At 42.8% G+C, this 124,426-nt stretch overlaps 5 protein-coding genes across 7 annotated transcripts; 4 read left to right on the top strand and 1 right to left on the bottom strand.

Moving 5' to 3' along the window:
- The first annotated feature begins 31,953 nt into the window (after positions 1-31,953).
- Positions 31,954-42,579, top strand: LOC310762740 (lipase member M-like). The gene is made up of 9 exons (XM_083614212.1): positions 31,954-32,146; positions 32,536-32,653; positions 33,072-33,270; positions 36,207-36,316; positions 36,786-36,922; positions 37,445-37,591; positions 39,107-39,178; positions 40,129-40,194; positions 41,966-42,579. Exons 1-9 carry the CDS (start codon positions 32,045-32,047, stop codon positions 42,197-42,199), a joined length of 1,185 nt encoding a protein of 394 aa, XP_083470338.1. The 5' UTR covers positions 31,954-32,044; the 3' UTR covers positions 42,200-42,579.
- A 3,650-nt stretch (positions 42,580-46,229) lies between these two features.
- LOC310763254 (lipase member M-like) lies at positions 46,230-52,903 on the top strand (the record flags this gene model as incomplete). Its single annotated transcript, XM_083615139.1, has 6 exons — positions 46,230-46,295; positions 48,098-48,206; positions 48,605-48,722; positions 49,139-49,337; positions 52,284-52,393; positions 52,863-52,903. Exons 1-6 carry the CDS (start codon positions 46,267-46,269, stop codon positions 52,901-52,903), a joined length of 606 nt encoding a protein of 201 aa, XP_083471265.1. The 5' UTR covers positions 46,230-46,266.
- Positions 52,904-63,587: 10,684 nt separating this feature from the next.
- On the bottom strand, positions 63,588-71,226 carry LOC310762721 (lipase member M-like; the record flags this gene model as incomplete). Of its 2 annotated transcripts, none has more annotated exons than XM_083614165.1 (10): positions 63,588-64,143; positions 64,437-64,502; positions 66,002-66,071; positions 67,099-67,163; positions 67,575-67,715; positions 68,191-68,299; positions 68,925-69,123; positions 69,697-69,814; positions 70,208-70,316; positions 71,135-71,226. In XM_083614165.1, the coding sequence occupies 10 exons, from the start codon at positions 71,224-71,226 to the stop codon at positions 63,910-63,912; spliced, it is 1,203 nt and encodes a 400-aa protein (XP_083470291.1). In that variant the 3' UTR covers positions 63,588-63,909. The 2 variants fall into 2 exon arrangements, with proteins under 2 accessions (XP_083470291.1, XP_083470290.1); XM_083614164.1 differs by having other exon boundaries at positions 63,591-64,143; positions 66,002-66,073; positions 67,017-67,163; positions 67,575-67,711; positions 68,190-68,299.
- Positions 71,227-72,075: 849 nt separating this feature from the next.
- LOC310763253 (uncharacterized protein) lies at positions 72,076-118,423 on the top strand. The gene is made up of 20 exons (XM_083615138.1): positions 72,076-72,130; positions 72,949-73,057; positions 73,451-73,568; positions 74,142-74,340; positions 74,966-75,075; positions 75,554-75,690; positions 76,104-76,250; positions 92,724-92,795; positions 93,847-93,912; positions 95,245-95,476; positions 96,656-96,707; positions 97,486-97,594; positions 99,185-99,302; positions 100,120-100,318; positions 112,643-112,752; positions 112,933-113,069; positions 114,015-114,161; positions 114,838-114,909; positions 116,117-116,182; positions 117,412-118,423. The coding sequence occupies exons 1-20, from the start codon at positions 72,102-72,104 to the stop codon at positions 117,643-117,645; spliced, it is 2,463 nt and encodes an 820-aa protein (XP_083471264.1). The 5' UTR covers positions 72,076-72,101; the 3' UTR covers positions 117,646-118,423.
- On the top strand, positions 85,027-90,489 carry LOC310762766 (lipase member M-like). Of its 2 annotated transcripts, XM_083614271.1 has the most exons (8): positions 85,027-85,216; positions 85,485-85,582; positions 86,047-86,220; positions 86,379-87,112; positions 87,505-87,622; positions 88,264-88,462; positions 89,050-89,104; positions 89,569-89,705. In XM_083614271.1, exons 4-8 carry the CDS (start codon positions 86,966-86,968, stop codon positions 89,572-89,574), a joined length of 525 nt encoding a protein of 174 aa, XP_083470397.1. In that variant the 5' UTR covers positions 85,027-85,216; positions 85,485-85,582; positions 86,047-86,220; positions 86,379-86,965; the 3' UTR covers positions 89,575-89,705. The 2 variants fall into 2 exon arrangements, with proteins under 2 accessions (XP_083470397.1, XP_083470396.1); XM_083614270.1 differs by lacking the exons at positions 85,027-85,216; positions 85,485-85,582; positions 86,047-86,220; positions 89,050-89,104 and adding an exon at positions 90,349-90,489.
- Positions 118,424-124,426: the final 6,003 nt, after the last annotated feature.

Raw genomic sequence — 124,426 nt, 5'->3', positions numbered from 1 at the left:
CAGCAAACGTCTAGATGAGGTTTGAGTCCAGAAATTAGACATAAATCATACCAGTATTTTAAAAATGTTTTTATTGGTTTTTCACAGTAGAATAGTAAACACAAATACAAACAAAACAAAACTTGGAGTACAATTTGTTACAGTTGATAAAAACAATGAGCAACAATTTCATTTCTAGAAATCACTTTTGCTAATTGATTGAGCTAAGATGCTTCAAAGTATTTACCGTATTTTTCACTCTATAACACGCACCCGACCATAACACGCACATAGTTTTTAGAGGAGGAAAACAAGAAAAAAAAATATTCTAAACAAAATAGTGGATGTATGATTTTTGTGGTTCATACTGTGGCCACAGACATGTGATCTGATTGTGAGTTTGGGGTAGCCCAATGCAAAAATCCTGAGGATCCATGTGGATCCATGCTTTGTAACCACGTTTTAAGTGGGGAGGGAAGGAAAAGCACTCAAGGGACAAGGAACACGCGTGGGGTGTGTGGAGAAGGATGCTGTTAATAATGCAGAAGAGGGGTATAAGAGGAGAAGGCTCCTCTCCTCTCCCGCTTTGCTCCTTTAAAGGTTCTGCTTCTATTCCTCCTCCCCGGCTCGCTGAAAAAAACAGCTCCGGACTCGTGTAAGCGGCTCCTCTCCTCTCCCGCTTTGCTCCTTTAAAGCAAGCAGGCTCTCTGTCCCTCTCTCCTCCCCACTCAGCGGCTCTTCTCCCGCTTTGCTGTTTCAAAGCGAGCCACGGTGGAGGGAAGGAAGGGGAACCATGGATCCTCTGCTCACGGCCGCAGCAGATCCCCCCGCCATCCGTAGGCATTTGCTCCATAACACGCACAGACATTTCCCCTTACTTTCTAGGAGGAAAAAAGTGAGTGTTATGGTGCAAAAAATACGGTAAAAGGTTTGGGAAGCCTATGCCACCCTGAAACCTGTGTCTCCACAGCCAATTAATGTATAAACAATTTGTCCCAATCTTGGGCCTCAAATAGTTGTGTGGTTAACCCAGGGCTGTCTTTAGCAGATGCGGCGCTGGGGTGCAAATATCCGCCCAGCACCCCCAAATTACCATGGATAGTGTTGGCTGGTGCACTGCCAACCATGGGAAGGGGGGGCGCAACTCTCCCCCATGCTGCTGCAGGAGAGCGATCCCTGTAGAGGTATGGGAGGGAAGTTGCACCCCTTTCAAGCCTCTGCGGGAGGAGAGCAATCCCCACAGAGGCTTGGGAGGGAAGCTGCACGCCCACCATCCTTATGGTTGGGGGGGTGCAGCTGGTGGGTGTGCAGGGAAAGGGAAGGCCACTGGCAAAGCCGTGCAGCTCCCCCACTTGCTGGGGGTGCCCCTAAGAGGCCGGAGCCCTGGTGCAACATACCCTTAAGCCCTATGGGAAAGACGGCTCTGGGTTAACCCTTTCTTGGTGGTCAAACACCTTCATTTACCTCAAGGACCGCCTCTTCCCATATGAACTGACCTGAATCACATCACTTGACACCTTTCTTTGTGTGCTTCTGCTGTGAGAGATCCAGAGGGCGACAGCACGAAAACAGGCCTTTCCTGTGGTGGCTCCTCCTTGTGGAATGCTCTCTCCAGGGAGGCTTGCCTGGTGCCTTCATTAAATCTCTTTAGGTACCAGGCAAAAACAATGCTCTTCTCTCAGGCCTTTGGCTAATTAAATAATCTATGGACTTCTAAATTCTTTGTGTGTGGTGGGGTATTCCTTTTGTATGTTACCACAATATGTATGTTTGTGTTTTCGTATTATAAACCACCCTGTGATTCTTGGATTAAGGGTGGTATAAACATTGAATTAATCATCATCATCACCATCCTGTTAGCTTCAGTAACAAAATGGATAACATTCAAAACCCTTGCCTTTGAATCAGCTATTCTGTGACTAGGCATGTTGTTATATGTTTATTTATATCCCACCTTTTCCCTGACAGGGACTCTCCTGGTTTTCTTTTAATGTCATGAAAGGCTTTTCGGCTTTGCTCTGCAGTCAGACCAAAGCGCACTTTCACTCTTTCTTTAAATGTGAGATAATCAGAGGTTTCATCTTCTCTTAAATCTGAGCATATCTCACTCAAAATTCCACATATTTGTGGGCATAAGTACAGCATCCAGTTTTCCTCAAGGATATTTAAGTCTTTACAGGTCCATTCAAAACTAAACAGAAATGCCTGTACATCATCACCTTTGACATACTTTGAAAATCTCTTTATATTAGCTGAGGTAAAATTTCCAAACCCCCCCCCCCCCAACAATGGTTGCGACAGTTCTGCTCTCAGTTTAATTTCCTCCATTTTTAAAATAAACATGTCTTTTTCATGGGCCATCTTGGCCTCCCTTTCTCCCCCCCCCCCCCAATGAGCTACTTTGCTCTCTCTCTCTCTGCCATAGCTCTCTCAGCCTGTATCTGTGCTAACTGAATGTCAACTTGATTCTGACTTGTTCAGCTGCTAATTTTGCCTTTTCTCTTTCTGCTTCAACTTTATGTTTTTCTTTCCCTGCTTCAGCTTTGGCCAATTCAAATCTTAGCCTCATCATTTCTAATTCAGTATTAGGATTCTCCTCAGATTCAGCAGCTCCCTGCACTGGGTCCTCCCGAGTCTCTTTTGCTTGGCTCTTGCTGGCCATTTTCTGGAAGAAATTTTTCCCTCTTTTAATAAAATAACCTCAATACTGTATTAAACTGGATGTTCTGTATCTGTGGGCATGTTTCTGTGTGGGTTTTAACTTTGTATCATGGCGCTGCCACCAATTAATATGTGACGGTGCGACGGCCCTTTTCCCCCTGGCGCCATTGGCCTCACTTAAATATAGTGCACCCACCTCACAGAACCCCAATTCCATGAATTCCCACAAACTACCCCATATTATCTTGTGGGGGACTTGTGTGAGGGAAAACTTAATAATTTGGAGTCTCAGGCATGATTTGATCAAATAAACAATAGAGATTTTATTTAACAAATGAAGTTTATGACAGAAGTGGGTAAAACATAGGATACTTTAGATTATACAGTGGTACCTCGGGTTAAAAACTTAATTTGTTCTGGAGGTCCGTTCTTAACCTGAAACTGTTCTTAACCTGAGGTACCACTTTAGCTAATGGAGCCCCCTGCTGCTGCCACCGGACGATTTCTGCTCTCATCCTGAAGCAAAGTTCTTAACCTGAGGTACTATTTCTGGGTTAGCAGAGTCTGTAACCTGAAGCGTCTGTAACCCAAGGTACCACTGTAATGTTATTTCACTTCAGTGCTTTCTCAATTGTTGCACAGCTGTTGCCGCTTAATACTTTGGTTCTTAAACAAGGTGGTACTTCCTGTCAGTTCCACACCCCTTAGACAACCCTACTCCTGAGGTACTCCAGGTAACAGACCCAAGGAATACCTCGCCTCTCTTAACTGGTTTGGGACTCTTCTCTTTTCATAGAAGAATCTCTCCCCTCCTGACTGGAACGAGACCTAAGTAGACTGTACTCTCACAGCTTCTACTTCTCCTCGCTCACCCTCAGCCTCCCAGTTAATTCCTGGCCTAATTACTCTTACAGGACACCACACACTGTCCTTCACACTATAAGCTCAGAGACTTCTTTCTCTAGCTTGTGGTATATTCCTCAAAGTGATGTTTCTACCCAGAACCAACTCTCTCTCATCTCACTGCCTATCTCCCTACCTATCTCCAAACCTGTTCTCCCAACCTCAATCCCAACCTACCCCCAAAACCTAACTCACTGTCTTTCCAAATCCTATCCTTTTCAACGCCCTCTCCTGGAACCCGGGCAATCAGAAGCTGCCATTCATTAACTGTTTGCTGGCAGGGAAAAAGGAAAAATAAGACACTTGGGGACCCAATCTGCCCAACAAAAAGAAACTTTTCTGTCACAGATGGCACCTTCTCTTTTGTGTCTTCACAGCTACTGAAAACATGTTTATTTGCTCAGACATTGGTAGGTTGCTAGCTGTCAGCAAGTAGTAGGAAGTAATGGTTCTGCAGTTTTAGCAGTCTGCTTTACCTATGTGTTTATCTGCTTTCATTTTATGTTATTGTACGCCTACTTGTGTGATTTTTAAATTCAGTTACTACACGTAGCCCACAGATCACTAAAATAATTTGGAACAAATAAAAACAATAACTTCCCACAAATGGAATCAAACAGATCTACTGAAATGGTGACATTATTTGTTATGCATTACTCATTTGTTGTTGTTTAGTTGTTTAGTCGTTTAGTCGTGTCCGACTCTTCGTGACCCCATGGACCAGAGCACGCCAGGCACTCCTGTCTTCCACTGCCTCCTGCAGTTTGGTCAAACTCATGCTGGTAGCTTCGAGAACACTGTCCAAGCATCTCGTCCTCTGTCGTCCCCTTCTCCTTGTGCCCTCCATCTTTCCCAACATCAGGGTCTTTTCCAGGGAGTCTTCTCTTCTCATGAGGTGGCCAAAGTATTGGAGCCTCAGCTTCATGATCTGTCCTTGCAGTGAGCACTCAGTACTGATTTCCTGAAGAATGGATAGGTTTGATCTTCTTGCAGTCCATGGGACTCTCAAGAGTCTCCTCCAGCATCATAATTCAAAAGCATTAATTCTTCGGCGATCAGCCTTCTTTATGGTCCAGCTCTCACTTCCATACATCACTACTGGGAAAACCATAGCTTTAACTATACGGACCTTTGCGGGCAAGGTGATGTCTCTGCTTTTTAAGATGCTGTCTTTTTTTTATATATAAATTTTTTATTGGTTTTTCAACACATATTAAAAGACAATACAACACAATACATAAACAAACAAACAAACATATAAACACGTATAATTTCTTGACCTTTCTTTCCTAAAACCTTCTTTCAGCGACTTCCCCATACCTCCCCTTTCTGCATCCCTGTTTTAAATCATTCCAGCAACCCCTAATTTCAATTTCTTATAGCACTTTCTTTAACTCTTTTTTTCATGTCCAATTGTTTGTCACTGCAATTCTATTTTGCATTACCCAAGACATTTTTGTTAGGATATTTCCGTTCCACCTTAAAAGGGAGCAGGATGTTTGTGTCACAGCCTGCGTATTTCCGGTTCACAGGATGTTTATGTTTGTCTGTTCCTTTCGTTTTCTGCTGTTTTGCCTGAGCAGTCGGAGCAGACGGTCATGTTTTCTTTGTTCTGACCAACGCCAAATAAACTGTAAATATGCTCTCATGCTTGTGCAACTTTTGCTGTGTGAATTCTGCTGTTAGAGTGTGCACTAAGGCCTGAGGCTTAGTGTCGCTAAATTGCTGGTACTGCGTGACTACGGGAGGTCGATGGATCGTCCGGCACCGAGCTTGGGGGCTCAGACGGACCCTATCTCCCTGGCAGTATCCCAACAACAGGTTTCGGGCCCAGATTCACGGCACTTGCAGGAGAGTAAGACTGTGACAGACTGCTGGGGTATGTGTTGGAAAAGCGAAAGCAGAGGCTTTTCTGTTTGCCGCGGCAAGAGCTTTTGATGTCCGGCTGGCCTAATTGGCCTGGGAGCCGAGCCAAGCAGGCTTCGTGATTTATGGGTGCCAAGATAAGGAGTCTCTGAAGTGAAGAAGACTCACGGCTGAAGTTAAGAGCTGGAATGGAGTTTTTCCAAGCCTCTGAAGCTGCTGAGTGTCCAAAGCTAAATGGCCACAATTATGAGACCTGGGCAAAATGGTGTGAGAGTTTGCTGCGTCAGTTTGGAGTCTGGCATACTGTGTCTGAAGCCCCTCCAGTTCCTCTGACAGGGAGATGGGAGGCTCAGAATTCGAGAGCCATAGACGTAATAGTCTTGTCTGTCTCTCTGGAGGAAATTGCTACGCTAGCTGGCAACACGACTGCACGTCAGATGTGGAATGCTTTGAAGATAGCCCATCTGCCAGTCATCCCAGCCCAGAGTTTGACTGCATCGGAGGTCCTGGCTGTTTCCCAGAATGCGAGTGAATGCAGGGATGCCGAGGGCACCGGTTGCAAGCTGCAGGGGGAGCTGACTGTGATGTCATCCCAGGCAGCATTCCAGCCTCCAGGGGGAGCCAAGGAGTCGGCAGCTGAGAGCTCTGTTTCCCATGGGAGCCAAGGTCAACTTTGCAGAGGCCGGAAGGCCAGAAGTAAACAAAGGAAAAAGCCTACAGATGGCCCGAAGCAGAAGGGGGGTGAAAGGCCCACGCCAGTGGAAAACAAGGTTTTGTTTGCTGGCACTGCTTCACCAAAGGCAAAAGCCAAAGCGAGGTTTATAGTGGATTCAGGGTGCACGCGCCATATCACCAAAGACCGCCATCTGTTCATCTCCTTCACACCTCAAGATGGAGAGATCCACCTGGCTGATGGAAGGACTTTGCAAGCTGCAGGAGTTGGGACTGTGAAACTTGCAAGTCTGCATACTACCATCAGAGATGTACTTTTTGTTCCAGGAGCTGCGGACAATTTGCTTAGTGTCCCACAGCTGAATAGGCGTGGTTTTGAGATTACCTTCAAGAGGACTGTCTGTGTCATCAGAAAAGGCAAAGAGGACTTTTTGCATGCAAAGTTGATGGATGGTTTGTTCTGTCTAACTTATGATGACAATGCTGTTATTTCTAATGCTGATTCTTGTTGTGTTGCACAAACTAACAAGGTTCTTCATGCAGGATGCATTCACGATGCACATAGAAGATTTTGTCACCTCTCTTGGCAAGCGCTAGCCAAGATGCCTGAGTTGGTTGAAGGTTTGGACATCAAACCTTGTAAATTTCACATGAAATGTGTATCTTGTGCAGAGAACAAGGTGAAGGTTGCTCCAAAAGGCAAGGAGTCTAGCAGGCAGGCTTCCAAACCCTACCAGCTAGTTCACGCAGACCTGGTTGGGCCTCTAGCGCCCTCTTTGGGTGGAGCAAGGTACTTCATGGTTCTAATTGATTCTTTTTCCAGGTACATTCATGTGTTTATGCTCGAGCAGAAATCGCAAGCATTTCCTAGGTTCAAGGCATTCTGTGCTTGGTTGGAGAATGCTCATGGTAAACGTATTGGCTGTCTGTTTACTGATCGGGGCGGGGAGTTCACTTCTCAGCAGTTTGAAGCTTTCCTGACTGAGAAGGGAATCCAGCATGACTTGTCAACGCCTAGATCGCCATGGATGAATGGGCTTGCGGAGAGAGCAAATCAAACGTTGCTGCAAGGAATAAAAACCTTGTTGCATGATGCCAACCTCCCTGAGAAGTTTTGGGGGGAGGCTCTCTCGAATTTTGTTTACACTTTTAATCGCAGACTGTCATCACCTATTGGCTGCACTCCCTATGAGAAAATGTTTGGTAAGAAACCTAACACCAAGCACTTGAGAATCTTTGGTTCTGACATGTGGGTACACACCCCACAAAGCAACAAGCTTGGGAAGCGTGGGGCACATGGTTTGTTCATGGGGTACGATAAAGGTGCATACAGAGTATGGATGACTAACTCAAAATCCATAAAGTTCACAAGGAGTGTTGAGTACAATCCTAAGTGGGGGGAAAATGTGGGAATTTTCCAGAGTTACCCAGAGGAGGATGAAGGTGATGTGAAGAAAGCAGATCATGCTGAGAAAGCTGAGGAAACTGAGGATGATGATGATGATGATGATGATGATGATGATCAGAGTTCGGATTCCAGTTCAGTGGGCGGCGCTGCTGCTGCTGTCAGTGACAGTGATGACACAGCAGACTACAAGAGCGCAAAGGCCTCAGTCAGACCATCTGATGCGTCTGACAATGAACTGGAAGAACCACTGTTCACCATTGGTCACTTTTCTCCTAAGAAGGAGGAGATGAGTCCAGAAGACTTGCATCTGGTTCGCAGGTCTGAAAGGGCGACCAAAGGCAGACCTCCAAAGAGATTTGCTGATGAGTTTGCTAAGACGGCAACTGCTGTTCTTAGTAGCTCAGAGAAGGTGTGGGAACCTTCAAGCTTCAAAGAGGTCCAGGAGTTAACCTCTAAAGATGCTGAGCCTTGGCTTAATGCCATGAAGGCTGAAGTTGATTCCTTGAACAGGAACCAAACTTGGGAACTGGTACCGGTAGTCCCAGGGATGAGACTGGTTGGCAGCAAATGGGTCTTCAAGGCCAAGACAGACCAGAATGGCAAGGTTGTCAGACACAAAGCCAGATTGGTTGCCAGAGGTTTTTCACAGGTACCAGGGCAGGATTACCACGAGACCTACTCACCCACGGTCAAATATGAGAGCATTCGGCTAATGCTCAAGATCGCTGCGGAGGAGAAATTGCATGTTTCCCATCATGACATAAATACAGCTTTTTTGTACGGGATTTTGGGGGAGGAGCTGTACATGCTTCCACCTGACGGGATGCAGATACAGAAGGGAATGGTCTGTAAACTGCGGAAATCCTTATATGGTCTCAAGCAGAGTGCCAGGTGTTGGAACACAAAACTCACTGAAACGTTGCTTTCTCTAGGTTTTCACCAGGGCAAAGCTGATCCGTGTGTGTTTGTCAAGGAGGAGGGGCAAAACAAACTGTATTGTTTATGTTTTGTTGATGATCTTCTGATGTTTTGGAAGAATCAGGCTTTCTACCAAAGCACCCTAGCTCAGCTGAAGGAGCACTTTGACATGAAGGATCTTGGTGAGGTATCCAACTATCTTTCTCTGCAGGTGGAGAGGGACCAAGCAGGTAATTTTCTGGTACACCAAACACAGAAAATTGCTGATGTATTAACCAGGTTGAATTTGGTTGATGCAAACCCAGCAGACACACCGATGGTGACAGGTTACCAGGTAGACAGTACTGCTGAAGCGTTTTCTGACACAACGCTGTACAGATGCATTCTAGGCAAGTTGAATTTCATTGCTAGATGTTCAAGACCTGACATTGCTGTAAGCACTAACCTGCTTAGCAGACATGCTAACAATCCTACTGTTCAGGATTGGAAAGCTCTGAAGCGCATAGCCCGGTATTTGAAAGGGACTATGCACTACAGGCTGAGGTTCACCAGTCAGAAGACTGGAGGTCTTGAAATCTTTGCAGATGCAAGTTTTGGAAGTGACACCACGGATGGTACAAGCACTTCTGGAGTATGCTACATGTACAACCACTGCCTGTTTGACTGGTTGTGCAAAAAGCAGACGACAGTTAGCCTAAGTTCCTGTGAAGCAGAACTCAATGCTCTGTCATTTTCACTCATGGATTGTGAATGGTTGATGCAACTGTTTAAGGACATTGGGGTTTCTGTGAAATGTCCTATACAAGTGTATCAAGACAATAGATCTTGTCTGGCTTTGCTGAACTCGGAGAGTTGCAAGCAAAGGACCAAGTACTTGCAGATTAAGCTACATCGTGCAAGAGAGTGTATTCAGAAAGGACTCATTCAGGTGTCCTACATGCCAGGAAATGAAATTCCTGCTGATCTGTTGTCTAAGGTTGTTAACAGAGAACAACTTAAGGTTTACGTACAGAGGTTGCAATTGGGTTGAACCACAGGTACTACAGGTTACACGGAAAGGGGGAGGATGTTAGGATATTTCCGTTCCACCTTAAAAGGGAGCAGGATGTTTGTGTCACAGCCTGCGTATTTCCGGTTCACAGGATGTTTATGTTTGTCTGTTCCTTTCGTTTTCTGCTGTTTTGCCTGAGCAGTCGGAGCAGACGGTCATGTTTTCTTTGTTCTGACCAACGCCAAATAAACTGTAAATATGCTCTCATGCTTGTGCAACTTTTGCTGTGTGAATTCTGCTGTTAGAGTGTGCACTAAAGCCTGAGGCTTAGTGTCGCTAAATTGCTGGTACTGTGTGACTACGGGAGGTCAATGGATCGTCCGGCACCGAGCTTGGGGGCTCAGATGGACCCTATCTCCCTGGCAGTATCCCAACAATTTTAACATTCATTAATTTTACAACAATTCTTAAGATAAACTTTAAATTTCTTCCAGTCTTCTTCCACCGTCTCTTTCCCTTGGTCACGGATTCTGCCAGTCATCTCCGCCAGTCCCATGTAGTCGATCACCTTGGTCTGCCATTCTTCCAGTGTGGGTAGTTCTTGTGTCTTCCAATACTTTGCTAAAAGTACTCTTGCTGCTGTTGTAGCATACATAAAGAACGTCCTATCTTTCCTTAACACCAATTGACCTACCATGCCCAGGAGGAAAGCTTCTGGTTTCTTCACGAAAGTGCATTTAAGCACCTTTTTCATTTCATTAGAAATCATTTCCCAGAAGACCTTAATCCTAGGGCACGTCCACCAAAGGTGGTAAAAGGTACCTTCAGTTTCCTTACATTTCCAACATTTGTTATTGGGCGTATGGTAAATTTTTGCCAGCTTGACTGGGGTCATGTACCACCTATATATCATTTTCATAATGTTCTCTCTTAAGGCATTACATGCCGTGAACTTTATACCGGTGGTCCATAACTGTTCCCAGTCAGCAAACATAATGTTATGACCAATGTCTTGTGCCCATTTAATCATAGCTGATTTAACCGTCTCATCCTGTGTATTCCATTTCAACAGCAAGTTATACATTCTTGACAGATTCTTAGTATTGGGTTCCAATAGCTCTGTTTCTAATTTTGACCTCTCCACCTGGAAGCCAATTTTCCTGTCCAGTTTGAAAACTTCATTTATCTGATAGTAATGAAGCCAATCTCTTACTTTTGACTTCAATTTCTCATAGCTCTGCAATTTCACTTTTCCCTCCTCATGTTCTATAATTTCCCAATATTTTGGCCATTTGGGTTCCATATTAAGTTTTTTCACTTCCTTAGCTTCCATTGGTGACAACCACCTGGGGGTTTTGTTTTCCAACAAATCTTTATACCGAATCCAAACATTATATAATGCTTTCCTAACAATATGGTTTTTGAAACCTTGATGAATTTTAACCTTGTCATACCATATATATGCATGCCAGCCAAATCTGTTATTGAACCCTTCCAAATCCAAAATGTCTGTGTTTTCAAGAAGCAGCCAACTTTTCAGCCAGCAGAAAGCCGCTGATTCATAATACAACTTTAAGTCCGGCAGGGCAAACCCCCCTCTTTCTTTTGCATCAATTAGTATCTTAAATTTTATTCTGGGCTTTTTGCCCTGCCAGACAAATCTAGATATATCTTTTTGCCACCTCTTGAAACAATCCATTTTATCCAAAATCTGCAATGTTTGAAACAAAAACAACATTCTCGGCAAAACATTCATCTTAATAACAGCGATTCGGCCTAACAAGGAAAGTCTCAAATTTGACCATACTTCTAAATCTTTCTTAACTTCTAACCAACATTTCTCATAGTTGTCTTTAAATAAGTTCACATTCTTAGATGTCAAATTAATCCCCAGGTATTTCACCTTCTTTGCTACCATTAAACCAGTTTCACTCTGAAACCTCTCTCTTTCAACCACTGTTAGATTTTTATCCAATACTTTCGTTTTCTGTTTGTTCAACTTAAATCCTGCTACTTGACCAAATACTTGTATTAGCTCTAACACTCTTCTCGTACTAGTGTCTGGCTCTTGTAAAGTTAGTACTAGATCATCTGCAAACGCTCTCAGTTTATATTGTTTAGCTCCGACCTGAATCCCTTTAACTAGCTGGTCCCCTCTGATCATGTTTAATAAGACCTCCAAGACAGATATAAAGAGTAATGGGGATATTGGGCACCCCTGTCGTGTCCCTTTTTCAATAGCAAATTCTTCTGTTACTACGTTATTTACAATCAGTTTTGCTTTTTGTTCAGAGTAAATTGCACCTATACCATTCTCAAAACCTTGGCCTACCCCCATCCCTTGGAGATTTTTTTTCATAAAACTCCAAGAAATATTGTCAAAGGCTTTCTCCGCATCCACAAATATTAATACTGCCTTAGTATTAATATTAACTTCCAGCAACTCCATAATATCTATTATGTTTCTCACATTGTCTGACAAATGTCTTCCTGGAAGAAAGCCCGCTTGGTCTTTATGAATCTCCCCCACCAAAACTCTCTTCAATCTTTTTGCCAAAATGTCTGCAAAAATTTTGTAATCCACATTAAGTAATGATATAGGGCGGTAGTTCTTAACCTGGTTCTTCTCAGTCTCTGACTTTGGTATAAGTGTAATATATGCTTCTTTCCACGTTTCAGGTGCCTTCTTCCCCTCTAAGATTTCGTTACAGACCTCCTTCAACGGTTGTATAAGCCATTCTTTCAAAGCTTTATAATATCTGGAGGTCAGTCCATCAGGTCCTGGAGATTTTCCCAATTGCATATTTTGAATGGCTCCCTCAATTTCTTGATCAGTTATCTTCTGGTTCAAAGTCACTTTACTTTGTTCAGAAATTTTTTGTAATCCATATTTTTTAAGAAATTCTTCTATTTCTTTTTCATTCACCGGCCCTTGTGCATAAAGTCTCCTGAAATAACTCTGAAAACAGTTTCTAATCTCATTTGGTTTATAAATGTTCTTTCCTTCCACTTCTAAATTTGTAACCGTATTCTGTTTTTGTCTCTTCTTCAATTGCCATGCCAAAAGTTTCCCACATTTATCTGCCGATTCAAATGTCTTTTGTCTCATTTGTTTTATTTTCCATTCTATCTCTTGATTCATCAGTTCCATATATTGTCTCTGGTAGAACTTGATTTCTCTCAAGATTTCATGTGACTTTGGTTTAGATCTCAATCTTTTTTCTCCTTCTTTTATCTTTTCCAAGATCTTGTCCTTCTTCTCATTCTGTCTCTTTCTTTTTATGGCATTCTGTTGTATTAAAAATCCTCGCATGACGGCTTTACTTGCGTCCCAAATTATTCTTTTTTCCACTTCTGTTCTCAGATTTATCTCAAAGTAGTCTGTGATGGGATGGTGAGCTGCTTGTGCGTAAAATCCTGATCCCTCAGAGTTTGGCTAAGTCCCCAAACCTCTGTCTGTGATGGAGCTTGTGATGGGATGGTGAGCTGCTTGTGCGTAAAATCCTGATCCCTCAGAGTTTGGCTAAGTTCCCAAACCTCTGTCTGTGATGGAGCTCCTTAAGCATGGCTCCATCAATCGCTCGTTGAATCGGACAGTGGGCGTTTACGGAACTTCTTCCAGCATAAAAGCTCCTTGACGGAAACGCGTCTTCTGGACTCTCGGCGTGACAGTTTCCGCCGAGGAGTGGGTGTCCCTACGGGAGGTCCTGAAACCTCTCCACTGTTCTCGCTTGAAGTATCTCTGAGCTCTCCCTCCGACTCACTTTCCCTTGTAACTCCACTTCTCCCCCTGCTGGTCCCCTCCTCCGCTGAGTGGTCTCTCTCACCCTCCATGAGCCCTTTCACCTCCTTCGTCTCAGATGACAGTTCCCTGACATCCACCTCCCCTCTAGGGCCCCCTTCACCCCCTTCCCTCCCCTCCTCTGCGGGAGGCGAGGGAACAAAACCCCTGAAGGAACCTCCCTCATCTTCCGAAGTTTCGAACACTTCCCTCCACCTTTTGCTGTTCCCGGTTTCCAAGTACTCCTCCTCCTCGGAGTCTGTACCCTCTTCCAACTCCGATTCCCTGAATCCCTCCAGTTCCTCCTCATCGTCGGTGGTGCCAAAGTACTCCCTCCGGAACCTCGCTACTGGTTGAGGTTTCCTGGGGAACCTTTGGTGGAACGTTTCGATCAAGACCTCGTCATGGACCTCCTCCGCCTTCACCCAGGTGTTTTCCGACTCCGGCTCCCCTTCCCACGCGACCAAATACTCCACCTGATTACCCTTCCACCTGGAGTCGATGATTTCCGCCACATAGTTGCGGCTTTCCCTTTCTTCTATGGCTGGCCCCCGTGTGGATACCCCTTCACCTTCCCCCCTGTATGGTGACAGTAATGACCTGTGGAATACTGGGTGCAGTTTCATGTGGTTCGGTAACCGGAGTCTGAAAGCCACTGGGTTGACCTGTTGGATGACCTCAAATGGTCCCAATCTTTTGGGTCTCAATTTCTTGCAACTACCCTTGAACGGCAACCCTTGGGTTGATAGCCAGACCCGACTCCCCACCCTAATTGTTTCACCTTCCCTTCTGCTCTTGTCTGCCTGCCTCTTATATTCTTCTTTGGCCCTTTCTAAGTTGTGTCGGAGTTGACGATGGATCGCTTCCATTTCTTCTACAAAAAGTTCAGCGGCCGGAACACTCCATCTCTCTCCTCCTTCCCCTGGAAACGCCCTGGGGTGGCACCCATAATTAGCCAAAAAGGGGCTCATCTCGGTGGACACATTCTCTGCATTATTGTAAGCAAATTCCGCTAGTGCCAACTTTTCGACCCAATCGTTTTCTCTGTCATTGACATAACACCTCAGGTATTGTTGAAGGATACCGTTTGCCCTCTCCGCCTGCCCATTGGTCTCAGGGTGCCTGGCAGTCGAAAAGTTGACCTCTACGTGCAACAAGCTCATAAGCTTCCTCCAGAATCTGGACGTGAACTGTTTCCCTCTGTCAGAAACTAGCCTCAAGGGGGCGCCATGCAGCCTAAAAATATGTTCTACAAACAATTTTGCTGTCTCTTCCGCCGTGACTGCATGTGAGCAAGCTACAAAGTGACCCATCTTAGTTAACTGGTCTACTACGACTAGTATGGCGGTTTTCCCCTGGGATTTGGGCAGATCAGTCATAAAATCTATCGACACCGCCTCCCACGGTCGTTCTGGTGTGGGTAACGGTTCTAAATACCCCGCTGGTGCCCGCCTTTCTCCTTTGGCTCTCTGGCATTGGTCACACCTTCTCACATACTCCCGTACATCCTCCCTCACCTTGGGCCACCAAAACTCCCTGGTCACCAACCACATGGTCTTGTGTTGCCCAAAATGCCCCGCTGTGGGATTGTCGTGCAGCTGTTTGAGTACTCTCCCCCTCAATTCCCCTTCGGGTATATATAGCGCCCCTTTGTAATACAATGCCCCGTTTCTTTCTTCAAAACCTCCGGGGTCTTCTCCCTCTCCCCTTAAACCTCTGAGCTTCTCCTGGGCGTACTCATCATTTACCGTTCCCTCTACCAGTTCTCTTTGCCCCACCCAGGCCGCACCACACACCCAGTGGTCCTCTGGGATAATATGTCTCTCTTCTGGCGCTCCCTCCCCCTCCAAATATTCAGGTTTGCGAGAGAGAGCGTCCGCTCTGATGTTTTCTGGACCTGGCACATAGCAGATTTCAAAATGGAATTTGGAGAACTCCTGGGCCCATCTCACTTGTCGTTGGTTGAGCACTCGTGCCGTTCTCCAATACTCCAAATTCTTGTGGTCCGTACATACTTGTACCTTATGCTGTGCACCAATTAGTAAGTGTCTCCATCTCCGGAACGCTTCGTGAATGGCGAGTAGTTCTCGGTCATATACCGTGTAGTTCCTCTCGGATTTGTTCAGCTTACGCGAAAAGAAGGCACACGGTCTCCATTCCGACTTATTGCTCCCTGGCTGAAGCAGCACCGCCCCCACCGCGCGGTCTGAGGCATCAGTTTCCACTCTCATGGGTTTTTGTAAATCCACATGCAGGAGCTGTTCTTCCGAAGCGAATGCCTTTTTCAATTCCTCAAAAGCGTGCTCCGCCTCCGCCGTCCAAACGAATTTCTTCTTGCTGCTCAGACAGTCCGTGATGGGAGCCGTTAAGTGGGCAAAGTTCTTGATGAATTTACGGTAAAAGTTCCCAAACCCTAAGAACCTTTGCACATCTTTTTTCGTTTTCGGTGTCTTCCATTCCAGCACCGCCTGTACCTTGCCTGGATCCATGGCTAATCCCTTGTCTGATAGGCGGTACCCCAGGAATTCCACCTCCTTGGCGTGGAACTGACACTTCTCCAATTTCACCCACAACTGGTTTGCTTGCAGCTGGCTCAGCACTTCCCTGTCTGACATGGCGTACAGCTTGCCCACGGGGAGCTGGGCCCCAGGGACCAGGTTAATTTGGCAGTCAAAGTCTCTATGCGGTGGTAGTTTATCTGCTTCCCTTTCGCTGAAGACCTTGCTCAGGTCAGCGTATTGTTTGGGCACCTTCCCTTTGTCCGCCACTTCCATCCCTGCTAGGGAGGCTTTTGCCCCTTCTGGCACCTTTCCCTCTTTGCAGTGTTCCAGGCAATGTGCTGACCCAAAGGAGACCACTCTCTGATGCCAGCCCACTAGCGGGTCATGCAACGCTAGCCAGCTCATTCCCAAAATGACTGGCGCCCCTCCCAGGGTGGCTACATTGAACGCTATCCTTTCGGTGTGCCTTGCCACCCTCATAACCATTGGGACGGTCTGTAGGCTAACTTCTCCCCCCAACAGCTCCCTCCCATCGATCGTGGTGACCTGCAGGGGGTTGCTTAAAGGGAGTGTCTGTATCTGGTGTTCAGCTGCAAACTCCTTGCTCATAAAATTACAGGAGCTGCCTGAGTCCAACAGCGCCTTGGTCTTTAGTGGGTATCCGTTTGCCAGCTCTAGCAGCACCTCTATTACTAGAGCTGGTCTTGGAGGTTCCGGAGTGGGCACTTTTACTGCTCCTTGGCCTGTCTGCAGTGCCCTGACAGCGGCAGACAGGCGTTGGCTTTTACTGGCTCCTGGACTTCCTCCTCCTTCCCCCCAACAGCTCCCGCCATCCCTTGCCATTCCTTTCTTTGCAAGCAGACTCTGGCAAAGTGACCTGGCTGCTGGCAGAGGTAACATTTCTTGGCGCTCTTTCCCTCCTTCTTCCTCCCTTCACTGGGATTTGAAACTGCGCGCGCGCGCGCTGTTCCAACTTCCATCGGCTCTCCGGGCGGGAAACTGGGTTCTGGAATCTCTGGAATGCGGAAATCGCTCCAACGCTCTCCTTTCCCCTCCCGCTTCTCCAAGGCTCTTGCCTCCTGGCGCGCTCCAATGGTCAGCGCTGATTTGGTCAGCTGGTCCATAGACTCCGCCCTGGGAGCCCGGGAAAGTTCGTCTTTCACCGCCGAAGAAAGCCCCTCTTCAAAGAGCATTTGAATGGGTTCCGCCGATAGGTCCCACCCCAATTTATGTATCAACATTGTAAACTCAGTCCAGTACTCACGAACCGATCGGCTCCCCTGTTTGCAAGCCATCAATTGTCTGCGCACCAGTCCCTGTTCAATCTCGCTGGAAAACATCAAATCCATGGCGCGAAAAAACTTCCTCGCGTCCTTCAGCATGTCACTATTCCCTGCCATCAGGGGCCGGACCCAGTCTCTCGCCCCCCCTTCGAGATGGCCAATCACAAACGCCACTCGCGATGCCTCATCGGGAAAGTCGTTAAACTGCAGTTCGAGAGCATACTGCATCTCTGTCCTAAAGGCTTGGTAGTTCCTGGGGTCCCCCCCAAACTTCTGCACCATTCCTGGCATCTTTCTTGCTAGTGTAGCGCCTTTTGCCTTTTCTGCATCCTGCGCCCTCCTTTCTTCTAGCCTCGCCGTTTGCATTGCTAGCTGGAGTTCCAAAACTCTGTACCTTTCTTCCAGAGTTGGACCTTCTCCAGCTCCTGCTGCTCCTCCAGCTCCAGCTGGGTTGCTCATGATGCCTCTCTGCACAAGCTGCTTTCATGGACTGTCCGATTGCTGTGATGGGATGGTGAGCTGCTTGTGCGTAAAATCCTGATCCCTCAGAGTTTGGCTAAGTTCCCAAACCTCTGTCTGTGATGGAGCTCCTTAAGCATGGCTCCATCAATCGCTCGTTGAATCGGACAGTGGGCGTTTACGGAACTTCTTCCAGCATAAAAGCTCCTTGACGGAAACGCGTCTTCTGGACTCTCGGCGTGACAGTTTCCGCCGAGGAGTGGGTGTCCCTACGGGAGGTCCTGAAACCTCTCCACTGTTCTCGCTTGAAGTATCTCTGAGCTCTCCCTCCGACTCACTTTCCCTTGTAACTCCACTTCTCCCCCTGCTGGTCCCCTCCTCCGCTGAGTGGTCTCTCTCACCCTCCATGAGCCCTTTCACCTCCTTCGTCTCAGATGACAGTTCCCTGACATCCACCTCCCCTCCAGGGCCCCCTTCACCCCCTTCCCTCCCCTCCTCTGCGGGAGGCGAGGGAGCAAAACCCCTGAAGGAACCTCCCTCATCTTCCGAAGTTTCGAACACTTCCCTCCACCATTTGCTGTTTCCGGTTTCCAAGTACTCCTCCTCCTCGGAGTCTGTACCTCCTTCCAACTCCGATTCCCTGAATCCCTCCAGTTCCTCCTCATCGTCGGTGGTGCCAAAGTACTCCCTCCGGAACCTCGCTACTGGCTGAGGTTTCCTGGGGAACCTTTGGTGGAACGTTTCGATCAAGACCTCGTCATGGACCTCCTCTGCCTTCACCCAGGTGTTTTCCGACTCCGGTTCCCCTTCCCACTCGACCAAATACTCCACCTGATTACCCTTCCACCTGGAGTCGATGATTTCCGCCACATAGTTGCGGCTTTCACTTTCTTCTATGGCTGGCCCCCGTGTGGATACCCCTCCACCTTCCCCCCTGTATGGTGACAGTAATGACCTGTGGAATACCGGGTGCAGTTTCATGTGGTTCGGTAACCGGAGTCTGAAAGCCACTGGGTTGACCTGTTGGATGACCTCAAATGGTCCCAATCTTTTGGCTCTCAATTTCTTGCAACCCCCCTTGAACGGCAATCCTTGGGTAGATAGCCAGACCCAACTCCCCACCCTAATTGTTTCACCTTCCCTTCTGCTCTTGTCTGCCTGCCTCTTATATTCTTCTTTGGCCCTTTCTAAGTTGTGTTGGAGTTGACGATGGATCGCTTCCATTTCCTCTACAAAAAGTTCAGCGGCCGGAACACTCCATCTCTCTCCTCCTTCCCCTGGAAACGCCCTGGGGTGGCACCCATAATTAGCCAAAAAGGGGCTCATCTCGGTGGACACATTCTCTGCATTATTGTAAGCAAATTCCGCTAGTGCCAACTTTTCGACCCAATCGTTTTCTCTGTCATTGACATAACACCTCAGGTATTGTTGAAGGATACCGTTTGCCCTCTCCGCCTGCCCATTGGTCTCAGGGTGCCTGGCAGTCGAAAAGTTGACCTCTACGTGCAACAAGCTCATAAGCTTCCTCCAGAATCTGGACGTGAACTGTTTCCCTCTGTCAGAAACTAGCCTCAAGGGGGCGCCATGCAGCCTAAAAATATGTTCTACAAACAATTTCGCTGTCTCTTCCGCCGTGACTGCATGTGAGCAAGCTACAAAGTGACCCATCTTAGTTAACTGGTCTACTACGACTAGTATGGCGGTTTTCCCCTGGGATTTGGGCAGATCAGTCATAAAATCTATCGACACCGCCTCCCACGGTCGTTCTGGTGTGGGTAACGGTTCTAATAACCCCGCTGGTGCCTGCCTTTCTCCTTTGGCTCTCTGGCATTGGTCACACCTTCTCACATACTCCCGTACATCCTCCCTCACCTTGGGCCACCAAAACTCCCTGGTCACCAACCACATGGTCTTGTGTTGCCCAAAATGCCCCGCTGTGGGATTGTCGTGCAGCTGTTTGAGTACTCTCCCCCTCAATTCCCCTTCGGGTATATATAGCACCCCTTTGTAATACAATGCCCCGTTTCTTTCTTCAAAACCTCCGGGGTCTTCTCCCTCTCTCCTTAAACCTCTGAGCTTATCCTGGGCGTACTCATCATTTACCGTTCCCTCTACCAGTTCTCTTTGCCCCACCCAGGCTGCACCACACACCCAGTGGTCCTCTGGGATAATATGTCTCTCTTCTGGCGCTCCCTCCCCCTCCAAATATTCAGGTTTGCGAGAGAGAGCGTCCGCTCTGATGTTTTCTGGACCTGGCACATAGCAGATTTCAAAATGGAATTTGGAGAACTCCTGGGCCCATCTCACTTGGCGTTGGTTGAGCACTCGTGCCGTTCTCCAATACTCCAAATTCTTGTGGTCCGTACACACTTGCACCTTATGCTGTGCGCCAATTAGTAAGTGTCTCCATCTCCGGAACGCTTCGTGAATGGCGAGTAGTTCTCGGTCATATACCGTGTAGTTCCTCTCGGATTTGTTCAGCTTACGCGAAAAGAAGGCACACGGTCTCCATTCCGACTCATTGCTCCCTGGCTGAAGCAGCACCGCCCCCACCGCCCGGTCTGAGGCATCAGTTTCCACTCTCATGGGTTTTTGTAAATCCACATGCAGGAGCTGTTCTTCCGAAGCGAATGCCTTTTTCAATTCCTCAAAAGCGTGCTCCGCCTCCGCCGTCCAAACGAATTTCTTCTTGCTGCTTAGACAGTCCGTGATGGGAGCCGTTAAGTGGGCAAAGTTCTTGATGAATTTACGGTAAAAGTTCCCAAACCCTAAGAACCTTTGCACATCTTTTTTCGTTTTCGGTGTCTTCCATTCCAGCACCGCCTGGACCTTGCCTGGATCCATGGCTAATCCCTTGTCTGATAGGCGGTACCCCAGGAATTCCACCTCCTTGGTGTGGAACTGACCCTTCTCCAATTTCACCCACAACTGGTTTGCTTGCAGCTGGCTCAGCACTTCCCTGATATCCTTTACATGCTGCTCCTCATTCTCTGAATATATCAGCACGTCATCGAGGAATGCCACGCAATTCTTGTAGAGCAAAGGTCCCAGTACATGGTTCATGAGCGATTGAAAACAGGCGGAGCCTGCTTGTAATCGAAAGGGCATAACAAGATATTCGAAAGCCCCTAGGGGGGTGAACATCGTTGTCTTCCATTCATCCCCCTTCCTTATTCGTATCAGGTTGTACGCTCCTCTCAGGTCCAGTTTCGTGAATATCTTTCCCTTCCTCACCCTGGTCAAAATGTCATCAATCCTGGGCATGGGGAAAGTCACTGGTTCTGACACGGCATTCAGCCGCCGGTAGTCCACGACCAATCTCGGTTTATCCGTGTTTTTTTTGTCCACAAAAAACACTGGGCTGCCCCCCACCGCTCTGGACTCTCTGATGAAACCTCTCTTCAGGTTTTTGTCAATAAACTCCCTCAACTCCTGCATTTCCCTGTCTGACATGGCGTACAGCTTGCCCACGGGGAGCTGGGCCCCAGGGACCAGGTTAATTTGGCAGTCAAAGTCTCTATGCGGTGGTAGTTTATCTGCTTCCCTTTCGCTGAAGACCTTGCTCAGGTCAGCGTATTGTTTGGGCACCTTCCCTTTGTCCGCCACTTCCGTCCCTGCTAGGGAGGCTTTAGCCCCTTCTGGCACCTTTCCCTCTTTGCAGTGTTCCAGGCAATGTGCTGACCCAAAGGAGACCACTCTCTGATGCCAGCCCACTAGCGGGTCATGCAACGCTAGCCAGCTCATTCCCAAAATGACTGGCGCCCCTCCCAGGGTGGCTACATTGAACGCTATCCTTTCGGTGTGCCTTGCCACCCTCATAACCATTGGGACGGTCTGTAGGCTAACTTCTCCCCCCAACAGCTCCCTCCCATCTATCGTGGTGACCTGCAGGGGGTTGCTTAAAGGGAGTGTCTGTATCTGGTGTTCAGCTGCAAACTCCTTGCTCATAAAATTACAGGAGCTGCCTGAGTCCAACAGCGCTTTGGTCTTTAGTGGGTATCCGTTTGCCAGCTCTAGCAACACCTCTATTACTAGGTCTGGTCTTGGAGGTTCCGGAGTGGGCACTTTTACTGCTCCTTGGCCTGTCTGCAGTGCCCTGACAGTGGCAGACAGGCGTTGGCTTTTACTGGCTCCTGGACTTCCTCCTCCTTCCCCCCAACAGCTCCCGCCATCCCTTGCCATTCCTTTCTTTGCGGGCAGACTCTGGCAAAGTGACCTGGCTGCTGGCAGAGGTAACATTTCTTGGCGCTCTTTCCCTCCTTCTTCCTCCCTTCACTGGGATTTGAAACTGCGCGCGCGCGCGCTGTTCCAACTTCCATCGGCTCTCCGGGCGGGAAACTTGGTTCTGGAATCTCTGGAATGCGGAAATCCCTCCAACGCTCTCCTTTCCCCTCCCGCTTCTCCAAGGCTCTTGCCTCCTGGCGCGCTCCAATGGTCAGCGCTGATTTGGTCAGCTGGTCCATAGACTCCGCCCTGGGCGCCCGGGAAAGTTCGTCTTTCACCGCCGAAGAAAGCCCCTCTTCAAAGAGCATTTGAATGGGTTCCGCCGATAAGTCCCACCCCAATTTATGTATCAACATTGTAAACTCAGTCCAGTACTCACGAACCGGTCGGCTCCCCTGTTTGCAAGCCATCAATTGCCTGCGCACCAGTCCCTGTTCAATCTCGCTGGAAAACATCAAATCCATGGCGCGAAAAAACTTCCTCGCGTCCTTCAGCATGTCACTATTCCCTGCCATCAGGGGCCTCACCCAGTCTCTCGCCCCCCCTTCGAGATGGCCAATCACAAACGCCACTCGCGATGCCTCATCGGGAAAGTCGTTAAACTGCAGTTCGAGAGCATACTGCATCTCTGTCCTAAAGGCTTGGTAGTTCCTGGGGTCCCCCCCCCAAACTTCTGCACCATTCCTGGCATCTTTCTTGCTAGTGTAGCGCCTTTTGCCTTTTCTGCATCCTGCGCCCTCCTTTCTTCTAGCCTCGCCGTTTGCATTGCTAGCTGGAGTTCCAACACTCTGTACCTTTCTTCCAGACTTGGACCTTCTCCAGCTCCTGCTGCTCCTCCGGCTCCGGCTGGGTTGCTCATGATGCCTCTCTGCACAAGCTGCTTTCAGGGACTGTCCGATTGCTGTGATGGGATGGTGAGCTGCTTGTGCGTAAAATCCTGATCCCTCAGAGTTTGGCTAAGTTCCCAAACCTCTGTCTGTGATGGAGCTCCTTAAGCATGGCTCCATCAATCGCTCGTTGCATCGGACAGTGGGCGTTTACGGAACTTCTTCCAGCATAAAAGCTCCTTAACGGAAACGCGTCTTCTGGACTCTCGGCGTGACAGTTTCCGCCGAGGAGTGGGTGTCCCTACGGGAGGTCCTGAAACCTCCCCACTGTTCTCGCTTGAAGTGTCTCTGAGCCCTCCCTCCGACTCACTTTCCCTTGGAACTCCACTTCTCCCCCTGCTGGTCCCCTCCTCCACTGAGTGGTCTCTCTCACCCTCCATGAGCCCTTTCACCTCCTTCGTCTCAGATGACAGTTCCCTGACATAGTCCTTTACCACTTTCTGGGCCTTTTTATAGACCTCTTCGTCTCTAAATAGGGAGTCATTCATCCTCCATCTAAAGGAGCCAGCTGTTGTTGGGTTCATCTCCATCTTTACAGCATTATGGTCGGAGCAAGTCTTTGGGCAGATTTCCACTTTCTTAATCTTTGATGCCATCCCACTAGTTACCCATATTTGGTCGATTCTAGTCCATGTCATTTTTGCTTCAGAGAAGAAAGTTCCCTCTCTCTCAAGAGGGTTCCTTGTTCTCCAGATGTCAATCAGGTTCATATTGTCAGTCATTTCAAAAAAGGTCTTAGGTAATCTCCCATCCTTGGAGATCACCTGTTTTTGTGCTTTGTCCATATTTGTAGAAACCACTCCATTCATGTCTCCCATTAAAATTACGTTGTAATCCAAAAAGTCTTTTAATGTCTCATGCAATTTCTTGAAAAATTCTGACTTCCCTTCATTTGGTGCATAAACTCCTATTATCAATAATTTTTCTCCTTGAACTTGAATTTCAATTGCCAAATACCTTCCTTGTTCATCTTTAAATATTAATTTAGGGGCCAACTTTTCCTTTGCATAAATCACCACTCCTCTTTTCTTCACTTTGTCCGATGAAATGAATTCTTGTCCTAATCTTTTGTTAATAAGTAATTTTCGGTGTACTCTAGTCACATGGGTTTCTTGTAAACAAATCAAGTCCAATTGTTCTTTTTTTAAGATATGAAAAACCTCTCGTCTCTTTCTAGGAAGATTAAGACCATTACAATTCCAACTTAGAAATTGCAGAGACATCTTGTTATTTATTTGGTTACCCCTCCAACAGCTCCAAGAAGATCTTCTGTTGGTTTTTTAGCCCCAAAAGATAGATTTGAAATGTCTGGTAGATCTTCTAGGTCCGTAGGTTCCGCCGTTTCCTTCAAAAGATCCTCCTCGTTCCTTGTCAGAAACTGTTCTTTGTCTTGCACTGTTTTTATCTTAATTTTCTTTCCTTTGTAGTTAAAAGACAGGCCTTGTGGGAACTCCCATCTGAATAGTATGTTGTTCTTTCTCAATAGAGTGACCAAATCCTTGTAATAGGTCCTCGCTTCCAAAATATATTTAGGGATATCTTTAAAGATCTGCACGCGAGAATCTTCAATCTCAAGGGCTGTTTGAAAATGTAAATTCAATATCTTGTCTCTCTCCTCCTGAGATCTCAGAGTTATCAGGCAATCTCTTGGGCTCTTTCTGTTCTGTCTCCTTCCCAGTCTGAAAGCAGTTGTTATCTTAAATTCCTCCTCTTTCAAGCTGTCCTGCCAAAAGTCCAGAAATTCTTTTGTAAGATAGTCTATCAAATTGTCCTTTTCATTTTCTGGAATCAATCTCAATCTCAAATTTCTACTTTTCCTCTGTAGTTCCAATAAAGACAGGGCCGCATCATGTTCTTCCAGCTTTTTACAGACTGGTACTATCTTTTCCTGTGTGTTTCCTGCAGAAATTTTTGCCTCCTCTGCCGAAGTTTTTGCCTCCTCTGCGATCTTTCTAGTTATCTCATTTTCTTGAACTAATTTATTTATAGTCTCTGTATTCAAGTCCAATTTTGTTGATAATTCATTCAACTGTTTGGAGTTTTCAGTGCTCTGCTTTGTTAGCACTTCCAGAGTTTCATTTATTTTGACTAATGCCTTTGTTATTGTTACTGTATCCATGGAGGGAGTTGAAGCAGCTGCAGTTGGGTTTACAATTGAGCCTCTTCTCTTCTGTTCAACTTTGCTCTTAGCCCTTGTTAATCTCTCCTCTGTTGGGCCACTCATATCCCAAGGTCGTTCCCACGAGAATCACTTTCAGCTGGGGAATTCCACAAGCCTGTCCCCTACAGTAAAAAATAGTGGCTATTTTCCTACAGCCTCTAGATGGAGCAGCTCAAAGTTCCAAATACAAAGAAACAAAAGTTCCCTTCAGAGGTAAACAAAAGTAGCAACCAATTGTCCAATATTTTCCAAAATATCAAATTGTATCTTTCCAAAGTGCCAAACTTGTAGCAAATAAGGTCTTTAGTTATTATCCAAGGCAAAGCGCCTACTTTGTAGCAAATCTCAGATGACAGTTCTCAGTCCCGGTGACTCACTTTCCAAGCAGTCGTCCCCAAGGGTTTAAAACGGCAGAACTTTCCCCTTCTAAGCTTCTTTCATGCAGGTAAAACAGATCACAAATCTTCCCCCCCCTGCCCCTGCCTGCTAAGGGGGGGATTTGAGTCCAATGTCTGAGTCCGTCAATTTTAAAGCTGCTTTCTGTCAAATTGCAGCTTCCTGTTTCGTTGCTTTATTTACATGCAGTCCGAGGAAGGCAGACTTCCTTATTTTTTGCCTTCTCCGTTTTCAGCCAATTTCTAATTGTTTCCTTTTAAATTTGTTGTTCAGTCTTACTCACGGTAGTCCAATTTAAATTCCAAATGTCAGGAAGGAATCGGCGCTCTCCGTCAATGGCGACGCGGCTTCACTCCACGGGCTGGGTAGCGGCTCTCAGCACCGCGCTCCCCGATGCCACTCCGGAGCCTTTAAAAAGACTCCTTTGCAGTAAAGGGGGGCGCTTAAGGTGCCCACCGAGCCTCCTTGCTCTCAGGCTTCCGCGTCTGAGATTTTAGGGGTCCCCGCTTCGCCGTAGCGGTCAGACCCGAACTCGTGAAGTAGCCTCCCTGAGCGGAGCTCAGCAGGAGGCGGCCATTAGCGCTGGCGCCGACCGGAAGTCTCTGCTTTTTAAGATGCTGTCTAGGTTTGTCATTGCTTTTCTCCCAAGAAGCAGGCGTCTTTTAATTTCGTGGCTGCTGTCACCATCTGCAGTGATCATGGAGCCCAAGAAAGTAAAATCTCTCACTGCCTCCATTTCTTCCCCTTCTATTTGCCAGGAGGTGATGGGCCCAGTGGCCATGATCTTCATTTTTTTGATGTTGAGCTTCAGACCATATTTTTCGCTCTCCTCTTTCACCCTCATTAAAAGGTTCTTTAATTCCTCCTCACTTTCTGCCATCAAGGTTGTGTCATCTGTATATCTGAGGTTGTTGAGATTTCTTCCGGCAATCTTAATTCCGTCTTGGGATTCTTCCAGCCCAGCCTTTCGCATGATGAATTCTGCATATAGGTTAAATAAGCAGGGAGACAATATACAACCTTGTTGTACTCCTTTCCCAATTTTGAACCAATCAGTCCTTCCATATCCAGTTCTAACTGTAGGAGTAATATATTTTGTAATCTTACGCTGTAATTACAAAGGAACACCCTTGCTCTGAATGACATGAACTAACTTCATCTGATTAGCTATGCAGCATTGTGACATTGTTCCACTCACTGTGGCATAGGTGCCAACTTGAATAAAATATTGTGGGGGCCCAAGGAAGCCCCGCCTCACACAACTGATCACATGATGCAGTGCACACACATCATTTTAATGGGAATGCCCATCAACTTTGTGGGGGCCCAGTGCCCTCAATCATTTTATTGTGGGAATCAAACCCCTGTGGCCCCTAGGAGTTGGCTCCTATGCACTGTGGGAATCTCTGATGAGAGGACTTATAAGTGTGTTTCATCCAGTGCTTTTCTTCTTCTCACCATGAAGTTGTTACAGTAAGTGCCACACTTTTAACCAGTGCTTCTCTTCTAGTAAAAAGGGTACCAGTGCTGCGTACACCCATGGGTACCCCCAGAAAATCAGTGGTTTCATCTGATGGCTCATTCACACTTACTTTTGTCCTGAGCGTTCTAGCCACAAGCCTGCACTTCCAGGTCTGTGACCTGCTTTTCTCTTGAAAAAAACACTCTTTAATGCTGAACTGGAACAAATGGCAAGTCAGGTTTTCTGTGGATTGCCGTTTGCTCCAATTCACAGGAAAAGAACAAAAGCAAAGCTGGTGGTGACTCCTTGCCCTTCTGCAGCCACCAAGAGGTTCATAATGTACAAAGAAAAACACATTTGCAAACTCCACAAAACAGGGAGATTCTCTAATAAAATGCCGAAAATGCATCTAAGCTAAGAACAGTAATATACAACTGTCAGATAATTGGATGACTGATTCTGGGTAGGATTACTAATTACTGTTTCATTAGTCTTTCACAAAGACTGCAATTGTGTAATGCCTTGCAGCTCTTTCAAATGACATGAACAGTGGATAAGTTTATTAAATATTTTAAGAGATGTGTGTTCTAGCAGCTATAACTTTGTTAGATGTTCATAATTTACATGGTTGTCACTACCAGTTGCTTTTCCTCTGACACCCAGCCAGGAATGGTGGACTTTGTTGTGGCTCCTTTCATTGTGCGTACAGTAATAACCACTAACATGAAGTCTGGCCTGGGAAAGAAAATGTGAGGAGGAATGTACTCTTCTGATCTTTCCAACAGCACAAGCATTTCTGATTGCCAGACAGAGCAATTTTTCCTGCCTCCCTCCCCATGTGCTGTTCCCCCGCATGCTGTTCTTGAGGTTCTCCACAGCTGATTTTCAGGAGGCACAGAGTGTTTGTGTGAGGAAAACCCCATTATGCTAATTGGATGCCTTGAGCTGGCTTACACAAGCATGCTGGGTTGAATCCAGCCCAAATGCTCTATCTGCGGTTGTGAGCAGGAGGAGAGCCTGATGGCTAGAATGTGTAGCATGCCTCCTTCCGTGAACACTCAATATTTTGCAGTTCAGTGACTGGAATTTGACATTTAATGTTATTTTGTAGTTCAAAGCGTGCTCACCCTTGCCTACCTTATTATGCATTGAATAGACTTGATGAATGATTCTATATGTGTGTCAAATGCTTTTTAGTAGTTATCCAGACCATAGAATTCTTTACCACAAACTGTTTAGTCCATTTGTGGAAAAGATGGGAAGATTTCGTGTTCCTCACGTCTGAAAGATATTTATAGATATGAAAATGTAGTGTAAATATAAAAGATCTCCTACTGATGGTGAACTTATATTTAGCATTTATATGTGTGCAAAGCACTCTACATTATTTTATTTTATTTTATTTTATTTTACACAATCACAAGCAGATATTATAAAACATGCATCATGCATTTTAATTTTTACAACACCCTTGTAAGGTAAGTCAGGATTATTTTTGGCATATTGCAAATGCAGGGACTGAGGCTTTGAGAGAGTAGTTTGCCTAAGGCCCCAGCGGCAGAGGCAATATTTTAACCAGGAACCAGATCAGTCTCTTTGTCATTGTGCTATATCATCTCTCTACCACAAGAACTTCAGTTAACCCCCACTAAAAATTCACTTAAAATAAAAGGCTGCCAAGCAAGCTTGATTAATCACTGCATTTGAGACTGATTTGACCACCCTACCCTGCTGCCAATCCATGCTGCCTTAGATTTCCTTGAAGAAAGGTGGGATATATAGAATTGTACAGTTGGAAGGAAGGGACCCTGAGGATCATCTAGTCCAACTTTCTACAGTGCTGGAATATGCAGCTGTGTCATCGAACCTGCAACTTTGATGTTATCATTCAGAGCCCAGGATACTTCCAAGTGGGCCACAGGCTATATTCCAGGGGTGAGCAGCCTGTGGCCCAACTCTGACTGTTGGACATCAGCCCCAATCAGCATGGCCAATGGTCAGGGATCACAGGAAATGTAGTCCAGCAACAATTAGCACAAGTTGCAGACCTTCTCTGACCGAGATTCAGAAACCAAGGAATAAGACTGTCTATATTATAACATTAAAAAGTATAAAGAATATAGTCCTTAGGATGTTTCGGGAGCAGCAGCAGCTGCAGAACTGTTACTTCCTTCATGCTGCATTTATCTAAAAAAATCAAACCCAAACCTCTTGAACAACTGGAAATGATTGTTATCACCCAGTCTTGTTCTTTAAAATCGCCCACAATGTTTTCATATACCATAATCAAAATGATGCAAGGAATTAACAAACTAAATAAGAAGGTGACTTCATGTAACTAGTTGGTTCATTGCTGGGCAATATCATTTAATTGTTGAAATAGTTATAAAAGTATTCATAAAAGTACATCAAGGTGGCATACAATATACAAAACATAATTAAATCAGTATAATCATGCCTAAAGGAGAATTAGCAATATCAATAAAACACCAGTAAATACTGCTTGGTTAAAAGGGCAAAATCATATTGTGAATGACTGTGTAAACAAGGTCATTATTCATCCTGTGGTAAGAATTGACTTCTACACCATTTGTTTGTTACCCAGGTTTGTTATGTTTTTAAATAAAAACATGGAACAAAAGAATAACCGCAAACCCAACAGATCCAGCAGGAACCCAGTTTATTAAAGCTATTGCAATAGGACACCTTTGCTAAATAGTTGTTCAGCAGAAGTGCTGGTTAGGAAAGACTGCCACAAGGCACATTAGAACAAAACTTATATAGCAGTTTCAAACACAGCACACAAAAGTCATAAAACCTGAAAACATCCTTCTACATACAAGAAAGGTTACAGGTCATAGTATGTAAAGATATACAACTCCCCACTGGTATCAATTTCCCTGGGGTGCTGCAAAACATTCGACCTATCACAGTGTAACTCTGGTTGCCTTGGCAACCAACATTCAGTAGGGGCTATTGACAATCTAATCTTACGTCCCCCCGGGACCAGCACATTGGGACAGTTAGAACAAAATCAAAATCTATGTCTAATATTCAATCAAATGTCACAATTTTTACATCCATCTGAACTAGATGAGCCACTCCAAGTGGTTTACAGAGAGGGAGAATAGGAAGAGAGTAAGGAACCAGGACCATGGTGATTTGAAACTGAACACACACCAGAAGAAGAAAGGAGCTGGGAAATAATGGGTGATGAAGATTAGGAGTGAGATAGCAGGTGCTCCAGCTTGCCGCTGTCCTCCTATCTGCTCTGACCGTCCTCCCCGACCCCCACCCCCACTTCCCAAGCAAATGCAGTCAATAAAATAATAATTGAAATGCAGCTGCACACACACAAACACACACATTGGAGGTCTGAGCTGGAATGAAAAGTAGCTCATTTGGTGCCAGCATGTCACTCAATCGCTCTTGGAGCACAAAAAATAGCAGCAACAACAACAACAACAAGAAGTTATTATTTATAGACTGAATCCATGTTAGTTGTACTCAGAGTAGACATGAATAACTTAGCCCTGTTCATTTCCATGGGTTAATCTGTGTACAACTTACATGGATACAAAATAATGATGATGACGATGCACACAGGATGAAAAAATAAAATAAAAATGTAGAAATACAATTTATATACCAGGTGGATTTAAATCTCCAGGAAGGTTATATTTTTTAAAAAAAATGCAAGGAAGTGTAATCTACATTTAAATGTTTTTTACAGACTTGCCTTGCCACTAGGCATATGATGGGTACGTCATGATAATTTTATCATAACCATCTTCCTTGCTTCTGTTCCATAATTAACAATGCACCCAGAAAGACACGTTTTGCAACATTATACAGTAGCTGATGAAAGTGATCTTATTCTCTTCAGTTTATTACAAACTAAGTCTTCTTCAGTGTGTATTAGAGATGTGGTTGCTATTGATGAACAGGTAAGCAAAAATCTTTTCTTCCCCATATCTTTTTCATTTATTTTCTGGTGACATACCTTGGTCTTACATTTTAATAGCTTGCATTTAACAAAGTTAGACATTGCTATCATAAAGTACAGCCTACAGCCCAGTAGAAATTAAGGCTGCTGGCACAGAACTGATTCAGCTGTGGGGGAATCACAAACTGCATAAATGTGTACAGAATTATTTATACATTACTTTCTGAATGGCATTTGTAGCCTGCCCTTCCTCCATAAGGAAAATATGATTTTAAAAAATGTTTAAAACATTTAAAACTGTTAAAAACATCTAAAGAATTTTTTAAAAACTAATTTAAAAACAGGTATAACCAACAAGAATGTCTTATGTTTTGAAATTCTAGCTTGGTTTCATTGTGGGGCAGCGGGTGTGGGAAAGGAGCTCGGTGTTGAGAGGTATGTGTGTATGTTTCAATGTTGGACAGTTAGTTCATGACGGGGGCTCTGAGTGAGCTCAGGTTTGTGGAGGGGGGTTCGCTGTGCGGTGGGTTGCATAAGTGCTGTTCCTCGTATTAGTGAAGAAAGCTGGAAACAATTGCAAGCTAATAACAAATGTTTAATTTTGCTTTTAAAAATATTGTCAACATGATCCAGCTTCTACAGTTTCTCATTCTGCTCTGGCCACAATTTTTCAGTCCTTGTTCCTTGCAGCCCAGCTATCTATCTATCTATCTATCTATCTATAAATAAATAAAAATATAAATATAAATATAAATATAAATATAAATATAAATATAAATATAAATATAAATATAAATATAAATATAAATATAAATATAAATATAAATATTATTTTACAAGTTCATACACAAAAACAATATTCCTGCAATTATTAAAATTTTACACAGGATTCTTTCAAATTTTATTTATACTTCATGGAGTCTTTCTGGAAGTGTAGTTGTTCCTTCAGCGTCCAGTAAGTTGGGCAACCTTGTTCAAGTAATCCTTGCACAAAGCAATAGCTCAGCAAGAGATTCTTCATGTTCAGTGGGAGATGCCCTATAATTTACCACAGCCACTACCTTAATCTTGCACTTTTTTGTGCTCCATCTTACATGAAGCCACTTAATTGAAGCTATTTGGGCCTTGAAGTGATGTGAAGAAACTCACATACTATGGGAAAGTTCTTATGCATGAGGTGCAAACTGAGGCCATTATCTGTCCAAATCACCTCAAGAATGCCATGTCTAGCAAAAATGGATATTATTTTTTCAGTGACCAGGAAGCTGCTTCCCTCAGAATCCAGCATGCTTACCCTTATTTCAGAGATAGCCCTGACTTTTCCACGTGAGGCAGATCTTTTTTCAGTGGTTCCCCACAAAGCATCCATCTCAGTGACTAATATTTTCAGAAGAGAGATAATAATCCATTATTTCTTCCCTGCACACCACCATCAGAACTAAAATTGCACTCACTGCCCTCAGCACATCTAGAATCATTCTAAAACAGACTTCCCATCTTTGCTAAGGAGTTTGAAGCAACAGATATTGTTTTACACAGGTCAGCGATGTGGCTGTTTTGGGCAGTGGTGTGCTTAAACCAACAGACAACAGAGTCAGAAGAATTCCTAAGGAAACGACACTTGAATCCCCAAGAATTTATGACTATTGTGAGTTGCTTGTTCAGATGCATTTGAAAACAACAGGTTATTATGATTTGTACATATTTCTTTTAAGTGATATTCCAAAGCATTTGCTTTTCACAGAAGGATTTCCAGGCCTGCCTGAGATACCCCAAAGAGGGCTTGATGGATTATAATGGATGGATTTAGCTAGCCCCAAGGCCAAACGACATGTTCTGTTTAATGCTTAATACATTGTCTGCCGATAGCTCCTCCTGGTTGCTTCTGTTCATTACAGCCAGCGGGGGGGGGGGGGGGAGGCAGGATTCAGGACTTTTTTCTCCTCTCCTCAGCACCATAGTAACTAAAATCTCCTGTAGCAACTCTAGATTTAGAATAAAGGTCTCAATTTGTTGAGAATTTCTTTGTTCTTGCAGAATGAAATAATTCAATATTGGGGATACCCCAGTGAAGAGCATGAAATCCTGACAGAGGATGGCTACTACTTGCAAGCAAACAGAATTCCTTATGGAATGCAGAGTTCTGGGAAGACAGGTAATTTTGGAATGTAACTGGGCTTTATCGGTTTTTTTTTTTTTAAGGAAAAGTACTGGCAGGATTCCACACAGCCCAGAGAAAACAAATGTGTGCATATAAAAGCTCAGAATTACCATAGTTTCTGGGTTTGGAATTGTTGAAGACAATAAGTCACATCCCACTGTGTGTGTTTTGATGTGATCTTAGTCTTCTTAACTATATTTTTTATATCAGCACACCAGCTTCTAACCTTCTGAAAGCTAAGAAAAAATGCCAAGGATAATGTGAATTGAACTCTTAACCAAACGTGAATCGAACTATTGTGTGTGCATAAATGGTGATTTAATTGCACTACGCTGATGAAGTGAACAGAAATTACCTCAAAGTTAGATTGACTACAATATTTTCTAATGCCCTTTATCTTGTTTCCCCCCAGGTCCTAGGCCAGTTGTTTTACTGGTACATGGTATTTTGAGTGAAGGTAGGACCTGGATTGTAAATCCTCCCAACAATAGCCTGGGATTTGCTCTAGCAGATGCTGGTTATGATGTTTGGATAATAAGTACTAGAGGGACCAGCTGGTCTAGAAGACACAAGACCCTGTCAATTGACCAAGAAGAATTTTGGAATTTCAGGTATAAAGGGAGAACTTGTAGCTTGGATAGTTGAGACAATTGCAATGATTACTGTCTCTGAAGTATCTTTTTTTCCCTAGTGTTGTGTCAGAAGTGCTTCACTCCTAGAAAGACTTCCCAAAGATGGGACATGGTGGATTGTGGTTCCCTTTCTTATTTGTCCTTCACACTATAAGCTCAGAGACTTCTTTCTCTAGCTTGTGGTATATTCCTCAAAGTGATGTTTCTACCCAGAACCATCAACATGTCAAAATGCATGACTTTCTCTATATTCATGAAGACTTTCTCTATATTCATGAAGACTGAATTTGTGGGGCTCTGAGATCATAACTAGGTCTGTGCATTCTCTCTGGACAAATCTTAGGTCCTGAACTGAATAAAGCCAATCTGGGATTTTCTGGGAATGTGTAGATGAAGCCCTAGATTGCCTGGGGCTGGGCCCAACTGAAACAATACAAAGATGTCAAAGGGGAGCTGGGTGGGTGGACAACAATGTGTTTAATTAAACCAAGGAGGCACTAGGAATGGGTGGTTTCCTAGACTGCTCTTGATGGGGTTATACCCATTCTGAAGAAGTGGGCACATAGCATGGCGGTACTTCTGAATCCTTTGCAGTTGCTTGAGCTTCAGGTGGCCATGGTGCTACAGAATGCCTTTCACCAGGTGGTCCAGCTGTGCCTCTATCTGGTCAGGCAAAGCCTAGTTTCTGTTGTCTATTCTCTGGGAGCATCTAGTTTGGATTTTTTGTTGTTTAGTCATTTAGTCATGTCCGATTCTTCATGACCCCATGGACCAGAGCACGCCAGGCACTCTTGTCTTCCGCTGCCTCCCGCAGTTTGGTCAAACTCATGTTGGTAGCTTCGAGAACACTGTCCAGCCATCTCGTCCTCTGTCGTCCCCTTCTCCTTGTGCCCTCAATCTTTCCCAACATCAGGGTCTTTTCCAGGGAGTCTTCTCTTCTCATGAGGTGGCCAAGTCTCAGCTTCAGGTGAGGTCCTTCCAGTGAGTTTCTGGGTGGGAGTTGATCACAGTGAGGGTTTGCCGAATGTGCCTTCCTCTTAGCTGGTTTCTCCTTTTTGCCATGAGTTCGTGCTTCTTTGAAGTCCATGATACCTTTCGTAAAGGCTTTTCCGCAACTGGAGCACTCACAGGCCAGAGTTTCCCAGTTATCGGTGGTTATACTACATTTTTTTTAGATTTGCCTTGAGATCATTTTTAAACCTCTTTTGTTGTCCACCAGTATTTCGCTTTCCATTCTTAAGTTTGGAAGAGAGTAGTTGCTTTGGAAGATGATAATCAGGCATCTGAACAAGATGACCAGTCCAACAAAGCTGATGTTGAAGAATCATTGCTTTAACACTGGTGATCTTTGCTTCTTCCAGTACACTGACATTAATTTGCCTGTTTTCCCACCTGATGTGGAATGACCGTTCCCTGCTTAAAATGGGGGGCACCCTTTGCGTGGACGCGTGCAGCCCTAGATCTGGAGCGGCCCCATCAGCATAGGCTTGGCTTTGCCTTCCCTCAGGTGGGATACCTGGAGGTCTCTGCCTACCTCAGTCAGTTGTCCAATCCCAGCTGGGGGAAGCGTTGCCAAGGAGACCAGGCCAGGTAGGGGAGGAATTACCTGCCCACACAATAGAGGGAGGATCTTACCTGGGAATCCTCACTTGGTTCCAGAGCTTCTCCCACCCTACCCACCCTCAGTCAATGTCTTCTTTAGCAGGTTAACTTTTCTTCATAGGTTTTGCAGGTTAACTTTTCTTCACAGGTATGCGGGTGCTGCTACGTTAAGGTCGCTGTTAAAGGGCCGGAAAGGAATTTTCCTGCATTGGCAGGTTTTGCCTTTCCCGTAGCAAAACGTCACAACTTTGGTGGTATCAGGACTTGGGCGGAACCCTTTAGTCCATCTTCCTCTTTGTGGCGGAGATACCAGGGTTCCCCGTTAAAGGGGTTTCTGAAGGGAGGCTTTGACCGTACGCCAAAAGGTCGTCATTGCTCTCCCCTGCGGCGGCGGCGTAACGGGGGCGGCTATCTCTGCTTGAACATATGTTCTCCAGAGCCGGCCCATCCCCCCCCCCCACACTGGATAACCCTGAAGCTCCCTAGGTCCCCGGCTGGGGACTGGGGAGGGAGAACGCCCAATGCCTGAGCCAAGGTCTACCCACATTTGAAATTTAATAAAGTTGTGGCCAATTTAATCCCATAGCACGTTGTCTTGAGTCGTTATTCCACATGACGAGGGGGGGACCGCTCGGGATCTGGGGACTCCGCCTGTCCACGCAATATTTTTTGGAGACACCGTTAATGGAATCTTTCAAAAAGTTGGAGATGGTGTTTATAAACAGTCCATGTTTTACATATGTACAGTAAAATTGGTAGTATAATAGCTTTATAAAAACCATTCTGGTTTCCCTGTGAATGCCCTTGTCATCAAACACTCTGTGCTTCAGTCGAGAGATAGCTGCACTCACAGAGCTTATGCAATGCTGGATTTCAGCATCAGTCTCAGCACTTCTGAAAGACAACTGCCCAGGTAGGAAAAGTGATTGACATTTTCCAATTTTACACCATTAAGTTGGATTTGTGGCACTGCAGAGTGGTTGTTTTGTACTTGTTGGTGCAGTGCTTTGGTTTTTGGGATATTGAGCAATAGGCAACAGAGACACTGGGAATCACTTACTTACTTATTTTTACAATGTACATAAAATTTGATTACAATAATCACTAAGTGGTGCAGGGCGGGGACTCTGTTAACATGTTTTTAAAGGCATAATCCCATTTAGGAATGGGAGATCACAGCTCAAATTACCCTAGTTCACCTCATTATTTGGGGCATGAGTCCATGCACATTTCTAATAGTGTGACCTCTTAATGCAACATGAGAGTAAGTGGAAAAAATATCACCTGCATTTTGTTCGTGTAATGTCTTACAGCTTCCATGAAATTGCGATATATGATATTCCAGCAACAATAACTTTTATCCTGCAGAAAACAAAGCAAGAAGGGTTGTATTTTATCGGTCAGTCTCAGGGTGGGACACTTGGTAAGTAATGTGAAATGAATGGAATTTATTTACTGCCCATGTCCCTTTTTAAAAGCCTTCTTACTATCAAAAATTCAAAATACAGATATAGTTGAAATCTAATCAGATTGAAGCAACAACAAGCAAGGGATTTAAGAGCACTTTTTTTTTAATTGGCTTTGAGACTTTTTGCCAGCTGGTTCCAGATAAGTATATAGGACTACAGAGATCTGTAGTACCAAGTCAGACCATTGGTTCATGTAGTTCAGCATTGTCAACACTGACTGGCAGCAGCTTTCCTGAGTATCCGACAGTAGTCTTTCTCAGCCCTAACTTCAGTCACCTGTACTGAGGCCCTGATCATATGAATGTACTCTTTTATTATGATAAGGCAATTCCCCAGTACGAGGGACCAAAAGACTCAGTGTGCATATCGGCTCTGGTATATCTGGAATAGCTGCTGAATTCTGGAATTCTTTCTCTTTGGCAGGTTTAATTGGCTTTTCACTCAGGCCACAGGTTGCTCAGAAAGTCAAGCTCTTCATGGCTTTGGCTCCTACCTACACATTTGTGGACACCAGTGGACCTGCGGCGCTATTTTTCAATCTTCCTGATGGATTTATCAGAGTCGGTATTTCTCATAGGTTTTTCTTGTGTGTATAATCAGCTCAGTGATATAGGCACTTCATTCCTCAAGGTTTGGGAGGGGGGTAGTCATGAAAAATTTTATGTACGTTCCTTGGTGTCTCCTTCTCAGAGCTTGAGTCCGCATCACCATGCAGGCCAGACTTTTGAGGTCTGCATTGTGATTCGCTGCCTGGCACAAAGCAGCCAATCATGCACTAGGCGGCTATTGCGGGGTGTGTGTGTGAAGTGTATATAAATCAGACCCATTTCCATGTTTTCCCCAATAAAACCTTTAAGTTGAATCACTGCCTTGGGTGATACCTGGTATTGCCAAGGGGCGGGGGACACTGAAATGTGTATAAATCAGACCCATTTCCATGTTTTCCCCAGTCTGTTGCCGAAGCCTCAATAAAACCTTTAAGTTGAGTCAATGCCTTGGGTCTTGCTTGAATACCTGGTACTTCCTTAGGAAATTAATCCTACAGAGACTTACCAAGATCTCTCTGTGTGTTTATTTTACAGCTGAAATGGGGGAAGAAAGAATTTGTTGGTATTAGTAACAAACAGAAAAGACTGAATGCCAAGCTGTGCAGTTATCCCGTAATAGATGAGATTTGTATTCAAATTATTTTCCTAACCAGTGGATGCAATCCAAATAACTTAAACGTGGTATGATGACTCTTAATTTTGCTAAAGATATTGACAAAACACCATACTCCAGTCCACCCAACAGCAATATATTTTATTCTAATAGATAAAGATAAATTAACCATGCAATCCAAAGCATGACTATTGAGTTCAATAGTACATGATTCAAATTATGCATGTATAGCATTGGAGTCCTAAATGTGCAATTGAGTGACCAAGTCTGTACATGTTGCAGCTAGAATTGAGAGGAAATTAGAAGAATCTTTGTGGAAGAGACCCTGGTATATTACAGAATGTATAAACTATATGGTTTTTGTTGTTTTCTCTGGTTTTTGTTGTTTTGAGTTCAGTAAAATAGCAAGACTATACAATGATGATGGGATAAAATCAAGCCAAATTTTTATTGACAGCAGCAGAAAGGGTAAGGGTTGGAAAGGCCTTGGGTCCCAGTATCAGTTCATCATTCCATGAGCCCCATATTGATGGAATGGGTCTGCTGGGTTTGAACCACCCCAAACCTGTTCCATGTGTTTAACTTTTCTGGGGTGAAAGCCAAACAAACAAGGCCTCACTGGGCAACTATGGTACAGATTCCTACGGGACTGATACCTAACACTGAGCTTGCAGGTGGCTGTGGCTAATTCTTCCCTCAGACCACTTATGGGGCACCCCCTATACTATGTTGACCTTGCCCAATGCCATTTCTGCCCTCATACAAACAACCATGCTCCAAATGAACAGAAATCGATCATATATCTATCTAGAGGAAAGTCTGTTTGAATTATATGAATCTTATTGACACAAAAGTGGAGAATGAGTATGGTACTCACCAAGGAAGAGTGGCAGTTTAAAATGCTTGAATATGCTGAATTGGCAGCAGTGATGAACAGGATAAGAGAAAAAGATGATATAGAATATAAGGAGGATTGGAAAGTGTTTATTGAATATTTTAAGAACCAGTATAAAAAGTAAATAATCAAGCAGGTCTTGAGTAAATCCAGCAGAATAGAAGTTAATACAATTTAACAGAGGTAGACATCCTAAGATTAAAAATGGGGAATACGGGATTTAATAGAAAATTAGGAAATCAGGAAAAAGGTGGAACTGAAGTCACCAGATATTTAGTTGTATGTTGAGATTGATATGAAAGTTGTACAACTGGGATGTGAAGGGGAGGAGATGTGGGTTTTTCTTTTCTGCCTTTGTATTAAAAATGCAAATAAAAATGATGGGGGGGGATCCTTTTAGGCACTGTCAAGCAGATACTGGGCAAAGGTGTCCCATATTTATTTGTCACAGATGCTTAAAATTGTATAAAAATAAAAAATGCAAATTTGCACGAAACTCAACCACATCTTACCTGAGAAGGATGTTTTCCTATGTAATAACCCTTTACCTTTCTCAAGATATATGCATGTTGTATTGCTCTGATGTTGGTGATGTTTTTGCTAGTGCAATTCATCCATTTCCTTCCTCAGAATATTCAGAGATGCTTTTAAAAGATATTTACATTCTTATTGTTTCTCTCCAATCCAGAGTAGAGCTGATGTATATACTGGAATTGTTCCCGATTTTGCTTCTGTAAAAAACATGATCCATTTGGCCCAGGTGGGGTTCAATGCATATTTTTCCTTATTTCAAAATTCAGAGTTCATTTGATGTACAAATGAATGCTTAATGTGTGTGAATATTTAGGGGTTTTCTTTTTTTAATTTTCAGAAGGTGACAGGAAAGTTACATAAAATCAAAAACAATATAGCAGTAAATAGTAACTACGGTAACAAGCTGCCACTCACAGGAGCTTTGTTGCTCTGAGTTATTGCTGGTGTAGTTGTCCAGTTACTTGTGATATATGATATATATACTTAGTAATTTGCAAAGTGTGCAAAATATTGGAAAAACAGATAGTATTATTAAAAACAGATAAATATGAAAAGGTTTTTTCAAGATAAAACAATAATATATTCTTACGAAACCACATCTAAATTAATCAGACTGCCTTGACTGGTTGTGCTCATTATTTGTACAAAGAAATTCACGACAAAATAGTTAAAATATTTTGATTGCTTGAAATCTATAGCAAGATCTTTGTTGACTATAATCATATTATACCATATTTGCCAGTGCAAGTAGATAAATAGCAGCAGGAAGGTAAACGGCGTTTTCGTGCGCTCTGGCACTCGTCACGGTCCTCTGTGCTCCAGTAGCGGTTTAGTCATGATGGCCACATGACCCGGCCTGAAAGCAAGATGAGCCCTACAACCCCATAGTCACCTTTGACTGGACTTAACCGTCCAGGGGTCCTTTACCTTTTTTACCTTTACCATACCATATTACATCACATTATCATTATTACTATTATTATTATTATTTATTATTATTATTATTATTATTATTATTATTATTATTATTATTATTATTTACTGTTATTATTATTGTGTAGGGATTGGGGATAGGGTTCTGTCAATTCATATTGCCAGTTTTTAATCTATGTGTACTTTATAAATATGTCAGCATTAAAAATTTGAAAATTCAGTACTTTCCCCCTTCTTCTATAGGTTTTTAAATCAAAAGAACTGAAATATTTTGACTATGGCAGTAAGAACAAAGCTATATACAATACGGTAATTATAAGGGTTGTGATTGGGATTTGTCATGGATTTCAATGTGCTAAAGTTGCATATTTATTTGGGACTAACTCTCATTGAACTTAGTGGGTCACCCCAAAAAGAAAAGAAAAGGTTTAGGAGTAAACTCTGCACAAATCCGGTGATGGTTGGGTGGGGCCTTGTATGCCTCCTTCCAGCAACTTCTGCAGGCAAGCTGGTGTCAAATGCATTGCTCTGCTTCCTTTGGACCACATCAGTGAGGATGAGAGGATGATTTTGTTGTCTGGGCAGCCCAGGATCCCCATACCCACCGCCCAGGCCTGCACCCCAGGGAGGTCACTTTGGCACTGCTAATGCAGTGGATGGACTCCATTGTCTCTCAAGACAGATGGATACCAACATTGTAAACCTAGATCCCATCCCTCTCCTGGCAAATCCTTTATGCTTCCCACCAGTCCTTGTGCAGCCATGCCTGGACACATGGCTGAGGTCCCGGATTCCATAGCCCAAATGATCACCTAAAGAGCACCAGATAGCACTGGCAGTGACAAACCAGCCTGACTCCAGCACCTCAGCCAGCATGGGAAGTAAATATGTTTAGCCCTAGATCAGCAGAAGCAAACTCAATTCTTTCTTTTAGTCTAGATGGTTCTATTTTTCAAGTGCTTTTTTTGAAAGGAAAGCTGCTCATGCTCAGAAGGTATGTGTTTGTGTGTGTCCATATGTGTATATACATGTGTAGGACGTGGGTGGCGCTGTGGTCTAAACCACTGAGCCTCTTGGCCTTGCTGATCAGAAGGTTGGCGGTTCGAATCCGTGTAATGGGGTGAGCTCCCGTTGCTCTGTCCCAGCTCTTGTCAACCTAACAGTTCGAAAGCACTCCAGTGCAAGTAGATAAATAGGTACCACTGCAGCGGGAAGGTAAATGGGTGTTTCTGTGCGCTCTGGATCCTGTTGTGATGTTCTGTTGCACCAGAAGCTATTTAGTCACGCTGACCACATGACCCAGAAAGCTGTCTGTGGCAAACCCCAGCTCCCTCGACCTGAAAGCAAGATGAGTGCCGCAACCCCATACTTGCCTTTGACTGAACTTGACCGTCTGTGTGTGTGTGTGTGTGTGGCATTTGGGAGGCCATGCAATTGCAGTGGGAAAGAAATATTCTGCGAGCTTTTAAGCTGAAGTCATATGTTCAGCTTTCAAAACCCTGCTCACAACTTGCATGCAAGACGATTAAATCCAGGGCCTAAAAGTACCAGGCTAAACCATTGCCCACTTTAGCAGACATGCACATTAATCCTGATATAGATCCTCAATGATACATTCCACAATTTTGGTATAGCCTATACTCAAGCCAGTCAACCTCCACACATAAGTCAAACTAATGCTCAAGGAACCATTTCCCCATAATTTTGATTCTACTGCATTTGAACCATCGGGAGGTCAAGAAAATGTAAAAATCTAAGATTGGTAGGTGAAACTCATTTTAATCAAGAGGGAAAGGATTTGCTGAATTAACTATGTGAACTGGAATACAAAAAAGGGAGGTGTGAGGAGGTCAGGAAACGAGTAATTGAAATATAATACATGAAAAGTTTGATTTGTTTTCAATTGTTTTTTTTTTACATATTTTGTATTTTTTCTGTATTTTTGTATTTTTTTCCTTTGTCTTTTTTATTTTTCTTTTCTTATATTGTAATTTTCTTTGTTTGTAAAATCTCAATAAATATCTATAAAAAAAGAAAAGAAAGAAACTCATTTTAATCATTCTGATATTTTCATCCACAGACCACTCCTCCATTCTATCAAATCGAAGACATGGTTGTGCCAACTGCTGTGTGGTATGCCGGACATGATATTATGTCAAATAGAAAGGACATTCAGCTGTTGCTTCCTCGAATCTCTAATTTGGTTTTCCACAAGTATATTCCGGAATGGCAGCATGCTGATTTTTTATGGGGTCTGGATGCTTCAAAGAAACTATACCCTGACATATTTCATCTGATGCTGAAGTACAAATAAAATGTTACAAAAGTCATATATACTGCATATATTCCATTGGGGTTGCCATATGTCTGGAATTTGCTGGACCTATCCGGAATACTGCAGTCAGAAGTAGTGTCCAGGCAGAAATTGCTAAAATGTCCAGGAAAATCCAGATGTATGGCAACCCATGTCGGACTTGTCATTTTTGGTGATTCGCCTTAAAAATTCTTTCGCAAATTTGCCAAAATAAATCACAACAACTTTTCTGTCTGGATTTTAACTGTTACAAATATGCCAACCCCAATTCCATGTGACTGTAGATGCTGCAATAGGTCTGTACAATGTGTATATGTGATCAGTTTGCTAATTACTTGTTTCTCACCATCAAATTAAATCTACCTGTTTGCAGTGACACAACTGATAGTAGAATTCCTTGATTATGCATTGCAAAAGCATAATTCTTTCTGCAAACGCCTCATCTTTTAGGCACAATTTAGATATTACCTGTTGTTCTCATCTGACGGAGATCTTTGTACATTAGAGGTTCTTAACCTTTGAGCAGAGGCGGTCAACACTAAAAGAAGCTCTCCGGGTCTCTGATTTCGCTAGATCGCTAGCCAGTAAGCTGTTGAAGGCAAGCTCCTGACAGCCACTGGCCTAATCCAGCAGGCTTTTATTATGTTCTTATTAAATACAGGCATCCCTGTCCCATTTCGAGGTTACACTAGGAGGCAGGATTTTGGCTATGTGCCCATGGCTCAATGGGGAATTGTGAGCATAAGCAAGTACTGTGGGTTCTTTCCTCAAGACTGGAGTGGGTGCAGCTGACTCTTACATTTCTACCAAGGCTTTCAACATAACCACAGTCCATTTCAACCAGGGGTTAGGCCCAATTTTGGCACAGAAATTCATTTGGTCGCCCTGTATGATGACCTCTGTTGAGAGAGAGACAAGGCAAACATGCCCCTGTTAATTTTTTTTGACCTCTCAGCAGCTTTTGATACCATCAGCTATGATATCCTTCTGAAGCGCTTTGCAGTGGTTCCAGTCCTAATTGGATGGTCATTCCCAGAGGGTGTTGCCTGGGGAATGTTTTTCAGCCCCATGAAACCTTCAATGTTTGGTCCCACAGGGCTCAATCCTATCCCCCACATTGTGTAACATCTACATGAAACTGCTGGGTGGGGTTATCTGGAGGTTTGAAGTATGTTGTCAGCAGTATGCTGATGACACTCAGCTCTATTTCTCCTTTACATCTGCAGGTGAGGCAGTGGAAGTGCTGGACCAGTGTCTTGCCTCGGTAATGGACTGAATGAGAGCCAACAAACTGAAACTCAAACCAGATAAGACTGAGGCACTGTTAGTGGGTGGTTCCCTAGACAAGATGGGTCTGAAGATGGTTCGGAAACTTCAGCTAGTGCCAAATTCAGTGGCCTTGTTGCTCACCAGAGCAAGACGGTTTGAACATATTACACCAATCCTGGTCTGACTGCACTGGCTACCAATTAGTTTCTGGGCCCAATTCAAAGTGCTTGTTTTGACCTATAAAACCTTAAACAGTTCAGGACTGCAATACCTCAAGGACCGTCTCTTTCTATATGAACCTACCAGATCCCTGATGTCATCTTCTGAGGCCCTCCTTCGTGTGCCTCCTCCCTGAGAGGTCCGGAGGGTGGCAACACGAGAATGGACCGTCTTTGCAGTGGACTCAGACAGTGGCATAGCTAGGGCTTTTGTTGCCCAGGGGCAGTCACAGAGTTTGCCACTCTTCTCGCTGTTCCTCATCTGGGAGCCCTGATGGCTTGCCACTGTCCTCCTCTCTGCTCTGACCATCCTCCCCCCCTCGCTTCCCAAGGGGCAGGAAAGAAGCTTCAAATGCCCACTGGGCCATGAAGCTCACTGGGTGACCATGACCACTTCCTCTCTCAGCCTAACCTTCCTCACAGGGTTGTTGTGGGGATTTAATGGGGAAAGGGAGAACATGTATGCCATCTGGAGTTCCCTGGAAGAAAGCATGGGCATATAAATGCAGTAAATAAAATAATAATTAACTGCAATTGCACATACATATACACAGCTGGAATGAAAAGTAACTCATTTGGTGCCGGCATGTTGCTCAATTGCTCTGTGAGACTTGCTTCCGTTTGTCAGTCGATCCCTGCTCCAAGAAGAAAGGAGTCAGAGTCATTTTTCTCTGACTCCTTTCTTCTTGGAGCAGGGATCGACTGACAAACAAAAACAAGTCTCACAGCACAAAACAACAAAGAGCTGTGACGCAACATCCTGGCTGACTTCCCGTGGAAGCCCTTCCCTCAGATGTGAGACACAGAAAGGTTAACCCTTTAACCACCACACTCTACACTCTTGCACCGAGAAGATTAGCAAGAAGAAGAAGAAGAAGTTATTTATAGATTGAATCCATGTTAGTTATGTTAGATTTCTGTGTGTTCCCACTGTGCAGTGTTTTGAGTCACAAGACTCTGTTTACATTCCAGAGACCTTCCAGACTGTTGGAAGTCTCACGGGAGATGGTAGGCAGATGCGATGTTACTGGTTTCCTGTTCCTTTGTTTGTTTCAGTTGCTTTCTGCCTTTCACAGAGAGAGCATGTATATTGCTTTTCTGTCTGTGTAGTTAGTAATAAATCTCTTTAGCCATGTAGCTCATACTATCTCATCCTTCTGCATGCTGCTGTATACTCTGCATAATGGGGAATGTGCCTGGAGCCTTATCAAAGGCTCAGGTCGTTAATCATCGGAGGAGGAGATTTGGAAGGCTCAACCAGAGGAGTTGTTCGGTCGAACGCAAATCCGACAAGTTATACTCAGAGTAGACCCACTAAGGGGTACGAATAACTTAGCCCTGTTCATTTCAATGGGTTTAGTGTGTGTACAACTTATGTGGATACAAAATAATGATGCCGATGCACAAAGGACACAAAAAAATGTAGACATAAAATTATATACCACTTAATATAAAGATCTCCAGGTGGGTTACATTTTTTTTTTAAATGCAAGGAAGTATTTGTTGGCTATTTGCAGATTAGTTGCACTGCAGAGAGCTTGCTGGGGAGGCCACACATTACAAGGAACGCAAAATAACTTTAGCTAAGTTTTACAGTGGTACCTCGGGTTAAGTACTTAATTCGTTCTGGAGGTCTGTTCTTAACCTGAAGCACCACTTTAGCTAATGGGGCCTCCTGCTGCCGCCGCGCCGCCAGAGCACAATTTCTGTTCTTATCCTGAAGCAAAGTTCTTAACCTGAAGCACTATTTTTGGGTTAGCGGAGTGTGTAACCTGAAGCGTATGTAACCCGAGGTACCACTGTAATAACAAAAGCAAACTCCTTTTACACTAAACATATCAATAAGCATGACCCATTCACCAACCCAACCCCCAGGGTACTGAGAGAGCAAGGTGCTGCTCTTTATATACTATACTCAATTGCTGACACAGCTTAATTAACACCTTAACAGCACCCGCTATACTGCTTCACAGCTGTAAAACTAGGTCATGTTATTTGCTCTGTCCCTTAAAGACATACACATCTTGTGGAACAATAATGAACCTTCAAATTTAAAGAGACCATTCAACAGTATTATGTACATTTCAATGCTTTGTAGAGACTTGCCATGATGGGTATGTGATAATCCTTCTGTCTTAACCATTTTGTTTGCTCTGCATCTCAGAGTAGACCCACTAAGGGGTACGAATAACTTTCATTTCATTTCAATGGGTTTAGTTTGAGTACAACTTACAGGTGCACATGGATACAAAATAATGATGGCGACGCACACAGGACAAAAATAAATAAATGTAGATATACAAATTATATATCACTAATTTAAAAATAAATCTTCAGGTGCATTACATTTTAAAAAAACAAAATGCAAGGAAATGCAATGTACATTTCAGTGTTTTGTACAGACTTGCCATGATGGGTGTGTGATAATACTTTTGTCATAACCCTTTTGCTTGCTCTGTGTCTGTTTCATAATTAACAATGCAGAAAGACACGTGTTGCATAATTATGTAGTAGCTGATGAAAGTTATCATAATCTCTGCAGTTTATTACAAACTAGGTCTTCTTCAGTGTGTATTAGAGATGTGGTTGCTATTGATGAACAGGAGCAGGTAAGCAAAAATCTTTTCTTCCATTTATCTTTTTCATTTCTTTTTTGGTGACATACTTTGGTCTTACATTTTAATAGCTTGCATTTAACAGAGTTACACATCCAGAAATTAAGGCTACTTGCACAAAATCTGCAGGCAAAGGACAGAACTGTTAGAACCCAGTACTAAGAATTTGTCCAAAATGTACAATTTGCTGCTGAAATGGAATACACAAGATGAAACGGTTAAATCGGTCATGATTAAATGGGCTCAGGACATTGGTCATAATATCTTGTTTGCTGATTGGGAAAAGTTGTGGACCACCGGGATAAAATTTACGGCATGTAATGCCTTAAGAGAAAACATTATGAAAATGATATATAGGTGGTACATAACCCCAGTCAAGCTTGCAAAGATTTACCATGTGCCTGATAACAAATGTTGGAAATGTAAAGAAACTGAAGGTACATTTTTTCATCTTTGGTGGACTTGCCCGAAGATTAAGGCATTCTGGGAAATGATCTATAATGAACTTAAAAAGGTATTTAAACATACTTTCCCCAAGAAACCAGAGGCCTTTCTCTTGGGTATTGTCGGCCAAGGGGTGTTAAAGACGGATATAACTTTCTTTATGTATGCGACAACAGCAGCTAGAATACTCATTGCGAAGTACTGGAAGACGCAGGAACTACCCACACTGGAAGAATGGCAGATGAAGGTGATAGACTATATGGGCTTGGCAGAAATGACGAGCAGAATCCGAAACCAGGGAAGAGAAGCAGCGCCAGAAGAATGGAAAAAATTCAAGGACTATTTAAAGAAATATTACAAAGTTAATGAAAGTTAGAATGATGTTGGACTGGAAAGTAAATGGTTACTATTAGTAATGGTTAAGACAAGGAGAATAAGGAAGAATAGTCTAAATTTAAATTAAAATAAGGGAAGATTTGCTGAACAATCAATAAGAATTTGGAATACAGAAAGGGGAGGCATGAGGAAGTCGGGGAAGATGGGATATGAAATTAGGATATGAAATGATACATGTTTTTTGTTTTGTTTTCTGTTTTTTGTATGTTTATGTTCGTTGTATTGTGTTTATATGGAAAATAAAAATATTATATAAAAAAAAAAAATCTGCAGGCAAAGAACTGATGCAACCATGGGGGAATCACAAACTGAATAAATGTATACTTATATACAAGCCTTATACTGGTTCCTTGTAACTACACTTCTCCCAGCAATGGCTGAATCTGTTTAGGGCTTTAAAGATCAGCACGAACACTTTGAATTGTACTCAGAAATGTACTGGGAGTCAGGGTAGATTCTGTAGGACTGGTTTTATATGGTCGTGGTGGCTTTTCCTAATTACCAATCTGGCTGCTGGATTCTGGATTAGTTATCATTTCTGAGTCATCTTCAAAAGTACCCCACGTAGAGCCATACCAGTAGTCCAAGTGGGAGATAAGCAGAGCATTTAGCACTCTGGAGAGACAGTGCACAGCCAGGTTGTGTTTCAGCTGGTGTAGCAAACAGAGCTGGTATACAGCAGCCCTGGACGCAGAGTTAACGTGCACTTCCGTGTACAACTGTGAGTTTAAGTTCTGTGAGCCTTTGTCATAGTGCTTTTTTCGCAAGGAAAATAGGGGCCAGAACTCACCACGAAGTTGTGACAGCAAGTTCTTACTGTTACCTGAGAGGTGCCAAAACCACCTCCATTGTGTTCCTGGCTGGAAGAAAATCACAGATCTTTTAAAAGAACTATTTTAAGAAAGGCTTCCAATCTTTGCTAAGGAGTTTGAAGCAACAGATATTGTTTTACACAGGTCAGCGATGTGGCTGTTTTGGGTAGTGGTGTGCTTAAACCAACAGACAACAGAGTCAGAAGAATTCCTAAGGAAACGGCACTTGAATCCCCAAGAATTCATGACTATTGTGAGTTGCTTGTTCAGATGCATTTGAAAACAACAGGCTATTGATAGAAAAAAATAATTTGTACATGTTTCTTTTAAGTGATATTCCAAAGCATTTGCTTTTCACAGAAGGATTTCCAGGCCTGCCTGAGTTACCCCAAAGAGGCTTGATGGATTATAATGGATGAATTTTGCAGACCCCAAGGCCAAATGACAGTTTCTGTTTAATGCTTAAAACATTGTTTGCCGATAGCTCCTCCTGGTTGCTTCTGTTCATTACAGCCAGCAAGGGGGGGGGGGGAGGCAGGATTCAGGACTTTTTTCTCCTCTCCTCAGCACCATAGTAACTAAAATCTCCTGTAGCAACTCTAGATTTAGAATAAAGGTCTCAATTTGTTGAGAATTTCTTTATTCTTGCAGAATGAAATAATTCAATATTGGGGATACCCCAGTGAAGAGCATGAAATCCTGACAGAGGATGGCTACTACTTGCAAGCAAACAGAATTCCTTATGGAATGCAGAGTTCTGGGAAGACAGGTAATTTTGGAATGTAACTGGGCTTTATAGGGTTTTTTTTTTAAGGAAAAGTACTGGCAGGATTCCACACAGCCCAGAGAAAACAAATGTGTGCATATAAAAGCTCAGAATTACCATAGTTTCTGGGTTTGGAATTGTTGAAGACAATAAGTCACATCCCACTGTGTGTTTTTTGATGTGATCTTAGTCTTCTTAACTATATTTTTTATATCAGCACACCAGCTTCTAACCTTCTGAAAGCTAAGAAAAAATGCCAAGGATAATGTGAATTGAACTCTTAACCAAACATGAACCGAACTATTATGTGTGCATAAATGGTGATTTAATTGCACTACGTTGATGAAGTGAACAGAAATTACCTCAAAGTTAGATTGACTACAATATTTTCTAATGCCCTTTATCTTGTTTCCCCCCAGGTCCTAGGCCAGTTGTTTTACTGGTACATGGTATTTTGAGTGAAGGTAGGACCTGGATTGGAAATCCTCCCAACAATAGCCTGGGATTTGCTCTAGCAGATGCTGGTTATGATGTTTGGATAATAAGTACTAGAGGGACCAGCTGGTCTAGAAGACGCAAGACCCTGTCAATTGACCAAGAAGAATTTTGGAATTTCAGGTATAAAGGGAGAACTTGTAGCTTGGATAGTTGAGACAATTGCAATGATTACTGTCTCTGAAGTATCTTTTTTTCCCTAGTGTTGTGTCAGAAGTGCTTCACTCCTAGAAAGACTTCCCAAAGATGGGACATGGTGGATTGTGGTTCCCTTTCTTATTTGTCCTTCACACTATAAGCTCAGAGACTTCTTTCTCTAGCTTGTGGTATATTCCTCAAAGTGATGTTTCTACCCAGAACCATCAACATGTCAAAATGCATGACTTTCTCTATATTCATGAAGACTTTCTCTATATTCATGAAGACTGAATTTGTGGGGCTCTGAGATCATAACTAGGTCTGTGCATTCTCTCTGGACAAATCTTAGGTCCTGAACTGAATCAAGCCAATCTGGGATTTTCTGGGAATGTGTAGATAAAGCCCTAGATTGCCTGGGGCTGGGCCCACCTGAAACAATACAAAGATGTCAAAGGGGAGCTGGGTGGGTGGACAACAATGTGTTTAATTAAACCAAGGAGGCACTGGGAGTGGGTGGTTTCCTAGACTGCTCTTGATGGGGTTATACCCATTCTGAAGAAGTGGGCACATAGCATGGCGGTACTTCTGAATCCTTTGCAGTTGCTTGAGGTTCAGGTGGCCATGGTGCTACAGAATGCCTTTCACCAGGTGGCCCAGCTGTGCCTCCATCTGGTCAGGCAAAGCCTAGTTTCTGTTGTCTATTCTCTGGGAGCATCTAGTTTGGATTTTTTGTTGTTTAGTCATTTAGTCATGTCCGATTCTTCATGACCCCATGGATCAGAGCACACCAGGCACTCTTGTCTTCCGCGGCCTCCCGCAGTTTGGTCAAACTCATGTTGGTAGCTTCGAGAACACTGTCCAGCCATCTCGTCCTCTGTCGTCCCCTTCTCCTTGTGCCCTCAATCTTTCCCAACATCAGGGTCTTTTCCAGGGAGTCTTCTCTTCTCATGAGGTGGCCAAATTATTGGAGTCTCAGCTTCAGGTGAGGTCCTTCCAGTGAGTTTCTGGGTGGGAGTTGATCACAGTGAGGGTTTGCCGAATGTGCCTTCCTCTTAGCTGGTTTCTCCTTTTTGCCATGAGTTCGTGCTTCTTTGAAGTCCATGATACCTTTCGTAAAGGCTTTTCTGCAACTGGAGCACTCACAGGCCAGAGTTTCCCAGTTATCGGTGGTTATACTACATTTTTTTAGATTTGCCTTGAGATCATTTTAAAACCTCTTTTGTTGTCCACCAGTATTTCACTTTCCATTCTTAAGTTTGGAAGAGAGTAGTTGCTTTGGAAGATGATAATCAGGCATCTGAACAAGATGACCAGTCCAACAAAGCTGATGTTGAAGAATCATTGCTTTAACACTGGTGATCTTTGCTTCTTCCAGTACACTGACATTAATTTGCCTGTTTTCCCACCTGATGTGGAATGACCGCTCCCTGCTTAAAATGGGGGGCACCCTTTGCATGGACGCGCGCAGCCCTAGATCTGGAGCGGCCCCATCAGCGTAGGCTTGGCTTTGCCTTCCCTCAGGTGGGATACCTGGAGGTCTCTGCCTACCTCAGTCAGTTGTCCAATCCCAGCTGGGGGAAGCGTTGCCAAGGAGACCAGGCCAGGTAGGGGAGGAATTACCTGCCCACACAATAGAGGGAGGATCTTACCTGGGAATCCTCACTTGGTTCCAGAGCTTCTCCCACCCTACCCACCCTCAGTTAATGTCTTCTTTTGCAGGTTAACTTTTCTTCATAGGTTTTGCAGGTTAACTATTCTTCACAGGTATGCGGGTGCTGCTACGTTAAGGTCGCTGTTAAAGGGCCGGAAAGGAATTTTCCTGCACTGGCAGGTTTCGCCTTTCCCATAGCAAAATGTCACAACTTTGGCGGTATCAGGCCTTGGGCGGAACCCTTTAGTCCATCTTCCTCTTTGTGGCGGCGATACCAGGGTTCCCCGTTAAAGGGGTTTTCTGAAGGGAGGCTTTGACCGTATGCCGAAAGGTCATCATTGCTCTCCCCTGCGGCGGCGGCGTAACGGGGGTGGCTATCTCTGCTTGAACATATGTTCTCCAGAGCCGGCCCATCCCCCCCCCACACTGGATAACCCTGAAGCTCCCTAGGTCCCCGGCTGGGGACTGGAGAGGGAGAACGCCCAATGCCTGAGCCAAGGTCTACCCACATTTGAAATTTAATAAAGTTGTGGCCAATTTAATCCGATTGCACGTTGTCTTGAGTCATTATTCCACATGACGGGGGGTGGGGGACCGCTCGGGATCTGGGGACTCCGGCTGTCCACGCAATATTTTTTGGAGACACTGTTAATGGAATCTTTCAAAAAGTTGGAGATGGTGTTTATAAACAGTCCATGTTTTACATATGTACAGTAAAATTGGTAGTATAATAGCTTTATAAAAAGCATTTTGGTTTCCCTGTGAATGCCCTTGTCATCAAACACTCTGTGCTTCAGTCGAGAGATAGCTGCACTCACAGAGCTTATGCGATGCTGGATTTCAGCATCAGTCTCAGCACTTCTGAAAGACAACTGCCCAGGTAGGAAAAGTGATTGACATTTTCCAATTTTACACCATTAAGTTGGATTTGTGGCACTGCAGAGTGGTTGTTTTGTGCTTGTTGGTGCAGTGCTTTGGTTTTTGGGATATTGAGCAATAGGCAACAGAGACACTGGGAATCACTTACTTACTTATTTTTACAGTGTACATAAAATTTGATTACAATAATCACTAAGTGGTGCAGGTCGGGGACTCTGTTAGCATGTTTTTAAAGGCATAATCCCATTTAGGAATGGGAGATCACAGCTCAAATCACCCTAGTTCACCTCATTATTTGGGGCATGAGTCCATGCACATTTCTAATAGTGTGACCTCTTAATGCAACATGAGAGTAAGTGGAAAAAATATCACCTGCATTTTGTTCGTGTAATGTCTTACAGCTTCCATGAAATTGCGATATATGATATTCCAGCAACAATAACTTTTATCCTGCAGAAAACAAAGCAAGAAGGGTTGTATTTTATCGGTCAGTCTCAGGGTGGGACACTTGGTAAGTAATGTGAAATGAATGGAATTTATTTACTGCCCATGTCCCTTTTTAAAAGCCTTCTTACTATCAAAAATTCAAAATACAGATATAGTTGAAATCTAATCAGATTGAAGCAACAACAAGCAAGGGATTTAAGAGCACTTTTTTTTTTAATCGGCTTTGAGACTTTTTGCCAGCTGGTTCCAGATAAGTATATAGGACTACAGAGATCTGTAGTACCAAGTCAGACCATTGGTTCATGTAGTCAGCATTGTCAACACTGACTGGCAGCAGCTTTCCTGAGTATCCGACAGTAGTCTTTCTCAGCCCTAACTTCAGTCACCTGTACTGAGGCCCTGATCATATGAATGTACTCTTTTATTATGATAAGGCAATTCCCCAGTACGAGGGACCAAAAGACTCAGTGTGCATATCGGCTCTGGTATATCTGGAATAGCTACTGAATTCTGGAATTCTTTCTCTTTGGCAGGTTTAATTGGCTTTTCACTCAGGCCACAGGTTGCTCAATAAAACCTTTAAGTTGAGTCAATGCCTTGGGTCTTGCTTGAATACCTGGTACTTCCTTAGGAAATTAAACCTAAAGAGACTTACCAAGATCTCTCTGTGTGTTTATTTTACAGCTGATATGGGGGAAGAAAGAATTTGTTGGTTTTAGTAACAAACAGAAAAGACTGAATGCCAAGCTGTGCAGTTATCCCGTAATAGATGAGATTTGTATTCAAATTATTTTCCTAACCAGTGGATGCAATCCAAATAACTTAAACGTGGTATGATGACTCTTTATTTTGCTAAATATATTGACAAAACAACATACTCCAGTCCACCCAACAGCAATATATTTTATTCTAATAGATAAAGATAAATTAACCATGCAATCCAAAGCATGACTATTGAGTTCAATAGTACATGATTCAAATTATGCATGTATAGCATTGGAGTCCTAAATGTGCAATTGAGTGACCAAGTCTGTACATGTTGCAGCTAGAATTGAGAGGAAATTAGAAGAATCTTTGTGGAAGAGACCCTGGTATATTACAGAATGTATAAACTATATGTTTTTTGTTGTTTTCTCTGGTTTTTGTTGTTTTGAGTTCAGTAAAATAGCAAGACTATACAATGATGATGGGATAAAATCAAGCCAAATTTTTATTGACAGCTGCAGAAGGGGTAAGGGTTGGAAAGGCCTTGGGTCCCAGTATCAGTTCATCATTCCATGAGCCCCATATTGATGGAATGGGTCTGCTGGGTTTGAACCACCCCAAACCTGTTCCATGTGTTTAACTTTTCTGGGGTGAAATCCAAACAAACAAGGCCTCACTGGGCAACTATGGTACAGATTCCTACGGGACTGATACCTAACACTGAGCTTGCAGGTGGCTGTGGCTAATTCTTCCCTCAGACCACTTATGGGGCACCCCCTATACTATGTTGACCTTGCCCAATGCCATTTCTGCCCTCATACAAACAACCATGCTCCAAATGAACAGAAATCGATCATATATCTATCTAGAGGAAAGTCTGTTTGAATTATATGAATCTTATTGACACAAAAGTGGAGAATGAGTATGGTACTCACCAAGGAAGAGTGGCAGTTTAAAATGCTTGAATACGCTGAATTGGCAGCAGTGATGAACAGGATAAGAGAAAAAGATGATATAGAATATAAGGAGGATTGGAAAGTGTTTATTGAATATTTTAAGAACCAGTATAAAAAGTAAATAATCAAGCAGGTCTTGAGTAAATCCAGCAGAATAGAAGTTAATACAATTTAACAGAGGTAGACATCCTAAGATTAAAAATGGGGAATATGGGATTTAATAGAAAATTAGGAAATCAGGAAAAAGGTAGAAGGGAAGTCACCAGATATTTAGTTGTATGTTGAGATTGATATGAAAGTTGTACAACTGGGATGTGAAGGGGAGGAGATGTGGGTTTTTCTTTTCTGCCTTTGTATTAAAAATGCAAATAAAAATGATGGGGGGGATCCTTTTAGGCACTGTCAAGCAGATACTGGGCAAAGGTGTCCCATATTTATTTGTCACAGATGCTTAAAATTGTATAAAAATAAAAAATGCAAATTGGCACGAAACTCACAACCACATCTTACCTGAGAAGGATGTTTTCCTATGTAATAACCCTTTACCTTTCTCAAGATATATGCATGTTGTATTGCTCTGATGTTGGTGATGTTTTTGCTAGTGCAATTCATCCATTTCCTTCCTCAGAATATTCAGAGATGCTTTTAAAAGATATTTACATTCTTATTGTTTCTCTCCAATCCAGAGTAGAGCTGATGTATATACTGGAATTGTTCCCGATTTTGCTTCTGTAAAAAACATGATCCATTTGGCCCAGGTGGGGTTCAATGCATATTTTTCCTTATTTCAAAATTCAGAGTTCATTTGATGTACAAATGAATGCTTAATGTGTGTGAATATTTAGGGGTTTTCTTTTTTTAAATTTCATAAAATCAAAAACAATATAGCAGTAAATAGTAACTAACAAGCTGCCACTCACAGGAGCTTTGTTGCTCTGAGCTATTGCTGGTGTAGTTGTCCAGTTACTTGTGATATATGATATATATATACTTAGTAATTTGCAAAGTGTGCAAAATATTGGAAAAACAGATAGTATTATTAAAAACAGATAAATATGAAAAGGTTTTTTCAAGATAAAACAATAATATATTCTTACGAAACCACTTCTAAATTAATCAGACTGCCTTGACTGGTTGTGCTCATTATTTGTACAAAGAAATTCACGACAAAATAGTTAAAATATTTTGATTGCTTGAAATTTATAGCAAGATCTTTGTTGACTATAATCATATTATACCATATTTGCCAGTGCAAGTAGATAAATAGCAGCAGGAAGGTAAACGGCGTTTTCATGCACTCTGGCACTCGTTACGGTCCTCTGTGCTCCAGTAGCGGTTTAGTCATAATGGCCACATGACCCGGCCTGAAAGCAAGATGAGCCCTACAACCCCATAGTCACCTTTGACTGGACTTAACCATCCAGGGGTCCTTTACCTTTTTTACCTTTACCATACCATATTACATCACATTATTATTATTATTATTATTATTATTATTATTATTATTATTATTTAATATTATTATTGTGTAGGGATTGGGGATAGGGTTCTGTCAATTCATATTGCCAATTTTTAATCTATGTGTACTTTATAAATATGTCAGCAATAAAAATTTGAAAATTCAGTACTTTCCCCCTTCTTCTATAGGTTTTTAAATCAAAAGAACTGAAATATTTTGACTATGGCAGTAAGAACAAAGCTATATACAATACGGTAATTATAAGGGTTGTGATTGGGATTTGTCATGGATTTCAATGTGCTAAAGTTGCATATTTATTTGGGACTAACTCTCATTGAACTTAGTGGGTCACCCCAAAAAGAAAAGAAAAGGTTTAGGAGTAAACTCTGCACAAATCCGGTGATGGTTGGGTGGGGCCTTGTATGCCTCCTTCCAGCAACTTCTGCAGGCAAGCTGGTGTCAAATGCATTGCTCTGCTTCCTTTGGACCACATCAGTGAGGACGAGAGGATGATTTTGTTGTCTGGGCAGCCCAGGATCCCCATACCCACCGCCCAGGCCTGCACCCCAGGGAGGTCACTTTGGCACTGCTAATGCAGTGGTTGGACTCCATTGTCTCTCAAGACAGATGGATACCAACATTGTAAACCTAGATCCCATCCCTCTCCTGGCAAATCCTTTATGCTTCCCACCAGTCCTTGTGCAGCCATGCCTGGACACATGGCTGAGGTCCCGGATTCCATAGCCCAAATGATCACCCAAAGAGCACCAGATAGCACTGGCAGTGACAAACCAGCCTGACTCCAGCACCTCAGCCAGCATGGGAAGTAAATATGTTTAGCCCTAGATCAGCAGAAGCAAACTCAATTCTTTCTTTTAGTCTAGATGGTTCTATTTTTCAAGTGCTTTTTTTTGAAAGGAAAGCTGCTCATGCTCAGAATGTATGTGTTTGTGTGTGTCCATATGTGTATATACATGTGTAGGACGTGGGTGGCGCTGTGGTCTAAACCACTGAACCTCTTGGCCTTGCTGATCAGAAGGTTGGCGGTTTGAATCCGTGTAATGGAGTGAGCTCCCGTTGCTCTGTCCCAGCTCTTGTCAACCTAACAGTTCGAAAGCACTCCAGTGCAAGTGGATAAATAGGTACCACTGCGGCGGGAAGGTAAATGGGTGTTTCTGTGCACTCTGGATCCTGTTGTGATGTTCTGTTGCACCAGAAGCTATTTAAATCCAGGGCCTAAAAGTACCAGGCTAAACCATTGCCCACTTTAGCGGACATGCACATCAATCCTGATATAGATCCTCAATGATACATTCCACAATTTTGGTATAGCCTATACTCAAGCCAGTCAACCTTCACATATAAGTCAAACTAATGCTCAAGGAACCATTTCCCCATAATTTTGATTCTACTGCATTTGAACCATCGGGAGGTCAAGAAAATGTAAAAATCTAAGATTGGTAGGTGAAACTCATTTTAATCAAGAGGGAAAGGATTTGCTGAATTAACTATGTGAACTGGAATACAAAAAAGGGAGGTGTGAGGAGGTCAGGAAACGAGTAATTGAAATATAAGACATGAAAAGTTTGATTTGTTTTTAATTGTTTTTTATAAACAAGAGCTGTTTGAAGAATCGCTGTGTCGTCTGATATGTTCACCCACAACTTAACAAAAAATAGAGTTCTCATTGGAGTCTGTAGATGCTGGGAATTCCTGTTCCCTGGACTATTGTCACAGATGAGTCTGTTGCTGCTGGGATACTGTGAAATGGGGTCTGCAGCACTCCACGACTCAATCAGTTAAACTGTGTGGGCCTGGCTAACATGTTTGCAATTTATTTTAAAATGGTGCAATACACTTTAAACTTGCATTGGTAGTGTGTAAAACCTACTATTATATACAATGGGATGCAAGTCTGTTCATTTTTTACTTGATTTTACTTCAATACTGTAATGCAGAACCCTGTTAAATGTACAACTTAAGACTGCAAGCCAATAAAATGCAAGACAAAAGTTATGTCAGCAAAATATAAATTTAAAAGCGACATGGAAGAAAGTATTTTTGCTTACCTGTTCCTGTTCATCAGTAGTGACCAGGTCTCAAATAGACACTGCAGAAGGCCTAGGTTGTAATCAGCTACAGAGAACAATATCTGCTTCATCGTACACTATTGGAGCAGATGGAGAGCAACAGAAAAGGTTTCAAAAAAATATCATCACACACTGAGCATTTGCCTAGTGATAAGGCAGGACTGTACAAAACACTGAAATGCATATTGCAATTCCTTGTTTTATTAAAAAAAAATGTAGCCCACTTAGATACTTATTTTTAGATTAAGTCATATTTATATTTATATTGTAGAGGAATTGCAATAAATTTGGGTTGCCGAAGAAAGGAGTGGTTAGAAGGATATAAACTTGATCTCATATTCTTATTGTTCAGTTTAGGAAATAGTGCAAGTTTAACTATGATTCACTTGTATGGGGCATTAATAGAGAGCTCTGCTCAAAATACAAGCTATGCTTACATACAGTTTTTTAAAAGTTGCTGCAACAGGAAAACATACACCACCGAAAGCAGACTGAAGGTTTTTGCTTACCTGCTCCTCTCCAACAGAGTCTGAATTTCAGCTGGATGCTGCAGAAGTGTTGAAGGGAATTTAGCTGCATATGTTTTGTGAATAATTATGGTGGCATGCAGTACCCTGGACACCATTACACATTCAACCTCTGAAATATGTAGGTTAAGCACCTGATTTATGAGGCCTACGTGGATTTTGTAAGCGATTGATTGCGGGTGTAATCCTACACACATTTACCTGGTAATAAGCCACCCTAATCCACTTGATCTTACTTTGGGGTTGGCATTCATATGATCGCTCTGTGTGTGTGTGTGCTTTAATTCACTCTTGTTCCTTTCTAGATTCAAATTAAATGAGACTTAGAGGTACAAAGGCCTTGTAAATTATATGGTTTTGAAGAATTGTAGATTCTACACAACATGAGTATGCACTTGGCTAGACCAAGCAGAGCATTTCCCCCAATAATTCAAAGTGTGAGAGGAAATTCTCCCTTCCAGCTTTCATGAATTCTTCCCCAGTGACTCAATCTCCTGGCCCCCATGAAACACGCTTTTAATCCTACTTGACTCAAGTTTACATTTAGGGAAAACAAAATGCAGTTATAGATACTGTTTGTGTTTTCCTATAGACCAGGCACCCCCAAACTCGGCCCTCCAGATGTTTCGGGACTACAATTCCCATCATCCCTGACCACTGGTCCTGTTAGCTAAGGATGATGGGAGTTGTAGTCCCAAAACATCTGGATAGCCATGTTTGGGGATGCCTGCTGTAGACTATGTGATTTAAAATTTGCTGTCCTTTTTCAAGCACATTTTTTAAAGGGCAACTCCATGAGGAATTTAAAGGGGGCTGTGACAGCACTGTGTCCCCAATCTCCCCAGCGGGTACCAGGGCTGTGTAGAGAGCCCAAGCCAGAAAGAGAGCCTCTCCCTATTGTGAGTGGTACCACCGTAGGACAACATTCAAGATGGGTAGAAGGAGCGATGTAGGGACTCCATTTCTGATTCCTCAGGAGTAGCCGTGCTAGGCTGCTTGAAAAGCGGCTGTCTTTCCTCTTCTATCCCATTAAATTTGGATGATAAAACCACAGAAACACCGTGAGGAGGGCAACCCATTTAAAATGGTAAACAACAAGCAGCAAAACAAATCTGTGTACTGGCTTTAAATTACTTTGCCAAGCAACATCTTGCCACTTTAAGTAATAAGGGGATGGCGAATGACGCAGGAAGGTTTACTCCAAGAATAACTGGTAAGACAATCTCAACCTTAATTTCCTTTGTGGATTAAAATTATACCAAAAGGTACTTGACTATTAAAATGGATTGTATGTTGATTTAAGAGATTTTTTTTCTGTGAGGGGGACTTTGGTTTGCTGAAGAAAGGAGTAGATAGAGAAATGTGAAATAGAAGGACATAAATTAATAATTCAATAAAGGACGGTTTCTACCACAATTATTTTCTATTTATAGTTGTAGCCAATGGACTCTGTTGGATACAATATAAATACTTGAATTTGGTGCAATGAGCCCCCAGGGATCCTTTGCTGAGTTCCAAAGGTTTGAGGATTGGGACTATGGGAAAAGAGCATCTTGGAATGTAAATAGGTATACACTTTAAGAAAATACCATCTTGTGGCAAAATAAGGTCATGACAAGAGAAGATAGGTGTGGAAAGCAATAAAGCTATTTTTGAAGGTATACTACCAACTGTTGGAGGAAAAGGGATATGACAAATGGTGAAGGCTCGTGGCAGTAAAGCGTCACTGACAGCTGAAGGTGATTTCAGTGAGATTTTGATGTGAATTCATTTATCTGTAGAACAAAATTCTTCAGCATTGGCTGAGTTATTGAAGAACATTAAGGATTGTACCAGTGACATTAAAAATTTGGCGAAAAGGACAACACCATTGGAAGGGTCAGTTTAAAAACTTTCTGAAGGGAGCCAAGATACCAAAAAAGAAGAAGAAGTGTATAGTAGAAGTTCAAGGTCAGGTGTCAGCTCTGCAAGCTGAGAAATAAACCTTAGATGACAAGATTGCAGTCTCGGGGAGATATATATATATATATATGAGATTTAGAGGTATACTGGAGCTTTGGGAGGAAGATTTTAAAAAAAGATTGGCAAAGGAATTGGCATCTTTTTCACAACTACAACCAGAGATAATGGAGAATTCAATAGACAGAGCTTATATAATTACTGGTCAATCATCATATCTGAAAGCTAAGAAACTCCCAGGGGACTTTTTGGTACAATTTTCTTCAAGAGCAATGAGAGATAAAAAATTGCAAACTCATTTTCAAAACAATTTAAGCATAGAAGATCAAAGGATTATAATTCTTAAGGAAATCCCAAATAAAATAAAAAATACAGATTTTTGGTTGAGGCATTAAAGAAACAGAAGATACCATTTAGATGGGAATACCCAGAGGGACTGAGTTCCACTTACAAAGTTGAAAGTCATAGATGTACAGATCTGCAAAGAGCACAAGATTTCTGGGAGGGGAAAAAAGTGGAGGTAATAGAAGTATAACAACAAGACGAGTTGGAGGAATAACAGTGAGACACAAAGGAATCACACAGTTATATGAGAAACGAACTTTATAAGGATTATAAATGAATCTGATCCAGAACAATTATGAGGTTGTGTGGAGTAAGATTAAGCAAGACAAAGAAAGATGGAATAGGATGAGACTCCCCTTTCTGGGCAGTGGTATAGATGAATATTTCAGACAATTCCGGTGAGCTGCTTTAAACAATGGCAAAGAGAGATAGTTACATTTATCCGGCAAGGGAAAAGCCAAGGATTAAATATAAAATTTTAATAGATGTAAAAGAAAGAGGCGGATTCTCACTGCCAGATCTAAAATATACTATGAAACAGCGTGTATTAGTTGATTAAAGAAATGGCTATTACTAAAGAATACAAGAGTGTTTGATTTAGAAGGATAAGGAAATAGTTTTGGGTGGCATGCTTACCTATGGTATGACAAGGGATTTTCTGAATCATTGCGTAAGGAGAAGTTTATATGGTGTTTTCAGCTATGAAGCTTCTTGACATGTTTTGGGAGCACGGAAGTAAGATGGCCCCTACTGAAGGCTTGATTGCCAAGGTAGCTGGGGTTAAAGTGGGATAGTTGAGACCAAATGTCTTGGGGCACCCCAAGGAAATTGATACCAGTGGGGAGTCATGCATCTTTACATACTATGACCTATAACCTTTCTTGCTGTATGTAGAAGGATGTTTTTAAGTTTTATGTCTCTTTGTGTGCTGTGTTTGAAACTGCTATATATGCTTTGTTCTAATGTGACTTGTGGCAGTCTTTTCTAACCAGCACGTCTGCTGGTTAGTGAGGTTGTCCTGTTGCATTAGCTTTAATAAACTGGGTTCCTGCTGGATCTGTTGAGCTTGCTGTTGGTGATAACAATTATTTCCAATTGTTCCAATTGTTCAAGAGCTTTTGGGGTTTTTTAAGGTAAATGGCGTATACAGGTAATAAGAGTGCTGCAGCTGATTCTTCTTCTGAAACATCCTAAGGAACAGATACTTAATACTTTCTATGTTATAACATAGACAGTCCTATGCCTTGGTTTCTGAATCTTAATCAGAGAAGGTCTGCAACCTGTGCTAATTGTTCCTAGGCCACATTTCCTGTGATCCCTGACAGTTGGCCATGCTGGCTGGGGCTGATGTCCAACAAGTGGTGGGAAACAGGTTGCTCATCCCTGGACGTGTCCTGGGCTGTGCCTGAAACCAGAACCCAAACGTGAACCACTTTCCAGCTGTTACTGTGACTTGGAAGAGAACACTTCTGGTTGGATTGGTGGATTGGTGAGATTAGTATGAGCACAAAGTTGGAAAAAAGCACCCTACTTCTGGCGCTTCCATGGGTGCAAAGCTCAGGAGTTGCTGGAAGAAATGGTGTACATTCTCCTACCTCTGGCATCATGATCTCTTTGTCAGGACAATGATCCACAGCAGGGTTCTTGATCTGGGGACCACTGACCCCTAGGCTTCCATGTGTGAACTTCAGGGGGCCCATAAACCAGGCACCAAAAATTATTTCAACCAATGAAACCAACGTTGCTCAGAATGATGCTCCTTCCTTCTACCTCATAGTCCTCAGACTCCTCCTGCCATCTACGGTGGCTTCTAAGGAAATCCCTTTGTGTCTGTTTAGCTTTCTGCTTTGAGACCCAAAGGCCACGCCTGGGGGAAGGAGGGGGCTCTAGTATACTCTCCAGAGACACCATGCCACTTGCCTGCTGTATGGTTTCTAATACATCTGATCCTTGTCTCTGTTCAGGGCTGGAGCACCTGCTATCTCACTCCTTCATCACTCATTATTTCCAAGCTCCTTTCTTCTTCTGGGGTGTGTTCAGTTTCAGATCACCATGGTCTTGGTTTCATACTCCTTTCCTCTTCTCCCTCTCTGTAAGCCACTTACACTGGCAGTTCCCACCACTCCTCCTCATCTGCCAAGTCCCTGACAGTGGCCCATCTAGTTCATCATCCTGTTCTGACAGTGGCCAAACAGATGCCTGTGGGATGCATGTAAAAATCTTATCTTATTTCCTTCTTGTGCCATAGAAAATTGTCTTTGTGAGAAGAATTCTGCAAGGGGGAGTCATTTCTTCCATCAGATTCTCAAAAGGGCCTATGATCCCCTCCGCTCAAAGGTTAAGACCTCTAATCTACAAGGATCTCCGTCAAATGAGAACAGGTAATATCTATTTTGTGACTAAAAGATGAGGCCTTTGCAGAGAGAAATGTGCTTTTGCAATGCATGATCAAGCAATTCTACCATCAATTGTGTCAGTACAAACAGGTAGGTTTAATTTGATGGCAAACAATAAGTAATAGAAACAAAACTCAGTTAACAAATTAATCATATATACATGTTATACAGACGTATTGCAGCATCTACAGTCACATGGAATTAGGGCTGGCATATTTCCAACAGTGAAAATCCAGACAGAAAAGTTGTTGAGCTTTTTTTCGCAAATTCATATAAATAGCTAAGGTATTTTTAAGGAAAATTGCCAAAAATGACACCTCCAACATGGGTTGTCATAAGTCCTAATGGAATATATGCAGTATATATGACTTTTGTAACATTTTATTTGTACTTCAGCATCAGCTTAAATATATCAGGGAATAGTTTCTTTGGAGCATCCAAACCCCATGGAAAATCGGCATGCTGCCATTCAGGAATATACTTATGGAAAACCAAATTAGAGATTCGAGGATGCTGGATTAGGCCAGTGGCTGTCAGGAGCTTGCCTTCAACAGCTTACTGGCTAGCGATCTAGCGAAATCAGAGACCCGGAGAGCTTCTTTTAGTGTTGACCGCCTCTGCTCAAAGGTTAAGAACCTCTAATGTACAAAGATCTCCGTCAGATGAGAACAACAGGTAATATCTAAATTGTGCCTAAAAGATGAGGCGTTTGCAGAAAGAATTATGCTTTTGCAATGCATAATCAAGGAATTCTACTATCAGTTGTGTCACTGCAAACAGGTAGATTTAATTTGATGGTGAGAAACAAGTAATTAACAAATTGATCACATATACACATTGTACAGACCTATTGCAGCATCTACAGTCACATGGAATTGGGGTTGGCATATTTGTAACAGTTAAAATCCAGACAGAAAAGTTGTTGTGATTTTTTTTGGCAAATTTGCGAAAGAATTTTTAAGGAGAATCACCAGAAATGACAAGTCCGACATGGGTTGCCATACATCTGGATTTTCCTGGACATTTTAGCAATTTCTGCCTGGACACTACTTCTGACTGCAGTATTCCGGATAGGTCCAGCAAATTCCAGACATATGGCAACCCCAATGGAATATATGCAGTATATATGACTTTTGTAACATTTTATTTGTACTTCAGCATCAGATGAAATATGTCAGGGTATAGTTTGTTTGAAGCATCCAGACCCCATAAAAAATCAGCATGCTGCCATTCCGGAATATACTTGTGGAAAACCAAATTAGAGATTCGAGGAAGCAACAGCTGAATGTCCTTTCTGTTTTCTAAAATATCATGTCCACCATACCACACAGCAGTTGGCACAACCATGTCTTCGATTTGATAGATTGGAGGAGTGGTCTGTGGATGAAAATATCAGAATGATTAAAATGGGTTTCATCAACCAATCTGATGGTTCATAAGCAGTGTCATCAAAATTATGGGGAAATGGTTCCTTGAGCATTCGTTTCAACTTTTCTTTCCTAACGTATTAACGAATCTGTCATAAATTTGTGCAGGGTTTATTCCTAAACCTTTTCTTCATCTTTTTTTGTGACCCATTAAGTTCAATGAGAGTTAATCCTAAATAAATATGCAGCTTTAACACATTGAGATCTATGACAAATCCCAATCACAACAACCCTTATAATTACCGTGTTGTATATAGCTTTGTTCTTACTGCCATAGTCAAAATATTTCAGTTCTTTTGATTTAAAAACCTATAAAAGAAGGGAGAAAGTACTGAATTTTCAAATTTTAATGCTGATATATTTATAAAGTACACATAGATTAAAAATTGGCAATATGAATTGTCAGAACCCTGTCCCCAATGCCTACATAATATTAATAATAATAATAATAAGAAGAATGTGGTATGGTGAAGGTAGAAAAGGTAAAGGACCCCTGGATGGTTAAGTCCAGTCAAAGGTGACTATGGGGTTGCGGCACTCATCTCGCTTTCAGGCCAAGGGAGCCGGCGTTTGTCCACAGATAGTTTTCCGGGTCATGTGGCCAGGATGACTAAACTGCTACTGGTGCACTGAGGACCGTGACGAGTGCCAGAGCGCACGAAAACGCCGTTTACCTTCCTGCCACTGAGGTACCTATTTATCTACTTGCATTGGCAAATATGGTATAATATGATTATATAGTCAACAAAGATCCTGCTATAAATTTCAAGCAATCAAAATATAAATTAACTATTTTGTCGTGAATTTCTTTGTACACATAAAGAGCACAACCAATCAAGGCAGTCTATGATGGATTACTAGATTGTTTTCACAAATTTGTGTGTGGTTTCGTAAGAATATATTATTGTTTTATCTGGAAACATTTTCATATTTATCTGGTTTTTAAAAAAATACAATCTGTTTTTACCAATATTTTGCATACATCACAAATGAATAAGAAAATGATATTGGAACTTGTATAAAATAATTTCAAAAATCAATCCTTAATGTTCACTATCCTAGTAATAGCCAAACTGTGTAAGGTAATGAGAAATTGCAGTGTGCAAATTCAAATTAATGATCACTTCAAATATAATGAATAAAAAATCACTTTAGGTTTGAAGTTTAAGAACTACTCTTTAGACAACGAAATAGAAAAGTTTCTCTTTATTTCTTCTTGTGCATGACCCTATTTAAGGATATTTACTTTTGCTTTCATTTGCATGTTATTATTGCCAATTTCTACATCTGTAGACACTTATATATCATATATCACATGTAACCGGGCAACTACTTTGGTGAAATTGACTGGCAGCTTCGCTTGCCCACGGAGCCTACACGCTTCCGCCTGCGTGTCTCTGTTCCCTCTGGGCACCTCCAAACTGCAGTGTAGCAGAGCTTAGCACAGCGACAGAAGCAGAGCCGATAATTGCCGTGTGTGCAGTAAATCAGTCAGACGCCCGGTGTCCTTCCTTATCTTACAAATAGCTTTAATCTCGTACAAAAACAACAGATCATAACTTTCCCGGTGACACGCAACTACACCAGCAACTACACCAGCAATAACTCAGGGCAAAAAAGCTCCTGTGAGTGGTAGCTTGTCATATACCGTTTATTGCTATATTGTTTTTCATTTACTGTAACTTTCCTGTCACCTTCTGTAAATTAAAAAAAGAAAACCCTTATATATTCACACACAACAAGCATTCATTTGTACATCAAATGAGCTCTGAATTTTGAAATAAGGAAAAATATGCATTAAACCCCACCTGGACCAAGTGGATCATGTTTTTTACAGAAGTAAAATCTGGAAGCATTCCAGTATACACATCTGCTCGACTCTGGATTGGAGGAAAATAATAATAATATAAATATCTTTTAGAATCATCTCTGATTATACTGAGGAAGGAGAGAGATGAATTGCACTATAAAAACATCACCAGCATCAGAGCAATACAACATACATATACCTTGAGAAAGGGAAAGGGATATTACATAGGAAAACATCCATCTCAGGAAAGATGTGATTGTGAGTTTCCTCCTCCTCTTCTTCCTACTCTTCACTGTTCTGTTCTGTTCTGTTCTGTTCTGTTCTACTTCTGTTTGTATGAGGGTAGAAATGGAATTCAGCAGGGTCAACACAATATAGGGGGTGTCCTGAGGGAATAATTAACCACAGCCACCTGCAAGCTCAGAGTTAGGTATCAGCCTGGTAGGAATCTGCACCATGGTTGCCCAGTGAGGCCTTGTTTGTTGGGCTTTCACCCCAGCAAAGTTAAACATGGGCTGACTCCAACCAAACAGGTTTGGGGTGGTCCAAACCCAGCAGACCCATTCCATCAATATGGGGCTTGTGCAATGATGAACTGATACTGGGACCCAAGGCCATTCCAACTCTTACCCTGTCTGCTGCTGTCAATAAAAATTTGGCTTGATTTTATACCATCACCATTGTACAGTCTTGTTATTTTACTGCACTCAAAACAAGAAAAACCAGAGAGAACAACAAAAACCATATAGTTTATCCATTAGGTAATGTACTAGGGTCTCTTCCACAAAGATTCTTCTCAATTCCTCTCAATTCTAGCTGCAACATATACAGACCTGGTCACTCAATTGCACATTTAAGGCTCCAATCCTATACATGCATAACCTTGAAGCATGTACTATTGAACTCCATCATATTAGTTACTCAATAGTCATGCTTTGGATTGCATGGTTAATTTATCTTTATCTATTAGAATAAAATATATTGCTGTTTTGTCAATATATTTAGCAACTTACCACGTTTAAGTTATTTAGATTGCATCCAGCGATTAGGAAAATACCCTGGATACAAAATTGATCTATTACAGGATAACTGCACAGCTTGGCATTCAGTTTTTTCAATTTATTATTAAGAGCGACAAATTCTTTCTTCCCCCATATCAGCTGTAAAATAAACACACAGAGAGATCTTGGTGAGTCTCTTTAGGATTAATTTCCTAAGGAAGTACCAGTTATTCATGCAAGACCCAAGGCAGTGATTCAACTTAAAGATTTTATTGAGGCTTCGGCAACAGACTGGGTAAAACATGGAAATGGGTCTGATTTATAATTTATATAGACTTCTGCTCCCCCCGCCCCCTAGTGCATGATTGGCTGTTTTGTGCCAGGCAGTGAATCACAATGCAGACCTCAAACGTCTGGCCTGCATGGTGATGCAGACTCAAGCTCAGAGCAGGAGACACCAAGGAACATACATAACATCTTGCACGACCCCCCCCCCCACGCTTGAGGAATGAAGTGCCCATATCACTGAGCTGATTATACACACAAGAAAAACCTATGAGAAATACCGACTCTGATAAATCCATCAGGAAGATTGCAAAATAGCGCCGCAGGTCCACTGGTGTCCACAAATGTGTAGGTAGGAGCCAAAGCCATGAAGAGCTTGACTTTCTGAGCAACCTGTGGCCTGAGTGAAAAGGCAATTAAACCTGCCAAAGAGAAAGAATTCCAGAATTCAGCAGCTTTTCCAGATATACCAGAGCCAATATGCACACTCAGTCTTTGGGTCTCTCATACTGGGGAATGGTCTTATCCTAGTGGAAGAGCACATTCACGTGTGCTCATTCCAGGTGTCTCAAGGTAGGGCTGAGAAAGACTCCCATCGGATACCCAGGAAAGCTGTTGCCAGTAAGTGTTGACAATGCTGAGCTGGAGGGACCAACCGTCTGACTTGGTACTACACCTCTCTATCTTCCTATATACTTGTCTGCCACTAGTCTGGAGAGGCCTCAAAACCAGAGACCTCAAAACCAACACCAAAAAAACAGCACTTCAGTTGCTGCTTGTTCTTTCAGTCTGAATTATTAGATCGGAACTGTATCTGTGATGTGAATTTTGGATTGTAAGAAGGTTTTAAAATTAAGGGCTCAGGCAGTAAATGGATTCCATTTGTGTCATATTACTTACCAAGTGTCCCACCCTGAGACACACCGAGAAAATACAACCCTTCTTGCTTGGTTTTCTGCAGGATGAAATTTATTGTTGCTGGAATATCATATATCACAGTTTCATGGAAGCTGTAAGACATTACACGAACAAAATGCAAGTGAAGTTTTCTCCCCTTAGCCTCATGTTGCATTAGTAGCGCACACTATTAGAGGTGTGTATGGACTCTGCCCCAAATAATGAGGTGAATTGGGGTGATTTGGGCTGTGATCTCCCATTCCTAAAAGGGTTTGTGCCTTTAAAGAGAATGTTAAGTGAGTTAAAGGTGTGGTTGTCCACCCACCGCTGCCCCATTGACATCTTTGTATTGCTCCAGGTGAACCCAGACCCAGGCAATCTAGAGCTTCATCTACACATTCCCAGCAAATCCCAGATTGGCCCGATTCAATTCAGGATCTAGGATTCATCCAGAGTGAATGCACAGTCCTAGCTATTATCCTTAGCTACATCTCAGAGCTCCACAAATTCAGCCTGCATGAATATAAAGTCATGCATTTTGTCATGTTGATGTAGGCTCTAAAAATAATAAGAAAAGGAACCATAATCCACCATGTCCCACCTTTTGGAAGTCTTTCCAGGACTGAAGCACTTCTGACTCAACAGAAGCAAAAAAGATATGTTGGTATCAGTTATACTGCAGAGACAGTAATTATTACAATTATCTCAACTATCCAAGCTACAAGTTGTGCTTTATACCTGAAATTCCAAAATGCTTCTTGGTCAATTGACAGAGTCTTGTGTCTTCTAGACCAGCTGGTCCCTCTAGTATTTATTATCCAAACATCATAGCCAGCATCTGCTAGAGCAAATCCTAGGCTATTGTTGGGAAGATTTGCAATCCAGATCCTACCTTCACTCAAAACACCATGTACCAGTAAAACAACTGGCCTGGGACCTGGGGGGAAACAAGAAAAAGGGTATTAGATAATATTGTAGACAATCTACCTTTTAGATAATTTCTGTTCACTTCATTAACATTGTGCATTGTGATGATCTTCTCTAGTCCAGAATAGATACAATTATGTATATGACAGAGATAATTGCTTCTAACTAGGTGATGTGCCATGGCTGTCCCACCTTTCGGCACTATTTAACAATAGTTTGGCTGGCCCTATTGATATGTAGAATGAGGCAGTTGCTTCAGGTAGCAGAGGATTTGGAGTGGGAAGTCGGAAGACAGAGCTTCATAATTACCATGTTACATGCCCTGTTGTTCCCAACCCTTATATCCTAAGATAATTGAATGATGTTGTCCCTTGGCTTATCTGAATTGCTTCTGTACATGGAATGGATTGGAGAGGGCTCCAATCCACCAAGCAGCGAAATGTCTTGATAGCAACTACTGTCAGTTGTAGTTAAAAGATTTTTGAACTAATTTAGTGAACTTCACTTAACTGAGCTAGTTAATTCTGAGATTTTAAGCAAATATTTGTTCTCTCCGGGCTATGTGCATTCCTAGAAAAATTACCTGTCTTCCCAGAACTGTGCATTCCATAGGGAATTCTGTTTGCTTGCAAGTAGTAGCCATCCTCTGTCAGGATTTCATGCTCTTCACTGGGGTATCCCCAATATTGGATTATTTCATTCTGCAAGAACAAAGAAATTCTCAGCAAATTGAGACCTTTATTCTAAATCTAGATGTGCTACATGGGATTTTAGGTACAATGGTGATGAGGAGAAGAGAAAAAAGTTCTGGATCCTGCCTTCCTCCCCTGCTGGCTGTAATGAACAGAAGCAACCAGGAGGAGCTTTCGGCAAACAATGTTTTAAGCATTAAACAGAAACTGTCATTTGGCCTTGGGGTCTGCTAAATTCATCCATTATAATCCATCAAGCCTCTTTGGGGTAACTCAGGCAGGCCTGGAAATCCTTCTGTGAAAAGCAAATGCTTTGGAATATCACTTAAAAGAAACATGTACAAATTATTTTTTTCTATCAATAGCCTGTTGTTTTCAAATGCATCTGAACAAGCAACTCACAATAGTCATGAATTCTTGGGGATTCAAGTGCCGTTTCCTTAGGAATTCTTCTGACTCTGTTGTCTGTTGGTTTAAGCACACCACTACCCAAAACAGCCACATCGCTGACCTGTGTAAAACAATATCTGTTGCTTCAAACTCCTTAGCAAAGATTGGAAGCCTTTCTTAAAATAGTTCTTTTAAAAGATCTGTGATTTTCTTCCAGCCAGGAACACAATGGAGGTGGTTTTGGCACCTCTCAGGTAACAGTAAGAACTTGCTGTCACAACTTCGTGGTGAGTTCTGGCCCCTATTTTCCTTGCGAAAAAAGCACTATGACAAAGGCTCACAGAACTTAAACTCACAGTTGTACACGGAAGTGCACGTTAACTCTGCGTCCAGGGCTGCTGTATACCAGCTCTGTTTGCTACACCAGCTGAAACACAACCTGGCTGTGCACTGTCTCTCCAGAGTGGTAAATGCTCTGCTTATCTCCCACTTGGACTACTAGTATGGCTCTACGTGGGGTACTTTTGAAGATGACTCAGAAATGATAACTAATCCAGAATCCAGCAGCCAGATTGGTAATTAGGAAAAGCCACCACAACCATATAAAACCAGTCCTACAGAATCTACCCTGACTCCCAGTACATTTCTGAGTACAATTCAAAGTGTTCGTGCTGATCTTTAAAGCCCTAAACAGATTCAGCCATTGCTGGGAGAAGTGTAGTTACAAGGAACCAGTATAAGGCTTGTATATAAGTATACATTTATTCAGTTTGTGATTCCCCCATGGTTGCATCAGTTCTTTGCCCGCAGATTTTGTGCAAGTAGCCTTAATTTCTGGATGTGTAACTCTGTTAAATGCAAGCTATTAAAATGTAAGACCAAAGTATGTCACCAAAAAAGAAATGAAAAAGATAAATGGAAGAAAAGATTTTTGCTTACCTGCTCCTGTTCATCAATAGCAACCACATCTCTAATACACACTGAAGAAGACCTAGTTTGTAATAAACTGCAGAGATTATGATAACTTTCATCAGCTACTATATAATTATGCAACACGTGTCTTTCTGCATTGTTAATTATGAAACAGACACAGAGCAAGCAAAAGGGTTATGACGAAAGGATTATCACACACCCATCATGGCAAGTCTGTACAAAACATTGAAATGTACATTGCATTTCCTTGCATTTTGTTTTTTAAAAATGTAATGCACCTGAAGATTTATTTTTAAATTAGTGATATATAATTTGTATATCTACATTTATTTATTTTTGTCCTGTGTGCATCGCCATCATTATTTATAGTATATAAAGAGCAGCACCTTGCTCTCTCAGTACCCTGGGGGTTTGGTTGGTGAATGGGTCATGCTTATTGATATGTTTAGTGTAAAAGGAGTTTGCTTTTGTTATTACAGTGGTACCTCGGGTTACATACGCTTCAGGTTACACACTCCGCTAACCCAAAAATAGTGCTTCAGGTTAAGAACTTTGCTTCAGGATAAGAACAGAAATTGTGCTCCGGCGGCGCGGCGGCTAATGGGGCCTCCTTGAGTACAACTTACAGGTGTACATGGATACAAAATAATGATGGCGATGCACACAGGACAAAAATAAATAAATGTAGATATACAAATTATATATCACTAATTTAAAAATAAATCTTCAGGTGCATTACATTTTTAAAAAACAAAATGCAAGGAAATGCAATGTACATTTCAATGTTTTGTACAGACTTGCCATGATGGGTGTGTGATAATCCTTTCGTCATAACCCTTTTGCTTGCTCTGTGTCTGTTTCATAATTAACAATGCAGAAAGACACGTGTTGCATAATTATATAGTAGCTGATGAAAGTTATCATAATCTCTGCAGTTTATTACAAACTAGGTCTTCTTCAGTGTGTATTAGAGATGTGGTTGCTATTGATGAACAGGAGCAGGTAAGCAAAAATCTTTTCTTCCATTTATCTTTTTCATTTCTTTTTTGGTGACATACTTTGGTCTTACATTTTAATAGCTTGCATTTAACAGAGTTACACATCCAGAAATTAAGGCTACTTGCACAAAATCTGCGGGCAAAGAACTGATGCAACCATGGGGGAATCACAAACTGAATAAATGTATACTTATATACAAGCCTTATACTGGTTCCATGTAACTACACTTCTCCCAGCAATGGCTGAATCTGTTTAGGGCTTTAAAGATCAGTACGAACACTTTGAATTGTACTCAGAAATGTACTGGGAGTCAGGGTAGATTCTGTAGGACTGGTTTTATATGGTTGTGGTGGCTTTTCCTAATTACCAATCTGGCTGCTGGATTCTGGATTAGTTATCATTTCTGAGTCATCTTCAAAAGTACCCCACGTAGAGCCATACTAGTAGTCCAAGTGGGAGATAAGCAGAGCATTTACCACTCTGGAGAGACAGTGCACAGCCAGGTTGTGTTTCAGCTGGTGTAGCAAACAGAGCTGGTATACAGCAGCCCTGGACGCAGAGTTAACGTGCACTTCCGTGTACAACTGTGAGTTTAAGTTCTGTGAGCCTTTGTCATAGTGCTTTTTTCGCAAGGAAAATAGGGGCCAGAACTCACCACGAAGTTGTGACAGCAAGTTCTTACTGTTACCTGAGAGGTGCCAAAACCACCTCCATTGTGTTCCTGGCTGGAAGAAAATCACAGATCTTTTAAAAGAACTATTTTAAGAAAGGCTTCCAATCTTTGCTAAGGAGTTTGAAGCAACAGATATTGTTTTACACAGGTCAGCGATGTGGCTGTTTTGGGTAGTGGTGTGCTTAAACCAACAGACAACAGAGTCAGAAGAATTCCTAAGGAAACGGCACTTGAATCCCCAAGAATTCATGACTATTGTGAGTTGCTTGTTCAGATGCATTTGAAAACAACAGGCTATTGATAGAAAAAAATAATTTGTACATGTTTCTTTTAAGTGATATTCCAAAGCATTTGCTTTTCACAGAAGGATTTCCAGGCCTGCCTGAGTTACCCCAAAGAGGCTTGATGGATTATAATGGATGAATTTAGCAGACCCCAAGGCCAAATGACAGTTTCTGTTTAATGCTTAAAACATTGTTTGCCGAAAGCTCCTCCTGGTTGCTTCTGTTCATTACAGCCAGCAGGGGAGGAAGGCAGGATCCAGAACTTTTTTCTCTTCTCCTCATCACCATTGTACCTAAAATCCCATGTAGCACATCTAGATTTAGAATAAAGGTCTCAATTTGCTGAGAATTTCTTTGTTCTTGCAGAATGAAATAATCCAATATTGGGGATACCCCAGTGAAGAGCATGAAATCCTGACAGAGGATGGCTACTACTTGCAAGCAAACAGAATTCCCTATGGAATGCACAGTTCTGGGAAGACAGGTAATTTTTCTAGGAATGCACATAGCCCGGAGAGAACAAATATTTGCTTAAAATCTCAGAATTAACTAGCTCAGTTAAGTGAAGTTCACTAAATTAGTTCAAAAATCTTTTAACTACAACTGACAGTAGTTGCTATCAAGACATTTCGCTGCTTGGTGGATTGGAGCCCTCTCCAATCCATTCCATGTACAGAAGCAATTCAGATAAGCCAAGGGACAACATCATTCATTTATCTTAGGATATAAGGGTTGGGAACAACAGGGCATGTAACATGGTAATTATGAAGCTCTGTCTTCCGACTTCCCACTCCAAATCCTCTGCTACCTGAAGCAACTGCCTCATTCTACATATCAATAGGGCCAGCCAAACTATTGTTAAATAGTGCCGAAAGGTGGGACAGCCATGGCACATCACCTAGTTAGAAGCAATTATCTCTGTCATATACATAATTGTATCTATTCTGGACTAGAGAAGATCATCACAATGCACAATGTTAATGAAGTGAACAGAAATTATCTAAAAGGTAGATTGTCTACAATATTATCTAATACCCTTTTTCTTGTTTCCCCCCAGGTCCCAGGCCAGTTGTTTTACTGGTACATGGTGTTTTGAGTGAAGGTAGGATCTGGATTGCAAATCTTCCCAACAATAGCCTAGGATTTGCTCTAGCAGATGCTGGCTATGATGTTTGGATAATAAATACTAGAGGGACCAGCTGGTCTAGAAGACACAAGACTCTGTCAATTGACCAAGAAGCATTTTGGAATTTCAGGTATAAAGCACAACTTGTAGCTTGGATAGTTGAGATAATTGTAATAATTACTGTCTCTGCAGTATAACTGATACCAACATATCTTTTTTGCTTCTGTTGAGTCAGAAGTGCTTCAGTCCTGGAAAGACTTCCAAAAGGTGGGACATGGTGGATTATGGTTCCTTTTCTTATTATTTTTAGAGCCTACATCAACATGACAAAATGCATGACTTTATATTCATGCAGGCTGAATTTGTGGAGCTCTGAGATGTAGCTAAGGATAATAGCTAGGACTGTGCATTCACTCTGGATGAATCCTAGATCCTGAATTGAATCGGGCCAATCTGGGATTTGCTGGGAATGTGTAGATGAAGCTCTAGATTGCCTGGGTCTGGGTTCACCTGGAGCAATACAAAGATGTCAATGGGGCAGCGGTGGGTGGACAACCACACCTTTAACTCACTTAACATTCTCTTTAAAGGCACAAACCCTTTTAGGAATGGGAGATCACAGCCCAAATCACCCCAATTCACCTCATTATTTGGGGCAGAGTCCATACACACCTCTAATAGTGTGCGCTACTAATGCAACATGAGGCTAAGGGGAGAAAACTTCACTTGCATTTTGTTCGTGTAATGTCTTACAGCTTCCATGAAACTGTGATATATGATATTCCAGCAACAATAAATTTCATCCTGCAGAAAACCAAGCAAGAAGGGTTGTATTTTCTCGGTGTGTCTCAGGGTGGGACACTTGGTAAGTAATATGAAACAAATGGAATCCATTTACTGCCTGAGCCCTTAATTTTAAAACCTTCTTACAATCCAAAATTCACATCACAGATACAGTTCCGATCTAATAATTCAGACTGAAAGAACAAGCAGCAACTGAAGTGCTGTTTTTTTGGTGTTGGTTTTGAGGTCTCTGGTTTTGAGGCCTCTCCAGACTAGTGGCAGACAAGTATATAGGAAGATAGAGAGGTGTAGTACCAAGTCAGACGGTTGGTCCCTCCAGCTCAGCATTGTCAACACTTACTGGCAACAGCTTTCCTGGGTATCCGATGGGAGTCTTTCTCAGCCCTACCTTGAGACACCTGGAATGAGCACACGTGAATGTGCTCTTCCACTAGGATAAGACCATTCCCCAGTATGAGAGACCCAAAGACTGAGTGTGCATATTGGCTCTGGTATATCTGGAAAAGCTGCTGAATTCTGGAATTCTTTCTCTTTGGCAGGTTTAATTGCCTTTTCACTCAGGCCACAGGTTGCTCAGAAAGTCAAGCTCTTCATGGCTTTGGCTCCTACCTACACATTTGTGGACACCAGTGGACCTGCGGCGCTATTTTGCAATCTTCCTGATGGATTTATCAGAGTCGGTATTTCTCATAGGTTTTTCTTGTGTGTATAATCAGCTCAGTGATATGGGCACTTCATTCCTCAAGCGTGGGGGGGGGGGGGTCGTGCAAGATGTTATGTATGTTCCTTGGTGTCTCCTGCTCTGAGCTTGAGTCTGCATCACCATGCAGGCCAGACGTTTGAGGTCTGCATTGTGATTCACTGCCTGGCACAAAACAGCCAATCATGCACTAGGGGGCGGGGGGAGCAGAAGTCTATATAAATTATAAATCAGACCCATTTCCATGTTTTACCCAGTCTGTTGCCGAAGCCTCAATAAAATCTTTAAGTTGAATCACTGCCTTGGGTCTTGCATGAATAACTGGTACTTCCTTAGGAAATTAATCCTAAAGAGACTCACCAAGATCTCTCTGTGTGTTTATTTTACAGCTGATATGGGGGAAGAAAGAATTTGTCGCTCTTAATAATAAATTGAAAAAACTGAATGCCAAGCTGTGCAGTTATCCTGTAATAGATCAATTTTGTATCCAGGGTATTTTCCTAATCGCTGGATGCAATCTAAATAACTTAAACGTGGTAAGTTGCTAAATATATTGACAAAACAGCAATATATTTTATTCTAATAGATAAAGATAAATTAACCATGCAATCCAAAGCATGACTATTGAGTAACTAATATGATGGAGTTCAATAGTACATGCTTCAAGGTTATGCATGTATAGGATTGGAGCCTTAAATGTGCAATTGAGTGACCAGGTCTGTATATGTTGCAGCTAGAATTGAGAGGAATTGAGAAGAATCTTTGTGGAAGAGACCCTAGTACATTACCTAATGGATAAACTATATGGTTTTTGTTGTTCTCTCTGGTTTTTCTTGTTTTGAGTGCAGTAAAATAACAAGACTGTACAATGGTGATGGTATAAAATCAAGCCAAATTTTTATTGACAGCAGCAGACAGGGTAAGAGTTGGAATGGCCTTGGGTCCCAGTATCAGTTCATCATTGCACAAGCCCCATATTGATGGAATGGGTCTGCTGGGTTTGGACCACCCCAAACCTGTTTGGTTGGAGTCAGCCCATGTTTAACTTTGCTGGGGTGAAAGCCCAACAAACAAGGCCTCACTGGGCAACCATGGTGCAGATTCCTACCAGGCTGATACCTAACTCTGAGCTTGCAGGTGGCTGTGGTTAATTATTCCCTCAGGACACCCCCTATATTGTGTTGACCCTGCTGAATTCCATTTCTACCCTCATACAAACAGAAGTAGAACAGAACAGAACAGAACAGAACAGAACAGTGAAGAGTAGGAAGAAGAGGAGGAGGAAACTCACAATCACATCTTTCCTGAGATGGATGTTTTCCTATGTAATATCCCTTTCCCTTTCTCAAGGTATATGTATGTTGTATTGCTCTGATGCTGGTGATGTTTTTATAGTGCAATTCATCTCTCTCCTTCCTCAGTATAATCAGAGATGATTCTAAAAGATATTTATATTATTATTATTTTCCTCCAATCCAGAGTCGAGCAGATGTGTATACTGGAATGCTTCCAGATTTTACTTCTGTAAAAAACATGATCCACTTGGTCCAGGTGGGGTTTAATGCATATTTTTCCTTATTTCAAAATTCAGAGCTCATTTGATGTACAAATGAATGCTTGTTGTGTGTGAATATATAAGGGTTTTCTTTTTTTAATTTACAGAAGGTGACAGGAAAGTTACAGTAAATGAAAAACAATATAGCAATAAACGGTATATGACAAGCTACCACTCACAGGAGCTTTTTTGCCCTGAGTTATTGCTGGTGTAGTTGCTGGTGTAGTTGCGTGTCACCGGGAAAGTTATGATCTGTTGTTTTTGTACGAGATTAAAGCTATTTGTAAGATAAGGAAGGACACCGGGCGTCTGACTGATTTACTGCACACACGGCAATTATCGGCTCTGCTTCTGTCGCTGTGCTAAGCTCTGCTACACTGCAGTTTGGAGGTGCCCAGAGGGAACAGAGACACGCAGGCGGAAGCGTGTAGGCTCCGTGGGCAAGCGAAGCTGCCAGTCAATTTCACCAAAGTAGTTGCCCGGTTACATGTGATATATGATATATAAGTGTCTACAGATGTAGAAATTGGCAATAATAACATGCAAATGAAAGCAAAAGTAAATATCCTTAAATAGGGTCATGCACAAGAAGAAATAAAGAGAAACTTTTCTATTTCGTTGTCTAAAGAGTAGTTCTTAAACTTCAAACCTAAAGTGATTTTTTATTCATTATATTTGAAGTGATCATTAATTTGAATTTGCACACTGCAATTTCTCATTACCTTACACAGTTTGGCTATTACTAGGATAGTGAACATTAAGGATTGATTTTTGAAATTATTTTATACAAGTTCCAATATCATTTTCTTATTCATTTGTGATGTATGCAAAATATTGGTAAAAACAGATTGTATTTTTTTAAAAACCAGATAAATATGAAAATGTTTCCAGATAAAACAATAATATATTCTTACGAAACCACACACAAATTTGTGAAAACAATCTAGTAATCCATCATAGACTGCCTTGATTGGTTGTGCTCTTTATGTGTACAAAGAAATTCACGACAAAATAGTTAATTTATATTTTGATTGCTTGAAATTTATAGCAGGATCTTTGTTGACTATATAATCATATTATACCATATTTGCCAATGCAAGTAGATAAATAGGTACCTCAGTGGCAGGAAGGTAAACGGCGTTTTCGTGCGCTCTGGCACTCGTCACGGTCCTCAGTGCACCAGTAGCAGTTTAGTCATCCTGGCCACATGACCCGGAAAACTATCTGTGGACAAACGCCGGCTCCCTTGGCCTGAAAGCGAGATGAGTGCCGCAACCCCATAGTCACCTTTGACTGGACTTAACCATCCAGGGGTCCTTTACCTTTTCTACCTTTACCATACCACATTCTTCTTCTTATTATTATTATTAATATTATGTAGGCATTGGGGACAGGGTTCTGACAATTCATATTGCCAATTTTTAATCTATGTGTACTTTATAAATATATCAGCATTAAAATTTGAAAATTCAGTACTTTCTCCCTTCTTTTATAGGTTTTTAAATCAAAAGAACTGAAATATTTTGACTATGGCAGTAAGAACAAAGCTATATACAACACGGTAATTATAAGGGTTGTTGTGATTGGGATTTGTCATAGATCTCAATGTGTTAAAGCTGCATATTTATTTAGGATTAACTCTCATTGAACTTAATGGGTCACAAAAAAAGATGAAGAAAAGGTTTAGGAATAAACCCTGCACAAATTTATGACAGATTCGTTAATACGTTAGGAAAGAAAAGTTGAAACGAATGCTCAAGGAACCATTTCCCCATAATTTTGATGACACTGCTTATGAACCATCAGATTGGTTGATGAAACCCATTTTAATCATTCTGATATTTTCATCCACAGACCACTCCTCCAATCTATCAAATCGAAGACATGGTTGTGCCAACTGCTGTGTGGTATGGTGGACATGATATTTTAGAAAACAGAAAGGACATTCGGCTGTTGCTTCCTCAAATCTCTAATTTGGTTTTCCACAAGTATATTCCGGAATGGCAGCATGCTGATTTTTTATGGGGTCTGGATGCTTCAAACAAACTATACCCTGACATATTTCATCTGATGCTGAAGTACAAATAAAATGTTACAAAAGTCATATATACTGCATATATTCCATTGGGGTTGCCATATGTCTGGAATTTGCTGGACCTATCCGGAATACTGCAGTCAGAAGTAGTGTCCAGGCAGAAATTGCTAAAATGTCCAGGAAAATCCAGATGTATGGCAACCCATGTCGGACTTGTCATTTCTGGTGATTCTCCTTAAAAATTCTTTCGCAAATTTGCCAAAAAAAATCACAACAACTTTTCTGTCTGGATTTTAACTGTTACAAATATGCCAACCCCAATTCCATGTGACTGTAGATGCTGCAATAGGTCTGTACAATGTGTATATGTGATCAATTTGTTAATTACTTGTTTCTCACCATCAAATTAAATCTACCTGTTTGCAGTGACACAACTGATAGTAGAATTCCTTGATTATGCATTGCAAAAGCATAATTCTTTCTGCAAACGCCTCATCTTTTAGGCACAATTTAGATATTACCTGTTGTTCTCATCTGACGGAGATCTTTGTACATTAGAGGTTCTTAACCTTTGAGCAGAGGCGGTCAACACTAAAAGAAGCTCTCCGGGTCTCTGATTTCGCTAGATCGCTAGCCAGTAAGCTGTTGAAGGCAAGCTCCTGACAGCCACTGGCCTAATCCAGCATCCTCGAATCTCTAATTTGGTTTTCCATAAGTATATTCCTGAATGGCAGCATGCCGATTTTCCATGGGGTTTGGATGCTCCAAAGAAACTTTTCCCTGATATATTTAAGCTGATGCTGAAGTACAAATAAAATGTTACAAAAGTCATATATACTGCATATATTCCATTAGGACTTATGACAACCCATGTTGGAGGTGTCATTTTTGGCAATTTTCCTTAAAAATACCTTAGCTATTTATGTGAATTTGCGAAAAAAAGCTCAACAACTTTTCTGTCTGGATTTTCACTGTTGGAAATATGCCAGCCCTAATTCCATGTGACTGTAGATGCTGCAATACGTCTGTATAACATGTATATATGATCAATTTGTTAACTGAGTTTTGTTTCTATTACTTATTGTTTGCCATCAAATTAAATCTACCTGTTTGTACTGACACAATTGATGGTAGAATTGCTTGATCATGCATTGCAAAAGCACATTTCTCTCTGCAAAGGCCTCATCTTTTAGTCACAAAATAGATATTACCTGTTCTCATTTGACGGAGATCCTTGTAGATTAGAGGTCTTAACCTTTGAGCGGAGGGGATCATAGGCCCTTTTGAGAATCTGATGGAAGAAATGATTCCCCCTTGCAGAATTCTTCTCACAAAGACAATTTTCTATGGCACAAGAAGGAAATAAGATAAGATTTTTACATGCATCCCACAGGCATCTGTTTGGCCACTGTCAGAACAGGATGATGAACTAGATGGGCCACTGTCAGGGACTTGGCAGATGAGGAGGAGTGGTGGGAACTGCCAGTGTAAGTGGCTTACAGAGAGGGAGAAGAGGAAAGGAGTATGAAACCAAGACCATGGTGATCTGAAACTGAACACACCCCAGAAGAAGAAAGGAGCTTGGAAATAATGAGTGATGAAGGAGTGAGATAGCAGGTGCTCCAGCCCTGAACAGAGACAAGGATCAGATGTATTAGAAACCATACAGCAGGCAAGTGGCATGGTGTCTCTGGAGAGTATACTAGAGCCCCCTCCTTCCCCCAGGCGTGGCCTTTGGGTCTCAAAGCAGAAAGCTAAACAGACACAAAGGGATTTCCTTAGAAGCCACCGTAGATGGCAGGAGGAGTCTGAGGACTATGAGGTAGAAGGAAGGAGCATCATTCTGAGCAACGTTGGTTTCATTGGTTGAAATAATTTTTGGTGCCTGGTTTATGGGCCCCCTGAAGTTCACACATGGAAGCCTAGGGGTCAATGGTCCCCAGATCAAGAACCCTGCTGTGGATCATTGTCCTGACAAAGAGATCATGATGCCAGAGGTAGGAGAATGTACACCATTTCTTCCAGCAACTCCTGAGCTTTGCACCCATGGAAGCGCCAGAAGTAGGGTGCTTTTTTCCAACTTTGTGCTCATACTAATCTCACCAATCCACCAATCCAACCAGAAGTGTTCTCTTCCAAGTCACAGTAACAGCTGGAAAGTGGTTCACGTTTGGGTTCTGGTTTCAGGCACAGCCCAGGACACGTCCAGGGATGAGCAACCTGTTTCCCACCACTTGTTGGACATCAGCCCCAGCCAGCATGGCCAACTGTCAGGGATCACAGGAAATGTGGCCTAGGAACAATTAGCACAGGTTGCAGACCTTCTCTGATTAAGATTCAGAAACCAAGGCATAGGACTGTCTATGTTATAACATAGAAAGTATTAAGTATCTGTTCCTTAGGATGTTTCAGAAGAAGAATCAGCTGCAGCACTCTTATTACCTGTATACGCCATTTACCTTAAAAAACCCCAAAAGCTCTTGAACAATTGGAACAATTGGAAATAATTGTTATCACCAACAGCAAGCTCAACAGATCCAGCAGGAACCCAGTTTATTAAAGCTAGTGCAACAGGACAACCTCACTAACCAGCAGACGTGCTGGTTAGAAAAGACTGCCACAAGTCACATTAGAACAAAGCATATATAGCAGTTTCAAACACAGCACACAAAGAGACATAAAACTTAAAAACATCCTTCTACATACAGCAAGAAAGGTTATAGGTCATAGTATGTAAAGATGCATGACTCCCCACTGGTATCAATTTCCTTGGGGTGCCCCAAGACATTTGGTCTCAACTATCCCACTTTAACCCCAGCTACCTTGGCAATCAAGCCTTCAGTAGGGGCCATCTTACTTCCGTGCTCCCAAAACATGTCAAGAAGCTTCATAGCTGAAAACACCATATAAACTTCTCCTTACGCAATGATTCAGAAAATCCCTTGTCATACCATAGGTAAGCATGCCACCCAAAACTATTTCCTTATCCTTCTAAATCAAACACTCTTGTATTCTTTAGTAATAGCCATTTCTTTAATCAACTAATACACGCTGTTTCATAGTATATTTTAGATCTGGCAGTGAGAATCCGCCTCTTTCTTTTACATCTATTAAAATTTTATATTTAATCCTTGGCTTTTCCCTTGCCGGATAAATGTAACTATCTCTCTTTGCCATTGTTTAAAGCAGCTCACCGGAATTGTCTGAAATATTCATCTATACCACTGCCCAGAAAGGGGAGTCTCATCCTATTCCATCTTTCTTTGTCTTGCTTAATCTTACTCCACACAACCTCATAATTGTTCTGGATCAGATTCATTTATAATCCTTATAAAGTTCGTTTCTCATATAACTGTGTGATTCCTTTGTGTCTCACTGTTATTCCTCCAACTCGTCTTGTTGTTATACTTCTATTACCTCCACTTTTTTCCCCTCCCAGAAATCTTGTGCTCTTTGCAGATCTGTACATCTATGACTTTCAACTTTGTAAGTGGAACTCAGTCCCTCTGGGTATTCCCATCTAAATGGTATCTTCTGTTTCTTTAATGCCTCAACCAAAAATCTGTATTTTTTATTTTATTTGGGATTTCCTTAAGAATTATAATCCTTTGATCTTCTATGCTTAAATTGTTTTGAAAATGAGTTTGCAATTTTTTATCTCTCATTGCTCTTGAAGAAAATTGTACCAAAAAGTCCCCTGGGAGTTTCTTAGCTTTCAGATATGATGATTGACCAGTAATTATATAAGCTCTGTCTATTGAATTCTCCATTATCTCTGGTTGTAGTTGTGAAAAAGATGCCAATTCCTTTGCCAATCTTTTTTTAAAATCTTCCTCCCAAAGCTCCAGTATACCTCTAAATCTCATATATATATATATATATCTCCCCGAGACTGCAATCTTGTCCTCTAAGGTTTATTTCTCAGCTTGCAGAGCTGACACCTGACCTTGAACTTCTACTATACACTTCTTCTTCTTTTTTGGTATCTTGGCTCCCTTCAGAAAGTTTTTAAACTGACCCTTCCAATGGTGTTGTCCTTTTCGCCAAATTTTTAATGTCACTGGTACAATCCTTAATGTTCTTCAATAACTCAGCCAATGCTGAAGAATTTTGTTCTACAGATAAATGAATTCACATCAAAATCTCACTGAAATCACCTTCAGCTGTCAGTGACGCTTTACTGCCACGAGCCTTCACCATTTGTCATATCCCTTTTCCTCCAACAGTTGGTAGTATACCTTCAAAAATAGCTTTATTGCTTTCCACACCTATCTTCTCTTGTCATGACCTTATTTTGCCACAAGATGGTATTTTCTTAAAGTGTATACCTATTTACATTCCAAGATGCTCTTTTCCCATAGTCCCAATCCTCAAACCTTTGGAACTCAGCAAAGGATCCCTGGGGGCTCATTGCACCAAATTCAAGTATTTATATTGTATCCAACAGAGTCCATTGGCTACAACTATAAATAGAAAATAATTGTGGTAGAAACCGTCCTTTATTGAATTATTAATTTATGTCCTTCTATTTCACATTTCTCTATCTACTCCTTTCTTCAGCAAACCAAAGTCCCCCTCACAGAAAAAAAATCTCTTAAATCAACATACAATCCATTTTAATAGTCAAGTACCTTTTGGTATAATTTTAATCCACAAAGGAAATTAAGGTTGAGATTGTCTTACCAGTTATTCTTGGAGTAAACCTTCCTGCGTCATTCGCCATCCCCTTATTACTTAAAGTGGCAAGATGTTGCTTGGCAAAGTAATTTAAAGCCAGTACACAGATTTGTTTTGCTGCTTGTTGTTTACCATTTTAAATGGGTTGCCCTCCTCACGGTGTTTCTGTGGTTTTATCATCCAAATTTAATGGGATAGAAGAGGAAAGACAGCCGCTTTTCAAGCAGCCTAGCACGGCTACTCCTGAGGAATCAGAAATGGAGTCCCTACATCGCTCCTTCTACCCATCTTGAATGTTGTCCTACGGTGGTACCACTCACAATAGGGAGAGGCTCTCTTTCTGGCTTGGGCTCTCTACACAGCCCTGGTACCCGCTGGGGAGATTGGGGACACAGTGCTGTCACAGCCCCCTTTAAATTCCTCATGGAGTTGCCCTTTAAAAAATGTGCTTGAAAAAGGACAGCAAATTTTAAATCACATAGTCTACAGCAGGCATCCCCAAACATGGCTATCCAGATGTTTTGGGACTACAACTCCCATCATCCTTAGCTAACAGGACCAGTGGTCAGGGATGATGGGAATTGTAGTCCCGAAACATCTGGAGGGCCGAGTTTGGGGGTGCCTGGTCTATAGGAAAACACAAACAGTATCTATAACTGCATTTTGTTTTCCCTAAATGTAAACTTGAGTCAAGTAGGATTAAAAGCGTGTTTCATGGGGGCCAGGAGATTGAGTCACTGGGGAAGAATTCATGAAAGCTGGAAGGGAGAATTTCCTCTCACACTTTGAATTATTGGGGGAAATGCTCTGCTTGGTCTAGCCAAGTGCATACTCATGTTGTGTAGAATCTACAATTCTTCAAAACCATATAATTTACAAGGCCTTTGTACCTCTAAGTCTCATTTAATTTGAATCTAGAAAGGAACAAGAGTGAATTAAAGCACACACACACAGAGCGATCATATGAATGCCAACCCCAAAGTAAGATCAAGTGGATTAGGGTGGCTTATTACCAGGTAAATGTGTGTAGGATTACACCCGCAATCAATTGCTTACAAAATCCACGTAGGCCTCATAGATCAGGTGCTTAACCTACATATTTCAGAGGTTGAATGTGTAATGGTGTCCAGGGTACTGCATGCCACCATAATTATTCACAAAACATATGCAGCTAAATTCCCTTCAACACTTCTGCAGCATCCAGCTGAAATTCAGACTCTGTTGGAGAGGAGCAGGTAAGCAAAAACCTTCAGTCTGCTTTCGGTGGTGTATGTTTTCCTGTTGCAGCAACTTTTAAAAAACTGTATGTAAGCATAGCTTGTATTTTGAGCAGAGCTCTCTATTAATGCCCCATACAAGTGAATCATAGTTAAACTTGCACTATTTCCTAAACTGAACAATAAGAATATGAGATCAAGTTTATATCCTTCTAACCACTCCTTTCTTCGGCAACCCAAATTTATTGCAATTCCTCTACAAGATGCTCTGCATCTGCTCCAATAGTGTATGATGAAACAGATATTGTTCTCTGTAGCTGATTACAACCTAGGCCTTCTGCAGTGTCTGTTTGAGACCTGGTTGCTACTGATGAACAGGAACAGGTAAGCAAAAATACTTTCTTCCATGTCTCTTTTAAATTTATATTTTGCTGACATAACTTTTGTCTTGCATTTTATTGGCTTGCAGTCTTAAGTTGTACATTTAACAGGGTTCTGCATTACAGTATTGAAGTAAAATCAAGTAAAAAATGAACAGACTTGCATCCCATTGTATATAATAGTAGGTTTTACACACTACCAATGCAAGTTTAAAGTGTATTGTACCATTTTAAAATAAATTGCAAACATGTTAGCCAGGCCCACACAGTTTAACTGATTGAGTCGTGGAGTGCTGCAGACCCCATTTCCCAGTATCCCAGCAGCAACAGACTCATCTGTGAGAATAGTCCAGGGAACAGGAATTCCCAGCATCTTCAGACTCCAATGAGAACTCTATTTTTGTTAAGTTGTGGGTGAACATATCAGACGACACAGCGATTCTTCAAACAGCTTTTGTTTATTCACAGGCCAGAACAGAACTGAACTGAAGCGTTCAGCCAGCCTGCTTATATAGAGCTCCACTACAACGCAACTGTAACACTTTCTGTAACTATCCAATCATTGAACGTCACTTTCAATCCCTTATTTGCATATGTGGACCTGAGTGAAAACTATCTACAGTATCCCCCTGCTGGCCCAGGGTGAGAACTTCAGTACATAACAATTTCCCAGCATGCCATTTGGTGTCATTAATTCCTCATCTGATTGATTGTCTGCTTCCATGCCTGCTTATTCAAAGAAAGTCCCAACAAGTTCTGTGGGGCATATTTCCAATAAATCCCCATGATCTTTGGTTCAGGTGTCCAGTTGATACCATACAGCCCAAATTTTCATTTTCTTCATAGCCATCTCATTTTCCATCTGAGCTGGTTTGCTGTGACATTGCTTCATTTGCACAATTGCTGCTCTCCTTCAGTTTGGGACTCAGCCTTTCAGGTGAGGGGCTAGCCATTTCACTTTAATAGGTTTAAGTTCTGTGAGCCTTTGCCATAGTGCTTCCCCCCCCCCCAAAAAAAATAAATGTGTCAGAACTCACCATGAAGTTGTGACAGTAAGTTCTTATCTGAGACGTGCTAGAACCACATTCCAGTGTGCTCCGACCAGAAAAGAGCACTGGTTGTAGTAAGCATTTTGTTTGCATTTCATGGAGTCTTTCTGGAAGTGTTATTCAGACTGTGTTGCTCCTTCAGCCTCCAGTAAGTTGGGCAACTTTGTTCAAGTAATCCTTCCACCGAACAAAAGCTCAGCAAGAGATTCTCCATGTTCAGTGGGAGATGCCCTGTAATTTACAGCCAGGTATGAGCCAGTACCTTAATCATGCTGTGAAGCAACTTGGAGCTTGGAGTGATATGAAGCAACTCACATACGGTGGGAAAATCCTTACTCATGAGGTGCAAACTGGGGCCATTACCTGTCCGAACCACCTCAAGAATGTGGCTGTTTTTGGCAGTGGCGTGTTTAATCCAACAGACAATCGAGTCAGAAGAATTCCTAAGGAAACGGCACTTGAATCCCCAAGAATTCATGACTATTGTGAGTTGCTTGTTCAGATGCATTTGAAAACAACAGGCTATTGCTAGGACAAAATAATTTGTACATCTTTCTTTTAAGTGATATTCCAAAGCATTTGCTTTTCACAGAAGCATTTCCAAGCCTGCCTGAGTTACTCCAAAGAGGGCTTGATAGATTGCAATGGATGGATATAGCTGACTCCAAGGCCAAATGACATATTTTGTTTAATGATTAATACATAGTGTATTGATTGCACCTCCTCTGCTTTTGTTCATTACAGCCAGCAGGGGACAAAGGCAGAATCTGGAACTTTTTTCTCTTCTCCTCAGCACCATTGTAACTAAAATCCCCTGTAGCACATCTAGATTTAGAATAGAAGTCTCAGTCTGCCGAGCCTTTCTTTATTCTTGCAGAATGAAATCATTCAATATTGGGGATACCCCAGTGAAGAGCATGAGATTTTGACAGAGGATGGCTACTACTTGCAAGCAAACAGAATTCCTTATGGAATGCACAGTTCTGGGAAGACAGGTAATTCTGGAATGTAACTGGTTGGTGTTTTTTTTAAGGAAGTGTACTGAAAGGATTCAGCATAGCCTAGAAGTTCTTAAGCTTAAAGTTCCTAATTGTTGCAGAAAATAAGTCACATCCAACTGCATGTGTTTTAATGTTTATTTGCCTATATTTTATACATCAGCACAGCAGCTTGTAACATTCTGAATGCTGATAAAAAATTGTCGGGGATAATTTGAACTAAAATCTGAACTGAACATGAAACAGTTCATTTTGTAAGTGGACAAATGTGAACTGGAATTAGTTCCTTTTTGGTCATGTTCAACTTGATCTAGAATTAGTTCCTTTTCTAACAGCCCTTTGCAAGCTATGGAATCTTTCTTGAAAATCAAAGGAATGACTTGTCTACACAGGCATTACTGTGAGGTCTTGATCTGAGTGTCCTATTTTACTTGCTGCATTATTTTAATGAATTGTTTTGCTGGATATTTTAATGATGGATGCTTATATGTGTATTGGGTTTTTGTATTTTGTAAACTACTTAGAGACCTATCTAGCATTAAGCAGTATATGTATTATTATATTAAGTGGCTAACAACAACTCCTACTGAGAACAATATTATCTAATGCCCATTTTGTTTCTGTTCCCCTCCCACCAGGTCCCAGGCCAGTTGTTTTACTGGTACATGGTGTTTTGGGTGAAGGTAGGACCTGGATTATAAATCCTCCCAAGAATAGCCTGGGATTTGCTCTAGCAGATGCTGGCTATGATGTTTGGATAATAAATACTAGAGGGAACAGCTGGTCTAGAAGACACAAGACTCTGTCAATTGACCAAGAAGCATTTTGGAATTTCAGGTATAAAGCACAATTTGTAGCTTGGATAGTTGAGATAATTGTAATAATTACTGTCTCTGAAGTATAACTGATACCAACATATATTTTTTCCTTCCGTTGTGTCAGAAGTGCTTCAGTCCTGGAAAGACTTCCAAAAAATGGGAAATGGTGGATTATGGTTCCTTTTCTTGTTATTTTTAGAGCCTACATCAACATGACAAAATGCATGACATTCTCTATATTCATTAATCCCAGGGATTTGCTGGGAATGTGTAGATGAAGCTCTAGATTGTCTGGGTCTGGGTTCACCTGGAGCAATACAAAGATGTCAATGGGGCAGCGGTGGGTGGACAACCACACCTTTAACTCACTTAACATTCTTTTAAAGGTACAAACCCTTTTAGGAATGGGAGATCACAGCCCAAATCATCCCAATTCACCTCATTATTTGGGGCAGAGTCCATACACACCTCTAATAGTGTACTCTACTAATGCAAGAATAGGCTAAGGGGAGAAAACTTCACCTGCATTTTTTCCCTGTAATGTTCTATAGCTTCCATGAAATTGCGATAGATGATATTCCAGCAACAATAAATTTTATCCTGCAGAAAACTAAGCAAGAAGGATTGTATTTTATCGGCTACTCTCAGGGTGGGACACTTGGTAAGTAATATGAAATGAATGGAATCCATTTACTGCCTGAGCCCTTAATTTTAAAACCTTCTTACAATCCAAAATTTGCATCACAGATATAGTTCCGATCTAATAATTCAGATTGAAAGAACAAGCAGGGATTGAAGTGCTGTTTTTTGGCATTGGTCTTGATGCCTCTGGTTTTGAGGCCTCTCCAAACTGGTTGCAGACAAGCATATAGGAAGATAGAGAGCTGTAGTACCAAGTCAAACAGGTGGTTCCTGTAGCTCAACATTGTCAACACTGACTGACATCAGCTTTCCTGGGTCTTTCCCAGCTCTACCTTGAGACACCTGGGTTGAACACATAAGAATGCGCTCTTCCACTAGGATAAGACCATTCCCCAGTATGAGAGACCCAAAGACTGAGTGTGCATATTGACTCTGGTTTATCTGGAAAAGCTGCTGAATTCTGGAATCCTTTCTCTTTGGCAGGTTTAATTGCCTTTTCACTCAGGCCACAGGTTGCTCAGAAAGTCAAGCTCTTCATGACTTTGGCTCCTATCTACACATTTGTGGGCACCAGTGGACCTGCAGTGCTAATTCTCAATCTTCCTGATGGATTAATGAAAGTAGGTATTTCTCATAGGTTTTTGTAGTGTCTTCATAGGCGCCAAACCCATGGGACCCTGGGGTTCTCACTGCTAAGCCACTGCCTCTGAGACCGCTGTGGTAGTAGCCACCTCTGCGTGCTGCCAGCCTTGGCCAGCAGCAGTGGGATGGCGTGAAGCAGTCCAACACAGTTGTAGCAGGCACCGCGGGGCTCCTGGGAGGCCCAGGCACTCTCTAAAAGGCCCCACAGGGCCTGCTGCAGTTGTGACTGGCTCCATTGTCCCACCCACTGCCTTTCCTCTGGAGTTCAGGCCTGGTCCAGTTGTGGGTGAAGTGCGGAGCCAACAGGATGTGGTGCATGGAGACTGTGGAAGCGGCTGTATTGGGTGGTGCCCAGAGGGGGCTGGGGTGATGCATGGAGACAGGGGGCAGAGGCATCATTAGTGTAGTGTGTGCTGAAGTTGGGCACTCCCGAGTGTGTTAATGCAGTCTTCTAGCATAACCAGTTTAGTGATATGGGCAGTTTAACCCTCAAGCTTATACACTGGTGTGTGGGGGGGGTCATGCTATACCTGGTTTAATTAAGAGGATTTAATTTCTAAATGCTTGGAAATTAATTCTAAAGAGAATCACCAAGATCTCTCTGTGTGTTTAATTTTACAGCTGATATGGGGGAAGAAAGAATTTGTCTTTTTAAGTAACAAATTGAAAAGACTGATGGCCAAGTTTTGTAGCTATCCAGTAATGGACGAGATTTGCATCCAATTTATGTTCCTTGGCTCCGGACGCAATCCAAATAACTTAAATGTGGTATGTTGACTCTTTATTTTGCTAAACATATTGGCAAAATACCATACTCCAGTCCCCACAACAGCAATATATTTTATTCTAATATTTAAAGATAAATTAACCATGGTTTGGATTGCATATTGAGTAACTAACATGATGGAGTTCAATAGTACATGCTTCAAGCTATGCATGTATAGCATTGGAGACCTAAATGTGTAACTGAGTGACCATGTCTGTACATGTTTGAGCCAGAATGGAGAAGAATCTTTGTGGAAGAGACCCTGGTATATTACAGAAGGGATAAACTATATGGCTTTTGTTGTTTTCTTTATCTGTTGATATCTCACGGGGTAGAAAACTGGTGGCCCTTCAGATGATGTCAGATTCCAACTCCCATTCATCTCAGTTTGCCTGTCGAAGGGTCAGGGATGAGGGCAGTTAAGAGCCTAAGAAGAACCTGCTGGATCAGGTCAATGGCCCAGCTAGTCCAGTGCCCTGTTCTCACAGTAGCCAGTCAGATGGACAAACCCTCAATCAGGACCTGAGCTCAAGAGCAACTTGCATTCAGAAGCTTTATTGCCTCTGTCCATGGAGGCAGAACATGGTTGCAAGTTGCTCTTGTAGTCTAGAGTCAGGGAATGGTCTGAAGACGAGGACTGTGGGATGCATTCTATGGCAGACCAGCTTTTCTCTGATGGAGAGTTGGAGGCGGAAGAGTCACTCCCCTTGTCCACAGTGTGTTCAGAAGCAGAGAGAGAGACAGAAGCTGAACAGCTTAGGGAGGAGTTACCCAGTTGTGAAATAATGACAAGGGAACCAGAAGGGAGGGGACAGCTAGTCAAGACATCAATTGAGAGTGTGGGGGACCCCCCATGGACTCGGAGGTTTGAATGTATCAGAGAGCAAAGGAGGCAGAGAGGGGGAGGATCTTCCCGTTGGTGCCTTGAATGCTGTGGAAGCTGGAAGGAGGATTCAGAATAGCCAACTGCCCTCCTTGCAGAGAGCTGTATATTTGTGCTTGCAACATGATGCTGTAATCAAAGGACTATAAACCTATCAACTGCTCATTAATTATTATCTGTGAAGTTCCCGAAGGGAGGGGAGGACATTCTGTGCCTGACATCTAGCAGTGTTTGGAGCTGTACAAAGCAGCCACTCCCTATACATCAGAACACAGTGATCTTGTAGCTTTAATTGTAACAGATGAAAAATAGGACATTACAACTTAACTTGTTATTTATTTGTAATCTTTATAGCCCATCTTTTAATTTCAAGAAATTCACAAGATGGGTCTCAAGCAACAAAAAAATAATAATGTCTGAACTATGTGACCCATAGATAGCAGCAAAATAACAAGATTGTACAATGGTGATGGGATAAAATCAGACAGCAGCAGACAGGGTACGGGTTGGCATGGCATTGGATCCCAGGATATTCCACAAGCCCCATGTTGATAGAATGGATCTGCTGCGTTTGGACCGCCCCAAACCTGTTACATGAGAGTCAGCCAGTGTGGTTCAGATTCTTCCTGAGGTGCAAGCTAGGCAAGTAAGGTCTCTCTGGGCAACCAGGGTGCAGATTCCTACTGGGCAGATACCCCAACACTAAGCTTGTGGGTGCCATGATCAATCATCACCTCAGGTCCCTTATCGCCCCACCCTTATACTGTGTTGATTCTGCCCAGTGACATTCATGCCCTCATACAAACAACATTCTTCACCTAACAAAGGAAGGCCATAATTTCACAGAGGTAAAGCAAGTGCCAATCAGGTTATTTAAGGTTATTTCCTTGCCCTCTCAACCAGTGACCCAAATTGCTCAGTGAATGCTCTAACCCCAGTGTGGGTGGGTAGGAAGCTTTCATGGCAAATTGGCCTTGAGTATCATAGGCAGCAGCCTTATATAGGCTTTCCACTCTTCTTTGCATGGGGAAAAACTGTCCCATGAGCCCACCACACAAACAAGATACTGGGAAAAGTTTTTCCGCAGTCTGTGGGCCACAGCGCTGCTGGGCAAAGGTTTCCTGTGCTTATTGATCACGGAATGATGCTTAAAATAGTATATATTTTTTTAAAAAAATGCAAATCGGTATGAAACTCACAACCACATCTTTCCTGAGATGTATGTTTTCCTATGCAATATCCATTTCAATTTCTCAAGGTATTTGGATATTGTATTGCTCTAATGCTTGTGATCTTTTTGCTAGTTCAATTCTTAAAAACATTTCCATACTTATTTCCCCCCCACAGACCCGAATAGATGCGTATTTTGGAATTATTCCTGATTATGGTTCTGTAAAAAACATGATCCACTTGGCCCAGGTGAGCTTTAATGCATATTTTTCCTTATTTCAAAATTTAGAGGCCATTTGATGTTCAAATGAATGTTTAACGTGTGTGGATTTTTTTTAATTTTCAGAAGGTGGCAGGAAAGTTACAGTAAATGAAAAACAATATAGCAATAAATGGTATATGACAAGCTGCCATTCACAGGAGCTTTGTCGCTCTGAGTTACTGCTGGTGTAGTTGCCCGGTTACATGCGATATGTGTCTACAGGTGTAGAAACTGAGGATCATAATGTGCCAATGAAACCAAAAGAAAATATTCTTAAATAGGGTCATGCAAAAGAAGAAATAAAGAGAAACTTTTCAATTTCGTTGCCTAAAGAGTAGTTTTTAAACTTCAAACATCAAATGATTTTTTATTCATTATATCTGAAATGATAGTTAAGTTTTAATGTGCACATTGCAGTTTCTCATTAGCTTACACAGTTTGGCCATTACTAGGATAGCGAACATTAAGGATTGATTTTTGAAATGATTGTATAAGGGTTCCAATATCATTTACTTATTAATTTGCAAAGTATGCAAAATATTGGTGAAAACAGATTGTATTTGAAAAAAACTGAAAAATATGAAAATGTTTCAAGATAAAATAATCATATATTTTTACGAAACCACACACAAATTTATGAAAACAGTCTAGGAATCCATTGTAGACTACCTTGATTGGTTGCACTCTTTAAGTGTACAAAGAAATACACAACAATATAGTTTATTTACATATCAATTGCTCGAAACTTATAGCAAGATCTTTGTTGACTATATAATCATATTATATCATATAATACAATATTATTATTATTATCCTTCCTCTTGTAGGAGCCTAGGATGACTATCTATAGCCATGAAATACAACCAATATAATCACAGCCAAAATACAGTAATCACAAGAATAAAAGTTCACATCTATCTATTTAAAGAAAAGTTTTCACAATTTTTGCAGGGATTAGGGACAGGGTTCTTTGTGCATGTTATAAAGATGCCTGTATTGAAAATTTGAAAATTCTGTACTTTCCCCTTTATTTTATAGGTTTTTAAATCAAGAGAACTGAAATATTTTGACTATGGCAGTAAGAACAAAGCTATATACAATACGGTAAAGAGTTAAAGAAAAGAAAAGTTTCAGGAGTAAACCAGGCACAAATTCAGAGACGATTGGGTGGGGCCTTGTATGCCTCCTTCCAGCGCCTTCTGCAGCCAAGCTGGTGCCAAATGCATTGCTCTACTTCCTTTGGTCCACATCAGTGCAGCCGAGATGGTGGTCTTATTGTCTGGGCAGCCCAGGACCCCCATACCCACTGCCCAAGCCTGCGCCTCAAGGAGGTCACTTTGGTGCTGGTAATGCAGTGGTTGGACTTTACCCCTGGAAACGCACTACATTCTCTCCCAAGACAGATGGATACCAACACTGTAAACCTAGATCCCATCCCTTTCCTGGAAAACCCTTGATGCTTCCCACTATTCCTTGTGCAGCCATGCCTGGACACATGGCTGAGGTCCCGGATTCCACAGCCCAAATGATCACCTAAAGAGCACCAGATAGAGCTGGCAGTGGCAGACCAACCGGACTCCAGCACCTCGGCCAGCATGCAGTATTCCAACAAAGCTGATGCTGGTTCCCACAGCATTTTCCCTTGCTTATTAAATTTATAAGATTTTATAGTCAGGGGTGACCACCCTAGCATTTATGTGGTTAGAGATCTTCTTTTCTTTTCTTTTACTTTGAAATCATATTATCCTTTTCTTACATCAGAATGTTGCTTATTCCCAAGGAGATGTGTTTAACCTCAGAGCAGCAGAAGCAAACTCAGTTTTATTCCTATAGTCATGGTGGTGCTACGTTTGAAATGCTTTAAATATATAAAGCTGCACATGTTCAGCATGTGTGTGTTTGTGTATGTATATATATGGTTTCAAAACTGTTATCTTGTTTGTAGAAGCATGAATGTAGAAGCAGCAGTGAAGCCATGCAATGGCAGTAGGAAAGAGATATTCGGAGAACTTCAAAACTGAAGTCATATGGGCAGCTTTCTAAAGCCTGCTCACTGCTACCTGAAAGACGATTAAGTCCAGAGCCTAAATGTGCCAAGCTGAACCATTGCTCATTTTAGCAGACATGCACATTAATCCTGATACACATCCTCAATGTCATTGTACATCCCACAATGTTGGTATATCTAGTCAAGCAGTTGTCCTACACATAAATCAAGAATGCACAGTAAACAATTAATACGTGACAGATTCATTAATACAATGGAGAAGAAAATCTGATACTAATGCTCAAGGAAGCATTTTCCAGATACATAGGTCACACATCCCAGAGTTTTGATGGTCCTGCATATGAACCATCAGACATCTAAGAAAACAGGTAAAATCTAAGACTGGCAGATGAAGACTGTTTTAATCATTCTGATATTTTCATCCACAGACCACTCCTCCATTCTATCAAATCGAAGACATGGTTGTGCCAACTGCTGTGTGGTATGGTGGACATGATATTGTAATAAACAGAAAGGACATTCAGCTGTTGCTTCCTCGAATCTCTAATTTAGTTTTCCATAAGCATATTCCTGAATGGCAGCATGGCGATTTTTTATGGGGTCTGGATCCTCCAAAGAAACTATACCCTGATATATTCTATCTTATGCAGAAGTACAAATAAAATGTTATGAAAGTCACTAACTGCTTATATTCCCTGCGATTGTAGACATTGCATTGGGTCTGTATGACTTGTATTTATGGTCAATTTCTTAACTGCTTTTTGTTTCTATTACCTATTGCTCGTCATCTAATAAAATCTACCTTTTGGCATTGACACAGTTCTCTCCCCCTGCATTTCATAGAAAATAAGTTTTAAGTTTGAGAGGTCCATCTGCCCTCCTAGGCAGGCGGTTTTGCAGATGGGCTCTGAGCCACCCTAGGTAACCAGTGAATGGCAGGCCAGATATTCTGCCTGCCACATATTGGCCTATGGCGGCAGGAGGTCTCAGGCATTCCCTTGGGCAGGGAACCAACTGACCAATAGGGGTACGTGGCCCTGTGTCCAGGGACAGGATGAACTGCCTATTCCTTTTGACTTTTGGTTCAAAATGAAAAAAAACCCCCCAGATGGCCAGGATTTCCTGGGTTTATGGCAGCCCTATTGATCACTGAAAACCACATTCTCAGTTAAAACCACATTTTAAAATGTTGATATACTATTTATATACCACTTAATATAAAAATAAACCTCTAAGTGGGTTACATTAAAACAACAACAAGGAAAAAGGAGAAACAACAATATACATTATAATGCTTTGTACAGACTTATCATTAGGCAAATGCTGGGTGTGTGATAATGCTTTCTTTCTCAACTGTTTTCATAGTTTCCAGAAGCTCTTGGCTGGTTGCCCAGGAAAGTATAAAGACAAGGAAAAGTTTCTTACAGTCCTTTTTCATTTCGAACACAGAGAGGCTCTAGACCCCAGCCTCTTGGATAATGGTGTTGTCCTCAGTTAATCTGCACCCCCCTTCTCTCCCACTTCCTCATTCGCCATCATCATCACCTGCTGTACGGGGGCTGCTAAGTGCCCTCTGTCTTTGAGTTCTTTCTCTCCTACTTTTAAGGCTCGCTGGGTTCTGGGAAATGGAAGGTCTGGAATGTTTTTTAAGAACAGGTCAGCAAGGTGTTGCTCCTCCTCTCCCATTATTTTCCAACTTTCCCCCTCACCTGCCTCTGAGCTGCTACCTCCCTCAAACCCCTGTTGTAATTCGATACTATCTTCCACTTCCTCCTCCCTGGAAAGGTCAGGAGGTGCAGGCAGTCTCCACCACTCCTCTGCTCACTCCTTGACACAAAGGTCTTCTGCTGTGTCTATTTGAGATCTGGTCGCTACTGATGCACAACAACAGGTAAGCAAAATTACTTTCTTCCATGTCTCTTTTTTAATTTATTTTTCAGTGACATAGCTTTGGTCTTGCATTTTAATAGCTTGCATTCTTAAGTTGTTCATTTAACAATGTTATACACTGCTGAAGTACAATCAATAATTTTTTAGCAGACTTGCATCCCATTGTAAATAATGGTTTGTTCTACAAATTACCAAAGCAAACATGTTAGCTAAGTTTAATGGATTGAGTTTAATGGATTGAGTCATGAGGTGTTGCAGACCCCATTTCCCAGTATCCCAGTCAGCAACTGCACGTTCTGAGCCAGTGGTCCTGGGAAGAGGAATTCTCAGCACCTCCAGACTCAATATTTTAAACTGGGAGACAACTCTATTTCCCAGCTAGAATTGGTGTCTGAAGGGTGCAGTAAGACTTTTAAAAAGTACAGGGGTTAGGAGGGAATGTTGTTTGGTTTCATGACTCACTTGGCACTGTTGGGTCTAGCACTAGCATGGCAGATACTGGAGGAAGATGAGAAGGAATGGAAGTGGTAGGCTGGCCCCACCTCAACCCCACCTGGCTCTGTGTGGAGATAGGACTTCCAGCTCCGTTCCTTCCAGAGGGAGAGAGAACACTGCTGGATCAGGCCAAAGGTTCATCTCACCCTTTTATCTCACCTTTCAACACCCATCATGTCTCCTCAAGATCATTCTTCAATATATTGAGTTTCCCCCCTGAAATCTTTTTCATTAAGGACTCATGTTTTCAGACTAGAGATCCTGTAGTTCTGTTTTATACACAGGTCCAAGATGTGGCTATTTTGGGGAGTGGCCTGCTTAGTCCAACAGGCTCTGACATCTGAAGAATTCAGCAGTAGAAGACATCAGAATCCTCAAGAATTTATGACTATTGTAAGTTAATAATTCAGATGGCCTTGAAAACAGTGGACCATGATCCTTATAATTTCATTTTTAAAACAGTTTTCAAGAGCACATGCATTTCCAGGAAGAAACTCCATGCTTGGCAGGAGTTATTTCAAACTGCAAGTTAATCTGATCGTGTTTGAAACAATACTCTCTTGGCTAGATAAACTGATCTAGAAGACACAGTTAGCTTTGATAACTCCTTCTCGGAGCAGAGTTTTACACTGGCTCCTCAGTGTAAATGTTGACATTTGCTGCACATGCATTAGCTGAAGCCTTAGGCAGCAGATTCATTATATTTCTCATGGTGAGATTTCTTTTTTTTTTTATAATATTTTTATTTTTCCATATAGACACAACACAACAAACATAAACATACAAAGACAAAAACAAAACAAAAAAACATGTATCATTTCATATCCTAATTTCATATCCTATCTTCCCCGACTTCCTCATGCCTCCCCTTTCTGTATTCCAAATTCTTATCGATTGTTCAGCAAATCTTCCCTTATTTTAATTTAAATTTAGACTATTCTTCCTTATTCTCCTTGTCTTAACCATTACTAATAGTAACCATTTACTTTCCAGTCCAACATCATTCTAACTTTCATTAACTTTGTAATATTTCTTTAAATAGTCCTTGAATTTTTTCCATTCTTCTTGCGCTGTTTCTCTTCCCTGGTTTCGGATTCTGCTCGTCATTTCTGCCAAGCCCATATAGTCTATCACCTTCATCTGCCATTCTTCCAGTGTGGGTAGTTCTTGCGTCTTCCAGTACTTCGCAATGAGTATTCTAGCTGCTGTTGTAGCAATATTTCTCATGGTGAGATTTCTTTGCAGTTGCTTACCATACAGACTTGGTGTTTTGCATTAGATCAGTATAGATTTCCTTTTTGTCTTTTTGTTGTGGAATGCAGAAAAACACAATCAATCTGTGGTTATGTACACTTCACACATATATACCCAGATGGGGAAAAGGGGGAATAAATTTGAATCAGTTTGCATTTCAAGCTGATTCTACATGATTTGTATTTTCTGGAACAATACACAAACTGGAACAAAGTCTTCCTTGCGTACTGTTCTCCAGCCAAGTAATGGAAATAGAAATGTATATACCAGAGTAAAGTGTTTTTAAAAATGTATATACAAGTGAAAATAGAATACAAAAAAAAAAATCATTTTATTAGGCAAAAAAAAAGGGTGTGTTTTGGGCAAACTTGCATACAATCATGTGTACATTATGAGAATTTAGGGTAGGGATGGGGTGTTGTTGGACTGCAACTCCCATAATCCTTGACCCTTGGCCATGCTGGCTGGGACTGATAGGAGCTGGAGCCCAGCTATAGCCTATAGATTTCCCATTCCTGGTGTAGGAAATCTATAGCTATAGCTGGAGCCCAGCTATAGCTATAGATTTCCCATTCCTGGTTTAGGGCTGCTAAAGTTACTTCACAATAAAATTGGCCGTCGGAAGTTTTTGTTCTTTGAGATATTAAAGCAATTGTCCCAGAAATCAAATGATCAGATTTATTTATTTTTTAATCTAGCATTTCTATTTCCATCCTTCTCCACTCACAGCCTGAAGTTATCCAGTATTGGGGATACCCCAGTGAAGAGTATACAATCCTGACAGGGGATGGCTATTACCTGCAGGCAAACAGAATTCCACATGGAAGACATAGTTCTGGGAAGACAGGTAATTTTGAAATTTAGCAGTAAATGCATTAAAATGCCACATGCCATGCCTGATATCCCTATGTTCAACTTTAAAAATGTTACCCAGACTTCACTATTTTTTTCTTTCATTCAAGAAATTGTTGCAAGTTGGCTGAAATCACTTGAGTTGCGCTCAGTTGTAAACACACTTGATGATTCCTTGTTCATTATATCTGAGCAACAAGGCTTCCCAGATTAATCAATAATTCCAAATTATCAACAGTTAGAATAATTGTCCAGTCTTCTATTCATAGCAGAACACTATGAAATATCTTAAGTGGCGTGGGGTTTGGTTGAGTGGCTTTTTTATGCCTTTTCAAAAATCAGTGCAAATATTAACTATCTCCTGATTCTTAGGAGAGTTGTTTAGAAACAGCCGCAGCAGTTGTGGCCCCTCTTCAGCTGCAGGCAGCAATCACCTCAGAGACACAGCGTTTCACCCACAGGAGAGGAAAGGTCCACCTACCTTCTCACCTCACCTACTTCTGCTACCTTTTGCCAATGCTTCAGCACTGCCTCTCTGGATTACTTGGGAAACGTAGGCGGGGACATGTTGGCAGAAGAGAAAGCGGGCGGGGAAAGAAGTGTCACAGCATTTTATGTAGGCTTACACAAAACAATGTTGCTAGTCTTCACACAATCTATGGAAACATTTTCTGAGGTCCTAGGAAATGTCTGGCTCATCTCCTTTGTACCCCCTGCACCCTACTCTGCTTGGCCTTGGGCTAGATACCAGTGGGAAATGTTGGTGCTCTGTGAGTGCCCATTCTCTATCTAATGTTGTCTTTGTTTTCCAGGGCCTAAGTCAGTTGTGTTATTGGTACCTGGTAACCTTTGTGAAGGCAGGAGCTGGATTTCAAATCTTCCTAGCAATAGTCTGGGATTTGTTCTAGCAGATGCTGACTATGATGTCTGGATAATAAATAACAGGGGGACCACCTGGTCTAGAAGACATCAGCACTTCTCAGTAGACCAAGAAGAATTTTGGAATTTCAGGTAAGTACAAGGGGCTATTGTTGCTTGGATGGAAGGGATGCTTTTCCTAAAAACTTTCCCAGGACCCAGCTAGATTAGTAAAGAAAAAAGCATTTTAGATGCATTGTATAGGCAATATAACACTACGAAACCAGATGGCACTGTGGAGTTCTGTCTTTCCCAACTGGATTTCCCTATATGATTTTACAATGCTGTCAGAGCTGCCCGAGATCCCAGCTCACAAAGGACCAACACTGCTTCATTGTTAAGTACAAAAGTCTTTATTGAAGTTCAGTTTCACTTCCAGAGCCGCAGCGTGCAGCTCTGTGTCTCAAACTTCAGACCGCTGATGCTCCGTCTGAGTCTCCTCCCCCCAGGCACCAGTTTAAGACTCTAGCCTTACTCCACCTCTTCCTCTGTTCTTTCCGCCTCTGGTTCTGCCTGTCCGTTGGGGTCTCGCCCTTTCTAGACTCTTCTGACGCTGAATCCCCTGAGCCTTCCCCCTCCCTCCGGGGGGCTTTAGGAGCTAGTTCCCCATCCGGGTCTCCTGCTGTCCCCCGCGCCTGTACATTTGAACTTCGCGCGCGCACCCAGCCAGCAACTTTCCTCCTGACCATTTCCCTGCTGCTGTCACTGCTTCCCCCTTCGGGGAGGCTAGCTGCAACTGACCTCCCCTCCGTTGGAGGCGTGGTCAGCCCTGACTCACTTTCTCTCCCCGCTGGAGGAGACGCTGGCCCTGACACATGTGACTCTTCCCCCCCACTACGCTCTGGTGGGGAAACTGGTCCTGATCCCCCGCTGCTGCTTCAGGGTTCCCCGCTGGCTCCTTGTTTCTGGTGCGTCCCCCCTGGGACCCCCCTTGCCCTGACCATCGGCGCCCCCTTCTGGGAATCTTCTGATTCGCTGGAGAAGCTCATGGAATCTCTCGGGCCACTGTCATACTCCCCTACGCTGCCCTCGGATTCTTCCCCTTCGCTCTCCATTTCCTCTCTCCCCTGTGCTCCTGCTCCTGAGTCCCTGACATCCATCCCCCCCTCGAAGCCCCCCTTCCCCCCTCCCCCTCTTTGGGTGTGGGTTCCGGGTGCTCCAGTGCTGTGGGTGTGAGTGCGGGATACCATTCTTCCCCCCGGTGTGCAGCCGGCCAGCGGGATCCGGCCAAACCGCAATGGGCTCGTCGACGTCGATCTCTTCTGCTTCCAGCTCTCTGCTGTTGTGCTCGAATCCAGGATCTTCCCCCAACACGTCCATGTCGTTCCCTCCCCCGGGTACCTCGAGTGAGACTGCGTGTAAGGGTCCCCGCAGCAGTTCCCTGCGCCACCCCACCTCCGGTTGAGTGTCCCACAAATAGGAGCAGCCTGTGGCAAACCCCGAGAGTGACCCCTCCGGGGAGCTTGTTTCCGGCGTCGTCTCTTCAGCTGATGAAAAACCCTGGAACGTACTGGCTGAAAGTGTGGGTGTGAAAAGCCAGTCGTCGAAATACTCTGCCGGCATAGGTCTGTGTGGGAAGAGTGCATGGAACTCGTCTTTGAGGTAGTGCTCCTCCACGGCATAGCACAGTACCCATCTGTTGGTGCTGGCTGGGGTACCTTCCCTGGTGAGGAGATATTCCACTCCCTCTTTTCCCCACCTCGAGTCCAAAATCTCCGTGACCTCGTTGAGTGGCATCGCCCTCCGTGACCCCTCCCTCGTTGGAGATTTGTTAAGTGGGTCTGGCGCGTTCCCTTGGCGCCTGAAACCTGTGGGGTGCCCTGTAGGGTGTGAGCACGGACCTATGAAAGACTGGATGCATTCTGGAGCCCTCCAGGAGTGTCAACCGGAAGGCCACTGGATTGATTTGTGCCGCGACCTGGTAAGGTCCCAGCTGCTTGTGTTTGAGCTTCCTCTTAGCTAACGTCCTGGCCGGCACTGCCTGGGCTGCTAACCAGACCCAGTCCCCCACCTGGATGTCTTCCCCAACTCTCCTGTGCTTGTCTGCCTGCATTTTGTAGGCATGTTTCGCCAGTTCCAAGTGCCTTTGGAGTTGCTCGTGGACCTCCTGTAACTCTGCTGCTAAGTGCTCTGCTCCCCGTGGCTCCCCCTCCCCCTTCGTCTCTAACCCCGGGAAGGTTCTGGGATGCCGCCCATTGTTGGCGAAGAACGGTGTCACCCCCGTAGACGCGTGCTTCGTGTTGTTGTAGGCAAACTCGGCTAGCGGTAGGTAGTCCACCCAGGTCGAGGGTTGTTGATTCGCGTAGCATCGCAGGTACTGCTGCATGATGGCGTTGACCCTCTCCGCTTGTCCGTTGGTCAGCGGGTGTCGTGCCGACGCTAAGTTGATCTTGACGTTCAGGATGCCCAGCAGCTTCTGCCAGAAGCTCGAGATGAATTGGCGACCCCGGTCGGACAGGATGGACCGCGGCAAGCCGTGAGCCTTGAACACGTGGTCTATGAACAGCTTGGCGGTCTGTTCCGCTGTGGCCACCTTCGCGCAAGGAATGGAGGGCGCCATCTTGGTGAACATGTCTATGACCACGAGTACAGCTGTTTTGCCTCGCGAGCTGGGCAGATCTGTGACAAAGTCCAGGGCCACTCTCTCCCACGGTTCGAACGGCGTCTGTAGGGGTTCTAGCAGACCTGACGGCTTCCTGTGTACTGGCTTGGCCCTTTGGCAGGTGTCACACCTGGAGACGTAATCCGCGACTTCTCCTCTCATCTTGGGCCACCCAAAGTCTCTGGTTACCAATTCCGCCGTCTTGTCCTTGCCGAAGTGCCCAGTGCTGGGCGCGTCGTGTAACTGCTGCAGGACTTTCGCGCGGAGGTCGTCTCCAGGTACGTAGAGAGCGCCTTTGCGGATGAGCAGTCCGTCTCAAATCTGGAACTCGTCGTCGTTCGCTGTGCCTCTTCGCACCTCCTCCATCTTGGATTGTGCGAACGAATCTGTCTGCAGCGCTCGACGCACCGCGTCCAGGTCCACGGCGGCTGAAGCGCACGCCCACGCTTTCGGTGCGAAAATGTGTTTGGCCGCCACCGGTGCCGCTTCCTCGAGATACTGCGGCTTCCTGGATAGTGCATCCGCCATGACGTTGGTGTCTCCTGGGACGTATTCTATCCGGAAATCGAAATCCGCAAAGAACTCCGCCCAGCGGATGTGTCTCTGGTTTAGGACCTGCGCCATGCGCCAATACTCCAGGTTCTTATGGTCCGTGCGAACCTGCACTGTGTGTCTGGCTCCGACGAGGAAGTGCCGCCACGCCTTGAAGGCTGCATGAATGGCCAGCAACTCCCTGTCCCAGATGGTGTAGTTCTGTTCTGACTTGCTGAGTTTCCTGGAGTAGACTTCGCACGGCCTCCAGTCCCCTTGCGGATCTTGCTTCAACAGGACCGCCCCCACCACTCTGTCCGAGGTGTCCGTCTCCACCCTCATTGGCTTGCTGGGGTTCACGTGTAACAGCTGTTCTTTGGACGCGAAGAGACGCTTGAGTCTGTTACGAAAAAGGAGCAATGCTGAAGAGTGCTCCAGATGGCTGGAAAGCCAAACAGGATGTTGATGTTTTGGGACTGTACCGTGGGAACAAAGGGACAGTCTATTCTGTGCACTGAGCACCGGATGTTAGCTCAGAGTGTCACATGACCCTGTACTGGAAGTACATGGGAGGAGTTATTCTCTCTCTGCTGTTGGTGTTGAGAGAGTGCAGACACGTTTTCTCTGCACTGCTGGAAAGACAGAAATAAAGGCATGTAAATACATTTCTGTCTGTCTCTCTCCCCTCCCTGGGGATGGAAGGGGGGAGTGGTTGTGTTCTTCTCACGTTTGAGAAGGATCGCCGATAAGAGATCTGGCCTTGTCTTGCCGGGAGCCGCTGACGGGGGAGATCAACAAGGAACTCAAGCCGGGCACCTGGAGAGTGGCCAATTCCTCTGACTAAGGCTTGAATTCCGACAACTGGTAGCAGACGCCGGTGGTTATCTGATCCATGGGAATCAGCATGAGAGGTGAGAGGTTGATGGATCGTGTGCCATCCTCTGCACCAAGGAAAGAAGATAACGTCTGCATTGCAGCCAGAAGCTGAACAGACGGCTGGACACCGAGAGGGGGTGTTTTCTAAGCAACGGAGCCCAAAAAGGTATGCTGAATATCGGGCTAGAAGTGTGAACGCAGATTGATTCATTCTCTGGTTCACAGGAGCTGCGTTTGGAAAAACAGCTCTGAGAGCAAAGGCTTGCATACCAGGCATACTTGTGGCTAGATAAGAAATCCTATCTGAAGAAAGGTATGCACAGTTGCTAGGCAACGACAGTCAGTACAGTGGAAAGTTACTGACACGTGGGGCTGGCTCAGTGAGAGCCTGGGAACTCAAAAGTTGTTTTGACTTTGAGACAGCTTGCAGTTTGCCTGCCAGTGAAGGCAGTAAACAACCCAAAAGAGACTTTTGGATTTTACTGGCTCAAGAGTGAGAGCTGAGACTTGGATTCAAAATGGATGCCAAGAAGGGGGAAGGCTTGCCTTACCCGCCTCCCCTGACTAATGGCAATTATTCATCTTGGTCTGTAAAGATGAAGGCCCTGCTGCAGAATCAGAGGATTTTTGGAGTGATTGAGAACCCCATCCCTCAAGCACCAACGCGAGGTTGGGAATCACAGAATGTGAAGGCCAGGACGGCTATAATTCTGTGTGTCTCGGATGACCAACTTGTGCATATTCAGGATTTGGAATACGCGCAAGAGATTTGGGAGACGCTGCGTAGAACACATCAGAGGGATGCTGGTTCTTCAGCGTTGCTGTATTTTGAGAAGCTGACCAATCTGAGGCTTGCGCCTGATGGAGATGTTCAAGCGCACCTGACGGAAATGAAATATCTGCGCCAACAGATGGTGGAACGCAATTTCCGTCTACAGGAGGAAGTGTTCTGCTTCATGATGATAAACAGCCTAAATCGGACTTACAAAACCGTTGCCAGTCAGCTTGGTTCCCTTCCGGCGCAAGATTTGACCGCGGAGAGGGTGTGTGCCGTTGTTTTGAATGAACACGACCGCCTTGCTGCACTGGAGGTGAAGGACAGGGGGAGGGAGGAACGGAGTTCTAATTCCCCCACTGATGTTGCTACTGGAGAGAATGCTGTAGCTTTGAACGTTGTCCGATGTTACAATTGTGGACAGGCTGGGCATCTTCAGCGGAACTGCAAGAAGCCACACCAGCCAAAAGGAGCTAAGGGCCGCTCAGCAAAGCCTGAGGCAGCAGGCAAAGGTCATACCAAGTCTTCGGTGAAACCTGCAAAGGCTTTGATGGCGAAAGGAACTACGCCAGATGTTGGAAGCTCGTTTGTGATCGATACGGGCTGTACTTGTCATATGTCCCCACACAAAGGACTCTTTTCAACGTTTAAGAAGCAAAGCTTCGCTGTGAAACAAGCCAACGGTCAGGAGCTGGACGCGACCGGGATAGGAACTGTGTATCTTAAGAGTCTGAACCTGACTATACACAATGTTTACTTGGTTCCTGAATTGAAGTTCAATCTGCTGAGTGTTTCGCAGATTGCAAAGAAAGGACTGAAACTGTCCTATGATGCTGAGAGCTGCAAGATCTTCAAAGATGGAGAGTTGTATCTTTCTGCCAGAGAGAAAGATGGACTGTATTTGTTGACTTTTGACCAAAGTGATTACATGGAATGTAATTCTGAGTCTAACTTGATTTCTCTCGCAGGTGTGACCAAAACGAGCGCCAAGAAGATGGCCAGGGTCGACAGAGCGTTTCAGCGGGTGTATGCTGATGTGATTGGTCCTCTAGAACCATCTAGAGGCAATGCAAGATTTTATCTTGTGTGTGTGGATCATTTCTCTAACTTTGTCTGGATTTATGTGTTACAGAGGCCACAGGAAGCCTTGGAAAGGTTTCAGGAGTTTTGTGACAAGGTTAAAAATATGCATGATGCTAACATTGATTGTCTTTTAACAGATGAGAAGCAAATTTTTCTTTTACAGGATTTTCAGGAGTTCCTGCAGAAGAAAGGGATAAGACACAAGGTTGCTGTTTCAGCGGAAGCGTGGAACAGGGGTGTCTGTGTACGGGTGAACAAAGAATTGCAAAAGGGGATGAATGCGCAATTGCTTAGTTCACATCTGCCACATGAGTTTTGGGCGGAGTCACTCATGTCGTTTTGTCATGCGTGGGTGAGAAAGGTTTCAAAAGAGTTGGGAAGTTCTCCTTTTGAGAAACTGTTCCAGAGAAAACCTTCTGTTGCCCATTTCAGGGTTTTTGGTCTCATGTGAGGACAGAAGCTCCAGGTGGAGTAAAGAATGCCAGAGGCATTTTTGTGGGATATGAAAAGGGTCTCTACAGAGTAATTTTGTCTGAATCTGGTCAGGTGATTCTCACAAAATTTCTAGAGAGTTCTCCTGAACAGGAGAGAGTGATAGAACACACATTTCCCACAGAGGACAATTCAGATGATGATGAAGATTTTACAGATTACAGTGGTACTGAGAGCGACAGTGATAGCTCAGAGAGCTCAGTTGTCACAGTCATTGAGAGGAAATCTCACACAATGGATAGACCTTCACAGGTGAAGGATGAACCACTGTTTACTATTGGAACTGGTTCTCCTAAGAGTCCTGAGACAGAACCAGTGAGCAGAGAGGATCAGACCTCTTACGCAGGTCTGAGAGAGTTACAAAGGGTGAACCACCCAAAAGGTACTCAGAAGAGTTTGCTAACTTAGCTGTTGCATGTGTTGCTGTTGTGCACAACTGGGGACAGGTTGGAGCTGTGTCTGAGTCAGAGACAAAGACACAACAGAGAGTTGCTAGCCAAGGTAATGCAGATGCACTCATTCCTTGGAAGCCAGATAACCAGAGAGGTACACTGGGGAAACCAGTGACGGGTAGTTCCAAGGGTGGAACTGAAACAACAGGGGAGTGTTATGTGTATAACAACTGTTTGTTTTCTTCTCTGGATCACGCTTTGCTTGCCGCAACACGCATTGATTCTTTTGGGGGAGGATGTTACGAAAAAGGAGCAATGCTGAAGAGTGCTCCAGATGGCTGGAAAGCCAAACAGGATGTTGATGTTTTGGGACTGTACCGTGGGAACAAAGGGACAGTCTATTCTGTGCACTGAGCACCGGATGTTAGCTCAGAGTGTCACATGACCCTGTACTGGAAGTACATGGGAGGAGTTATTCTCTCTCTGCTGTTGGTGTTGAGAGAGTGCAGACACGTTTTCTCTGCACTGCTGGAAAGACAGAAATAAAGGCATGTAAATACATTTCTGTCTGTCTCTCTCCCCTCCCTGGGGATGGAAGGGGGGAGTGGTTGTGTTCTTCTCACGTTTGAGAAGGATCGCCGATAAGAGATCTGGCCTTGTCTTGCCGGGAGCCACTGACGGGGGAGATCAACAAGGAACTCAAGCCGGGCACCTGGAGAGTGGCCAATTCCTCTGACTAAGGCTTGAATTCCTAAAGGACTGCTCCGCCTGGTCCGTCCAGGTGAACTTCTTCTTCTTGGAGCTGAGTGTGTCCGTGATGGCCGCCGTCTCCTTCGCGAACCCCTTGATGAACTTGCGATAAAAGTTGGCGAAGCCGACGAACTTCTGGACCTCCTTCCGATTGCGCGGGCTCTTCCAGTCCAACACCGCGCGGACCTTGGTGCTGTCCATGGCGAGTCCCTTGTCGGACAGCTTGTAGCCCAGGAAATCCACCTCCGTCATGTCGAACTGGCACTTCTCTAGTTTGGCGTAAAGTCTGTGCTCCTGTAGCCTCTGCAGGACCTCCTTGACGTCCCCCTCGTGAGCCTCCTGCAATTCCGAGAAGATCAGGATGTCGTCCAGGAAGCAGATGCACTTCTTGTAGAGGAGTCCCGCCAACACGTGATGCATGAAAGCTTGGAAGGTATGGGAGCCATTTTGCAGACCAAATGGCATTACGCGATATTCATAGGTGCCTAAAGGTGTAACATGGCCGTCTTCCACTCATCGCCCTCCCACATGCGTATAAGGTTGTACGCCCCTCGTAGATCCAACTTGGTGAAGAGTCGTCCCTTCCTCACCGTCGCGAGCAGGTCGTCGATCTTGGGCATGGGGAATGCTGTGGGCTTCGTCCTGGAATTGATGATCCTATAATCAACTACGAGCCTGCGTTGGGGCATGTCTTTCTTCACGAAAAACACGGGACTGCCCCCCACTGCTTTGGATTCTTGGATGAATCCCCGCTTCAAGTTGTGATCTATGAACTCCCTGAGTTCTTGCAGTTCGTCCTCAGACATGGAATACAGTTTTCCAGTCGGCAGCGTCGCCCCCGGCAGGAGGTCAATCTTGCAGTCGTAAGGCCTGTGGGGAGGCAGCTTATCCGCTTCCCTCTCGCAGAAGACCTCCAAAAACTCCTTGTACTTGTTGGGTACCGCTTGCACCATGCCTAGGTGTAGCTGCGGTTCATCCTCTTGCCCCTCCTCTTCCTGGCAAGTCCGGATGCAGTGTTCTGCGCAGTAGGAAGAGCAGAAGGTTAACTGCCGCTGGTACCATGCTAATGCCGGGCTGTGCCTATCCAGCCAACTCATGCCCAACACTATGGGCGTGTCCGACAGGTGGGTGACGTTGAAGCTATTGACTTCCCGGTGGTTTCCAATTTGCATTACCATAGGCGGTGTTTGCTGTACCACCTCTCCTCCCAGTATCTTCCTGCCATCGACCGTGACGACGTTTAGGGGCATCGTGGCTGGTAGGAGGGCTATGCGATGTTGCTTGATGAAGTCCACTCCTACAAAGTTTGCGTTGCTCCCAGAGTCAATGGTAATTGGGACTTCCAGGGTGAACCCATTGGGCAGCTGGAGCGATGCGGTGAGTTGCACCACTGGTTTGGGTGGGAGGGGGTCTGTGGGCTGTAAAATCTCTGGGGACTGCTTTACTGACTCGCCTGGCTGGGCCCCAGTGCTTCCGTTTCCAACCAGGCTTCTTCTTTTCCCTGCAGCTGTTCTTGCTGCTGAACTGCTCCCTTTACTGTTGCTGAGGCTGCAGTGTGCTTCTGGATCCTCTGGGGACACTCTTTGGCCATGTGCTGTGCACTGTCGCAGATGTAACACTTCCTGCTCCCTCTAGGAGCCTTCGCCTTGACTGCTCCTGGTGTTTGGGCTCTGCTTGCTGTCTGAGCCCTGGCACCACCTATCTCCATCGGCTCTTCTCCCCTCCCCAGTGGAGGCGTGGATAGCACGCGCCCTGTCTCTTTGGGTAGGAAGGGAGTTGTTCTGGCTGGTGTGCTTGCCCTACGTCCCTCCTCTCTGCTCCAAGGGCGGTCTTCCAGGCGCACCCCTATCGCCAGAGCTCTTTGAACGACTTCTGTGGTGCTTTTAGGTCTTTCTCCCCTTCCCAGCTCATCTTTCACGGCCCCATTCAGTCCCTCCCAGAACAGGTCCCTGACAGCAACGGAGTCCTTCTGCCAGCCCAGCACATTCACTAACGCAAAAAAGCGTGAGTGATAGTGTCTCACCGTGGCTTTCCCCTGCTGCAGCCCATGCATTTCCCTCCTGGCCACATCCACATCTACCGTTGATTTAAAACAAGCGTCCATAGCTTTGATAAATGCGTCGGCATCTTGGAGGGCGGGATCATTTTCGCGCCATAAATTCCGCAGCCACGATTTAGCTTCCCCATGCAGATGAGTAATTATGAATCCCACTTTCTCTTCCTCATCTCTAAAGTCTTTCCGAAGCAAATTGAGCGCGTAAACTATGTCGGCTCTGAAGTTAGGGTACTGCTGCAGGTTCCCGTCGAAGTGGGCTACTATGCTGCCCCCCCTCTTCCTGAGGCCAACTCCCTCCGGCTTGGGTCCTGGCAGCCCCTCTTTGCCCCAACGTTCCCACCTGGTCTGCAGATCCCGGCAGAGCGCTACTGCTTCTTCTTCTCTTTTCCTGGATGCTTCTACTTCTGCATACAGCCTCGTGACTGCGTTTTGCAGTTCTGTCACCTTGTCCTCTGTAGTCATCTTTGCCTATCTTCGTGAGCTCGCAAAACACCAAGTCTTGCCCCTCGCTGCGCCAACTCACGCTGCGAGGTTTAAATTTTAACTGAGACGGAGCATACTGTCAGAGCTGCCCGAGATCCCAGCTCACAAAGGACCAACGCTGCTTCGTTGTTAAGTACAAAAGTCTTTATTGAAGTTCAGTTTCACTTCCAGAGCCGCAGCGTGCAGCTCTACGTCTCAAACTTCAGACCGCTGATGCTCCGTCTGAGTCTCCTCCCCCCAGGCACCAGTTTAAGACTCTAGCCTTACTCCACCTCTTCCTCTGTTCTTTCCGCCTCTGGTTCCGCCTGTCCGTTGGGGTCTCGCCCTTTCTAGACTCTTCTGACGCTGAATCCCCTGAGCCTTCCCCCTCCCTCCGGTGGGCTTTAGGAGCTGGTTCCCCATCCGGGTCTCCTGCTGTCCCCCGCGCCTGTACATTTGAACTTGGCGTGCGCGCCCAGCCAGCAACTTTCCTCCTGACCGTTTCCCTGCTGCTGTCACTGCTTCCCCCTTCGGGGAGGCTAGCTGCAACTGACCTCCCCTCCGTTGGAGGCGTGGTCAGCCCTGACTCACTTTCTCTCCCCGCTGGAGGAGACGCTGGCCCTGACACATGTGACTCTTCCCCCCCACTACGCTCTGGTGGGGAAACTGGTCCTGATCCCCCGCTGCTGCTTCAGGGTTCCCCGCTGGCTCCTTGTTTCTGGTGCGTCCCCCCTGGGACCCCCCCTTGCCCTGACCATCGGCGCCCCCTTCTGGGAATCTTCTGGTTCGCTGGAGAAGCTCATGGAATCTCTCGGGCCACTGTCATACTCCCCTACGCTGCCCTCGGATTCTTCCCCTTCGCTCTCCATTTCCTCTCTCCCCTGTGCTCCTGCTCCTGAGCCCCTGACAAATGCGTTTAACTGAGATGCTTCATAGATGTATTTATTTTTATCATCATCATCATCATCATCATCATCAATCTTTATTATGGTCGAGACCCAACAAATCATTACAAAGCAATGCACAATTCAGACAGCCTACCTCCAGGTTAAACAGGAGCATCTCCACCCCCATCGTTCTACCCCGATACTGAGGTCCAGCGCCCAGGGCCTTCTGACAGTTCCCTCACTGCGAGAAGCCAAGTTACAGGGAACCAGGCGGAAGGCCTTCTCGGTAGTGGTGCCCGCCCTGTGGAACGCACTCCCACCAGATGTCAAAGAGAACAACAACTACCAAACTTTTAGACGACATCTGAAGGCAGCCCTGTTTAGGGAAGCATTTAATGTTTGATGTATTCTTGTATTTTAATATTTAGTTGGAAGCCGCCCAGAGTGGCTGGGGAAGCCCAGCCAGATGGTCAGGGTATAAATAATAAATTATCATTATTATTATTACTATTATTCTTTTGTTCAGACTTAAGGATAGGGATCATTGGTTCTTGCAACCACCAATAAAAACTTTGCCACTGCTAATGTTCTAGCGTTTGTCCGGTCTTCCAGTAGGAACCTGACATAGTGAGCCTTTGATTTTCCTGGGAAAGGTACCAGCAAGGGTAATATCAGTTCAGCCAACCAGAGCAGAATTTTAATTTAATTGTGGGGAATTTTTAGCATGGCACCACACTCCACATAATATCAGAGGGTAGTGACCCCCCAAAAGGCATTTCCTGCTCTTGCCCCTTCACTGTGGAATGCCCTTCCATCTTCCATATGAAAAGCATCATCAGTGTGATTCCGCACATCGTTCCTGATGTAGATCTTCATTCTCCACTTGGTTGTAATGAAGACATTTATTGCCACTTGGTCATTGGTGTAGATCTTCACTCACTGCTTCCTCCCTGGAGGGAAGTGGTCCAATTTTGTGGTTCACCTCCAGTGCCAGAATATCTTAGGCCAGTCCTAATACAACTAGCATATAAGACCACGAACAATTTGGCATTTAGATTACCTGATAAAGGGTCCGCTATTGTACAGATTTGTTAGTTCCTCCAGGCATATTGTGAAGACACACCATTTTGCCCAGACATTCCAGGATGTACACCTTTTAGGATGTGTAAAGGGACTTCTGAACTACCATTTAAATTTAACGCAGTTGAGCGATTTTATATAATTTAATATAATTCTTTAAAATTATCCTTTAACATGTGGACAATGTACATATCTGAGAACCTATTGGGCAAGTTTAAGGGTGATATAAATATTTAAATAAATCATAAATATATATTTACTCTTTCTCTCCTTACTCTTTCCATAGGACAATAAGCTTACAATGTTATCCTCCAAAAGTAAGGGTATCATATGTAATGTATGGTACCTTTTGTATTTAGACATTAATGTCCACAACTGTATGCAATTGCAGACAGGCAAAATTTCACCTATATTCTGTGTTTGTCTTTCAGCTTTCATGAAATGGCAATTTATGATAATCCAGCAGCCATAGACTTTATTCTGCAGAAAACTAAGCAAAAAAACTTGTATTATATTGGCCATTCCCAGGGAGGTACAACGGGTAAGTTAATAAGAAAAGAATGAAATACCTTTTATTTTCTTGCCTTTCTGCATTATCAAGCATGGCTGATGGGCTCCAGCTCCTGCAACACCTGGAGAGCCACAGGTTTTTTTTTAAATCTCTTGTTTGTTTGTTTGTTTGTTTGCAAGTGCTATGTTTAGAATTGTTTCTTTTTTCCAGGTTTTATTGCCTTTTCAACCATGCCACAGCTTGCTCAAAAGGTTAAACTCTTCATGGGCCTGGCTCCTGCCTACACATTGGATGGCATGAAAGGAGTCTTTTCCTTAATTCTACGCCTTCCTCAAGAATTGATAAGAGTAGGTATTATTCAAGGCCCATAATTCTAATATATATTTTTCTTCTGCATCTTTATGGAGAGTTAGTCTTCCTGCCATCCGCTTCATTTCTTTATGTTGAGTGTGAGCTTGAAGAATTAGAAGGTTTGGATCACATGAACATTTGTAGTATGATAAGGTCAGAGTCACCGTGGACTTTAGAAACAATTTCATCAGACATATTATATTGAGAATCTGGAATATATATAAACATAAGTTATACGTGAATATACCCTTATGGATCTCAACACTGGAAGTCTTTCAAAGAAAAGAGAAATGGTTAATGGAAATTCTTCTTCTTCTTTGGCGATTACTCGTAGCCAAGTAAGATTGTCTTCCAAGAACATGGTCTTAACAGTGAGTCCCTAAGTGACTGTGGAGGCCAATTCTAGATCCACACATCCTTCCACAATGCTTTTCGGTGGCTGCTCCCAGACAGGATTAAGACTCTGTCACAGTCAGGGATGCTAGAAAGGAATGATTGACATTCCTACCTGCATGTGACACAACCAGTACCATTTGAATTCTGCTGCTGTTCAACTTCTGCCAAATACTCTGTTGTTCATCTTACTGTCCACTATTGAGAATGCCCTTTTCCAGGACCCCACTCCCAAACTTTTAAGGAACTATCAAGAAGGCCCCATCTGCCAATCTTAATACCTGAGAGGTTGTGTGGGAAGAAGGTGGTTGTTGGAGAGCACCCCCTTAGAAATCTCTCCTCAGCTATCCAGAGCCAGGCCTACATCAGGACCTGGAAGCAAAATTGACTAGACAGCCCAGGCATCTCACCTTGAGCATGCTTGAAGAAAAGTGGTATATAACTGTAACATAAAGGAGATCTGTTCCTAACAGGAACCTCAATGTTTCCTTCCAAGAAGGGATGATTATTTAGTAATGCTTCAGATTTTTTAAATTTTATTTTTACAGCTTATGTGCGGCAGTAATGAACTCTGCTTTTTCTATAACAAACTAAAAGCCAACAATGCCAAGTGGTGCAGCTATCCAGGGATTGACAAACTTTGTCTCCAAATCATGTCCTTATTCCAAGGACGCAATGAGAAAAACCTAAATGTGGTAGGTAGTTTTATTCTCTATCATTTATTCATTTATTTCTTTTTGAAAGAACTTCAAGAAAAGAAAGAAAGAACTTGAAAGAAAATCAAACAAACAAAATAGAGCATTTGCCATAATTTTGAGTTCCTTTACATAGTTGTTCCATGGTGAAATTCTAGAGGCCTCTTTTAATAAATGTTGATCTATCTTTTAAAATTTATTTTCAAAATTAACTTCTCGTCTAGTTGGTAGTTGGTCATTGACGCATGACCATAGAAGAGGAAATGCACAGCACTACAAAAACCAAAGAAGTTTCAGAGTGACTAATTTTAACTGCTTATGCTAATTTCCAGATGCAAATTTAGAAGGAATTACTACTATAGGGCAGGCTGTGACCAGGTGACCTCTGTGCCTGCTCCATGTGCTGTCCAGGTGCTCACTATTGTGAGGCAACTTCAAGGCCCCTGTTCTTCCTTCTTTATTCTTTATCAGCTGGATTCACTATGGGTGGGGGATACACATCTAGGTACCCAGACACCTCTTCATCAGAAACCTGCTTCCTTGTGCTGCATGAAAGTGTCTGTATGCTGCACTACCTTGATTGCCATGACCTATCGCTTTGTAAATAAATGTGTTCCTTGAAAATTTTTCGAGAATGTGAATATAAAAAGCATTTTCTTTTCTATTATTCTTCCAGAGTCGAGCAGATGTGTATCTTGGAATTTACCCTGATTTTACTTCTGCAAAAACTATTGCACACTGGAGTCAGGTACATTCTAACAAATACCTTCTCAGCATCTCAAAAAAAATGGGAGTGAAAAGTCTGACGTTTCGACTTGCCTGTTTAGTTTCTCATGTTTCTGTTTTGGTACTAAGGTTTCCATTTCATTTTATAAAAGTGTAGTTTTCCAGATTACCGGACCACTCAAAAGTTATATTCTAGATACTTCAATATTCAAACATGAACTGTAACAACTCTTTGGATCTCATGGGAAGAACACAGGAAGCTGCCCTTTACTGCCCATTGCTCCTTTCAGTTCAGTATTGTCTACTCTCACTGGGAGCAGCTGTCCAGGGTTGCAATTTGTAGTATCTCCCAGCCCTACCTGGAGTTGCAAGGAATTAAATCCGGAACCCTCTGAGTGCAAGGCAGAGACTCTATCACTGATCTATGGCTCTTCCTGAATATTTAATTTTGACATTATAATTCTTCCTTATGCTCTTTCGCCATTGCTTATTCTCCTTGCTGCTGAGTTCTACAAGGGAAACAATGAGGAGTAGAAAGCTGACAGGCAAGCAGTGGGTGGAGGAGGGAAGATGGAGGTTGGTGGGGTACTGCCCCATGCACCAGAGTGCACTAACATCCACTGGTGCTGGGAATCCTCACATTACGCAGAAGGTGAAACATATTGCAGTGGTCTTGACAGCTGAAGATTAGTGAAGGCTGGGCAAAAGAAGAGGTCAATATTGTGGGCACAGGCACCAATTCTATGGGGTAAGGATAGCTCCTCCCTACCAACATATGCCCGAATAGGGCTGAACCCCCTCAATCTTGAGGGGCCGGGCTCAGTTTTTTACTATTTTCTCAGAAATGAGGATGATAGATATGTTAATAACTTTCTACCTGACTTTCTAGAGACACCACTGTTTTAAGCAGAGCTTATGGTCCTATCATTGGCCAGGGTGGATGGTGGGAATTCTGATACTGTCAAACCTCGGTTCCTGAACAGCTCCATTTTGGAACGCCTTGGCTCCCGAATGCCAAAAACCTGGAAGTAAAAGTTCCCATTTTTGAATGTTTTTATGAGGCTGAACATCCGACGTGGCTTCTCTTTGAGTTCGACAACCGAAGTTTGACTGTAACCAAGATCTCTAGAGTTTGAATTTTCTTGTGGCTCTCCATCTTTCAAGAGGATTTTGTTTTTTGAACGTGCACCAAATTTCAAATTGTGTATAAGTCTTTTCCATCTTTTTAGGTTGATAAAACGAACCAATTTAAGTATTTTGATTATGGATCAAAGAACAAAGCTGTCTACAACATGGTAAGTGTTTTGGATTCTAATGAGAGATTTTGGCGGTAGGTTAAACGTTAATGTGAACCATGTTGCGATTTCTGAGTTCTTATATAATTCCTTTGGGTGAGATAACACCAAAGACACCAAAGAACTGGTTGTAATTATGTGTTTATCTATGAAAGTGCATGCATTTAATGAGTAAGGCATAGAAAATTTCCTTATCCCAAGTCAGACTATTGTTCCACCTATCTGTCTATACTGATTGGCAGCAGCTCTGATTCTAAGCCCTACTAGAAAACCTGAGGGACCTATGACCTTCTACACACAAACCAGATGCTCTACCAGTGAGCTACCACTCCCCTCTAGATTTTGCCTTTTGGGATCCACTGAGAGCCTCCTTCCAGGCCAGATGGGCAGCGGGGCTTAGCTGAAACTAGTCTGCTGATATGTGCGGAAGTGGCTGCCTCTGCTATGTTACTCCACCTTTCAGCTGTTGGGGGGGGGGGAGGCTGAGCGACATCATCAAAGCCCTACTGCCCCTCAGGCTCAAATGGAGACCCTACCTCTGTCCTGAAGAGCACGTCCTCCTCATGAGCCATGAGGGCTCTCATTCCTTTTGCTATTCTTACTGCTCCAGAGTAAGGAGTTGGATACTTAATAGACAGTTAAAGAATGATTTTCAAGGGACAGATGTTAGACCTTCAATGTATCTGAAGATCCAAAAGATGTCTTTAAAAAGAGGAAAATATGCAGTAACAGCAGCGAGAATATTATTGGCCCAAAAATGGAAACAGGAACAACTGCCGACGCTCGAAGAATGGAGAATGAAACTGATGGAGTATGCTGAACTGGGCAAACTAACAGGAAAGATCAGATATATACGAGATCAAAAGTTCATTGAAGACTGGGGAAAATTTTCAGACTACCTGAAATGTGTATGTGATGAGCAAATAACGCTAGTGGGATTTCAAGAAGTTCTGTAAATGATAGAGGACTATTGTATTGATGAAAACTAAGTGTGTGAAGGTTTATAAAATGCAATATAAAATTAGGAAATGCGTATTTAAAAATTTGAATAATGGATGATTGTCAGAGAGGTTGAAGGAAGTCTAAAAGAGAAAATATGTGATAAATTTAGACTGGATACTATAAATGTACGTTGGAAAATTTAATAAAAAAAATTAATAAAAAATTAAAAAGAGGAAAATAAATAAAAGTGAACCTAATTTTCATCTTTCTGTTCTTTTTCTCAACAGAGTACACCCCCATTTTATAAGATAGAAGACATTACTGTGCCAACAGCTGTGTGGAGTGGTGGGAACGACATTGTTGTAACCAAAAAGGCTACTGAACGGCTGCTCCCTCGAATCCCTCATTTAGTTTTCTATAAGAATATTCCTGAATGGCAACATTCGGATTTCATCTGGGGTCTTGATGCACCAGACCAGTTGTTTAAGGATATGCTTTCTCTGATGCAAAAGTTCAAATAATGTCTTAATATGAGGGGCAAACTATATACCTGATATTAATGCAGACACATTTTTTAAAAGTTTTACATTTATTGTTTTCTGTACTTATGTTCTTCTTTTCTGTCGCAAATAATATTAAAGGTTGGCTAGCAATAACAAAAGGATCTACGGAAGAAAAACACACAACAAAATCGATGGTAAAAATGTAACAACATGCAGGGGCACAGCCTCTAGTACTACTTATTATTATAATATATTATATTGTGTAACCATGCATTATAGAATAAACTTGCTTCTGTTCTTCAATGAATCATGGAATTCTTTGCCAATACGAAGGGACCCCCAAAAGGCCAAAGAATATGCAGCTTGGAATAACTTTTTGTATTCCAGCAGAAGGTACTCCAATTCCGACTAACCCATGCAGCCAGAGGTCAGTGAGGGAAATGTCACACATCGCTCAGGTTTGGCTATCAGGACCATGAGCCTCCATAGGGCGGCTGTCTCTTATTTTAGCAAATGTTTTCAACTGCTTGACCCCTGTAATACCTTCCACGTAAAAGAAGCTAATCGCTGGCTGGCATTGTGTACACCTGGCTTTGCCAGACACAAGGGAGCCTATTACTGTTGAGACTTTGCGGCTGATCTGGGGCAAGTTAGGCAGTGTTTGTTGGTCCAGTTTTGAGGTCCAGTTATTTGCAGTTTGTCTCAGTACGTGGCTCTTGCTCCAGCATGGAATGGGGGGGGGGGCAGGGAGGCCTGCCGATAACCCTCCAAAGCCACCATTAAGAAGCAGAGGTTCTCCATATACAGTGGTACCTCCAGTTGTGAACAGGATCCATTCCGGAGCTCTGGCCGCATCCCGAGGAATTAGCAACGGGAATTCTGCGCATGTGCGCGGCGCAGTTTAATGCTTCTATGCACGAGCGTGGTGTATAGAGCGCTTCTGCGCATGCGCGCACGGTGAAACTCAGAAAAATACTTCCGGGTTTGCTGTGTTCATATCCTGAAATATGCACAACTATTTTTTTTTAAATAATTTTTTATTAAAGGTTTTTATAACAACAACAGACATATAACAAATACATAAACATACAAAAACAAAAACAAAACAAAAAACATGTACCATTTCATATCTTAATTTCTTGTACCTTTCTTCCCCGACTTCCTCATGCCTCCCTTTTCTGTATTCCAAATTCTTATCAATTACTCAGCAAATCTTCCCTTATTTTAATTTGAAATTAATCTAATCTTCCTTATTCTCCTTGTCTTAACCCTTGCTAATAGTAACCATTTACTTTCCAGTCCAACATCATTCTAACTTTCGTTAATTTTGTAATATTTCTTTAAATAGTCCTTGAACTTTTTCCATTCTTCTTGCGCTGCTTCTCTTCCCTGGTTTCGGATTCTGCTCGTCATTTCTGCCAGGCCCATGTAGTCTATCACCTTCATCTGCCATTCTTCCAGTGTGGGTAGTTCTTGTGTCTTCCAGTACTTTGCAATAAGTATTCTAGCTGCTGTTGTAGCGTACAAAAAGAAAGTTATATCCATCTTTAACACCCCCTGTCCGACAATGCCCAAGAGAAAGGCCTCTGGTTTCTTAGGGAAAGTATATTTAAATACCTTTTTAAGTTCATTATAGATCATTTCCCAGAATGCCTTAATCTTCGGGCACGTCCACCAAAGGTGAAAGAATGTACCCTCCTTTTCTTTACATTTCCAACATTTATTATCAGGCAAATGGTAAATCTTTGCAAGCTTGACTGGGGTTATGTACCACCTATATATCATTTTCATGATGTTTTCTCTTAGAGCATTACATGCCGTAAATTTCATCCCGGTGGTCCACAACTTTTCCCAATCAGCAAACAGAATATTATGACCAATGTCCTGAGCCCATTTAATCATAGCTGATTTAACCGTTTCATCTTGTGTATTCCATTTCAGCAGCAAATTGTACATTTTTGACAAGTTCTTAGTACTGGGTTCTAACAATTCTGTCTCCAATTTTGATTTTTCCACCTGGAAGCCAATTTTACTGTCCAATTTAAACGCTTCATTTATTTGATGATAGTGCAACCAATCTCTCACCTTCCCTTTTAATTTCTCAAAACTCTGCAATCTCAATTTATCCCCTTCCTTTTCCAAAATTTCCCAGTATCTTGGCCACTTCGACTCCATGTTTAACTTTTTAACTGCCTTAGCTTCCATTGGCGACAGCCACCTTGGAGTTTTATTTTCCAGCAAATCTTTATATCTGATCCAAACATTTAATAGTGCTTTTCTGACAATATGGTTTTTGAAACTTTTGTGTGCTTTAACCTTGTCATACCACAAATATGCATGCCACCCAAAAATGTTATTAAAACCTTCCAAATCCAAAATGTCTGTGTTTTCAAGAAGCAGCCATTCTTTCAGCCAGCAGAAAGCTGCCGCTTCATAGTAGAGTTTAAGGTCTGGCAGGGCAAACCCCCCTCTTTCCTTTGAATCCGTTAATATCTTAAATTTAATTCTGGGCTTCTTGCCCTGCCAGACAAATTTAGATATATCTTTTTGCCACTTCTTGAAACAGTCCATTTTTTCCATTATTTGCAATGCTTGAAACAAAAACAACATTCTTGGCAATACATTCATTTTTATAACTGCAATTCGACCTAACAAGGAAAGCTTTAAGTTTGACCAAATCTCCAAATCTTTTTTCACTTCTGTCCAAGTTTTTTCATAATTGTCTTTAAATAGGTTCACATTCTTAGCTGTCATATTTATACCCAAATATTTCACTTTTTTAACCACGGTCAACCCTGTCTCATTCTGAAACCTTTCTTTTTCAATCTGTGTTAAATTTTTCTCCAATACCTTTGTCTTTAACTTATTCAATTTAAATCCTGCCAATTGACCAAACTCTTGGATTATTTCCAAAACTCTTTTCGTACTAGCTTCTGGCTCTTGCAATGTAAGTACTAAGTCATCTGCAAATGCTCTCAATTTGTATTGTTTAGCTCCGACCTGAATCCCTTTAACCAACTGGTCCCTCCTAATCATATTAAGCAAAACCTCCAGGACCGATATAAAAAGTAGTGGGGAGATAGGGCACCCCTGACGTGTCCCTTTTTCAATCTTGAACTCTTCTGTAACCACATTATTTACAATTAGTTTTGCTTTCTGTTCAGAGTATATTGCACCTATACCATTCTCAAACCCTTGGCCTACCCCCATCCCCCGGAGGTTCTTCAACATAAAACTCCAAGAAATGTTATCAAAGGCTTTCTCGGCATCCACAAATATCAAAACAGCCTTAGTGTTTATATTCACTTCCAGCTTTTCCAAAATGTCAATTATATTCCTTACGTTATCCGACAAATGCCTTTTTGGGAGAAAGCCCGCTTGGTCCCCGTGAATCTCCTCCATCAAAACTCTTTTCAGTCTCTTTGCTAAAATGTCAGCAAAGATTTTGTAATCCACATTCAATAACGAGATGGGTTGGTAGTTTTTAAGTTGGGTCTTTTCAGTCTCTGTCTTTGGTATAAGTGTAATGTAGGCCTCTCTCCACGTATCGGGTGCCCTTTTCCCCTCCATAATCTCATTGCAGACTTCCTTCAGAGGTTGTATCAACCCTTCCTTCAAAACTTTGTAATATTTGGAAGTCAGTCCATCCGGTCCGGGGGATTTGCCCAGCTCCATGCCTTGAATGGCATCTTCTATTTCTTGTGCTGATATCTCCTGGTTCAATATTGTCTTACTTTCTTGCGAAACCTTTTTCAGCCCATTTTCCTCGAGGAACTGTTGTATGTCCATTTCTTTCTGCGGCCCTTGTGTGTAAAGTTGTCTAAAGTAGTTCTGAAAACAATTCCTAATTTCCGCTGGGTTGCTTATGTTCTTTCCTTCCACTTCTATATTTGTTACCGTGTTGAGTTTTTGTCTCTTCTTTATTTGCCAAGCCAGTAACTTGCCACATTTATCCGCAGATTCAAAGGTCTTTTGTTTCATTTGCTTAATTTTCCACTCTACTTCTTGATTCGTCAGTTCCATATATTGTGTTTGATGAAATTTAATTTCTCTTAGAATCTCTTGCGATTTTGGCTTCAATCTTAATTTCTTTTCCCCCTCTTTTATCTTTTCCAGGATTTTTTCCTTCCTTTCATTTTGCTTTCTTTTCTTTAATGTATTTTGTTGTATCAAGAACCCTCTCATCACGGCTTTACTTGCGTCCCATACTATTCTTTTTTCTACTTTAGTCCTTAAGTTAATTTCAAAATAGTCTTTCAAAGTTTTTTGGGCCTTCTTACAAATCTCCTCGTCTCTGAATAAGATGTCATTCATTCTCCATCTGAAGGAACCAGTTGTTGTTTGCCTCATCACCATCTTTACTGCGTTGTGGTCGGAAAAGGTTTTTGGGCAGATTTCCACTTTCCTTATGTTCGGCGCCATACTGCTAGTCACCCAAATTTGGTCAATCCTTGTCCATGTCATTTTGGCTTCAGAAAAGAAGGTTCCCTCTCTTTCTAATGGGTGTTTTGTTCTCCAGATGTCAATCAAGTCCATATTGTCAGTCATTTCAAAGAAGGTCTTTGGGAGTCTTCCATCTTTTGTCACTACCTGTCTTTGTGCTTTGTCCATATTTGTTGAAACTACTCCATTCATATCTCCCATCATGATTAAATTGTAATCCATATGGTCCATCAAATTCTCATGCAACTTCTTAAAAAATTCCGCTTTCCCTTCATTTGGTGCATAGATTCCCACTATCAGATACTTTTCTCCTTGGAGTTGAATTTCAATTGCCAAATATCTTCCTTGGTCATCTTTAAAAATTTGTTTCGGTTGCAACTTTTCCTTTGCATAAGTCACCACTCCTCTCTTTTTTACTCTGTCTGAAGATATAAATTCTTGTCCCAATCTTTTATTTATTAATAATTTCCTATGTGCTCTTGTCACATGGGTCTCTTGTAAACAAATCAAGTCCAATTGGTCTTTCTTTAAGGCATGAAATATATTTTTTCTTTTCCTGGGAATATTCAAACCGTTACAATTCCAGGTTAGAAGTTGCAGAGCCATGATGGGGTTATTTACTCTTTCCTCCTACAGCTCCCAGTTTTTGTTCTTCGTTTGTCGGTGGTTCCGTATCCGTATCTAATGAAGGATGCCCTTGTCCTGGAAACGTCTCTTTCTGTAGGTCTTCTTCGTGTTCTCCCAAGAACTTGTCTTTATCACTCACTGTCCTTATTCTTCTTTTCTTCCCCTTGTATTTGAAAGACAAGCCTTGGGGAAATTCCCACCTGAATGGTATGTAGTTCCTTTTCAGCAGTGTCACCAAGTCTTTGTAGAATCCTCTTGCGTCCAAAATACTTTTGGGAATGTCTTTAAAAATCTCAATATGAAAATCTTCAATTCGAAGGGTTGTTTGGTAGTGCAGGTTCAATATTTTGTCTCGCTCCTCCTTTGATCTTAGAGTTATTAAGCAGTCTCTGGGTCTGTTCTTCCTCTGCCTTGCTCCCAATCTGAATGCGCTTTCTATCTTAAATTCTTCTTTGTCCAGCTCCTGCTTCCAAAAGTCAGAAAATTCTTTTGTCAGGTAGTCCACCAGGTTGTCTCCTTCCTTTTCTGGCACAAGTCTAATCCTTAGGTTCCTCTCCTTACGTTGCATATCCTGCATAGAGAGTGCCAGCTCATACTCATCCAGCTTCTTGTACACTGGTGGAAACTTTTCCTCAGCAGCAGTTGCAATTTCTTTAGCTTCCTCAGCTATCTTTCGTGTTGTAGATGAATCTTCCAGTAGTTTCCCAATTGCTTCTGCATTTGAGTTCACTTTGTTCCCAAGGTCAGTTATACTTTTTGTGTTTAAGTCAATTTTCCCAGAGATTTCTTCAATTTTCTTATTTGTTTCAGCAACTTGTACTTTAGTTTCTGCGCCTTGCTTTTTTAATTCCTCCAAAGAGTCATTTATCCTCGCCAGTACCTTAGCAAATGATTCTTCTGAAGACATTGTTTTCACTTTTGCCTTTGCAACAACTGTAGTTCCAGAGGCTCCTATTACAGAAGCCCTTCTTTGCATGGAAGGATCCACTTTGTATTGTCTGCCAGATCTCAAGGTTGTTTCTTGTGAATCCTCTTTCTCCTTACCATCTGCCATAACAAAGTCTTTTATTCAAGGTCATTCCCACACTCTTAAGCTGTCAGACAAAAGTTCTCAAGCTTTAAATTCCACTTGTTGCTGAAACAATTTATAAATCCTCTAGAGGGCGTAAAGTCAACTCTTTACCTTCAAATTATTCCCACACTCTCCAGAAAAGAGAACAAAAGTCCTCCTAGTTCTTTTCAATTATTCTTTTCTCTTTCTGAAGGATCCAGATCAATAATCTCCTGCAAGTAACTTTACTATGTAACAAAGTAAATACTTCAGGTTGAGAGTAACCAAAGTCAATTAAAGATACTTTTTTACCTTCTTATAGCAACAGTCCTTAGCCGGTTCCTTTTCTCCGGCAGTCCGATCCCCAGGTATAGAAGCAGCGGTAAATAGCTCAATTTCTTTTGAATTGGCAGGCAAACACTTTAAAATCTTCTCCCCCCCTCCCTCCTGCCTTCGGGGAGGGAGTTCTTTGCTTGGTGTTGGATTTCTTAGTTCCCACAGCTCTCTTTTCAAGCAGTTACAGCTTAAATGTCTTTCGCTTTGATCTTGCTACAGAACGGAAAGCAGACTTCCTTTTTGATGCTTGTCCGTCTCGGTGCCCAATTTCTTTAATTTTAGTGTCCAATTATATTTTAGAGGTCAATCCTACTCACGGATAGTTGTTCTTTTTAGTCCGAA

The sequence above is a fragment of the Podarcis filfolensis genome (assembly GCF_964270895.1).
Source record: "Podarcis filfolensis genome assembly, chromosome: 5".
In the NCBI taxonomy this organism is placed as follows: Eukaryota; Metazoa; Chordata; class Lepidosauria; order Squamata; family Lacertidae; genus Podarcis; species Podarcis filfolensis.
Note: the sequence above shows the minus strand (reverse complement) of the source record. Positions and strands in the feature narration are given on the sequence as shown.

Bases quoted from the DNA above. Each gene is read 5' to 3' on its own strand.
- LOC310762740 (XM_083614212.1), top strand. From the start codon at position 32,045: ATGTGGCTGTTTTGGGCAGTGGTGTGCTTAAACCAACAGACAACAGAG. The intron at 32,654-33,071 runs GTAATTTTGGAA...GTTTCCCCCCAG, and splicing joins GCAGAGTTCTGGGAAGACAG to GTCCTAGGCCAGTTGTTTTA. The intron at 33,271-36,206 runs GTATAAAGGGAG...AATGTCTTACAG, and splicing joins GAAGAATTTTGGAATTTCAG to CTTCCATGAAATTGCGATAT.
- LOC310763253 (XM_083615138.1), top strand. From the start codon at position 72,102: ATGTGGTTGCTATTGATGAACAGGAGCAG. The intron at 73,058-73,450 runs GTGAGTTGCTTG...TTGTTCTTGCAG, and splicing joins CCCAAGAATTCATGACTATT to AATGAAATAATCCAATATTG. The intron at 96,708-97,485 runs GTAAGCAAAATT...TTTTATACACAG, and splicing joins CTACTGATGCACAACAACAG to GTCCAAGATGTGGCTATTTT.
- LOC310762766 (XM_083614270.1), top strand. From the start codon at position 86,966: ATGAGGTGCAAACTGGGGCCATTACCTGTCCGAACCACCTCAAGAATG. The intron at 87,113-87,504 runs GTGAGTTGCTTG...TTATTCTTGCAG, and splicing joins CCCAAGAATTCATGACTATT to AATGAAATCATTCAATATTG. The intron at 87,623-88,263 runs GTAATTCTGGAA...CCCTCCCACCAG, and splicing joins GCACAGTTCTGGGAAGACAG to GTCCCAGGCCAGTTGTTTTA.